Below are 144,179 nucleotides of genomic sequence, written 5' to 3'. Positions count from 1 at the left end.
ATTTATTTTTCAGAAAAAATCTATCCTAATATGGAATATGGACTCTAGATACCCAAAATGATCTCAAAAAAGAACAAAGCTAGAAGATGTATATTTTGTGATTTCAAACCATAAAAGCTACAATAATTGAAACAGTGTAGTACTGTTATAAAGGCAGATATATAAACCATTGGAGTTAAATAGAAGCCTAGAGATAAATTCTTCCATATGTTGTCAAGTTATTTTTGACAAGGTTTCCACGAACATTTGGTGGTGGAAATAATAATCTTTTAACTAAATATTGTTGAAAAATAATAATTACATGAAAAAGAATAAAATTGGACCCTTACCTAACACCATATACAAATATTAACTCAAAATAGATAAAAGACCTAAATATAAATCTTAAGACTATAAACTTTTAGAAGAAAATTTGGGTCATAAAACCTCACAACATTGAAATTGGCAGTGATTTCTTGGATATGATTTCAATGGCACAGGCAACAGAAGGGTAAACAAACTCCCTAAAAAATTTTAAAAAAAATTTTGTATATCCAAAGACAATGTAAACAGAGTTAAAAGTTACTAATAGAATGGGATAAAATATTTCCAAATGCTATATCTGAAGGTATATTAATATTCCAAATATAAATCCTAAAAATTAGCAACAATAAAAGGAAACAATACAACTTAGAATTAGGTATTAGACTAACATATATAATGAATCTCCACAGATAACCAATCTTAGTTGTCTGTTGGATGGAATCTTGTTTCTCTGGTTCTGGTGTGTGTACCTATTTCTTCTGTGTAGTTAATCTCTTTGAGTATTTTCTCTAGCGCTGGTTTTGAAGACATAAATTCCTTCAGTTTCTGTTTGTCATGGAAGTTTCTTATTTCCCCATCTAATTTGATAGAAAGTTTTGCTGGGTAGGAAATTTTTGGCTGGAAGTTGTTGTTTTTTTCAGAGTTTGGAATATGTTACTCCAAGCCCTTCTGGCTCTCATGACTTGGTTTGGGAAGTCTGGAGTGATTCTAATTGGTTTGCCTCTGAATGTCACTTGGCCCTTTGCTTTTGTTGCCTTTAAGATTCTCTGCTTGGCTTCCACATTGGTCATTTTGACAATTATGCGGCGTGGAGATCCTCTTTTCCGATCCTGTCTAAAGGGAGTTCGATATGTTTCCTGGACCTGTGTATTGACCTCTTGTTCTATGTTTGGAAAATTTTCTGCTATTACTTCCTTGAAGAGATTGTTGATCCCTTTGGTTTCACCTTCTTTTCCCTCCTCTATTCCAATTATTCTTAGGTTAGCTCTCTTAAAATGGGCCCATATTTAAGAGTGAGATTCTATTCTCCATGTGATCTAATCGGTTGTTTGTACTTTGAATTGAGACCTTTACTTCATTAATTGCATCCTTTATCTCTTTTTGGCTCTCTCTGAATTCTTTTCGAAACACCTCTATTATTTCTACAGTTATTTTCCTGATTTGATCTTCTAGAAATCTCTGAATTTCTGTGTTATCAGGTTCTGATGTTGTGGGGTTGTGGGCATTCATTGCTCCATTGTTATTCCTCTTTCCCATGATTTCGGAAGTTTGTGCCTTCTCTGGGTTCTTCCCTTGGGTCACTACAACTTCACTTAAGGTGCTCTGGATCTCGAGTCTGGTATCTCAGACCCCACTATTCCTTTACTGGGTTGTATCGCAGAGTCTCAGACTCAGGGAGTCAATTGAGGCTGCTTTAGACCATGGGGGGGTGCCAGGTTGGGCATTCTCCTATGGTGTGATATCTCTGCCACTGCCACTCCCCCACTGGGTCAAGTCCCTGGGAGTCAGTACTGGGATTTCTCCTCTAGGGACCGCAATTTGACTCACTGTTGTTGAGTGCACTGATGGAGCTGTAGTGGACTTGGTGAATTCGCTGCTGCTGCCGCCGGTGGTAATATGGTGCCAGTGGCACACCCTCGGCCGTGAGGCTGGCGTATTTCTTCTCTGTTTTTGAGCTCCGCTCTGAGTCCCTGCAGGGTGTGCTGAGCCCGACCCCTGGGTGCTTTAGATGCTCCCTGTGCCGAAAAATCTGCCGAGTTATGCCCGGCTGTTCCGCATCGGTTCACCTCAGCTCGCTGTCCACCGCTCCTGTCTGGAGCCTGGTGGGCTGTTGAGTGCGTTGGTCTGGGGCCATCCGGTGAATTTGCCACTGCCGCCGGCAGTAAGGTGCTGCTGCTGTATCCTCGGCTGTGAGGCCAGCGTATCTCCTCTGTGCCTCTGAGCTCTGTTCTGAGTCCTCCTCCTCTCTGGGGCCTGGTGCTGCAAGGAAAGATGGCGCCCGCCACTCCGCACCGCGGCTCCGGCCGCAGCATTGCGGTCTGGTTTCTTTCTGTTGTCTCATTTTTCCAGCCCTCTTTTTCTCTGTCCCTTGTAATTACATTTTTTGTTTCTCTGCTGATGGTGTTTTCTGGCTATGAAAGGCGCTGATTTTGTGGTAATAGAGATTGGTTGTTAGCGGGGCTCATAAGCCCCACTTTTCTCCGTCACCATCTTCCTGGAAGTCCTCCCTCCGAGACTTTAAATAGAAAAGAGACGGTAGCAAGTCCAGAAGTAAAGTGAGGTGAGGATTGACAGCCCAGTCATTGAGCCAGCTCTGAGTCACTTGTTAGCAGTAATACTTATCACTTGTTTGACCTCAGGCATGTTATTTAGCTTCTTTAAGACTTTGTTTCCTCACCGGTAATGCAGTATAATAAATTATAATAAGTATAACCACCTCCTGATGTTGCTTGGGTTAAATGAGCTGTATTCAGAGCACCTCCCACAGAGCATGGCACATGCTATCAATAAGTAATCATTATGATTCTACTTTAGGCATCACTCCCTTGGACCCATGTCTCTGTAAGATTCAGACCTTGAGCTATCGCATATCAATCCCCAAACCTAACAGGGTTGCTGACTCTCAGAAAAAAATAAAATTTTTAGTATCCCCTTTGGGTGCTTCCACCCCACCTTATTTGTATTCAGTGCCCCCCATTGTACCCAAGGCTACACTGGTCCAGCACTCCACCTCTGCTTCTCCAGGGGGCAGTATTGTGGACTTTGGGAATCTATGAATCTAGAACTACATTTTTAAGTACAGGTGGAGGCACCTGGCACATTGGCCCAGTAGTTGGGAGGCTGAAACAGAAGAAGTTCAGGTTCAAGCCCAGTCTGGTCAACTTAGTGAGACCCTTTCTCAAAATAAAATTTTTAGCCAGGCATGGTAGTACATGTCTGTAATCCTAGTACTTGGGAGCCTGAGACAGGAAGGTTTCAGGTTCAAGGATAGCCTCAGCATGTAGTGAGATGCTAATCAGCCTACCAAGACCCTGTTTCAAAATAAAAAGAAAATAGGGATGGGGGTATAGATCAGAGGTAGGATGCTCCTGGGTTCACCTACCCCCAGTACCACAAAAAATAATAATAAAATATAAAAGCTTTTAAAAGGGTTTTCAGAGGTAGAATATCCCTGGGTTCAATCCCTAGTAACGCACACACACACACACACACACACACACACACACACACACCATATATATGGTGCAGAAACAATTTCTGACATATATATATATTTATATCAACCACCATTTATCAACCCACCATTTATCAAACACACATATATAGAGAGAGGTGCTGCCTAAAAAGCAGTACTTGAAAATGAATAAATTCTTTGGCTCCAAAACCTCTTCCCCCATTACTTAGATCTGAGTAGAATGGTGTTATGTGCATCTAATAACAAGCAAAGTCATGTCTAGGTGTGAATGACTACATGTGGCATTTGCCTTCAAGGTTTAAATCCAAGGCCAAAAGACTCCAGCATACCAGGATGTCTGTATTCTAATATGGTAAACTCTTAAATTAGCTCTTCAAATGCCTTTTTCATAACTTCAACACATTACTTTCTGGTTTAACATCACAACCATGGAGCTGAACCTGCCCCCATCACTAATCTGCATTAATTGGATTTTTTAAATCCAAATGAAAAAAAAAAAAGGCAGGTGGTGCTATTTGTTCTTAGCCACTCGACTTCTAGCTGGTTTTAAAATTGCATTCCTCTCCCTCTTGGAAAATCCAAGTCATTTTCTCAGTTTAAGAAGGAAGTATTTGCAGGTGCTGAGTTTGTTCTTGGAGCAGTAAGGTAGCCTCTGCCAAAGTACATTCAAGAGTGCCATCTCCTGGCCAGAGATTAAAATAAAAAGAAAAGGCACAACGAAAGCAGGTGCCTAAATGGTCTTGTGCCTTTAATCAGCCGCTTAACTACTTAACCATGAAAATGAGCTTCCTAGGGCTAATGAGAGTTGCCCAATTTGCAGAAACCGGGTGTTTATTTTTGTAGCACAATTTTCCAGCTGCCTGCATCTTGCATCCTTTACACTGTATAGCATCTGCTTATGCAGCACTGTTGGTGTATGTGGTTTTGCTTAAATGCCCCTTCAGGACACTGCTGGGCAGAGCATACACTAGGTCTCCCAGGTTGAAAATCAGAACCAAGGATCCAGACAGGCTTCTGGATTCAACCCATTAGGACCCAGCAATCCGGCCCAAATTCTTTATATTTAAAATTAGACAAGAAAAGTCTAAGAAGGCAGACTGAACTCTGATGATGCTATAGAAAAGCAAGGAAATGGATGAGAACTGAAGCAAAATAATCCAGGGTCAGCACATTCACGGTTATCTGTTATTCTGCTCTTTAAAAAAAAGAAATGCAGGTGCTTCTGCAATAATGCGATATATGTGTTCCTAGGGGGAGGAAAGAAACACAATTTCTGCAGAATTGCAAACTAGAAATAATTAAGACTTATGCGGGGAAGTAGGATGGAGGCAGACAATTCACAACATGCAACTTTGCAACCAGAACACTAACAAAAGCAATAACGATCTTAATAAAAGAAAAAAATACCAGCGCAGTTTAGAAAGAATGCTCAGCTCCTAATAACTAGAGAGAGCCTGCTGAAAATAAGGGTCTCGGCCTTAAAAAGACAAAGAAGGAAAGAGAGAAAGGAAGGCTGACAATTTGATGGGCGGTCATGGAGAGAAGGTCTAGTCTTCCTACTCATGGAGATAAGAAGAAACACACAGGATCAAGTAGAACTGAGCAGTAAGCACCCCTGACATGAGACGAGGCAAGTGAGAGCGGAGGACAAGCCACCTCCCCTCGGCTCGCTGCACCAGCTGCATGCGTGCATTTGCCTTCATCTCTGACACTTGGTGCAGGATGTTGGCAGGCTGGGAGCATCACAGATGAACCAGTGTGGTTTCCACATTTTACTGACATCATCCCACCACTTATCAAGCACATTTCAGCTAATTTATGTTAAAATCACACACAAACACGCAAGCGTTACAGCAAAACAGACTGGGCGTGGGATGCTTCCCCAGCGCACATCTTGACACTAACCCCTGCTGTCGGGATAGATTCCATCAGCCCTGCTTCTTCCTCTGGCTTTTCTCTCTACTGCCTCAATGTGGGGTTCACAAATGTCTACATCTACTGGCCAAGGGGCCCTGCAATGGCTCTGGGCTCCAAGGCTTCTATTATGGCTGAGGTGCTGTGCTATATGGTAATTAGTATTACAGTCTATAGTTGACAAGATTATCTTTGTTACAAGTGAGAAAATCCCAAAGACTGTCTTGAGAAAGGAGACTATTTCTGCTAACCTAACAAGTCCAGGTAGACATGCAGCTTCAGGCTTAGCTAGTCCCAGATTTGGTCCCTGGGGAAAGTGGGGATTCCTCCTTCACCTTCTTTCTCCCCATTCTCTGTTTCCTTGGTAGCAATGCCATTCTTTTCCAGGCTCTCTCCCCATCCTTAGGGTGGGAGGAACTTCCCTCTGCCACTGGGTTTTGCCAAAACAAAAACAGAAATCTGGGCATGGTGGCACACGCTTGTAATCCCCGCATTCGAGAGGCTGAAACCAGAGGATCGCGATTCGTGGAAAGCCTCAGCTACTGAGTGAGGCCCTCCGCAACTTAGTGAGACCCTGTTTCCAAATAAAGAATAAAAAATAGGGCAGGGGGTATAGCTCGGAGGTCAAATGCCCCTGGGTTTTATCCCCAGACCCGCAAAAAAACAAAAAACAGATATTGTTTCATTGAGGAGATATACATACTCTCCAATTTTGAACCATCTACTCTGGTTTAAGGATGAAGTCTCCAGCCAGACCAGGGTGGGCTGACCCTGGACTCAGCCCCACTCAAACCATGAGTACTGAGAGAGACATGTTTCTCTCTAAAGGGAAAAAGTGCAGGACATCTCTTTTTTGTAGAGAGGGAAACTCATCACCCAGAGTGGTACCAGAGCCAGGTACCCCTCAATCAGCACTTGAGATTTGAAGAATCTGGTTTTCAATGAATATAATACCTAAGAAAGATGTTTTATCTTGGACTTAAAGAAAAAAGGTGGTTCAAACATAGTATCACACACACAGTTATCACATATACCTATAATCCCAGGAATTGGGAGAAACAGGAGAATTGCAATTCGAGACCAGCCTCAGCAATTTATTGAGGCCCTCACAATTTAATAAGACCCTGTTTCAAAATAGAAATTTGAAAACAGAGTTGGGGCATAGCTCAGAGGTAGAACACCCCTGGATTCCATCCCCAGTACCACAAATAATGATAATGATAATATGAACACACTATTCAAGAACTTGTAAACAGATTGCTATGGAGGTAAATAAAATAAATGTAAACTATGTAGCAAAAGTTTTAGAATTCTGACCTGGCCTATTATTTTGTTCAACTCACAGTACAGTTTTTGGTTTGTTTTCCAGATTATTGCCAACATTTAGAACTTGTGGAATTTAGAGCTTCCCTTAAGCTGAAGCTACTCTGGGCCTCCCACAACGATCACAGTCTTTGCTGAGTAGCGCCTGTCCTTTACTAAACCACGCTCTCCTGTCCACAGGGGTCCCCGCTGCTCCTCGAACCCCTCCATCCATCCACCCTCCACTCACTGGGCTGTCACCTCCTGGCCTCTCGGGGCATTCAATCTGCAGGCCGCACTGTGGGGTTAGCCTGGGCTACCAGCCTCTCCCGTGGGCAGTGGGAGGTCAGGGCAGTTGGGCCCAGTGCCTTCTGTCTTGTTCTACCATCTGTTCACAGTGTTCAGACAGGTTTGAAAGTGAGTCAGTTCCAGGATTCTGTTACTGAAACGTGGCTGCCTTACCTTTGCAGCTTTAAAGTTAACAGGTAATTTATTGAGATGGTTGTTCTAGGCTATCCCCAGCTGGAGGCAATGGAAAAGGTGAAATCTTCCTCCCAGTTACTGCAAAAACAGCCAAGCATTTGTGTCCAAGCATTTGTGTCCTAGAGATCTAAGTGACCTTTGCCTTGTGGCAGAAATAACAGGCTTTTGTCTTTCTCAAAGGCCTAGTCACACAGAACCAGGAGAGCTGCCCTGATACAAAGGAGAAAGCATTCTAAGAGTTGACAAGGAGAGAAAACACCCGACTCGGGGAAGAACTGCATGCTTTGAGACTGAGGAAACAGAGGGGAGATGCGGGATTCACCTGTGGTCCCGAACTTTGCTCACATCAAGTCCCCTGCTAAGGGCAGCAGGACTCAGAATCTGTTAGGATTATTTTTTTAATTATAAATGATAGGCTATACAGCCAATCACATTTAAGGGAGAAAAAAAAGACAAAAGGTGTTGGATAATTTATTGGTTTGTGTTACTGAAAAATCCAAGAAGGGCTAACTTGGGGTACAGCTTGATCCTGTGGTCTAAATGACATCATGAAGGCACACTGTACCCATCTCTGAACATTGTGTTTCTCTTTGTTGGCTTCACTGTCAGGATCCATGTAGCCAGGTAATGGCCCTAGCAGCTGTTTCTAACCAACCAATCAACCAAACAAACAAACAATAACAAAAACCCTCATTGGCTTCTCAGTAGAATGAATACATTGTCAATTACTGAGACCACCACTTCTTCCCTGAAACTGGGGAACTATAGCTGTAAGAAGAGGGTGGGGATAGTGGATGCTGAGCAGCAGAAATCTGCTAGTGACTCCAGGCAGATGGCTAAGGACACTGGGCCAGGCGCCAAGGCTCAGGAATCTTGACAAAGACCTCTGTGTTCAAGAATGCCCTGACATTCCTGCAGCCCACTGCTCCAGAACAGACTCCACAGGATATGGGCAGGGAGTACCAGGAGCTGCACTCAGGAGAAGAGCCCTTTTTAGGGTGTCACTGTAAGCCCCTTTGGAGTCAGTTTAGCCACAACTCCCCATCCCTGAGATCTGATTACCCTCCATATCTGATCAGGCTCTTCATCCTCCAGTACCCCGAGGTGATGTCTGATTACCTTGGCCCGGCCTAGGCAGGAATCCTGTTAGGTCAGTTCAGCCAGAATCCCCCTGACCTGTGATGCTCCCTGGCAGTAATTTTCCATCTGCTGCCCTCCAGCCTGCTCTTTGGCTATAACTCCCACTGACCAGTGCTGTAATCAGGGCAGAGCCCAGTCTCTCTCCCCACAGCAAGACCCTGTCGCAGAGGTCCTCTACCTATCATAGCAGTCCTGAATGATGTCCACCTTACCACAGACTCATGCTTTAACATGTACCATTGAATAATTGTTTTAACAGTAGGCATTAACCCAGCTGAAGCCTCAGCCTTCTGCATTAAATATTTATACATATACATTCACACATATATACCTATACACTAGGTTGCATGTATATTTTAAATGCATACACTTATACTTTGTATGTATGTTTATAAATGTATATAAATGTATACACACAGGATCAGATCACTCATTTCATGCCACAAGTATATTCAAGACCTCCCATAATGTATGACAGCATGTTGAGTCACACAAAAGCAAAAGCCACATCTAGTTCTGTAGTCACGGAGAACCCAATCTCACCAACGTGATAGCAGAGCTGCTTTACCCCATCCCACCTAAGTGGCAATCACAAACTGGTTCCACCAGCCCTCCCTTGGACAGGGCAAGGCTTCCCCTTCTCTGCCCCATATCCCTCGAGGCACACCTGCGCCCTGTCCACAGCCCCTGCACTCTGCAGAGGGAGCTGAGTGTGCCGGCCAGAGGAGAGGGGCATGGCCTGGGCTCTCCATCTGTCACTGCCTTTGTCTGATCCCCAGGGCAGGACTTAGCCTCTTTTTAACTAAGCTCTTGAAGAGGAGGAAAAAAGAAAACTACTCACTCTGCAAGTTTGCGCTGGCATATTTGGTCTTGTGCTTAGACCAGCAACATTTGCTTTTCTGCTTGCAGTTGAATGTCTGCAGTTTTGTTTCTGGCTCCACAGTGGGGGATTCTTTCTAGCTGCCCAGACGCAGCAGGGACGGGGAGGCCCTTGCAGTCCAGCAAGAGAAGACAGCGAGTGAAGCCAGGGTGGGGTGGGAGACACATGTTCATGAAAATTCTGAAATGCGATCAACAAACACCAGGGAGGCTGGTATAGTGTATGAGACCCCATAAGAGGGGATGTGTTTTATGGAGAATTAAGTGGAAAGGGCTCAGCCTGGAAGCCCGGGGACCAGTTAGAGGTCATTAGCGGTACAGCGGGAGAGAGATGGCATTTGTATGGACAAGAGGGGGGACATGATGAGGTGGTGGGCAGACGGATCTTAAGATACATTTTCTAAGTAGCACAGAGAGCCCTTGCTGAGGGCGAGGGAATGCATGGGATGGAGAATGATTCAGATTCCAGCCTGAGCAAGCTGAGCAAGAGGTGGCGCTGTTCACAGAGGTAAAGAGAGACAAAATCGGGGATAAGAAGAGGAAGTGGCGCATGCCTGTAATCCCAGTACATGGGAGGCTGAGACAGGAGGATTGCAGGTTTGCGGCCAGTCTCCACAACTTAGCAAGACTTTCAGCAACCTAGTGAGACCTTGTTTCAAAGTAAAAATAAAAAAAAAATAAAAAGGGCATAACCAGAGGTAGAATGCCCCTGAGTTCCATCCCTAGTAACACAACACACACACACACACACACACACACACACACACACACACACCGGCTAACGTCTGTATTTGGCTTTTATCTTAACAGGATGGGAGGTAGCTTTGCAATTGCAGTGTGTCCTATTAGGGGCCAGGGCAAAGACAGTCAAGGATTTAAATTCTGGCTCTACCACCCACTTATTTAAACTTGGGCAAAGTTAATGACCTCTTGGTATAAGAACTGCTTAATTAATTTACGGGGTTAAATGGAATGTTGGAAGTGAACAGGATTGCTTGGCTAAATCCACAGCTGCTACTTAGCAAGTAAAATTAGCCAACACTCTGCCCAAATATCCATTTGCTGGAGAGGAAGCGAGTGCGAATGGGGTCCCGAGGCACAGGGGAAGGCGAGGACCAAGGTGGGGAGAAGAAGGTGCTGACAGATCCCTGGCCCAGTTTGAGGGACTGATTTTGAGCCACCCTAACCAGGGGTGGGGAGTACTGGCAGTGTCTGGGCGGGGGATGGTGGGGTGGGGATTGAGAACAGAGTCAGCTTGGGATGGGGAGTGGGGGGAGAGGGCGATGGTGGTTGATAGTGTCAGGTGGGTGAGGGCCTGTGAGCCCCTTCAAGAGCCAGGACCCAGCGTGACTTAGAGTTGGAGAGATGTCCCACTGAGGACTTAGGAGACCACCACGAGAGGAAGGACAGCTGTGCCTGACAGCCGTATAATAAAGCAAAGGCACCATTAGCAGGGCAGGATGGCTGGCAGGCACTGCCCTCATGGAGGAGCGGAAGCAGGAACAGACTCACACCTGAGCACAGGTGGGCGGAAGTATCGGGGCCGGCTTTGAGAGCCCTGAGAACTCCGCGTGAGCAGATGGGACTCTCGGCCCTCAAGATGCTCAAGTCAACATTCATTCGATCACGCTCTGCACTCGGGCTGGCAAAGCCGGGGTGACTTGAGGTTATATGGATGAGGTCACAAAGGTCCCTCAAATAGGGACCACAGAAATGTGCCCCCCCTTTGCCTTCCACTCCTTTACAACAGAAGGCCCTTCTGAGCAGATTCCCCTGGCTGTGTTTCAATAAGAGCCCTTGGCACTTTACCATATTGGCATCATCACCTTGCACACAGCTCAGCTCCTCCAGATCATACTATACATAAAGCAGACATATATTTTCATGCTGTCTGGGAACATGAAGAAAAAAGCTGATATATGAGACTAAGTCAACAAAGGAGATGATATTCATTCATCCATCCATTCATTCATGTAACAAATGAGTCTACTATGTGCCAGGTATGATATTTATTCCAAAATCAATAGCATATTTATTTCAAAATAGAGTTATTAATACCACTGGCACATCTAGAAAATACATTTTTTTCCTTTTGTATTATGCTTTTTAATCTCTTGTATGAGATTTTACTTTGGGAAGAACTAGTGTTTACCGATGACACTGTACAAATGTACAGGGCTGGGCTATAGCTCAGTGGTAAAGTAATTGCCTAGCGTGCATGAGGACCTGAGCTTAATCCCCAGCACCACAACACACACCCCAAATCTTGGCAGCTGCTGACTGAGCCGAGCAATGCAGCACATGTCCCTGCTTCCACGTGCCATTCACTCCCCAAACCACAACTGGACAAGCCACCCCTCAAGTAGGTGACGACATGATCTGGGGCTAGATCCATACCAAAGAGAAACAGCATGGAAAATCTCTGCTCTCAAAGAGTTTATGGCTTAGGTGGAAATAGTTCTTAAAAAGTAATTGAAATAACTATGCTCCCCCAAAATAACAGGCACCTCCTAGAATCTCCTTAGACCATCTTCCCCAGCCCTCTGTGAGAGGATGGGACCATTAGAAAAGCTCAGTGTCACTTTTAAGCTGAATATTTAAATGTACATGCAAGACCTTCCAGAGCTCGCTTTCCCTCCAGCACAGAGGTCAGCACCGAGTTGTGGCAGCTCCATCATTTTGGATCCCCCTGTGTTCATCATAAGCAGAAACTCTGATGGACACATAGCAAGAATGACAGATAACCCCATCTTTGTATTAACCATTTGAGTGTTAGATCTTGTTTGCTACCACAGCATAACCTGGGCTATATTCTAACTGAAACTCTAGAAGACAAAATGGCCAACCCTCTAGGGCACTGAGAAGAGTAGAGGATCTTGAAGAAATGGAGACAAGCAAAGGCTGAGGAGATCAGTAGTGTTTTGTTTTTAAAAAGATATCTTCCAAAAACTTATAAAGAGTAGAGAAAGAATGCTTCAAGCAAGTGGTTTGCAAGCCCTTAGATAAGAAGGCATCACACTTAAGGAATCAGCGTGCTCGCCAGCGACAGTCATGGCTAAGTCCTTTTCACTCACTGTGCCAACATGTTACATGTCAGGGTCTTGGCAGGTAACAGAATTAGACTGACTTTCAGGAGAGTTTAGTAAAGAGACTATATATCAAGATACGCAGGATGCAGGAATACCACAGGAAGCAACTGGTAACCTGGGCTTTTAATTGTGGAGATGCAACCACCTCTGAGCCTGAAGGGATAAGGGTCAGCCCAACCCTGGAACCAACAAACCTGGAGACAGGACCCCCACGCATAGTCACACCACCTCACACCACCTTCACCTCCTGCCTGGACTTAAGTGACCCTTGCAATAAAGGAGCAAGGAGAATAAACAGCCCAACTCACCATTCTCTCTCCTTCAAATTGCTGGTCCCCGTTGGCCAAGCCCACCTGGAAATCCAGCTGGAGAGCAAAGGAGCCATTGCTGTAGTCTATCTTCTCAGACCCCAGGACACAGGAGGGTGGGAAGTCCAGAGAGCAGATCTGGAGAGCAATTAGAAGACAGACAGCTGTCCTAGCATTTTGAGAGCAATAAATTCAAAATGCTTATGAGTGAGTGATTTGACAAGGGCTGTTAGAAATTGAAATACGAAAAAAAAATGAAATACAAATTCATATCTGGTTGAACAAAGTATATATTCTTAATGTGATCTAGACACAAATGAGTAACTTAAAGTACTGACTTAAAGAAGACAGGTGTAGTGGCACACATCTATAATTACACCTGTAATTCCAGTACTTGGGAGGCCGATACGGGAGGATTGAGGGTTCCACTTAGGGAGACTGTCAACAACCTAATGAAACCCTGTTCCAAAACTAAAATTAGAAGGACTTGAGTTTGTTGCTTAGAGGTAGAATGCCTCTGGGTTTAACCTCTAGTGCTAAAAAGAAAAAAAGAAAGAAAGGAGGGAGGGAGGGAAAAGAAAGCAAAGATTTATTATCCTTGTTTTTTTATTATTGTACAATGACTGGACGCTGGTAAATCAGGAAGCAGTATCAGTCATATTCTCTCCTGTGCTCCACAGCCCTTGGAAGTATGTGAGGATGGTGTCATTTTATTTCCTCAGGTTGTTTCTCCATTTAACTTCTAGAAAAGCACCCTCATATACTCTAAGAACTCACCCCCTTTCCTTGTGTGTTGGATATGGTTGACTGCAAGTCTTCCTCTCATCTTCTTGGCCAAAGTGTGGGAACCTGACTCAGTTAGTCACTCCTCCTGAAATCAGCCAGAAAAGTGCTTCTCTTCCCCTTTGGGTTACAAGGCTGGAAAGGTGCATGTTTCGGAGCAATGGCCAGCCATGGTTCTGAGGTCAACACAAGAGGCCATTGACAATAAGAGTAAGAGTTTATGGTCCTGACACAAAAAGAAGCAGAAGGAAAAAAATCTAAAAGATAAAGACAGACAATTCTAACAATATGGTCTGAGTTTCTAGATCAAACTTTTCCTGACATAAATCTAAGTTGTTCAGTTATTTGAATCACCCCAATTACCTTTTTATGTTGCTAATCTGGTTTGGATTTCTTCTGCCTGGAGATGCCTGATGAAGCTACCAGTATTATAAGTCTTCCAACACAAACTCATAGTGTAACCAACTTTTATCATAAATTTTAATTCAAATAACCTCAGAGTATTATCAACTTTTATTATAAATTTTAATTCAAGGCTAAAACAGTGATAATAGCAACAACTGTTGTTGGGGGGTCTCAGTAAAGTTCATGGGATGAATGACCACCACCAAAAGAAAGCCTTGTCAAATGGCAGTGCAGGGCCTAGCTGAGGCTACATGGCCCTGTGTCCTTTGCCAGGCATTTCATTTCCTGCTTGGCTCTGCCCTTGGTATAACTTCTGTTGCTACTGGAGAAGCCACAGCAGGAAGGAAGTTAAGGTCAGCTTCTTCCCTTCCTTGCTCTACTGCCTGCTTCTCACTGAAGCTGCTATTTTGGACATTGTCTTGAGTCACACAGTGGAACAAGATCTGAAGAAAGACCAACACCTTCCATAGGTAATATTGTAATCCATGTTTAGGACCCTCTGAGCAACAGGTACCAATTTACTGGCTCTTTCTCTTATGGAATACTTCTGTGGTTTCCGAGAGCCCTTTTCCTGGGCTCCCACACTGCACGGTCCTCTGCTTGGAGCGATGCCGACTCTAGCTTCTCCTCACAACTGCCCCGTGCCCCTGCACCTTTGCCACATTCAATCTCTGCAGCTTCTTTCAACTGGCACAAAGTGTTCTGGGTTTGATTCTCAACAGTTACTAATGTTCCATGAAGAACGCAGCCTGGCCCTGCCCCAAGCACAATCCACCTTATCTACTCTCCTTGTTCTGACGTGAGGGTCAATGCCAGCCAGGCTCACCCCGTGTTTTCTCCAGATGTGTCAGACATCAGCTTCTGTACTGTACAAGCCCCTGAAATCCCCTTTCCTTGGCTCAATTTGGAGAAAGGACACTACCCTCCTATCCTCCAGGAGTAGTAAAGTGTGATAGATACAAAATATCTCCTAAATAACTCATTTAATTAATATTCAGAGTTGATAAAATTGGGTGTGAGGGTTTTAATCTCAGAAGTGGATAAATCTGTTGTAATGGATTTGCTTGCGTGGTACCCAGTAGGCTAGTAGGGCATGGCTAGAGAAGGTCCCCGGGGGTGGGCCTTGGAGATTATGTATATGGTTCCTCCTCCCTGGCTCGCTCCCTTGCTTCTGGCTTCCATGATGTGAGCACAGCCCATGTGCTCTCTCTTTCTCCTCTTCCCACCACCATGATCTGAAATCTGAGGTCCCCAGCCTCACATGGACTGAAACTGAAATCATAAGAAAATAAATCTTCTTTCCGCTAAGTTACACAGTCAGTCCTTAGATTATAGCTGCAGGAATGCTGACTGGAACAGAAAAATATCACACAGCACTCCAAGTCTTTCCCAAGAAATTCCTACCCACGACTATCATCCTCCAGCCCCTACTTCCATTTACAAATGGCCTTTATGGAGGGCTAAAGCTCACAATCCAGCAGAGACTTTCAGTTTTCAAGGCCTGTTCTTTTCTTTTGGAACTGTACCACTTAATATAGCAGCCACAAAGCACATTTGGCTATTAAGCACTTTAAGTCTGTCTGGACCACGTTGGAATAGCACTTTAAGTATAACAGACACACCAGCTTTCAAAGACTTAAGACAAATAAATGAATGTAACATCAATATTTTTACAGTGAGCTCGGCGTGGTGACACATGCTTGTAATCCCAGCATTCGGGAGGCGGAGACCGGAGGATCGCAGTTCATGGACAGCCTTAGCTTTTGCAACTCAGTGAGACCCTGTTCAAAAATAAAAAGGACTTTTAAAAAAAGGGGCTGGTGGTGTAGCTTGGAGGTAGTATGCCCCTGGGTTCTATCCCCGGTACTGCAAAAAAAAAAAAAAATATATATATATATATATATATATATATATATATATATATAGTCAAAATATTTTTTATATATTGGATTAATATCTCATTAAAATTTATTTAATCTCAGCCAGGCATGGTGGTGCACACCAGTAATCCCAAGATTTTTTTTTTAATTTTTTTTTTTTATTGGTGCACTGTATTCATACATCATAGTGGGATACAAACTTTTGTAGACATACATGCACACATCGCCCAGTCAGCCCCCACCCGATCCCCACCCCATTCCTTCCCCATCCCTCCTTCCCATGCTTGGCTTAGTGGTTGACATCTAGTATTATAGCAATTTATCCAAAATTAAAAATGATAATCTCACATAACAGTTTCATTTGTCTGATACCAAGCTTTTGATGACTTAAAGATAACATTTCAATATTTCTTTTTGTTTTCTTTCTTACCAGAGAATATCTTTTTTCTATTTTTTTAGGTGAAACTATCATATATTTATATATTTATTTTTCAGAAAAAAATCTATCCTAATATGGAATATGGATTCTAGATACCCAAAACGATCTTGAAAAAGAACAAAGCTAGAAGATATATATTTTCTGATTTCAAACCATATAAAGCTACAATAATTGAAACAGTGTAGTACTGTTATAAAGGCAGATATATAAACCATTGGAGTTAAATAAAAGCCTAGAGATAAATTCTTCCCTATATTATCAAGTTATTTTTGACAAGGTTTCCACGAACATTTGGTGGTGGAAATAATAATCTTTTAACTAAATATTGTTGAAAAATAATAATTACATGGAAAAGAATAAAATTGGACCCTTACCTAATCCCATATACAAGTATTAACTCAAAATAGATAAAAGACCTAAATATAAATCTTAAGACTATAAACTTTTAGAAGAAAATCTGGGTCATAAAACCTCACAACATTGAAATTGGCAGTAATTTCTTGGATATGATTTCAATGGCACAGGCAACAGAAGAGTATACAAACTCCCTAAAAAATATTGTATATCCAAAGACAATGTAAACAGAGTTAACAGTTACTAATAGAATGGGATAAAATATTTCCAAATGCTATATCTGAAGGTATATTAATATTCCAACTAGAAATCCTAAAAATTAACAACAATAAAGGCAAACAATACAATTTAGAGATAGGTAAAAGACTAACATAAATAATGAATCTCCACAGATAACCAATCTTAGTTGTCTGTTGAATGGAAAATCTTGTTTCTCTGGTTCTGGTGTGTGTTACCTATTTCTTCTTTGTAGTTAATCTCTTTGAGTATTTTCTCTAGCGCTGGTTTTGAAGACATAAATTCCTTCAGTTTCTGTTTGTCGTGGAAGTTTCTTATTTCCCCATCTAATTTGATAGAAATTTTTGCTGGGTAGGAAATTTTTAGCTGGAAGTTGTTTTCTTTCAGAGTTTGGAATATGTTACTCCAAGCCCTTCTGGCTCTCATGACTTGGTTTGGGAAGTCTGGAGTGATTCTAATTGGTTTGCCTCTGAATGTCACTTGGCCCTTTGTTTTTGTTGCCTTTAAGATTCTCTGCTTGGCTTCCACAGTGGTCATTTTGACAATTATGTGGCGTGGGGATCCTCTTCTCTGATCCTGTCTAAAGGGAGTTCTATAAGTTTCCTGGACCTGTGTATCGACCTCTTGCTCTATGTTTGGAAAATTTTCTGCTATTACTTCCTTGAAGAGATTGTTGATCCCTTTGGTATCACTTTCTTTTCCCTCCTCTATTCCAATTATTCTTAGGTTAGCTCTCTTAAAATGGGCCCATATTTCTTCAATGTCAGATTCCTGCTGTCGGATATTTTTTCCTAGATTAGAAACTATGCGTTCATTTTTGGAATGATCATCTTCTAAGAGCGAGATTCTGTTCTCCATGTGGTCTAATCGGTTGTTTGTGCTTTGAATTGAGGCCTTTACTTCATTAATTGCATCCTTTATCTCTTTTTGGCTCTCTCTGAGTTCTTTTTGAATCACCTCTATTATTTCTACAGCTATTTTCCTGATTTGATCTTCTAGAAATCTCTGATTTTCTGTTTTATTGGGTTCTGATGTTGTGGGGTTGTGGGCATTCATTGCTCCAGTGTTATTCCTCTTTCCCATGATTTCGGAAGTTTGTGCCTTCTCTGGGTTCTTCCCTTGGGTCACTATGACTTCACTTAAGGTGCTCTGGATCTCGAGTCTATAGTATCTCAGACCCCACTACTCCTTTACTGGGTTGTATCACAGAGTCTCCGACCCAGGGAGTTGATAGAGGCTGCTTTGAACTATGGGGGGTGCCAGGTTGCACTTTTCCTATGGTGTGATATCTCTGCCACCGCCAGTCCCCCACTGGGTCAAGTCCCAGGAAGTACAGTACTGGGATTTCTCCTCTGTGGCCCGCAATTTGACTCACTGTTCTTGAGTTCGCAGATGTAGCTGTACTGGACTCCTTGAATTCGCTGCTGCTGCCGCCGCCGGTGGCAATATGGCGCTGCTGTTACGCCCTCGGCCATGAGGCTGGCTTTTTTCTTCTTGGTTTTGAATTCCACTCTGAGTCCTCACAGCATGTGCTGAGCTCAGCCACTGGGAGCTTTAAATGTTCCCTGCGCTGAAAAATCCCACCTGGCTGTTCCGCAGCGGCTCACCTCGGCTTGCTGTAGCCATCCGGTGAACTCGCTGCTGCCGCAGGCAGTATTGCCCTGCTGCCGCGTCCTCGGGCATAAGGCCGGTGTATCTCCTCTGTGGCTCTGAGCTCTGTTCTCAGTCCGCTTTCTCTCTGGAGCCTGGTGATTTTTTTGTTTCTCTGGTGATGGTGTTTTCTGGCTATGAAAGGCGCTGATTTTGTGGTAATGAAGATTGGTTGTTAGCGGGGCTCTTAAGCCCCGCTTTTCTCGGTCGCCATCTTCCCGGAAGTCTCCCAGTAATCCCAAGATTTGGGAGGCTGAGACAGGAAGATCGAAAGCCCAGCCTCAGCAATTTAGCAAGCCCCGGTTGCAAAATAAAAAACTAAAAAGGGTTGGGGATTGTAACTCAATATAGAATTCCTCTGGGTTCAATCCCTAGTTCCTCCCCCTAAAATTACTTCTCTTTCATTTTTATTAATATGGCTACTATAAAATTTTAAACTACATATATGGTTTACATTATTTTTATTAATTCGTATTGCCCTATATTGCTGTAAAATGTATGGAACATTTTTGTCCTGCCTGAACCAAAGCTCCCCAGACAGAAACAGAACCAAGAGCCTGTTCTGTGATATTTGTAAATCACTTAGGCTGCTGTCTGGCAGATAGTAAACATGAAATAATTAGGATAAGGGAGGTGGAAGAAGAGATGTTATTTTTTGTAGTAGAAGGTTATGTTGTTACTGATAGTGATCATCTCTGTTTACCCATCTGTAAAATAAGAACAATAATTGCTGCTCTGCTGACTTCACAAGGTTGCAATATGGTTTGAGTGAAATAAAAGCTCTTCAGACTGTAAATAGCTGCATAAATAGTGGTTGTCATGGTACTAATAATCATGATGGCTGCTATAATATCCTGGCATGCCACACTATAGCTGGGCCTCATTAGCCCAGCTGTTCTAGGGAGCTGGCCTGGGGCCCAGCGGCTCTTCCCATTGCAGTGGATCCTGTGCACTGGCTCTGCCGCCAGGTGGCAGTGAAAGCCACACTGTGGGTCCTGCTTCCTGCTCCCTTGAAGCACAGCCTGGCCCCGCAGAGGAAAATACACCAGGCCCCTGAGGACCTCTGGATTAAGCACCTTTTGCATGTCCAGCTTGCTGCTGTGCACTGTAAGGAATACAAAAACACTTAGAAGACACGAAGAGCTCTTTGAGAGATATAGTGTGTTTAAAAAACTTAGAGAAGGCTATTGTTTTGGACTCAGCACATTCTTGCTTTAGGCCTAACAGAGCAGACCAAATCAAAACCAAGTCACTCATGCTAAATGCCAAATAATCAAACTGCAAGTTTAAGGAAGTAGGCAAATCCCTAAACAGATTTTTCCTCCAAAAAACAGGAGATTTCAGTCTCCTTGAGTCAGCATATTAAGGGAGTTACTTCTGCTTTAACTATTCCAAAAAAGTAGCCTAAAGAAACTTGACATTAACGGATCCACTTTTTTTCCCTGTCGTTCTGTTTTTTGGTCCCTACCTTATAAAAACCACTGTTCCGCCTTTGTCCAGTAGAAGCTCTGTCCTCTTTTATACAATATAAGCTACCCTCCATTCATAAGTCATGAATAAATGCCATTTAGATTTATAACTGTGCCGTAATTTTTTCTTTTGACAAGTGTACAGCGATCTTGACCCCCAAACAATCCATCCAACAGAGGAAATTCCTGCTAGGTCAATGGGAGGGGTGGCAGCTGTGGGCACCCCGGGGAGGCCTACAGGGGAAACTGGAAGAGCTTCCTGTGGCATGTGAAATTTGAGCTGTGTAGTGATAAAGGACATCTTTGCTTGGCTGGCAGAGAAGGGTGGGGAACATTCCAGGAAGAAGAATAAGCATGCCTGTAATCCCAGAATTTGGAAGGCTGAGACAGGAGAATCAGCAGTCTGAGGCCAACCTCAACAACTTAGTGAGACTCTGTTATAAAATAAAAAAATAAAAAGAGCTGGGAGTATACCCAGAGTAGAACACCCCTGGGTTCTACCTTCAGTACCAAAAAGAAGCAGCAAGTGCAAAGAACAGCTGGCACACTTGGGAAGGGCGAGGGCATTTGGAGATGCTGAGGTGGTGGGTGCTACAGGCTATATTGAGTAGAGGCCAAATTCTAGAATCATGCATGACAGTCCTGGGCAATGAAAAAGAAATGTCTTGCATGGAATGACATTAGCAGAGAAACTGATAGCATGGATTGGGAAGGGTGAGTTGTAAATAGAAAGATGAACTGGGACTGTACTAGTATTGGGGAGAGGTTTAAAATGTATTAATGTATCAGTATTGGGAAAGATTTCCAATTTTGAAAGCATTCAATTTTGAAAGCATTTCCAATTTTGGCTCTCATTTGTATGAGAGCCAGGACTGTTAGGGAAAAGGGACTTGTAATTTATATTTCTAAAGAGAAGGAAAGAAAGCCGGAGCCAGGGAAGAGCTTTCTTTACATTTCTAAGGAAAGACAAATGGCCTGAGGGATGGGAGAAAATCCCAGATCCTGGGGAAACAATTTAACACATCTGGAGAGGGGAACAAAAGGAGAAGTCTGTGTCAGGAGGACAGGACTGCTTCCCCCTTCTGCCCCAAATCTGACTGGAGATAGCAGAAAAACTGGGCTAGAGATAGGGCAGCATATCTATACATCAAAGGACCTGCCGCAAAATTGGTCTGGATAAAAACACTCAGTAAACTGGAGTTCTTTGGTGTATTCATTCGAGTCACCCCTCCATGCCAGTCTGGTATGGAGTTGTACCTATCCTCTGTATTTCTATCTTTTTAATAAACTTCTTTAAATCTTCAGCAAGAGTTCGGGCTAATGTGGATTTATACTTAGCTCAGAACAAGAACCTGCGGGTTTTTTCTGTTTTTCTGTTTGTGTGGTGGTGGTGGGAGGGGAATTACTTCTCCCCTCACACACCAAACATATTTCACCCCACAACAGGACAATTTGAGGAGGATGTTATGACCAGACTATGGACCTTGGGCCCTCTTCAGGTGGCACAGGGCCACTGAATTTTATCTCATCTGCAGATAAACACAGCAACATCTGCAGGCTCTGGAGGGAGATGTGTGCAGAGGGTTTGCTCACTCAGGGCCCCACTTTTCTCCTTACGGTCCTTGCAGCCAGATTCCTAGATCCCCAGTAGCCCAGTCCCTGGCTCCAGAATGATGTCATCCTTCCCTTTAAACCTGCAGACTATGTGTGGACACAAATAGGCACTTAATACACTTGCCAAACTAAATTCACTTCCAAGACTTGGGCCACCACTTCAGAGAAAGCAAGCTCTTGTTCCAGGTTGCTCTTCTTTACACTGAGTAAAGGTGGTACCACTGGATCATCTGATCCTTTGCTCAGAACCTGTGCAAGGGTCTTCATCCCCCTAGAGGGCCAGAGAACTTGCTCTGGCAGACTTGTCTGTTAATAATTACAAGCATTTAGTTGGCAGCCTCTTTGGGTTGGGCAGTATTCTGGGTACTTTACATACAGGATCACATTTCATCTTCAGAGCAACTCTCTACTCATGAGAAACTTGAGGCTCAGAGAGGTGACATGAGCTGCCTGTGGTTGCCACGTAGCAGAGCCAGGATTTGAATGTGCATCTGTCTGACTCTAAAGGCCTCCACCCTCTCCTACCCTGTGCCTGTCAGACTTAGTACCTATGGTTTGGGTAAGTGTCACACCAAGGTTCACGGGTTAAAGGCTTGGGTGAGACTGGAAGGTGGTGGAGCCTGTAAGAGGTGAAGCTTACTGGAAGCAGTTGGGTCACTGGGGATGTGCCCCTGCAGGGGATATTGCAGCCCTGGCCTCTACCTGGCTCTTAGCTTCCTGACAACAGTGAGGTGAGCAGCTTTTTCCACCACACACTTGCACCAAAATGTACAGTGCCAATGCAGGCCCCAAAGCAAACCTTCCCTCTATTTTTTTTTTCTTTTCTTTTTTTGGTAGTGCTAGGGGTTGAACCCAGGGGAATTCTACTTCTGAGCAATACCTTCAGCCCTATTTTCTTATTTGGAATCAGGGTCTCAGTAGGTTGCTTGAGGCTGGCTTCTAACCTGTGTTCTTCCTGTCTCAGACTCCTAAGTACTAGGATTACAGGCATGTATCACCATGCCCAGCCCTTCCCTCCTTTTAAGTTATTTATGTCAGATATTTTGTCAGGGTGACAGAAAGCTGACTAACACTTGGAATAATGGTCGTTTCTTGAGAGAAAAGGTCTTAAAACCAGGTAACCACTAGACAATGAAGAAAGCCATTCTCCTTCAGTTCCCTTGGCAAGATGTGATCTGTAGGGGACTGAGGTAGGTTCCATGAGATGGTGCTGAGGGCTCCAGCCCACAATTCTCCTGTTTATCAACTCAGAAAGTGAACCAGGAGCCGGGTGTGGTGGTGCACACTTGTAATCCCAGTACTTATGAGACTGAGACAGGAGGACGGTAGGTTTGTGGTCAGCCTTAGCTACTTAGTGAGTCCTCAGCAACTTAGTGAGACCCTGTTTCAAAATAGAGTAAAAAGTAAAGCTGGGGGGTGTAGCTCTGAGGTAGAATTCCCTTGGGTTCAATCCCCAATAGTGAAAAAAAAAAAAAGGACCAGTTCATGGAGTGAGGATGCCCAAAGCTGACTCTGCTAGCTCCTCACTTTGGGCTGGTACTTTAGCTATTCAAGAATGAAGAATGTACTGATTCAAACTGGGCATTGTGGTGCATGCCTGTAATCCCTGTACCTGAGAGGCTGAGACAGCAGAATCACAGGATCCAAGCCAGTCAACAATGTAGTGAGCCCCTCAGCAACCTGGCAAGACCTTGATTCCAAATAAAAGACCTTGATTCCAAATAAAAAATAAATAGGGCTGGAGGTGTAGGTTGATGGTAGAATGCCACTGGGTTTGGCCTCCAGTATGGGAGGAGAGGTGCCTATGCCTGTGGAGGCAGCATCTCTGGGGTCACTCCTGTCCCCTCAGAGCACTGGCAAGAGCCACAGATCACAGCCACCAGCATCACTGCACAAGCCCGAGTGGCCAGTGATTGTTTTCCTGGGTGAGGGCCAAGTTTTATACTATCAGAGGGCTATCATCCTGCACGAAGAAAAAAGAGATTAAGGGCTGCTGGGACTGGCCAGTGCAGGGTGGCTGTGGCTTCCACAAATCCCTTCGGCTCCTGGCAAGGAATCAAGAAAATGATAGCCTGTTCATTCATCCATCCATCTATACAGTTATTATCTGCTTTGTCTACACAGTGTTCATAGCCCTGAGGAACAAAATGTGAATAAGAAGTCCCCATCTTCAGAGCATGGGGTGCAGTTGTGGGGAGACTGAAAATATAAACTCGCTGTTCCCAGACCTGTGAATGCAAATGGGGCATGCTTATTCCAACCACTCCCTCAGAGCCTTTTAATTCCCTGAAATGTGTCCTGCAAATACTTAGTTATCAAGGAATGTGTGACATACAACCATGGACAGATCAGTTTTAAGTAATACTTGCCTCTCACCCTCCAGCAGCCCTTTTTCCCTTGTTGATATCCTCTGTTCTCGTAGCTGCACACGGGAGCTTCACACACCCCAGAAATGACAGCTCCCTTTCTGAGAGCCATAGCTATTCTAGTGAGGCTGCCACTAGACTGCAAAGTGCTCTATGCAAAGCCTTCATGTTTTGTGTGGACCTAAGCCCCATTCCCAGCTCTTACTTGGTGCCATGTGCAGGACAGAGCCCATGTGAGCACACCTGGTAAGGCTGGGTTCCAAGATACTCCCCAATCCGCTAGACCTCAGATTGCCAAAGTGACACTGGGTTCCATGCTGGCTTCTCACGTTTCCTTTGGACTTTGTCATCTTTGTCATTGTGTTAATTTCAGTTATGCTGTAGCTGGTGGCCACAGATTTAGGGCCATAGAACTACACAAATTTATCATTTTGCAGTTCTTTAAGTTGGATGTCTGAAATGAGTCCCAGTGGGCTGAAAACAAGGTTTCACAATCTGCATTCCTTTCTGTAGTTTGTAGAGAAGAACCAGTCTCCGTGTGTTTTTAGCCTCTAAAGACTGCTTGCATTCCTTGTCCCTTCTCCTCTCAGAACCAGCAGGGCCTGACGACTCATTCACGGGTGCATCACCATGACTCTCCCTTTCCTGTTTCACTCTTCTGCACTCAAAGGCTGCTACAGTCACATTGCGCCCACTTGGACAATATGTGATAACCTCCCTATAACGACTGGCTCTACAAACCTCATTTCCAAATAAAACCTTAATTCTGTTTCACTGTGTAAAAATATAACATATTCACAGGTTCTGAGAATTAGGATATGGACATTCTTGGAAACATTATTCTGCCTTCACAGCCATCTTCTGGGGATAAGGAGCTGCTTTGGGGATCCCAAAGCAGTGCTGCTTGAGCCCAGTTTCACATCTGTGATTCACCTCTTCACCAGGACTCAAACATTTCAGGGTGCTTGGCAGAGAATACCTCCAATGTCCTCCTATCACCCATCTTACTCTTTCTCATTCTTCCAATTCCATATTTATTGCTTCCCTAAAAAACACCTTTATGCATATTAGCTCATCCAGTCTGGACTCAGCCAAAACACTTTTGCATAAGTAACCACAATGTTGGAAAGCTATCATAGCTGCAAGCACAGAAAAAGGGACCTGAGAATCTGACAGGTGTGTCTTAGAGGGATATTTGAATTGAGCCTTGAGCAATAAATAGAGGCATTTAAAGAGAAAGACAGGAATGATATTCTGGACAGAAGGAGGAGTGTGAGGCACAGAGGCATCAGCTTAGTGTTGTGGGAGTGTAAATGCAATGCAGGGAGGGAGAGGGAGGTCAGAGGAGCCAAATTAAGAAGGTTTAATAGACTGCATTGAGATCATAGTTTAAGGCAACAGAGAAGCCTAAAGGTATCTATCAGAGGTGTCTGTGTGCATTAGACTTTTCCGGTCACATAGAATAAATTTGAGAGTGGCTGTTGGAGCGATTGTACTCCTGGGTGATGATGACCAGAATGGTTGTGGGGGAGAGATTGAGGCAGTTTCTTAAGTAGAAGGGTTATGGATGACGCCTAGGTTTTCAGCTTGTGCAACCCCATGTATCAAGGCCATTGACTGAGGCAGATAACATAGAAGGGTGTACTGGAATGTGAAAATCTCTTTTTTTGGTGGTACTGGGGTTCCTGGAAGCCCTTCTACCTCCGGCTACACTCCTAGACCTATTTTATACATTTTTATTTTTGGAAACAGGGTCTCTTAAGCCAGCGCAGCTGGCTTTGAACCTGCGCGATCTTCCTGTCTCTACCTCCCAATGCGGGGATTACAAGCGTGTACCACCACGCCTGGCTTGAAAATCTTTTTAAAGGTGTTCATAATACATCTTTGGAGGATGACAGGCAGACTTGTGGAAATATGGATGTGCAGCTCAGCGGAGGGGTCTGTTGAGAATCTAGACATGGGAGATCCTTCGAGGAACCATGCCGGTGGGTGAGATGCTGCCAGAGAGCATGTAAACAAAGAAGACAGGGAAATATCAGTATATAACCGTGTTAGAGAAAGACAAGGAAGGGGTGAGACTCAAAAATGGCATGGTCAACAGTAGTAACTGGTACAGAGAGGTCAAGTGAGATAAGGACGTATCCACTGCATGTGGTTAGCCAGATTACACAGTCCTAAAGTGTGGGTAGTAAGGGAGGGAATTAAGGTAGAAAAGGCAGATTACTCTTTCAAGGTGAGAGGAAAAGAGGTGTTGGTGTGAGGAAAAATGAATGGCAAGAAGTAGACGGAATAATTGAAGCTGAGCGTGGTGGCACATGCCTATAAGCCCAGTATTGGGGAGACTGAGACAGGAGGATTGCAAGTTTGAGGTCAGCCTCAGCAGTTTAGCAAGACCCCATTTCAAAATAAGAAAATAAAATGGGGCTAAGGCTATATACCTTGGAGGTAGCACACCCCTGGGTTCAATCCCCAGTACCAAAAAAAGAGAATAACTGATAAGCAGATGTCCTGGAGCAGCCAAGGGGAGAGGGCACTGAGCAGAGGTGGGGCCTGGCCCTGAGGGGAGTTTGTATGTGGGGGCTTCATGCCTGGGTGTTGGTGTGTGCACACGGGGCGGGGGCATCTGGACTGACTGAGAACTGGTGCAGAGTGGAGAAGGCACATGACCACGGTGGCAGTGGACAGAGCAGCCCAGCAGGGAAGGGCCTTTTGTTTTGGTTTCCTTTCCCTGTAGTCTTGGTGCAAGAAAATCTGCCCCAGCAGGAAAACAATAACCTGAGAGGTCAAGTGAATTTTTTTTTCCTTTTTCCTCCAAACATCAGGTGTCTTCTGAAGCCCTCTGCTGTCTTATCCATGCCATTTACCCAGGAAGAAGTACCAGGCCAAAAGGCCTCCTCAGGCAACTGTCAGGCAATGCCCATGGGCAGACTGGCTTCATAAGCACGAGACCTTCCACAGGCCACCTTTCCTGAGTGCCTGCCTGGATCTGCCTGGGGGAGGTGGCTGCAAACACACGTCTGTTGTCTGTTCCAGAACTTGGAGGAATGTTGTCTACACCAGGCAGAAAACGTATTTCTGGGTTGAAAAGCAGCAACTGTAGAAATTGTGGGACTTGCCTTACATGCTTGAAACAGTTCAGGCCTGGGCAACAATGGCAGAAGACTGAGGCAAATCCAGGGCATCTCTGTCAGTATGACAGTCTTTACTGGTGGCCTGAGCTCTCGGCTGAGGGTCACAGCTGGTCCAGTGACAGCTTCACAGGTAGAAGCAACCTTCTTTCTTATTCACTGTGACCTCTGTTTTAATACACTGGAGGGCAAGTACCGGGGTCAACTACTTAATCCAGCCTCTTCCAAGATCAGGAAGTGTAATGAGAATCCACCAAGAAAGCCCATTGGAGGAAGAAGATATAGAAAGAGCAACCCCCCAACCCAGATAGACGTGGACTCCCACTGCCTGAATCTGTGCCCCTCCCACTTAGCGCAGACAATACTGTGTGCCCCCTCCCTCTCCATATCTGGCCTCTGCATCAATCCAGTGCACCTTCTTCTGTCCCTCTAAGGTCAGCTGCACCCTGTGCACAAAGACCTCAGGCTCAAGACCTAGCTCTCCCGTGCTCACACCATGCACCCTGAGCCCAGACTTGGACTGCTTGCCCAACTCTGCCCATGGCCTCATGGAAAAAAATCATTCTTGAGTCTCTCCCCCTCTCTGCTTTTCCTTAACACAGTGCCTCTCATTGCCTGATATGGGCTGTGGACTCAGAAGCAGCGGCAACAACTGACTACCTGAGATGCTCTTGCTGTGGGTCCAGTCACCTGGCTGAGTCACAGCGAGGGCTGCTGTGATCCTAGTGATGTCACCTCCTCTGAACAAGTTCCTTGAGAGAGAAGGTGCTGGAGCCACAGTTAGCTTCCCAGCACCTAACCAAGAGCCTGACACCTGAAGAAAGACAGATAGAAGCTGTAACTGTTTGCTGGGGTCTGCTAGGTGACCCCTGCCAGCCTTTGCCTCAGTGAGGCTCCATAGTCTTGTCCTTACTACCAGGTGGTATCTCAAAGGTGAGTCCAGCTGATTCTAGAGTTTTAATACAGGAGGAGTTTAGGAGTGGCAATCCTACGTTTTGGAAAGTAAACAAGGGGACTAGTCTTAAAATTGCATTACCACCCTTTTGATGCGTGACAAGGAGATGGACTATTGCCATGTTCACAAAAGAACCTGCACAACTCAGAAAGGGCCGCTGATAGACAGCCGTCAGTGTCAGCTCCCATGAGGTCAATCTCAACTGCAGAGTTACCATGCCCTAACCAGGACAGTCTTTATCCCATGCCTCAGGGAGGTGGCATGTGGGAACTTGGCCCTTTCAACTCAACTGAAATACCAAGACCAAGCTCCCATCTGGGAACTGAGGCTTTAATAGATCTGCAACACAGTCTGGTACCTTCCTCTGCCCAATTCAGGTCCCACCTGCTCCTTTTACAGATATTGACTACTTAAAGCAAAAAAGATTAACAATGCATTGAAGTTTTAAACAATATTTGGAAAAGAAAAAAATAATAGTACAGCAAAGACTAGAAGGGAGATAATCAGAATGGCTATATATTAAATGCTGTAACATTAATTCAAAGTAGACTGCACTCATGTCTATCTACATAGTAGACTGTATAAACACTAGTAAATGGAATTTAGTAGTGTACATAAAAGATAATATACCATGACTAAGTTGTGTTTAATACTAGAAATGTGTAATTTATCATATTAAATGATATGATTCGGCCAGGCATGGTGAAAAACTTGTATGATTTCACTACTTGGAAGGCTGAAACAGGATTGTAGGTTTGAGACCAGCCTCAGCAATTTAGTGAGATTTTCAGCAACCTAGTAAAACCCTGTTTCAAAAAAAAATTTTTTTTTAAGGGTTGGGGATGTAGGTCAGAAGTAGAATGCCCCTGATTTCAATCCCCAGTACAAACAATTAATTAATTAAAAATGCCAGGTGTGGTGGCACACGCTTGTAATCCCAGACCTTGGGAGGCGGAGACAGGAGGATCACACAGGTTGAAAGCCAGCCTTAGCTACTTAGTGAGACTCGTGTTTCCAAATAGGGCTGGGGGTGTAGCCCAGAGGTAGAAAGCCCCTGGGTTCTACCTGCCAGTGCCACAATAAAAATAAAAATAAAAAAGTGACATAATTCACCATGTCCACAAAAGAAAACAAATACTCATAATGTTTTTCTTATTCTATGACTATCCTTTTCCATTCTGAAAAGCTAATGGTGAAACTATCTTGTTTTTTTTTTTTTTTTTTCAGTATGGGGATGGAATCCAGGGGCATTCTACCTCCAAGCTACACCCCCAGCCCTATTATTTTATCCTTTATTCTGAAACAGGATTTCACTGAGTTGCAAAGGGCCTCACTAAGTAGTAGCTGAGGCTCTCCATGTCTCAGCCTCCCCAAATGCAGATTATAAGCATGTGCCACCACACCTGGCTTGTGAACTATCTTACCACCAGACCATGCAGCAATGAATACATGTGACAAAAGATGGCAGATACACAGTACAATGGCATGTTTGTTTTCTGCACCCATGACAAACATCACTAGATGGCCATGCACAGCATTTTCTACTGCTGAGCCTCCAAAGTCTTTGCAACACAGATAACAGCTATGGACTGACTTCTAATACCTCAGATAAAACCTGGTGGTGGTACCTGATTTGGATGAGAATGAGAATGTGGAACTGAGTTTTATCAGAACTGCCAGGAGCAATAGTTTAGAAGTCTAATATTAGTATTACAAATAAATAATAATTACTATCATAAAAAAAGCAATGACAACAAAAATGAGTCAATGCTAGCAACTGCCCATCTCCAGGCTTCTTACAGAAGAAAAATTAACCATCACCTGGGTTTTTTTGTATTTGTAGGTGAAAGCACTCGATACAGACTTGAGGCCTAAAGTAAAACAGGGAATATGAATGAGTAGACAGAACCTTTAAGTACGGGGACACAGTGGTCAAAGTAGGAGAGAAAGTGGAACTTCAGTAGAACTGGAAGTGCCTGAGGCAAGAGGAGCAGGGGGAATGTGAGAAACGAGAACCTGTTGTTCAGACCATAATGAGCCTTGGAAACTGGGTTATGGATTTAATCTTGTGTGCAGTACACAAATGCAAGCCACTTACAGCTTTTAAGTACAGGAGCTAACATGATCAGACTTGTGATTTAGAAAGCTTATTCTGACTGCTGAAAAGAGCATGCTTTGAAGAGGAACCAGACTAAAGGCACAGAGAGCAGTCAGAAAAATACTATCATAACCTAGGTAAGAGAAGTGTAGGAAATCATTTGGTGACTGATGCAATAGTTAAAAATAAGGAGAGAGGCCATTCAATAATTATTCTCATGTTTCTAGTTCACCTGAATGGTTGAGCTCTTTGCCATAGGACACAGAAGTGGCAGTGGGGAAGTACAGGTTTAAAAGAGAATTTCTGCTTTGGGTAGCCTTGAGCAGTCTTTTCCAGAGCTGTTCTGATCTTAGGGAATAGATGAAGGGCACTATATTAAAGTGCTATGACTTTCAGTCTAAGTAAAAAGAGGGAAGGAACTCTTTTTGCAAGAAAAGAATGTGCCTTCTGGATGTTGGTGGGCTAACCAACTGGTGGATTCAGGAATGATTCAATTCCCGTGTAATGATGGTATTCCCACAATGGATATTAGCAAGACAAGTAGCAAACTTGAAAAAGAGAAAAAGGCAGTGAAAAAAACTTCAGGACTAGTCCGTAAGCTTTATTTCACTGCACTTGGGGCCCTGCACTCTACAGAAGGTAGCAGCAGCACAGACAAGATGCAAACAAGGAGCTGTACCTGAGTCCTGGTAGGAAACAGAGTCAGAAAAATAACAAACTTTAAGGAAGGGACTATCTACAAAACCGTGAACAGTGGCACCAAGGAATGGTGAAGCGCAGCAACTAGCAACCGCACAGAGCTTCAGGGCCAGGGGATGAGGTGATGATATCAAGAAGGCTGAGAAATGTGGAGCTGCAAGAGAGGGGCCCGTACAGAAGCATGGGTATTTGGGAGAGAAGAATGCAACTAATGTCATGTCAGCCCCAAGAATAGCTGAAAAATGATTACCACAGTCCTCTCTACACTCTGGTCCTCCATTACAGCCAATTGCTTTCATTGGCTAAACACAACTGAAAGGCATCAGGCAAAGGAACCCAAATTTGTGACCCACAGAGGTCAGCTTGCAGTGGCACAGTGTGAAGTGAGGAGGGGCCCTGAAGGTGCACAAGGAGGAAGGATGCAGGGGGGTCGAGACCTCTGAAGTGGGTGGGGGTTGAGTAAGAATTAGAAACTCAACTTGATTGAAATTACAGGGAAGTTCTCGCAAAGGAAAAAAAATATGTAAAATGTAACCAGATTTATTTAATGAATCTAATGGTTTACACTACAATTGGAAAAAATAATAATCTCAGAAAAAAAAAACAACCTCTGGCACTGACTGTGGAAGCACTGTACATTCTCCTTTGAAAACTAGAAAGGGTGAGACGTCTGTATGGAATGCATGGAGCAGCCACACCCAAACCCAGCATGCGGCACCTGGTCGGACAGTTCCTAACCACCTGCATGCTGATTTTTACGTGTAAAGTGAAATGCTTCTGGTGACAATTTTGGGTTCCAAGGAAGGAACCTAGTTCACATTGGAAGGTTCTAAGTGTGTATTTGTGTAGGTGGTGTGATTTCCCTTCCATTGAAGTTGGCTGCTGAGTTTTTGGAATTTAAAGCTTTTCCTAATTATAAGACTGGTTGGCCTGTGCCTTTATTTTATTTTATTTTTTTAAGCATTGAGGACTATAGGGCTAAATGGAATGTGAAATACTTTTATGAGCCAAGTTGTACAATTAGAAAAAACTAACTTTTGCATTTTAGTTTTATTTCTTAACTATAAGAGGGAAACTCCCAAAATGTTCCTGGAACACAAATGAAGCCCAGGGGTCACATGTTGTGCTCTTTCAACCCCAGAAGAGAAAAAAAAGACCGATTATTGTTTGCTTAACAACTGACTGCCTACAGATCTTCAGAAGAGAGAGTGTGGGCTCAAGGTGTGGCTGGAAGAAATCCATAGGGATGAGTAACTTGTAACTTGGCCATCTTAAAAGAATCCTCTGTCTTTGGCTGAACACAGTGGAAATCTTCCATCCTTGGGTAAGGAAATCTTGAAGGAATCTTACTCTACCCACTGGGCAAGAGCTGTGGGTTGCAGGAAAACCACAGTGGGTAAATGTGTTCAATTAAATTGATATTAACACTGCGAGAAGAAAACTATTTTTTAAATAATTTACTCAAAATGTTCAGAATTTGTACTTCTAAAAGATAAAAAAGGAGACACTATCACAGTGGATCCCATTAATTTGAGTAATTTGTACATGCTATTATAATGAAAATAAAAAGATGCATTCAAAAAATTTTAAACGTAGAAATTAAAATATCAGAAATGGGAAAATCATCATATACAATGGAGACGATAAATTAGGTTTCATTAATATGATTCCTTTCATAGTTTTAGTGACTTTTCTTTTTTTTTTTTTTTGAGTCTGGGAATTTAACCTAGGGGCATTCTACCTCTGAGCTACATCCCCAGCACCTCCTCTCCTCTTTTTAAAAACATTTTGAAACACAGTCTCACTAAATTACTATGCTGGCCTTGAACCTGCAATCCTCCTATCTCAGCCTCCCAAGTACTGGGATTACAGGCCTGAGCCACTGCACCCAGCTTGCTTTTGGTGGTTTTGAGGGAAAAGTTACTGAGCACTTGGGACATTCCATCCACTTCTCATTAACAGTTATCATTTTATCCTTAAAATCACCCTCCCAGATAGGCATTTTACAGTTGTGGAAACTGAGGCCAAGAAGTTAAATGACTCAATCATGACCCACACTCTAGTCAGTGGCACTCAATTCATACCTAGTCTTAGAGCAGACTAGCACTCTTTGACTACCACACTCCATCCTTAAAGAAGTTTTCTTATTGCTTTAAAATTCAGATGCAACTAGACACTTTGCTCTGCAGGTACCATGAAACAGAATGGTAAAGACACAGATATGGCTTATTTGATTACAAAACAGAATGGTTGTAATGAAATGGCAGTGCAATTTGCTTTAAAATGCTCAAGAATTACAATTTTGCACATTGCTGTCACCTGCTTTTGTCTTATTTGGGAAAATAAATGGAATTCTTCCTCTTAGACTGGCAAAGATATTTCTTGAAAAGATGTATATGATTCTTGAACTCCCTGAGTACATCAAATCACCCACAAGCCTTGTTATAAATACAGATGCCTAATCTCCACCCATTTCTGGGCAGGGCCCAGGCACCTCCTTACCTCAGATGATCCTGCTGCACATCACTGGCTCAGGGCAAGAGAAGTCAACCCTGAATCATCACTTGAATCATGAAGATAATTTTAAAAATTAAAGTCTTAAGGGCTGGAGATGTAGCTCAGTGGTAGAGTACTTGCCTAGCATGCCCAAGGCTCTGGTTCAATTCTCAGTACCATAAAAAAATAAACAAGTAACTAGTTTAGCTGGGCATGGTGGTACATGCTTGTAATCCCAGTACTTGGGGGCTGAGACAGTAGGATCAGAGGTTCGTCACCAGCCTCAGCTACTTAGGCCCTCCACGACTTAGTGAGATCCTGTTTCAAAATAAAGAGTAAAAATTAGGGCTGAGGGTGCAGCTCAGAGGTAGAATGCCCCTGGGTTCAATCCCCAGTACCACAAATAAATACACACACACACACACACACACACACACACACACACACGTATATATATATGTGTGTGTGTGTGTATATATATATATATATAAATATATTTTTTATTATTAATATATATACATATATATTTAAATATATATATTTTTAAGGTATATATCTATATATATACCTTATACCTATATATATATACCTTATATAGATATATATATCTATATAGATACCTTAAGCTTCTCTAACAGAAACTCTAGAGCTACACTTCTAGTCTAGGTCACCTCTATATTTAAAAAGTTACCCTGGTAATTTCAATCAATGTCTACCTTTAGGAACTTGCTTTGAAATGAACTCAGGGCTGTTTGGGTGAACAATGGGTGATTTGCAGGTTACAAAGTGTTCTACATCATCCAGGGAGAGAAGGCACCTTTGGTTGGAGCTTTAAGAATGTATGACCATATTCTTCAAGAATCCTATTAAGAATGTAAAGAATATGAGCTTAAAGCACCCAATTTAAAAAAAATAAGCATTTTACAAATCTTTCCTACTTTTTCCCACTGATAAGCTTTCTGACAGTAACTTTTATTTGCCAAGTCACCTGCTAAATAAAAATATCTACAAGTATAACAAAAGTCAGTGGAATCAGATTAGCAAGTTAGTGATGGAGTCAATACTCTTTGAGTCCCTTTCAACACAAATCTTTAACTACATGTTTATTTCCCAAAGTGGCAAATCCTTTATGTGTAGACTTTATTAGACTACAATCTCCTGGAGAAAAAATCAATCCATCCCCCTGGAAGATAAATACACGATGCTCCTAGAAGGCTCACTGCAGCTGGAAAGGGAGTTTTCAGCTAGGAGGGGGGAAGGTAAGAGCAGAGAGCAGATCCATCAAGGAATTTGTGAGCAAGGTAGAGTAGCAGTGGGAGTCTGGTGGGCAAGTAAGCAGTGCATCTCTCTCAAAGAAATGAGGCTAGGTGTCTACCATGTATTCAGACGTTATAAAAATGTCCCAGAAGTGGAGCTTTAGAAAGCCTGAAAGTCAGCCAGGTGTGGTGGCACACATTTATAATCCTAGTTCTAGGGAGGCTGAGAAAGGAACACAGGTTTGTGTCAGCCTCAGCAACTTAGCAAAGCCCTTCACAACTTAGTGTGACCCTGTTGCAGAATAAAACATACAATAGGGCTGGGGATATAGCCCTGAGGTAGACTACCTCTGGGTTTAATTCCCAGTACCCTCCCCTCAGACACACACACACACACACACACACACACACACACACACACACAGCCTGAAAGTTGGTATTTTCCCCTTTCATCTATTTTTCATTAAAAAAAGAAGCAGCGAAGATTTCCTTTCTAATATAAGGGGCTCTAAGGGATGGTTGTGTGTGTTTTTAAGATTATGCTACTATATCTACCCAACACTGAGGTAGATCTCTGGCTACTGCAGGACCCAAGTATCAGCATTTCTTCAAGACACTGTCCATTTGCTCATCTGATCTGTTAAGAGTATGGAGGTATACCATGCACTTGTAAAGTGACTCCTTCAGAACAGGGGAGGTAGGATAGGAGTACTACACAGTATGCATTAGGACAATCCTGGAATTACTCAAGGAAGAAATCAGGGGCTGAAGTTTGGTGAGTATCAGAGCACAGTGGGTAGTTCTTTATAGTGCACAGAGTACTCTCTTGTATGGTGCAGGGGAACCAGAAACAAACAAAACCCCAAAATTGCCCAGGATCACAAGATGCACTTTTGCATACTGGAGAAGACAGATGATGTGGACAAGTCAAAGTGTTATAGTAGACCATTCTACTGTGCTGTTGGGGACTATGTACACAGACAACCTTCCCAAACTCTTTGGCAAAACTGAGTTAAACAGATTCATAAAGCTTACCCATTTATAACAGAAATCTAGCTACCCTTCAAGCTAGGCAACTAGATTCCCTTGGCTAAATACCTTCATAAAGAAAATCTTAGTACTTTTATTATGACCTGTTAATAATTTAGAAGGGACCATTTATCATGATTTTAAACTAATGGATAAGATATAACCAATTAATTCTTGTTGAATAGCTTGCCAATTTTACAGTGTCTATATGCATTTGCATTAACTGTTTTGTTATCATCACTAGGTGAGAGACAAAAAGAAGTTATTGATGTTAACTTTTACTTCTCTTGGCAACACCATCTTTGCCTCCCTGCCTCGTCCATGGTACTGGGGATTGAACAGGGTGGGGATGTTTCAACCACTGAGCTATACCCCCAGCCCTTTTAAAATTTTGTATTTTGAAACAGGGTCTTGCTAAGTTACGATGTGTGGGCCTCAAACCTGTGACCCTTCTGTCTTAGCCTTCCAAGTACTTGGATTATGGGTATACTGTGCCTGACTTGGCAAAAACCTTCCTAATTGCAAAGTGTTATATGTAAACAAGAAACTAGCAATCCTGAGAATGATAAAAGGACAAAGTTCATTCAAAGTAGAGCCTGCCCCCAGGAGAGCTCAGAAATGGAATAAACATCCAATGTACATTTCCACCTAATGAGTAGATTAGAAAATCTCCTGTCTTCAGAGATAAGACAAAAGAATCCTGATCATTTTAGATTCCCTCAAATAAGATTCTAAAGCTAGTAATAGTTCAATAGCCTGTGCTATGCTCTGGTAGTGAGAGGTTCTGGAGACACAGGCTCCAGAATATCACTTTAAGAACCAGAAATCCCCTCTCAAGTCTCCACCAGGAGCCAGCCAGGCCAGTCTGAGAGGGGAAGCCATTCTTGTAAACTCAGCTGATTTAAAATGCCAATGAGAATGTTAACATTACCATGTAAATTTCAAAGGAAACCAAGCTAGGACTACACAGATAGGCCACAGTTAGCTAGTCATTAGAGAAAGGATGAGGCGGGCATGGTGGCAAACGCTTGTAATCCTGGTGCTTGGGAGGCGGAGACAGGAGGATTGTGCAGGTTCAAAGCCAGCCACGCTGGCTTAAGAAACCCTGTTTCCAAATTAAAAAAAAAAAAAAAAAAAACCTGGGTCGGAGACTCTGTGATACAACCCAGTAAAGGAGTAGTGGGCTCTGAGATACTACAGACTCGAGATCCAGAGCACCTTAAGTGAAGCCATAGTGACCCAAGGGAAGAACCCAGAGAAGGCACAAACCTCCAAAATCATGGGAAAGAGGAATAACAATGGAGCAATGAATGCCCACAACCCCACAACATCAGACCTGATAAAACAGAAATTCAGAGATTTCTAGAAGATCAAATCAGGAAAATAACTGTAGAAATAATAGAGGTGCTTCGAAAAGAACTCAGAGAGAGCCAAAAAGAGATAAAGGATACAATTAATGAAGTAAAGGCTTCAATTCAAAGCACAAACAACCAATTAGACCACATGGAGAACAGAATCTCGCTCTTAGAAGATGAGCAATCCAAAAATGAATGCATAGTTTCTAATCTAGAAAAAAATACCCAACAGCAGGAATCTGACATTGAAGAAATATGGGCCCATCTTAAGAGAGCTAACCTAAGAATAATTGGAATAGAGGAGGGAAAAGAAAGTGATACCAAAGGGATCAACAATCTCTTCAAGGAAGTAATAGCAGAAAATTTTCCAGACATAGAGCAAGAGGTTGATACACAGATCCAGGAAACTTACAGAACTCCCTTTAGACAGGATCGGAGAAGAGGATCCCCACGCCATATAATTGTCAAAATGACCAATGTGGAAGCCAAGCAGAGAATCTTAAAGGCAACAAAAACAAAGGGCCAAGTGACATTCAGAGGCAAACCAATTAGAATCACTCCAGACTTCCCAAACCAAGTCATGAGAGCCAGAAGGGCTTGGAGTAACATATTCCAAACTCTGAAAGACAACAACTTCCAGCCAAAAATTTCCTATCCAGCAAAACTTTCTATCAAATTAGATGGAGAAATAAGAAGCTTCCATGACAAACAGAAACTGAAGGAATTTATTTTTTTATTTTTTATTTTTTTTATTTTTTTTATTTATAACAATTTTTTATTGAACATAAATAGTATACATTTACACCATATTTGGTGCCCTCCCCCCCCGCCCACATTTCCCCCCCCCCACCAATGGTTGTCCAGGTTAACCATGTCTTATTCATAATTTTACACATGTTCAAGTGTAGACCCTTATTAATCAAGACCGGCCTTCCTCCTCTCCTATCTTACCATCCAAACTTAGCTAGTATTTCCCCTTCAATATCTGGAGTCCCTCTGGTATTCTTTGTGTTTCCTAGTTTGGGCATATTAGAGGAAACATATGTATCTTCTTCTTCTGTGCTTGGCTGATCTCACTTAACATAATGTTCTCCAGGGCTTTCCATCTTCTTTCAAATGATATAATTTTGTTCTTCTTTATGGCTGAATAGAATTCCATTGTGTGTATTTCCCATAGTTTTGCTATCCATTCATCTGTTGATGGTGATCTGGGTTGGTTCCATATTTTGGCTATTACAAATTGTGCTGCTATGAACATAGGTATGCATATGTTGCTGTAGTTCTCTGAATTCAACTCCTTTGGAAAGATACCCAGGAGTGGTATAGCTGGATCATATGGTGGATCTATTCCCACCTTTCTTAGGAATCTCCACACAGATCTCCATAGTGGTTGAATTAGTTTGCATTCCCACCAACAGTGTAAAAGAGTTCCTCTTTCCCCACATCCTCGCCAGCATTTGTTATTTGATTTCTTTATGCTTGCTACTCTGACTGGGGTTAGATGGAATCTCAGTGTAGTTTTGATTTGCATCTCCCTGATGGCCAGTGATGAAGAACATCTTTTCATGTATCTATTAGCCCTTTGTATCTCTTCTTTTGTGAAGTGTCTATTTAGTTCATTTGCCCATTTCTTGATTGGGTTGTTTGTTTTGCTAGTGTAGAGTCTTTTGAGCTCTTTGTATACTCTGGATATTAGCCCCCTATCAGAATGGTGGCTGGTAAAGATCCTTTCCCATTCTGTAGGCTTCCTCTTTAGGTTATTGATAGTTTCCTTTGATGAGAAGAAACTTTTTAGTTTGATGTTATCCCACTTGTTTATTCTTGCTTTAATTTCCTGAGCTTTGGAGGTTTTGTTGAGAAAGTTACTGCCTGTGCCAATATGTTGTAGTGTTGAACCTATGCTTTCCTCTACTAGCTTCACAGTCTCAGGTCTAATTTCTAAGTCTTTGATCCAGCTTGAGTTGATTCCTGTGTTTGGTGAGATATAGGGGTTTAGATTCATCTTTTTACAAATGGTTAGCCAGTTCTCCCAGCACCACTTGTTGAAAAGGCTGTCTTTTCTCCAGCGTATGTGTTTGGCCCCTTTGTCAAAGATTAATTGACTAAAGATGTGTGGGTTTGTTTCTGTATCTTCTATTCTAATCCACTGGTCAGTATATCTGTTTTTGTGCCAGTACCATGCTGTTTTTACTACTATTGCTCTATAGTATAGTTTGAAGTCTGGGATTGTAATGCCTCCTGCGTGTTTCTTGTTATTGAGAATTGCTTTGGCTATTCTAGGCCTTTTCTTTCTCCATATGAAATTCATGATTGATTTTTCTAGGTCTCTGAAGAATGTCACTGGTATTTTAATGGGAATTGCATTGAACCTATAGATCAGTTTTGGCAGAATGGCCATTTTGATGATATTTATTCTGCCTATCCATGAGCACGGGAGATCTTTCCATCTTCCAAGGTCTTCTTCATAGAAACTGAAGAAATTTATGTCTTCAAAACCAGCGCTAGAGAAAATACTCAAAGAGATTAACTACAAAGAAGAAATAGGTAACACTCACCAGAACCAGAGAAAAAAGAGTTTCCATCCAACAGACAACTAAGATTGGTTATCTGTGGAGATTCATTATTTATGTTAGTCTTTTACCTATCTCTAAGTTGTATTGTTTACCTTTATTGTTGTTAAGTTTTAGGATTTCTAGTTGGAATATTAATATACCTTCAGATATAGCATTTGGAAATATTTTATCCCATTCTATTAGTAACTGTTAACTCTGTTTACATTGTCTTTGGATATACAATATTTTCTTTTATTTTTTAGGGAGTTTGTATATTCTTCTGTTGCCTGTGCCATTGAAATCATATCCAAGAAATCACTGCCAATTTCAATGTTGTGAGGTTTTATGACCCAGATTTTCTCCTAAAAGTTTATAGTCTTAAGATTTATATTTAGGTCTTTTATCTATTTTGAGTTAATACTTGTATATGGGATTAGGTAATGGCCCAATTTTATTCTTTTCCATGTAATTATTATTTTTCAACAATATTTAGTTAAAAGATTATTATTTCCACCACCAAATGTTCGTGGAAACCTTGTCAAAAATAACTTGACAATATAGGGAAGAATTTAGCTCTAGGCTTGTATTTAACTCCAATGGTCTATATATCTGCCTTTAGAACAGTACTACACTGTCTCAATTATTGTAGCTTTATATGGTTTGAAATCAGAAAATATATATCTGCTAGCTTTGTTCTTTTTCAAGATCGTTTTGGGTATCTAGAATTCATATTCCATATTAGGATAGATTTTTTTCTGAAAAATAAATATATAAATATATGATAGTTTCACCTAAAAAAACAGAAAAAAAATATGCTCTAGTAAGAAAGAAAGCAAAAAGAAATATTGAAATGCTATCTTTAAATCATCAAACGCTTGGTATCAGACAAATGAAACTGTTATGTGAGATTATCATTTTTAATTTTGGATAAATTGCTATAATACTAGATGTCAACCACTAAGCCAAGCATGGGAAGGAGGGATGGGGAGAGAATGGGGTGGGGATCGGGTGGGGGCTGACTGGGCGATGTGTGCATGTATGTCTACAAAAGTTTGTATCCCACTATGATGTATGAATACAGTGCACCAATAAAATAAAATTAAAATAAAATAAAATAAAATAAAATTGATAATGCAAAAAAAAAAATAGGTCTGGGAGTGAAGCCTGGAGGTAGAAGGGTTTCCAGGAACCCCAGTACCAACAAAAAGAGAGAGAGAGAGAGAGAAAAAAAAAAAAAAAAGGATGAGTCCAAGGCTAGTAAGCAAGGACATACCAAAAACATGACAAAGACCTAGACAATTTTAAGAGCTATGGCAAATTTGTAAATTATTGCTCCCTATTCATTAGACAAAAATTCTATTTCGAGCTAAAAATCCAAAATGAATGAACCTTACCTTTTCTTGGAGAAAGGACACATTTTAACCTTTTGGTTATTTTTCTAGATTCCAAGACCAAGTTAAAAACAAAGATTTTGGGTTAAAAACCAAACCAAACCAGTCAAACTCATTGAAAAACATGAAAAAATTATGGGGCAGAAAGCTAGTTCAATTATTTAGACCACATATCAATAAACTTCTCTAATATTTGGGCATTATCCCTGCCAGTCCGCAACATTACATAAACATGCTGGTGTATCGTATTGATTTTTAGTTTCAAGTGGTATTTTATTCCCAAATCCCAGTAATGCTCTATTTGGGCCGTGTTGATATCTCATGAGGACTAAAACTATAGACCAGTTGTTTTTCCAACTTAAGCGTACATCAAAATCCACTGGGAACTTACTAAAGCAGATTGCTGGGCCCTACCCCTGTGGTTCTGACCCAGTATGTCTGAGGTGGTGTCCAATATTTGTATTTCTGAATTTCCTCGAGGCCCATGCTGACACTGCTGGTCCATAGATGGCACTTTGAGAATCACAGAAAACAACAACAACAACAACAACAAAACTTGCTGTTTAAACACTGGCGTGGTTTGCATTCTCAAAAAACAAACTAACAAACCTAGTAACACTATATACCAGTGCTTTTTTTTTTTTCTTAAATTGAGTCTGTTGAGGAAAGATATAGAGCTTGGTGTGATGGCCCATACCTGTCATTCCAGTAACTTGAGAGGCTGAGACAGGAGGAGGTCAACCTCAGCAACTTGGTGAGATCTTGTTTCAAAATAAAAATAAAATAGGGTAGGGGTCTCAGAGGTAGAGTACCTCTGGGTTCAAGTCCCAGTATCAAAAAAAGAAAAGGGTATAACAGGTCAGTTTGTTTAAATCTTTTCATATTTAATCGACTAGGTAAAACCTTAAGTTTATGACTGCTATTTCCACAACACATTGTGAATTCTGAGTATGCAAAGGTTCGTCACTGGTCCCCAACAACTCATCTTTCCTTAGCCATCTCATCATATAGCACCAAAGACAGATTTCTTCACTCCTCCCCACACTTCTCAGGCTTTGCACACCTTCTTCCCAATATCTGGACACTTCTCTATGCCAACACTGCTCTGATTAGACTTGAAACGACAACTCAAATGTTTTGTGCTTGTATGAGCTCTTCCCTGAAACAGTAAGCAATAAATCACTCTTCTGTGCTGTTTAGTTTATCATTGTACATGTTAAAATTATGTTTATGTTAAATAAAATATCCTAAAGAGAAGGCTGTTTATATAAGCCTAGGCCACTGAAAATCTCATAATAGGCACTTAGTATTTATCAAATAGATGAATTGTGTGTTTTACAAATGAAGAATAAAGGCAGGACATACATACCTATAAACTAATAGGATTTTGTTCAGTGTAGAGAACAGTTGGAGCCTAATTACACCCTGGTGGGTTTCTGGTTGTTTAAAAAAAAAAACAAACACTTCATTCTAGCTAAAATATACAATAATACTTCACTCTGTTGTATGCCTCCCCTGAAATTCTGTGTGAGCAACTCAGACTTAAATAAAATTAGGGCATAAGAATTAAAGAGAAAACCTGAAGAAGACAAGAGTCAAGACTGTTTCTTAAAACCTAACCACATTATTTCAAGTAATTTTTGAACATAAAAATACAATAAATGCTATAATGGAAATAGAGGGATTCATTTATTACTTTTTGGTTTACAAACAAAGGCACCCAATGCTTCTATTTACTGCTTATAAAAGATTATCAATTTACATTTAAAACAAAAGGAACACAAAAAATCCTGAATCAACTCCTGCAGACAAACACAAAAGAAAGGGGAGAAATGAGATTTCTTTCCCTCTCTACTTTCAAGTTTTATTACACAAATTCAAAGAATGTTTATTTCATGTCATCTTTTAAGTCAAAGAACATATCGCCAAGCTTCTCTCCACTGAGTTTTTGGACATAGTATTGTTGCCAGGTCAAATTTAAATATAGTCATAATGACACCAAACTTTGTAACATATATGCCAGTTAAGAGTAAATAGGGTGAAAAAACCTAAAGGCTTTAGAATACAAATTTATCAAATGAATTAAATTAAAAAAATTTATTTTATAACCTGTCCTAGTAAATAAGGTAGAAATTGCAAACAGAACTAAAAATATTGTCTAGCAAATGACAGAAAATAGATTTTTCAAAATCTTTAAATTTAACTTAAGTCCAAAGTCTAATTGATGGGGATTAACAATCTATATAGTCTTTATACTACTAATTTTAGAACCATTAAGTCCCAGGATGACATGCTTAATTAACTTATTACCTTTCTTTTGACAATGGAATTCTAAACAAACATGCAAAAAATTAATACAGTGGCCTCAGCACCCTCCCAGTTCATATTTCTTTAAATTAAATGACAAGAACAATCAAACAATTTAGAAGATACACATCCCCTATGCACTTCACAGGTCTGCCCAAGCTGCACTTGATTCTTCTGTGAGACACAAAGACAATTCATCTGATTCTAGGTATATTTGGCAGAAGTATAAAACTCATACAAATGTTAGCATGTAACAGGTTATAGAAATTTTGTATTTGGAGAGATGGAATACCCAATGTATATTATATGGACCACATGAAATCAAAGGCATTTATTCCATTTTCACACAATGTCATGGTCTCTCACACCTTATATAAGGTATGGTCCTAGACCAAAGACTTTAGTATCATTCCAAAGAATATATAGATATTTACATACATATTTCTTTTAAAATAATGTTTAAAAGTTTTACTACAGAAAATCTGGCTTCAACATGGAAGCATTTTTCTTTTTCAAGATTATACACCTGCATGGAAGAAGGTGATTTCCTTTACATTTAGTTTTTCCACAATATCAAAATAAACTTCTTATACATTGTATTTAAATTGACAAGGAAAATTAAGAAGTTACCTGTGACTTTTTGTACTGTGAATTGACCTCTTTAAACATATTCACGATACACTGCTGATGATTTAAATATATTACAACTTGATCAGCTTAATTAGAACAGTGTTATGCGGAACACTGTTAAACCAAATGTATGTTAAAACAGTAAGTAAACTACTATTGCGGTTTAAAGGGAATTAAAATGTATCATTAAAATATACATCAATTTTCTTGCTATTACTTGTTTCTATAATGCATTTCTTTCTAAAGCTAAAACCACATGCAGAAAAATAAAGGATATCTTCAAACTCAATTCAACAGTTTGCTACTTTATGTGGTATGTAAATAAAGTCCTTTATTTATTTTATACATGTTATGTTTTATTTTTCTTGAAGGAATTCAGCTTTCAAGGTCAAAATAAGTAGGTGTTTACACACGAGGACATTTTCTTAATGCCATTACTAGCTGCAAATACATTCTTCCACAATAATGCACTTTCAGATTTCTTTTGAAAGGCAGTACAAGCCTTTTAAAAGTCCTATGACAAAATTTATGAAGGGTGGAACATACAAATATGGTTAATCCTTCCCTATTCCCACCTCTATTAATAAAGTCTCAAGAAATCCTCTGTTTTCAATAAATGAACACAATCTCAGAGGATTTTTATTTGATTAAAATGTAGACAAAGAAAAATGTATTCCTATTATTTTTAATAGTTTTAATAAAATTTTTTACTTTCCTTCAAAAAACACATATTCTATACTGATATGGATTCTCAAGCCCATTTAGATCCAGTAGGAACTTTAGGATATATATAGCCTTCTGATTATGGAAGCTACTGGTTACTTAATAGAAAAATGATATGTAAAAGACATTTAATCAGAAAAGGGAAAGCGAAAACATGTTTTTCATGTTTGATGCTATTCAATAACTTATAGAATGAAAATAGTTTGGCTATATAGTTTTAACAAAACTAAAACCCACTTCAACTTATGAAAAAAAAATCTAACACTGAAGAATCAGATATCTACCAACTTAGCTAAGATTCCTATCCAAATACATGCTATCCATTGCACTATTAGCATTATGTGTTAAGGCATATTTTAGTTAATATGTTCCAGAATTGCACAGTTATACTGGTCAGTGTTCCTATTTCCCAACTCTTGCCCTTAACCCTGCCCCTTTCTTTCCAGGGGATCAAAATGTTAAGTCATGGTTTTGGTGGCTACTGTAGATTTGAGATGGCATACCACAGTGTGTTCACTAGGTTTTATGAGCATAAACATTAAAATGTTACATAAAATGTACCATATTTTACTCCATATTCCAATCTAAGATGGTTTAATGTCTTGACAAAAGGTGAGATGACTTAAGTACATTTTACATGTTGTGCATTTAGACCACCATATGCATAGATGTCCTAATGCTAAATTCTTGATCTTCAGTATCTCATAGTGCTGGATGCTCGGAAGTATGACAGAAACTTGTAACATAGACTAACTACAAAGTACCAGATGTTTCTTGCCATTTGTGATCTTGCAATAAAAATGCGCCAGATCAGGATCACGAGGATGGTATTAAAACCATAACGTATGTTCCGTAACCTGAAAAGAAAGTCAAGAGACATGTTAGGCTATATTTTCTAGAACAAAATATTCTTCAATACAGCTAATGAATGCTTAGTTATATACAGAATCATCGCTCAAATCTATATTAACCTGAAACATCTAAAAATTAAACTAGTCAGGCCGGGCGTGGTGGCGCACGCTTGTAATCCCCGCGCTTGGGAGGCAGAGACAGGAGGATCGCGCAGGTTTGAAGCCAGCCGTGCTGGCTTAGGAGACCCTGTTTCCAAAAAATAAAAAAATAGGTCTGGGAGTGTAGCCCAGGAGGTAGAAGGGCTTCCAGGAACCCCAGTACTACCAAAAAAAAAAAAAAAAAAAAAAAAAAAATTAAACTAGTCAGGCACAGTGGCACATGTCCATACAGCCAGCAACTTGGGAGGCAGAGGCAGGATGATCACAAGTTTAAGGCCTACCCAAACAACTTAGAAAGACCCTGTATAAAAAAAAATTGGTAAACAAATAAATAAGTAAAAAGGTCTAAGAATGTAGCTTAGGGATAGAGCACTCCTGGGTTCAATATCTCCCAAAAAATCTAAATGGAAAGTCCCTAAGTTTGAGTTAGTAGAATTCAAGCAAACCTGACTGTGCATAACCTGGAGAGCAGTACATCAACCAATGCACTACCTTTATTAACTAGAAATACAGCAAAGTCTTTTTATAATGGTTTATTTATAATATAAATTTATTCATTCAACAAATATTACTTGGTGTATCTGTGATCCCAGGATTATTCTAGACACTAAGAGTATTATGGACAAAAAAGGTACATATCTTGAACTTCTGGAGCTTCTTAACTAAGTTAAAATGGTTTAATAGGCAAGCCTTTGGTGTTGCATGCCTATATTCCCAGTACTTAGGAAGCAGAAGCAAAAAGATCACAGGTTTGAGGGCAGCCTTGGCAACCCTGTGAGACCTTGTTTCCAAACAAAAATTCCAAACAATTAAACCTTGTTTTCAAACAAACAAACAAACAAACAAACAAACAAACAAACAAACAAAAAAGGGCTGAGGGTGTAGCTCAGAGAGAGAACACCCTAATATGACAAAAATAAATAAATAATTTGTTCATTATATATATCACATAGGAAAAAAGTAAACATTTTTAGCATCTTTAGTTGCTTGAAAGTTAACAAACAAGTAAACATACTCCTTCATTTGTAGCTGACAGTCACACAATAAAAGGCAGACTGACAGGTTCTGATCCAAAACTAAAATATGGCATCAAATCAAAAAATAGCTTTCCTGTTCTCAAAGAATAGCATGCATGTTACCCTGTTCACATTTTAAAACACTGTTGATGTTTTTATTGGTGTTAAAAAAGGAATATAAACCTTTTAATATGTAATAATGTTACATCAATTCCATTAATTTCAACATGCAGTTCAAAATAGGATTGTAATATAGGAACAACAGTGTAAAGAATTTTAAGAGTTAAAAGATTAATATTCTAGTTTGCTTTGCCACTTAATACAATACAACCTAGGCAAGCACAAGTTTTCTAAGCCTCAGTTTCTTCATCTACACAACTGGCTTTCCTGATAAGCCTCATGAGTTCTGAGACATGAAAAGAACTAAATAATAAAGTCTTGAAAATGTTACAGAAATCATTAAAAATATTACAAACAAAAACAAATGAACATTAAAATTATCTGTATCTCTGAATGATGTACTGTCAGTGATTTTACTTCTATTTTCTGAGTTTATTTTTAATTACCAGGTACTATTTCTATGAAAAGACTAAGAAAATTATAATTCTATTTTTACAAACATAAGATTTTATGCTGAATGATATATTATCTCTTTTCCATGTCCAAAAAGTCATTTACTTGATTTTTTTTAGCATATACAAACATACGAGAAACCTTTAGGTAACTTCCAATTTAAAGAATATTTTTATTTTCTAATACCACTATTTTTTTCAATAACAATATGAGAGAAGACAACTGTAATTTTTCAAACTCAGTTCCAGCCAGGCGTGGTGGAGTTTGCTTGTAATCCCAGTACTCTTTAAGAGGCAGAGACAGGAGGATCGCAGGTTCATGGCCAGCCTCAGCAACTCAGTGAGAGGCCTTGTTTGAAAATAAAAAATAAAATGGGGCAGGGGTTATAGCTCAGAGGTAGAGAGCCCCTAGGTTCAATCCCTAGTACCAAAACAAACTACTACAAAAAAAGACACCCTCAATTCTATCTGAACTTCATGCTAAAGAATATATACATTGATGAAAATATTAAGTATCAACAATCTTAAGCCAAATTAGTACTGCCACAGTTCTAATATCTTTTATTCAGTATGTCCGTTTATTTAAAGTTGTATAATATTTCATAAGAAAGTCAAGATGAAATCAAACCTATGTAAAACTTACTTGTTCAAATGTTTTCTAGCTGCAGGGAGGCCAGACATTTCTTCATTCAATACATATTTCTTAGTTCCCATGCAGTAGTTCTCTATATATTCTGCCCAATGTAACTGTCGCACATCGATATTGAAGGTCTATATTAACAAAAACATTATTGCTTTCTATGGTAATCTTTTTCCACAACTTGTCAAAAACTCACTTTTTCTAAGGGATAATCCCAAATGACAAGATTAAAAATGTTTAAATACAGTACTAAGTTCCCTACTGTCTACACAGACCTATGCATTCTTCTCTATTTCATACATACACATGTATTGTTTAATCCTATTTCCTTTCTACCTTCATTTTTTATCTTCTAGAATATCCTTGTACACCATACAGATTAATTTTCATGGAGAATACTTTTGACATGAAGAGGGAAATATGTTAAGAAAGCTGGATTCAGAGTTTAGATTACAGTTATAAGATCATTTAATGAAAAGGGTAGATAAATCCTGAAGGGGAATCATTAAGAAATGCTACTCTGTGGCATAAGAGGGCTGCCTACTGCTCAGTGTTCCTTAGCATGCAAATGAATATTTTTTGAATGACTATGAGATTATTTACTATATACCATCACTTATCTAAAAATTGCAAGTTCTGGGGAGGAAATGCTACTATAAAACACTAAAATACATTGTATTAAGATGGAAATGACTTAACACAAGATCTATTAATTACAAGATTGTGTGTGTGTGTGTGTGTGTGTGTGTGTGTGTGTGTGTGTGTGTGTTTGGAATTCCACTGAAAGGGAGTTAAACAGTGAAAAAGAAGCAGTTATCTAAGAAGATAAAACCTAGATGAAACATCAAGGCACAGATTTAAAAAAATACAACACATCCACCATGTAAACCTAGGCATCCGAGGTAAGTCAGAAAAAGGCCAGAAAGATAATCTCAAAAATAACCACAACAAAAGCAATGCAAGCCAGACTATAAGAAGGTATTTTCTAAGTACTCAAAAAGAATAGTACTAACATAAAATTCTATACCACTGTAAATACCTTTGAAAGATAAAAGGTGAAATAAAGATGTTTCCAGGAGAATAAAATCAAATATTCTGACATCAGCAGAATACCCACACTTTTTAGAGGAAGTACAATACTGGGGCTTCATTAGGGGAAAAGAAGAATGATTACAGATTGATTCCAGGAAGTCTGAAGATGAAAGAAATGAAGAGCAATAAAAAGGTGATTATGCTACCAAATCATATAGTTATACATAGACTGAACTATAATTCAAATGTGTCCATCCAAAAGCATATGGTGGAAACTTAATCCTAAGTGCAACAGTGTTGGGATGTGGGGCCTACTAAGAGGCAATAGGTCATACTAGTTCCACTTTCATGAATAAATTAAGATTAATTATAAAAGCGCTTGAAGCAGTGACCTATTGCCCTCTTTGCCGTCTGCCATGGGAGGACACAAGAAGGTCCTCACTAGCCCCTTAATCTTCAGACTTTCCAGGCTTGAGAACCACAAGCCAAATTCTGTTTATTATAAACTACTTCCTCTCAGGTATTCTGCTGCAGAAACACAAGAGAGACTGTAATAAGAATATGTGAGGTTTAACATATCTACACAGAATTAAAATAGGCAGTAACAGTATCAGACACTTCTCCTTCATTATCAAGAGAATAAATAATCATTTTATATTAGGCCTTCTTACAGGAAAGAGTAGCATTATCTCTACAGTAACTAAAACAAGTGAAAAAAGAACAGATTATTATGTGCTAAAATAGAAGGAAAAACATAAAATTGTGGAAAATATGACTTAAAAAAGAGCTGGGTGTGGTGGTGCACACTTGTAATCCCAGTACTTGGAAGGCTGAGACAGAAGAATTGCCAATTCAAAGACAACCTGGCAAGATTCTGTTTCAAAACAAAAAATAATAAGAGAGGGTTGGGGGCATAACTCAGAGGTACAATGCCTCTGGGTTCAATCCCCAATACTGCCCCTCACACACACACACAAAGAACTTAAAGTAGTTGTGACAAATACAAAACACTGAAAGTTCGATTTAAATCCAGTTATAAGTAATTACATTATGCATTAAGTTCTCCTATAAAGTGTCAGAAAATATCAGCCTGAATAAGGAAAAAAAAACTTAACTACATGCTGTTTATAAGAAACATACTTAAAAGATATGGATACAGACAAGTTGAACATAAAAGAATGAAGAAAACCAAGCCACACATTTCTACCAGTAATGTATGACGATGTCTATTACTCAAGGCCTCTCCAGGATATATTGTCAAAGTATGCATTTTTTGCAAATCTGGTAAGTAGTAAAAACTTCATTTAGTTTTAATTTGATTTCCACTATCATGAGTGAGGTTATCTTTTCAAATAGCTAAGAATCATCTGTATTCCTCTGTCTAGTCCATTTTCAATCAAATATTTGCCTTTTTCCCTATTTCCACATAAGTATTTTATATAGTAGGAAAGAAATACTAAAATCACATAAACTGAAAAGGCTAAAATCAAAACTTAAAACTAGCCTGGCATGGTGGTACAAGCCTGTAACCCTAGTACTTGGGAGGCTGAGACAGGCAGATAGCAGCCTCAGCAATTTAGTGAGATCCTATTTCAAAATAAAAATAAAATAGGGATAGGAGTGTAGCTTAGAGATAGAATGCCCACTGGATTCAATCGCCAGTTAAAAAAAAAAAAATTGCCAAGTGTTGTGAAGAAGGGGGATTAACAAGAGTTCTTATATACTGCCACTTAGAATACAAACTGACACAACCACTTTGAAAAATTCTTTGGTAATATTTACTAAATTGAACACATGGCCCAGCAATTCTATTTCTAGATATATACTCAACATAAATGTTTACATAAGTGTGTGTGCATGGGCATAAAGCCTCTTTATGGAACAAGTATTCCTAATAGTCAAAAACTGGAAATAAATGTTATCAAAAGAAGAATGAAACAACCATTTGATACCATGTAAAGAGCAAATGAGTAAAACCAACATTTAGTGTTATAATTATAAAACAGCTACTGGTCACTGTGGCACACACCTACAATCCCAGTACCTGGTAGGCTGGGACAGGAAGATCGCAGATTCAAGACCAATCTCAGCAACTTAGGGGGACCCTGTTTTCAAAAGAAAAAAAGGGTAGGGGGTGTAGCTCAGAGGTAGGATGCTCCTGTGTCCAATCACAAGTACTTATAAAAAAGAAAGACAGCTTTTACCTTTTGGAAAACAGGAAGCAATAACTAGGAAAGGACAATAGGGACATGGAGGGGACAATAATACTCTAGTGATTCACTTGAGTGTTTACTGTATAACAATCCATCAAGAAATTGTGTTATGCACTGGGAGTGGGATGGGGGAGAAAGGAGATGAGGAAGGAGAAAGTAATGGATGAACAAAAGCTATACATATCTACAGGTCCTTGGTGACTGGAAGGCTGCAAACAGAGGAGAAAACTGGCTTTGCAGGTTATGTTATATAGAATATACCTGAAAAAGCTAAAATCCTCCAAAGCTATATCCTCAGAGCAAGGGTAAAAAAGAAGTAAACTACTACCATAGTGAGGCTTCTTATCATACAAAAGTAGTAGAATGGATCAGATCTATACTGTCCAACATGGAATCCACAAGCCACCTGTGCCAAACATGGCTACTCCAAACCAAAATATGGCTGAGAGTGCAGAATGTACACAGGGTTTTAAAATTTCGACACGCAAAAAAGAAAGTAAAATAGCCTCTAAAAAATTTCTGTGCTCTTGATATGTTCAAATAATATTTTTGATACACTAAAACATCAAAAGTTTCTTAAAAAGTTAAAAGAGAAAGGGAGCAGGCACTGGATGAAAAACCAGTCTTCTTTGGAAAAGCAATCATGAACCAGCAATACAGTCTACCAAAAGTCTGAATCTAGTTGATTTATTTATGTTGAAATCATAAGATATTTTACATTGGACCTGACTGGTTAAATCTCCCTGGCTAGTTAGTGTTAAAAGCCACTAAGCTAGTGGTAGAAGCAAAGGCAAATCCTTATTGGAAGTCTGCAATTTTAACCTATGTCTCAAAAATTCCAATAGAACTTCTCAAGAATATCAATTTATAGGAAAACAATAAAAACAAAAAGAACAGGGTTCTCTGAGCTCCAGCTCAAACAGTAGCAGAAATGGATGCTGCTAATCCTTTAGGTTGGAGGCAGTAACCACAGAAAAATATTTTAAGGTTAAAATATCTAGGGTAACCTCAAAAGACAATTTGAGGTTTTTTTCCTAAACTAAGAAAACAAAGCACTTGGAGGAAAAAAACTCACAAAGATGCTCAAGTTCTCTTTGAAGCAATCTCATAAGAGGATTAACATTTCAACCATATTCTGAAAATGCCTTTGTCACTCTCAAATGCTCTACAAATTCTCATTTTATCAGTGCACTGTAATTATACATCACAGTGAGGTTCAACAGGATAAAAGCATATGTGCACACAGGTCTGGTGTATCCTCTCCCACATCCCACCCTGCTCCCTCTTTTCCACGTACATGTTAGTGAAACTTACAGTAGTAACCTCACATATTGCCATAGTATTATTTGAACTGTTTCCTTCCTCAATCCTCCTTTTTCCCCACCTTCACTCATTCCTCAAGCCCCCTTTCAAATACTTTATAAATTATAAACTCTATGATAAAGCTATTTTTAATCTCCTCACCAATAATTATGACTAAAGTTTTAATGAGAGATAAATCATAATTTTCTTATATAATGGTTGTAGAAAACATCTATTTTTCAGGTTGCTTAATGCTCTCTAAATGGTAAGCTACTTTCTAATATAAAACAGAAAATACTTGCCTTTTTATCTTCAGGGTTTAATTGGTTCATTAACATATTGACATTATCAGTATTCCAAACCCAAGAATTACTTGTGAAATATTCAAGAAACACCATAGCTTTGTGAAGACGAGTTATTGTTTTCATCATCCTGTATTATAAAAAAAATTGACAGATTCATATAGTGCCTGGATTAGGAAAAATCCCATCACCACCCAGGTTACCAGTATCCCCCAATATGAACATTAACAATAGAATTATGAAATGTGAATCAATAACTGTACCAAACCAGCAGGGAATAAGAATATTTCTGCATAAATCTAAAGTGAAAAAAATTGAGGGAGGGAGTAAATTAATTTAGTACTCACTAAGTAAGAGTTCTGTTGACATATAAAATTAATGTTTAACACATATACAATACCTTTAAGGTCAAACTTACCACATAAAATATTAAACAAATAAATGAACTAGATTAATAATGTTCCCCTGCATTTTGTTCCTTACACTGTATTTAGTTCAGCCATATTTACTAAGATTTCCTGTGATTTTATAACATATAATCCCAACTCTTCAGCATCACCCACGTATGCAGAAATATTCGTTTGCTAGTCAATGCTATTAAATATATATGTACAAAAATTTATCTTGATTATCTGTATGTGCTCTGAAATCAATGACTCATGCTGAAAACTTTCCAAAATAGATATTCACTCATTGCCCCATACTCCACACCAATGTCCTCTTTATTGAAATAAGTAAGTATAAAACGTTCTTCTTTTTAAAAGGGCAAGGGTCTTCATCTTTACACCTCTCATTTTATTACCACTCATTGTAAGTCATTGAGATCATAACACTAATCCAATTGGGAACATCTATTTAATAATAATTACCTATGATAAATATAAAAAGGGAAGAATGAACTGTTGAAACAAAATACATACCAAAAAATCTCAACTTTTGAAAACAGAAAAATAATATGTGGAGAAATACTTAAAAATGATTCCATTTATATTCCCACAGTAAGTATTATGATTATATGTAGTTTAGAAAGTCCCCAAATTAGGGACTTTAGAAATATGAGAAAATGTGGACATTAGAAATAGAGAAGAAAGTCAAATAGTATCATTAGCTAAGCAATTCTGAGAATACATTCAATACATTTAGAGAGAAACCTTGAATCAAGAATACTGGAAGAAAATGAGGCAATATGCACTATGAAAAGAAAAACTATTTCACCCAATACAGTAATTCCAAAAGAAACCTTCATTAAACATGAAAAGAAATATCAAACATCAAAAGCTGTATCTGGACAGGAATAGTTCACATACATAGAAAGCACTTGGGGTATGGGACAAAAGACATACTGTTTTTATATGAGATTAGGCAATTTTTTTCTAAAAAATAAAAAGATATAACAGACTTGTAACTAAATCAATATTTACTATTACAGTCAGTATAGTACACTTGAATCTCATCACACACACAAACACACACGGTTTTCCAACATGTATCTTAGTAAAAAGCTTTTCTTCCTAATTCCTTTTTCACTGACAATTTTCACTTAACCTTATCTTCAGATAATTTAAATGAATGAATTACCTTAAGTCAACCCCTGATTCAGGGGGAATTTGAAAAGCCATATATAAGAAATTTACAGAATGTCAGAAAATGGAAGTACTAGGTTGAAACATGGGAGACTTAAAAAAATCCCAAATCCTCTCCACCATCACTTTTTCCTACACATGCCACCAATCAAATGCTTGTGATTACCCTGCAATGTACTTAGTATTCCTCCAAACTACAATCAATGAAAATCCTTTAGAGTTGGGCAAAATTCTAGTAATCATCTCATCTAGGATTTCTCAACCCTATATTTATAATGTTAGAATATAATAATATAGATATTCTGAGACGGGTAATTTTTTGTTGGGGAGGTGCAGTGTTGAACACTCTTAAGATGCCTGGTGACACCCATGGCTATACCCACTAGATGCCATCAGCACCACCTCTGCCTCCATTGTGATAACTTAAAAGTATCTCCAAATTTTTTCTAATGTCCCCCAGTTGAGACTCACAGATGAAAAATATCAAGTTCAGATTAATTAAGCTACACTGAGGTAAGCTAAATAACAAACAAAACCATGGATCAACTTTCTTAAGATACTGTTTTTAACAGTGATGGAAAGTTGAATATATTTCAGGAACTAGAATAAATAATTTATAGATAATCATTCAATTTATAATAATTATTTTATAGAGTAAATAATATCATGCATTCTGGTCTCCAATAGTAACCAAGAACCCACATGATAAAAATCTTGAGTTAGACTATTTATAACTATGTCAAAATATACAGCATCAGAATTTTATCTGTATGGCACTTAAAATAATGTAAATGAGAGCCGGGCATGGTGGCGCAAGCTTGTAATCTCCGCGCTTGGGAGTCGGAGACAGGAGGATCACACAGTTCGAAACCAGCCGCGCTGGCTTAAGAGACCCTGTTTCCAAATAAAAAGTATAAAATAGGTCTGGGGGTGTAGCCCTAGCCCGGAGGTAGAAGGGCTTCCAGGAACCCCAATACCACACACAAAATAATAATAATAATAATAATAATAATAATAATAATAATAATAATGAGAAAAATGGATACCATGAATTACATGAATTTAATGTAGACTTAGACATTATATTAAGGCCCCAATATAAGGTATAAAGCTCAGTATTTTGGGTCTGTAAATACTTGAAGAAATTAAATAATATAAACTCTAAGGATTTTGTGCTTAACATTTATAAAACTACCTAAATAAAAAAACTTTCATGTCCCTTGTTGCTTTTAAACTATACAGTCCCATTGGTTAAGATCCTTCTTACTTTGATACTTAGCCTCACACAGGATCTCAGGTAAAGATTTCTTACTTAATGCTTTCTATTTGGGGAATATTTTAGACTACAGTACTATCTCCCACCCTACATGCTCACCTACAGTGTCACTTAAGCCAATCTTCCCAACAAGAAGGGAAGGTAACTTACAACCAATAAAATCAGTTAGAGGTAACACTGTGCAATTTCTACGGCTAGGTTAGAAAAGGTGAGAAGAGTTTTCTGTCTTGCTCACTGGAATACTCACCCTTGAAGCCTTCAGTCACCATGAATGCTGTCCAACTCCCCCTGAGGCTGCCATGCTGTGAGGAAGCTCAAACTAAGGCCATGTGCAGGAACTACATAGAAAGGCTCAGACTACATGAAGAGTAAAAGATGCCTGGCCACTTAGCTGCTCTGCACACTTTTTCCCTTTACCACTCTCTCCACGGTGTATCTGCCCTAGTCTGTGTCTGACTGCAACCACTTAAAAGACTTGAGCTGGTACCACCCAGCCATGTCCTGCTAGAAGTCCTGAACCTCAGGAATTATGACAAACAACTATTAAGTTGCTAAGTTTGTGGCGATTCATGATATAGCAAAGAAAACAGTACCAGATCTTAGCACTATTGACAGAGAGGGTTTGCTATAATAAACATCTAAAACAGGTGGTATTGGCTTCAGGATCTGGTGGTAAGTAAAACTGCTAAAGGCCCTCAAGGAGATCATTACTGAAATCTGAAAGGACCAACAAAAGAATATTAGTGGAAGCTTTAAAGATCTTTGAGGAGAGAGCTGATGAAGGCCTAAAATAAGAAAAACTAGGGGCTGGGCTCAATGGTAAGAGTGATTTTTAGCATGCACAGGGCCCTGGGTTCAATGCTAGTGCCACACAGGAGGGGGAAAAAAAGGTGGAAACAGGAAATAAAAAGCAAAACTGTCACCTGTAGTTCATGGAAGATAATAAAAACTGTACATAATAAAATTCAATCTAGCCAAGATTTCCTGAAAGGACAAAGATAATCCTTAAGAATGAACTATTTCTTTGAATAAAATTTGGAGAAAATGTAAAATACCTTTCAGAGATTCTTTAATAAATAAGTCAAATACAAGGTAGGAATACAAAATTCCTTGTGAAGACTTTAGAAGGACCTACAATAGTGTCTCATAAAGCCCTTCAGACAGACAAAAGGCTCTCTTCGGATCTAAGGTTGTCACAGGAACTATACTGCTTGAAAAGCAGAATATAAAAGGCAAAGATCTAAGATCTAAAGGTATTGTCCCATGGTGGCCTCCTAGGAGACACAGATTGAGAAGAGCTTGTTTCAAAGAGGTCTGTGCATATGGCTTTGGTCTAATGGAGTGGATTGCTTAAAAATACACTGGAAATCCACACAATTTGTAAAGTGATCACATCAATTTAAATATAAAAGAACAGAGGGAGTACAAAATAACAAGATGTCTCTCTATAAGTAAGGGTCAGCAAATCAGGGCCTAAATACACCAAATCCAGTCCATATCACACGTGTTATTGGAATGCAGTCATGTTCATTCATTCACATACTGTCTATAACTGTTTTCATTCTTTAATAGCAGAAATGAATAACAGCGACAGAAACCATATGGCTCTCAAAAGCTAAAAATTTTTAACACCGGGCCCTTTACAAGAAAAGTTTCCTGACCTTTGCCATGGACTTAATTTTTATGGGCAGCAACCAGGCTAAGTAGGCTGTTCAGTTTCACACACAGGCCTTTTTTTGGGGGGAGGGGGGATTATTTAGGAGGGCAGAGCCAAGAGCCTCTGGGAACTCCCAGAGTACAACTAAGCCCCAATTGAGAAAATATCAATAAACAGCCAGACTGGAATTCACAGTTGTCATGAAATCAGTATTTACTACGTGCCTCCCATTTTCTCGTTTTGAAGAACACTGTCTGAAGCCAATATCCTATACTTCTCGTATCATCATATGTTGGGTATATGGGCAGCTAGTAACTTGCTTTAGCTCAGAGATTTTCAGATTAATACTTGAGGAAGTATTATTTGAGGAGCTGCAGCTAAAACAACAGTCTTAAAGAGGGCTTATCTCTTATTTGCACCTGGATCTGATTAAAATGACAAAACCCTAGCTTTGAGCTGATGTCACAGGGATCTTGGAGAGAGAAGCAACTGTATTTTCCATGTGGAAGGAATATGAATAGTTTCAGCCGGAAGGTCGACTGTAGCAGACAGAACTTTAATAAATGGCTGCAATGATACCTTTCATCTCATTTGTTCATTTACAACATGATCTTGACCATTCTCTATATCCTCTTTCCTTAAATATAGGAGAATTTGATTCCACTGTGCCTAAAAGAATGAGGCAAATGTACTAATGCATTATTTTCTTAGGCAGGTCAGAAGAGGCAATGTAGCTTCTACCTTTCTGGCCTGAACACCTCCCCCTGAAACCTTCAGCTGCTCTGGAAGAAACCCTAGTTCCCTTAAAGCCACCACTGAGTCATGCAAGAGATCCTGACACTACATGGAGAGAGAGAGGAATACTGGCCCCTCCCTGCTCCACTGCGTTCCCCTCACACTGTAGCTCTTTCAGCTCCATCTGACAACAACTACAAGAAAGCCTCCAAGCCAAAACCCAGCGGATTCCTTCCCAAACTCCCCATTCTGTGAAGAACAATAAATTTGAAAATAAAATTAAAGTGACTACTGCTGGCTGTTTTAAAGCCTCTAAGTTTGAGATGATTTGTTATGCTCTGATTTATTTAGTAAACAATGGCTATTCATTCATTTGAAAGTTGACTGAACTCCCTTTCTTTGTGTAAGACACTGTGGTATATTTAACCTATACTACTTTTTTAACAGTTTTATTTTTCTGCCCAAAACTGTAATTGTGTTAATATAAAGAAAACATGCATTACTATTATTGGTTAATTTTTGCCTGCACTTTTAGCCATCAAAGAATGTTACCAATAGCAAATAAAGCATTTTGCAGATCATTCTAGAAAAACTTGAAAATATTTTCTTTAAAATTGTTCAATACCTCTCAGGTATTTCAATAGTTAACATATAGGGTTAGGAACACCATGGACAAATGAATCCACAGAAACCCCCTACAATTTACTCAGATTCTGATACACTATAACTGAGTGATACCTCACTTTTATTTTTTGAGCAGCTGATGAAAGTTCTGGAATCAGCATCTTCTTTATACATAAATACTCAAATCCTGAACTCTCCAATCAAAGGCTCCACTGTAATGCCATTGTAGTTAAAAAATAAATAAATTTTTGTCGCACATTTCACTATAATTGTGTGGAAAGACAGCAGGAGAATTTTAAGTTTGTGGGGGTTCAATTAAAAAAGAGAGAACAAAGAAAGGCTATTATAACTATAAGAAAATAGAAATTTTTCCACTTGTTATTAATTTTTTTTAACTATGGCATTCCCCACCTGGAAAATTAGTCCAAAACTGTAATTACCATATTATAAGCTGAATAGGCAGCTGAGATATTTCATGCAGTTAATTTTCTAGAAGTGTCCTATAATTTTCATATAAAACTGCACCATCTACTTAAAGCAAAACTTTTAACCCTTAATCCCCTGTAAAACTCACCCCTAGGTTTTCAAGGGGGAGAGGAAAAGGGCTCAATTTCAGCTTATAATAACAATGACAACCCTGATGTAGGACATTTCCTATTATGGGATTTTTGAGGTTCAATGACCCAGTAAGATGAGATCCATAGTGAGTCTCCCCAAATATCTCCAATTTCTAAAAAATGTCCTAGCATCTTGATTGTGATTGTGATTAATCAATCAGGTTAGTAATTCTAAAGGTAAAGCTCATGCTAGCGACTTTTTGTCTCTCCAGCAAGCTTCCACCACCTTACCAATACATAGTGTATTTACTGCTATTCTTCTTACCACGGTTTCTGACCTGTCAACCTGAGTGCAAGATCGAGCAATAATGCAGGTACTGTATGTCTGACACCCTTCCAATAATGAAGCAATAGGTTGTTGGAATAGAACTTAACATTGGGGTGCCTGTATACTTGGTTTAAAGGATTCATCTTGAAGGAATGATTTAGATAATACCCTGTAGGAAAAATAAGCGTCAAAGCATTTTGAATATTATTTGTTATTCATAAAAGTACCTAAAGTTAGACCTAGAATTCAATACATTACAATAATTTATCATCCAAATTTTAAAACAAATTAGAGTGACTTACAACACTACCTTTGTTTTTCTGACAAAGTCTTAAATTCAAGAATCTTCTCATTCACAAAGGCCACTAAGCCTTATCATAAGCATAAACAGAATCAGAGTTAATATGCATTTTAGTGTAAGCATGGGTTGTTTAACAGTCAGAGGAACAGATAAGACAGAGCTAGCCACCATTACCTTGGGTTTCTTCCAGTCATCCTGAGGTAGATATCATACAGGAATGCTGGGGCCTTATGGCTTACAGCAATCCAGTAATGATATAAAAGGTGATTGGAGGTTAGATTTACATTGGGCCGTCTGAAGGCCTGTTCGAGAGGATTCCTCTTGAAAGTGGAAATTACATGGTATTCTGAAGAAGAAAAGTTGTGTAACAGCTTTGATAATAACCATGTAATGAAGTTTTGAAAAAAAAATTGTTTTTACAATGCAAAGTATTTCACCAAAGATGTCAGAGTTCGTTCATTTAAAAACAAACTTTTCTACTCTCTATAGTAGCTAAGAGAATATGGGTATGAGACTGCTGAACTCAAGTGGTTTTAAAGCTGCCATTGTGTATGAATTTTAAATAGGATGAATGAATTTTTACTGAAATTCACTCAAAGACTTTTTAATGTTTTACCTATGTCAATTTACAACGTCACTTTCTATATTTCACCTCTCACGATAGCTTCTTTCTTTCTGTTCCTCTTTCCAGATTCTTATTACTGTACTTACTTAAAAAAGAAAATAAAAATCATCATCCTCTGCTTATGATTAAGCTACTAAAATTAACATACATCAAACAAGCTTAAAACAACCCAAAAATAACCTCTGCTATAATTTATTTAGGTAATTCAATGTCAACACAATCAAACTTGGCATCACCTATGTTAATACTATATCGGATATGTGCAGAGACATTCACTAAAAAAATGCTCAACTTGATTTTTCACTAAACTTTTTAACACAACGAAAGACTATAAACCTTACTCGAAGTGTTTTAATATTCTTGAAAGAACACTAAAACTAATAATCATATAACTAAAATCACCCTAAATTTGATTTTTTTCTTATATGCTATAATGATAAATTTTTTAATTTAAATTAAAATGCTACAGAAAAACCTTAGGATAAATATCATGAAGGATTTACTCTAAAATCAAAATTCTCTTAGAGGAGTAACAAAACTCATTCTATTAGAAGTAAAATAAGACCTAATACAAAATCAGTGCCATAAATATATTTTAAATTTGATAGCAACCAATAATTTTAAAATGATTCAATTTCAAAAGGCTTTAGTTATATCTATTTTAAAAATAGTAACATATATACACTATCTATTGTGACTCTATGAATTTAAATGATTAATAAAGGTTAGTAGAAAATATTCTGGCAAAATGTATCCTACTACTTCCTAACTTCTTCATTTATTACTCTGGGGACCACTTGATATACTAGCTCCTATAGGTAGAAGTGATGTTTGGCTGTGCATGGGCAATATCAGGGCTGAGTGTACTGGAGAGGGACAACAAAAAGCTCTGTTCCCATTCCATAAGGTATCTATGCAGATGGCAACAGAAAATCAACAAGGGTCAAACAAGGGTGGGGTGGGTGGGAATATACAGCAAGATATTTTCACAGTGCAAAACATTATTAAAAATGGGCCACAAGGCAGTATTGGTAGCTCCTACTTCTGAAATGGCAATTAAAATAAGAAAAATTGGAAACTGTGTCCTTAAGTACTCTAACATTAAAAACTCAATGAACATTTTAAGTTTTTAAGATATGTTTTAACATTAAAAAACATAGATAAAATCATACCAACTTCACCCCAGTGGAAAGGATTAGTGCTGCCTGTCGTGCAATTATATACCATGATGTTTCTTGGTCTGCAACGACAAAGGTAAATGTAATAATGAATACAAAGAGGCCAACCTAAATCTTATATAATATTAAAGTAGAAAGCTATAAGGATGAAATTATTTTAAAAATTATACTTAAAGGATTATTTTGTATGCCTAATAGCTATATATAAGTGATCTTTATCCCTCCTTCCCTCAAAATTTTAACTTTTTTTTTTACATTTTTTTCTCCTATTAGGAGTATATATTTTTTAAAGTATGGAAAACAAAAAATAATCTTAGCTCTTCCTACCTTCTAATTTTCAGAGGCTAAAGTTTTAAAACTATGAACTATTTATCTTTTGCCAAAAACAACATATTCATAGTCATATCCTCCATTTTTAGGATATAAAATATTAACTACAAGGGCAGTTTATTAAATTTAAAAAATGAGCCGGGCGTGGTGGTGCACATTTGTAATCCCCGCACTTGGGAGGCGGAGACAGGAGGATCATGCAGGTTCAAAGCCAGCCGCGCTGGCTTAAGAGACCCTGTTTCCAAATAAAAAAAATATAAAATAGGTCTGTGAGTGAAGCCTGGAGGTAGAAGGGTTTCCAGGAACCCGAGTACCAACAAAAAATAGTAATAATAATAATTAAAATAAATAAATTTTTAAAATTAGCTAATGGGAAGCTTAAAATTTAGTGCTAACGTATAAATATTACTATTACCTTTTAAAAAGATTCTCATAGGTTGAATAAAGATGCTCTTGTGTGCCACAGTGTGTGTGTGTGTGTGTGTGTGTGTGTGTGTGTGTTACTAAGGATTGGACCCAGGGACATTCTACCTCTGACCTACACTCCCAACCCTTTTTATTTTTTGTTTTGAAATAAGGTCTTGCTAGGTTGCTAAGAGCTTCACTACATTGCTGAGGCTGTTAACTGAACCTAAAATTTTCCTGTCTCAGTCTCCCAAGTACTGAGATTACAGGAATGCTCTGACACATCTAACTTAGTGTGTCATATTTGATATATATAAACCACTTTTTATAAGTTTAAACTCCTTATATATGTCACATTTACACAAAAAGTTATCTTTGGTATGGCTCTTTTTTTTTTTTTTTTTTGGTGGTACTGGGGTTCCTGGAAGCCCTTCTACCTCCGGGCTACGCTCCCAGACCTATTTTATATTTTTGAAACAGGGTCTCTTATGCCAGCGTGGCTGGCTTCGAACCTGCGCGATCCTCCTGTCTCCGCCTCCCAAGCGCGGGGATTACAAGCGTGCGCCACCACGCCCGGCAGTATGGCTCTTTTAAAAGAAAAAATCTCTAACAAACTTGTGTATTCTATAGATATGCATGGGAATTAACATTAATTCTACATTACTACTGATGGGTCCACTTATTGCCTGTGATAGTATCTATATATTGGTATGGCAGTATCAGGACTAGGAGATTAACATAAATTAGTAGTTTTGTTTTTCCATTCTCAGTTATTATATATTTAATAAGCAACATTGTCACCTCATATACCTATTAACTCCGGAATACCAGGCCGCCGCAAGACTCGTGTTGACAACTACATCTACAGGAACAAGATCTGCAAGGGCATTGTTCGAGGCACGCATTGTTCGAAGAATTCCTTTCCCTGCCTTTGTTGAAATTAAAAACAATACCTTAAGATATATAAGCCAAAGTAAGTGTGTATACACACACACACACACACACACACACACACACACACACACACTACAGAAAAATGTGTAAGGTATTAAATAAGTGAAGTTTACTTACCGCAATAAAGAGACCACTTGGTCCATTAAAGTTATCAATCCATCCCTAATATCAAAAATTTAAAAAGGGGGTTGAAGGGAGAACTTAGAAATGTTATACAAATAGAGATTTATTATTTGAAATCTATATCCCCAAATATATGCTTGGTAGTTTTCTTCCAGAAACTAAAAACTCTCAGTTCAGAAGATTCTCCCAGTCTCACATAAAAGTAGTCTTTTTCTCTCAGACCATAAACAATATTTTCAAATGGTCACCTACTCTTCTATTAACTCTCTGAAAAGAAAATTTTATAAAAAGGAGTATAGACTGTCAATTACTTTTGCAATATCTTGATTAGAGAAAAAGGAAAAATTATTCTCAAATAACTGAAGAAAAATGAAGAAAGCAGAGTAATTACCAAAGTAACAAGAGATGCTATAACTTACTATTATACAGATCTAGGTTTTTCCCAAATCAATTTGTCTATAGTGTTTTATCATTGCTTTCTCTTATTCCGGGGATTTACAAATACCATAATATCTTGTCTACTTTTAACAGCAAGTTATCACAGAAATCTCTTACACCTTTCTTAACTTTGTGACCTATAAAGGAACAGGTCTACTTCTTGGAGGGCCTGCTTCTTTTTGGTAAATAAGAACCAAATGAGAACAAGCTTGTGGTGGCACATGCCTGTAATCCCAGTACCTGGGAAACTAAGACAGGAGAATTGTTGTTTTTGAAGCCACCTCAGAAACTTACTGGGACCCTATTTCCAAACAAAAAAGGTCTGGGAGTATAGCTCATAAGTAGAATGTCCCTAGGTTCAATTCTCAGTAGTAAAACAAACAAATAAATAATAAAAAGCAAATGAAACTATAGTTTGTTTATCTGATGCTGGGGACTGAACCCAGAAGCATTCTACCTCCAAGCTACACACCCAGCCTGATTTTATTTGGAAACAGGGTCTCACTAGGTTGCTGAGAGCCTCACTAAGATGCCAAGGCTGGATTTGAACCTATGATCATCCTGTCTCAGCCTCCGAAGTACTGGGATTACAAGCATGTGCCACCATACCCAGCTGAAACCAGTCTCTTTTATTCAAAACAATATCATAGCTTCTGACTTAATTTTCAATTAGGAGTCTGTAAATGTTGATCTACATTTCTATATACTTAGTGTCACATAAAAAAGTACCAATAAAACTCTCTTCCTATGAATAGAAAACAACTTTGCTATGTAAGCCATGCTCAGTAAATCCTATTCTTAAAACAAACCGCCAACTTTTTATACAGTTATGTCTTAAACCTCTCAATTCCAATTATTTATAAAGATGTCTAACAACTTACTGGAAAAGGTTCTTTCCAACTGGCACCAACAATCGATGGCCTTACAATCGCCACATTTAGCTTTGCTCCTTCTTGTTGTACAACATACTCTGCCAATGCTTTGGTGTATATGTATGTATTAGGTCTGTCTCCTATCAGTTTTGGTGTGATATCATTTACTAGGCCATCATCCATCCACCTGGTGAACAAAAAAATTGCATAGAAAAATATTTCTAGATGTTGTACTATAGAATAAAAAATAACTCATCTTTGATGAGTTATTCAAACATGTCTATTGCTGACTCAAGTGATTTGATAATAACTTTTTCTTAAAAAAAGAAAAAAGGAAAGGAAAGGAAAGGAAAGAAAAGGAAAGGAGGAAGGAAGGAAGGAAGGAAGGAAGGAAGGGAGGAAGGAAAAAATGTTGGTTTCATTAAATATCAACCAGAGGTCTACACTCCCTTAACTGCAACTTCTATATGCAAAAAGGCCTAAAAATCAGTTCTTTTATAAATCATATGGTAAATAGCAAAACCTGATTCAAAATCATATATGGTCATTTAAAAATATCATTTAGTTTAAATATTCATACACTTCATATATGTTTGATCATGGATGTATGTTACTCCAAAGTGAAGTTATTTCATATTACATAGCATGTGAATTATATTTCCTTTCTAAAGTTCAAATAAATCCCAAACTATATCTGGCCTCAAATGTTTCAGATTAGAAATTTTGGATGTGCATGTGACCACCAAATAGAACTTATTAATTATATGCATTTGCAATTCACATATATTTACAGTTAACATAAAAGGTATAGTAAGCTAAATATTTAAGGTGAAGTACTGAAAAAGTATGCCTTCACAAGTGAGACGAACATATACTAAGAATGAAAACAGATCAAAGAATGCTATAAAAACTTAATTTACAATCTACTATGAAGTCACAACATTCAGTATCTCTGAAGAAATGGTCTACTCAAATCTGTAAGAGGAGGGTACTAGACTACGTAATGCCTACGGTCTTTCCTAGTCTAAATTTCTGATTCTGATATGTATTTTTCAGATACTCTTTCTTTTTTGTCTGATATGCATAGAAGTAGATACAGCATATTATCATACTCTTAATTATATCCATAGTAACTAATAAGAAAACATAAAATGGAGATAATCCAGATAAATTTTCTTCTGTATATGGAAGCACTTTTTATGGGTGGAAGGAAAAGAATACTAATTAAAATGAAGGGAGAAGGCTATCTGCTTTAGGAAAAATTCCCCAGTGCAGATGAGTTTTAAAATTGGAAGGTATAGTTAATAGATGGGAAAATAAAACTAAATGCCAACCCTACTGAAACTGAGAAGAGATTTTAGCCAATACACCTTATCACTAGAGTGAGTTTACAAAGAAAACCATGAGTTATACTAAAATTATCTATAAGCTAAATTTCTATGTAAACAAGGGGATAAAGAATTAGGTTATAAGACCTATCTTGGTTAGATGTTTTTATATACCAAAGCTAATAAAAGTAATATGCTTTGTTAACTTCCACATTTAAAGTTTCTCTTACAACTATAGAAATAATAAACACTTCTGATTAATGACTTGTAAAGAAAATGAAGTACATATCTGGGGCCATCTGAGAAACTGAATCATAAAATAGAAGTCAAAAAATTACCAAAAGAATTATCTCGATAACTTCATACTTATTAATTTCCTTACAATCTGCCCGTTTCCTCATAACAATAAGCAGAAAAGCCTTTTCTAAAAAAAGTGACTTGTATGCTTATTTTCAAAAGAAAGCAGGGCATAGTAATCAAGGGGTCAAAAGTCAACAGAATGTCAGGGAAGAAAGGAAGCTAAGGGGAGACAGAGAGGGAAAAAATAGCCTAATAAAGATGCTATATAGAGATTAAAAATATGTGATATGATAGATGCTAGAATGTTTCTATAATTGTAGTCTATACAAGAAAAAAAGACCCTTTTTTGGTTCTGATCCTATTTCATCTGATAAGAAAGCAAAGGCTGAAGCATATTCACACTTCATTTAATCCCTAATAATCAAATTCTCACAAATATTATTCATGTAGTAATTGCTCATAAGCTCACAGTTCTCCAGAAGAAGATAAACAATAACGCTAGGAGTATGAATTAAAGGACTATGACTCCTCTAATTTCCTAATTAATGGCTTCTTCATAGATATATTACACTGAGTTGGGGTGAGGACAGTGATCCTTTAAGAAATTAGAACCTAGCTATTAAATAGGCAGTCATTGGTCTCCACAGGGACTTTTTGGTTGCTAGAATTGATAATCTGGAAAACAGAGACCCTAATATAATGGATGGTTTATGTTCAGAGGTCTTGCTCTAATCATTACACCTGGTTAAAAGTGAAAGCTCAGCCAGGTGTGGTGGTGTAGGCCTGTAATCCCAGTACTTGGAAGGCTGACAGAAGGATTGCGGATTTTAGGCCAGTCTCAGCAACTTAGTGAGGCCCCCAGCAACTCAGGGAGACCCTTCAAAATAAAAAGTAAAATAAGGGCTGGGTTATAGCTCAGAGGTAGAGTACTCCTGAGTCTAATCCCCAGTATCAAAAAAGTGAAAGCCTCAGGATGGCTTCACCAAGACTTGGATATAAATCCATACAATAAAAAGAATACAACAGACATGAAATAACTGGTTGAATAAGGAAGATGTATGCACATGTGTGTATGTGTATGTGATAGAGAAGGATAGAGAGGGAAAAATCAGATATAATTGGATCCAAAGTTTTGAGATAAAAGCAATAAATGTGAATTTTAAACAAACATACTCTAAAGAATCAATCAGTTTCTTGGGATCTACAGGGGGTGGATAGACTACTTCATCGATATGCTTTCGATTGCAGTAGGCATATGCTGTCGACACGTGCATGAAAACTTCCAGATTCTTCATTTGTTGTGCAAGGAGAATAAGCTGTCGTGTAGCAATCACATTTAACTGAACAGCATCTCTGAAAAATAAAAGTGACAATGCAAACTGAAAACCTATGTTATGTTTACTTGTTAAAAAAACTGCATTCTCATTAGAAAAGCAGAGAAAAAGATTTTTGATTCTTTACAACTTATCCTTTAAGCTTTGATTTTGTGTATTTTATTTCACTCTACTGGCTATGTTTAAATGGAGATTTTCTGATTATAAATAGGATTTAATAAATTTAACTAAAATTTTAAAACTTTAATCTTCCAGAAGTAAACTCAGATGGTTTCACTCTTTAGCTTTTTATGTTTACATCTGGAAGTCATGCTACACTTCTTTGCTTCCTAATCCCAATACTTGGGAGGCTGGGACAGGAGAATCACAGGTTTGAGGCCAGTCTCAGCAAAGTTAATGTGATCTTGTCTCAGAATAAAATAAATAAAATAGAGCTGGGGATGTGGCTCAGAGATAGATTGACCCTGGGTTCAATTTCCAGTATCAAAGAATAAAACTGCATCCTTATTTCTAAAAGTACAACTTTTTGCGATATGAATGAATAACAAGAAAAAAGTTAAAATAATTAAGAAATTTGAAAATGCTAAGGTCAAAGCCAGATGTGGCAGCACACGCTGTAATCCCAGTATTTGGGAAACTGAGGAGGATCACAGGTTCGCAGACAGTCTTAGCAACTTAGTAAGGCCCTCAGCAACTGAGAGTAAAAAATGAAAAAATGAAAAATTAGGGCTGGGGGTGTAACTCCAAGGTAGAATGTCCCTGGGTTCAATCTTAAGTACCCCCCCCAAAAAGAAAAGAAATATATATATACATACATACGTATATATAATATATAATATACATATACCTACATATATACACATATATAATATACATACATACATATATGTACATATATACACATATATAATATACATACATACATGTATTATATATTATATTATATATGTATATATGTATATTACATATGTATATATGTATATTATATATGTGTATATGTATATATAATATACAATATGTATATGTATATTGTATATATAATATACATATATATAATGCTACGGTTGAATTATCAATGAGTGAAAGATCTAAATAAAACTCAGAAATGTAAAATTATATTAAAATATAATTCAAAGAAAACTTAAAAACATTCAATTATATAATCAAGAATAAATTTATTCCCTCACTATAACAATACACTTAAATTTTTAAGACTAGCTTATAAAACTCAAAGAAACAGTATAATAAAATTGTTTGTTTTGTTACAAGTATGTCCAAGACCCCAAAATAATCTATACATTTCCTTCTTAAAATTTATATAAAGCAAATAATTCCACTAAAGCAAAGTCTGTACACAGAAAAGCAATCAGTAAAGCATCATCGCCTTTAACAAAAGCCTAAAGTGTACGTACTTGCTATGAATGGAATGGTTCAATGAAGCAAGAATTTTTCACAATGAGAGACACAGACATTAAAATAATTGTATGAGATTATAAAACATGAAAAATCTGTACAAATGATACAAAAATTGCACACATTAGGATGTGAAGAAAGATTAAGAACAAGAAGGCTTTTGAATAAAACTGGGTTTGCATCCTGGCCTGGCCTATCTATCAGCTCATCTGCCAAGTTTCTCAAGAACTCTGGCTCAGTTTCACCTGTAAATGGCAAAAATAATGAAATCTACCTACTGGACTTGTATAAAATGAAATAAAATGAAACAAATAGCTATAAGCATTTAGTATTGTTCTGGACATAGTCTCAAAACAGGCAGTCAATAGAGTAAGATAAGGAAATGGTAGATAGGTTTTGTTTTCAACTTTGTTTACAGCTTTAAAAAAAATCATTGATCAAGAGATAAACTGTACAACATAGTGATTATAGTTAGTAACAATGCATTGTATTCTTAAAAAACACTTAAGGTAGATTTTAGGTGTTTTCGTAACAGAAAATGCTAAGTATGTAAGGCAACACATATAATTAGCGCTACAAAGTATGCATTTTTAAAAATATGTTGTACACGGTAAGTATATATAATTTTGCTAGTTAAAAAATAATAATAAAAGCTAGGTGTGGTGGCGCACACTTGTAATCCCAGCATTCGGAAGGCTAAAACCAGAAGATCGCGGTTCTGGACAGCCTCAGCTACTACTTAGTGAGGCCTTCTGCAACTCAGTGAGACCCTGTTTCAAAAAAAATAAAGAATAAAAAATAGGGCAGGGGTGTAGCTCGGAGGATGAATGCCCCTGGGTCCCATCCCCAGACCCGCAAAAAAAAAATAAATAAATAAATAAATAAATAAATAAATAATAACAAAGCCGGGCGTGGTGGTGCAAGCTTTTAATCCCTTAATTTGGGAGGCTGAGACTGGAGGATTGCAGTTCGCGGACAGCCTCAGCTACTTAGTAAGGCCCTCTGCAACTTAGTGGGAGCCTGTTTCAAAATAAAGAAAAAAAAATAGGGCAGGTTGTGTAGCTGAGGTAGAATATCCCTGGGTTCCATTCCCAGATGCATAGTAGTAGTAATAATAATAACAACAACAACAACAACAACAACAACAACAATAATAATAGCTGGACATTTTAGTGCATGCCTGTAATCTCAGTACTTGGGAAGTTGAGATAGGAAGAACTACAGGTTTGAGGCCAGCCTCAGCAAATTAGCGATGCTCTCAGCAACTTAGCAAGACCTTGTTTCTAAGTAAAAAATAAAATACTGCTGTGGGTGTAATTCAGAGGTAGAATGCCCCTGGGTTCAATCCCTAGCACCACACACAAATAACAACAGTAAGAAGAAGTCCTCATGTGCAATGGTACGCACCTGTAATCAGAGTACTTAGAAGGCTAAGACTGGAGAGTTACAGGTTTAAGGGCGGTCTCAGCAATTTAGCAAGACCCTTAGCAACTTGGTGAGACCTTGTGTTCAATCCCTAGTACCAAGAAATAAAAACAAAAAGCTTTGAATACTTTATAAAATGTGTACTGGTATTGGGAAGAGAGTTTAAAAAGTATTAATGTGTCAATACTGGGAAAGATGTCCAATCTTAAAATATGTCTTCTTTACTAAGAAAGCCAGGGTTAAGCTAACATGTCCTTGCATTCCTAAGAACAATTTAACACATTTTGGGGGAGAAGACGAAAGGTAAAAACCTGTGTCTGGAGACAGAGATGCCTCCCTCTCAGGCCATAAATCTGGGCCTGTGTTTGGAGACAGAGATGTCTCCCCCTTTAGGCCATAAATTCGGCTGGAGAGATAACAGAAGCAGAGCCGGGGCTGGCGATAAGGTGTAACATGATCTCCAAAAATCAAAGGGACCTGCTGGACTTAAGACAGGATAAAAAGTCAGTGAAACGGGAGTTCTTTGGCATTTTCGTTCGAATTGCCCCCCTGTGTCTGCTCTGGCACAGGGCTGTGACTATCTCTATATTTCTATCTTTTAATAAACTTCTTTAAATCTGCAGCAGCTGTCCAAGCGATGAATACTTATTCTTAGCTTAGGACAAGAATCCACGGTTTCTCTGTTTGTCTCTGTGTGTCTGGGGGTGGTGGGGGGATTATTTCACACCACACACCTTCCCCCCCCCCAACCTATCCCCTGCAACAAAATGTTTATATGTCAGTATTTAGGAAGAAAAAAAGCCAACTATCATTTTAAAAAGACAGGGTAAGTCACAGATAGAATCTAGTCTACTTGACTGTAAAGCTGTGCTTTGATGTCTATCTTGTTTGCAAAACAATAAGGATGAGGAAGGCACTGTTTGGGAGAGGTATACAGAGAATATTCTGTTACAAGTTCCTGAGGACAGAACAACAAATTCTGGGTCACCAGAAACAAGAAATAACTCATGAAGAGAAAAAATAAATAAAAAAAAACTCCTGTGCTCTTTTATTTTAATAGCATCTGATATACTACAAAAAAAAATTCTAGAAGAAAAAAAATAATGAAATTGAGGTGTGGTCTTATGATCATGGGTATATCCTTTTTCTTATCGCATGTAAAGTAAAAAAATTTTCTTTAAACTGAAGTCCTGCAAGAGACATTTCAGAGGACACTATCCACTGAAGGAATAGGGAATGTGCTATTTTCTTTTGCATTTGCAAAACAATGGGGTAGGAAGAGTAATGTTTTGGGAAAGCACACAAGGGATATTCTGTTACTAGTTCCTGATGATGGTGACAGAGTTTCTGGGTCACTGAAAATAAGGAATAACTTGAGAAGCACACTCTTGTGCCTGTGCCTCCCTACACCCTATTTGAAGAGCCCAATCCTAAAGCCATCTTGTGCCCACATAAGTACTATCTCTGCCAGGCTAGTTAATTTTACATTATTTTATCTTGATTCAAGTTTTACTGTATTGAACTCCAGTCTAAGATTCTAACATATTCAGCCAAAGATTATTTAGAACTAAGCAAAAACGATATACTCATTATGTTTTGGTTATATGGAGCCATATAGGCTTCTTAAGATACACTTTTAGAAGACAGGTGAAAAATGATCAAGTGGAACCCAGTTGTTAATTATGGTCCTTCACTAATGCAGAGGTAGAAACTTTTTAAAAAGAAGTTGAATTTGAACTGCCAATAATTATTTTAGTTCATCTGTCTCAAATAGACATCCTGGGTTTTAAAAAAATATATTTGATAATACAAAAGACCTTTCTTATACCACAGCTTTCATACTTGGCACAATATACACTTGGAAGTTTATTAAAAATGCAGACTCCTGGATATCATCACACATTTTCAATGTCACAAATGAAGCCTAGGAAACTATTTTAAATAAGTTACTCAAGCCACTTTGATATGTTCCTTTTTCCTCCTTCCTTTTTTTTTTGGTACTGGGGATTGAACACAGAGGCTTTCTACCTCCAAACTACATGCCTAGCCTTTTTATGTATTTTATTTAATTATTTATTTTATTTATTTGTGTGTGTGTGTGGTAATGAGAGTGGAACCCAGAGACTTTTCTACGTGCGGGCTATACTCTCAGACCTATTTTATACTTTATTTGGAAACAGGGTCTCACTAAGTTGCCGAGAGCCTAAGTAGCTGAGGCTGGCTTCAAACCTGTGCGATCCTCCTGTCTCAGCCTCCCAAGTACTGGTCTCAGCCTCCACTGAGATTACAAGCATGCACCACCATGCCCAGCTCTCGATCTCTCAGCCCTTTTGTATTTTTTATTTTGAAACAGGGTCTCACTAAGTTGCTAAGAGCTTTGCCAAATTGCTGAGGCTGGTTTTAAACCTGCGATCCTCATGCCTCAGATCCCAAGTACTGGGAATGCAGGTATACACCATCATGCCTGATGACATCTCCAATTTTAAAGATGTTTCCTAAGCTGATCTTGAGGACGGTGGCTCTAAAAGTACAAGATTCAACAGCAACTAAATCATTCCCAATGCTTTTGCTAAAAACAAGGTGTCATTCCCTGACTAGAGGGTCAGAACTGGGCAACTGCAATCTAGCTATGTATTTTATAAATAAAACATGTATTTTAAACATGTTTTCCTGAAATTCTTAAGATTTGTAATAGATTTTAAAGCTTGAGGATCAATGCCCTTAGACTCAATAGTTCTCTTTTCTTTTTTCCTGTTTGTGGTACTGGGGATTAAACCCAGGGTACTACATCTAAGCTATACTCCAACCCTAATTTTTATTTATTTATTTTTATTTATTTAGAAACAGGGTTTCACTAAGTTACCCAGGCTTCCCCTGAACCTGTTATCCTCCTGTCTCAGTCTCCCAAGTACTGGTATTACAAGTGTGTGTCACCATGCCCAGATTAGCAATTTATTGACCTTTTCTGATTAAATCTTCACTTCCATTTCTTTTGAAAAACCCACTTCCATATTCGTATCTGTGACTTTATCATTTAGAATTATTCCATTTTTTAAATCTTTTACAAATCTTCCCCAAACCATATCTTCTGTCCATGCATCTCTCCCATTATGCTTTTTTTTCAATATATATATACTTTCACTGGTACATTGTAGCCTCACGTCATAATGTAGTTTATAGTGACAGTGACACTCGGTCTCCAGTTTCTTGGCACTCAACTTTTTTATCCTTGCCCCACCAAGGAATACCAGACCCCACAAACAACTACTTAGGTAACTCCCTTTATTATCATCAATAACATTTTTCTCCTTATCTTCTGTCAGTGTTTCTTTACAATTCCTAATCTTGCTTTTTCCCCCCCAAGATTTAAAAACCATATCTTAAAATAAATGTGTTCTAACTCCTCCCAACTCTCACAACATTTAATATATGCTCTTTAGTACCTCTATCTAGCACCATCTATTGTTATTTAAGCATATCCTAACCCCTCTATTAGACCATATGGTCTTTGTGAATAGGATCTTTCTGCAGTTTATCATGGTTTCTCCCCAAGATACTGAGTATAATGTTGCAGTTAAACCAGGATTTCCTCCCCACCCCCACCATGGCAGTAAAAGCATTCCATGTTATAGTTGTGAGTTAGCAACAGTTATAAAGAGTAATTATTTTGTAAGTAGCTATTATAACCCTACCTGAAGTATTTCAGAATGTCTGGCCCATATCTACTATTGTCTTGTCACCATTTAGATGTCAACATCCACTAGAATTGCTTCACAAAAACAGTAATTTCAATGTAATGCTTAGGGCTTGGTCACTGAACATGCATGACTTGACAAGAAAGAGAAAATAATACAGTACACCCTTCCACTATGGTCTCTCTACTAGTCTATAAAAGAATAATAATAATAATGGTAGAGAAAGAATACTATACTATAAGGTCTTTCTTGTAAAGGTTACCGTGATGAGTTTCAACATAATTAATGTTGCCAATTAACAAATCAAAATTCCCTTTAAAAGCATTTAATTTCTCACTTTAAGTCAAGAAGCACTACACTACAATATTTTGTCTTTAAAACATACTAAGCTTCACATGGCTATGTGAATTCTTTTCCTTTTGGTTATGAAGAAAATAATGAATGGCAAGCTGGACATGGTGGTGCACACCTGTAATTCTAGTACTTGGGAGACAGAGACTAGAAAGTCACAGGTTCAAACAGCCTCAGCAACTTAGTGAGGCTCTGCTTCTAAATGAAAAAGTAGGGTTAGGGTGTAGCTCAGAATGCCTCTGAGCTAAGAAAAAAGAAAGAAAATAATGAAAGGCAGAGATATGTGAAAAAATATTTGTTAAATTGACCATTCATACTAATGAATTTTAGGACAGATAAAATATTAACATAATTAGGGCCCATATTCACAACCTTGGAAATACTAAAAACAAATCTGCAAAAATATATATGTACATGCTGGGTGTGGTGGTTCACGCTTGTAATCCCCGCACTTGGGAGGCAGAGACAGGAGGGTCGCGCAGGTTCGAAGCCAGCCTCGCTGGCTTAAGAGAACCTGTTTCCAAATAATAAAAAAAAATAAAATAAAATAGGTCTGGGAGTGTAGCCCAGAGGTAGAAGAGTTTCCAGGAACCCCAGTAACACCAAAAAAAAGTGTGTGTGTGTGTGTGTGTGTGTGTGTGTGTGTGTGTGTGTGTTGTGTGTACAAGAAAAAAAATCAAATGTTTTTTTAAAAAAAATTTTGTTAATTGAAAGTATCAATTCCTTTAAGATTTCTAACATGAACTATCCCAAAAATATTTTAAAGATATTTGTGTACATCTTTATTTTAAATTTAATGTACATTCGTGGTAGAAAAGAAATAAAAAGATAAAACATAAAAATAACAGATAAAACTAAAACCTACCTGTATTTACACCATCAAAAGAAAATTACTGGCAAATATAAAAAGATATGTATATAAATACACACATAATACAAATGTATTTTATGAAGATTATACTATAATTCTAATGATACTCTTGTCACTCTGAATCACTAACACACAACGCCTACATAAAATTTCACCTGCTGACTGCAAAGAAAGAACTAAAAAGGAAATAAAGCAACTATCATTTAGTTTTAGGAAGGGAAAAAAACCTTTTGAGAAATATTTTCTCAACTTTATAGATGAGGAAACAGGCTCATAGAGGTTAATTTGCCCAAACTTGTCAGTTAATAAATTAATGAAGTCAAGATTAGAACTAAGATATGTAATTCCAAAACTCCTGCCTTTTACATTATAGTTCTAGCCTCGGCCTCCTCCAAATATAAAACAGACTTGTCCATAATAGTACAGTAAGGTTATCATGGAATAAAATAAGAAAATACTTTGAAAACTGTAAGGCATTACTGAAAAGATATAAAAGACCATTATGGTGCCCTCACCTAGAATACAGGCAAAACATACCATAATAATGTTTGGCATTGAAATCCTACATTATGTAATGCTTATTAAGATTTATAATCCTATATTCTATAAAGATACTATAAGCAACAGTATCGAAATTATTATTTTTGGGGGGTGATACTGAAGATGGAATCCAGGGGCCTTCTACCTCTGGGCTATACTCCCAGACCTATTTTATATTTTATTTAGAAACAGGGTCTCTTAAGCAGCTGAGGCTGGCTTCGAACCTGCATGATCCTCCTGTCTTAGCCTCCCAAGAGCAGGGATTACAAGCATGCACCACCACGCCCGGCTTCAAAACTATTTTAATCAGAAGTTAACTTAAGAAGTATTTTAAAGAAAAGGCCTTCCAATAGTTTTGAAGTCTAAAAAGAAAGCTATACTATTTTACTGGCCTGAGACTATCCAACTAGATTAATATTATGCAAACTATTTTTGAACATACCATCAAAAAGAATACTCTGATTTAAGAACAAGCATCCTGAAGTTCAATTGTGTTTTAAATAACCTTATGTTCAATATACCTTGCCCCTAACAATGCTACCAAAGCAATGTTTTAAAAATAAAAACAGGTGTGACTTAAATTTATAACCATTTTATCTTAATTCTACAAATTTTGAGCCTAATTTTATTTAATTTTCAGATGGATATTATGTAGAATAGAAGAATAGAGATCCTGGAGTACAAGCTTCTAACAGAATTACAGGAAGGGAAGCAAACACCATCACCTGTTAAGAATAATACTCTTACCCAAGGTAAACAACTTTCATACATTTCATTTCTTGTCTTTCCCTGTCTCGTGTTTAAATCCATAAAAACTTCTAATAAACATATAATGATTTTATCCTGTATTTAAACTTTTAGTAAGTTCTTTTAATATCCTGTAGCACTCTGAAAGCTAGTTATGCGGCAGCTTCAAATCACTTTCAAAACAACTTGACTAAAAGGTAGAATTAAAATTAGATCTTTTAAATATACTGAAGTCAATATATTATCCCAATAACAGTACTTACTTACCTTAAATTTTCATTAAACCTTACTGTAGCTGCACAGTGAAATATAATATTGGTAGAATCTATGATGACTTCTTTATCTTCTTCACTAAGAGCCAGTTTAGGTTGGGTGAGTTCACTGTTGATTGCTATAATCTTCTCTCTAAAATCTGGATTTTCATCTCTCAATCTGTCAAAGAGCTATTAAAGGGGGAAAATACTTATTTGAGGGTGGTATTTTTCTATTTTCTAAAGCCCATTATAAACCCCTTTTCCCACTAAAGATGACTATTTTAAAAAAATAAGACAGGACTTGATCGCTGAAGAAAGGTCCCTGGGGGTATGGCTAGACCTGTTTTCCTTGGTCAGCTTAAACTGTTTCTTTGGTCAGCTTCAACTGTGCAATTCCTAAGGTTAGTATTCTACACAAAATACCAAGTGGGGCCCACACTATTATCTCCATTTTACATATAGGGAAACTGAGACTCAGAGAGGTCAGACAAGTTAGACAAGGAGTTAAATGTTTACAAAGTTGAATATAAACTATCCAAGCTTTGGCTAATTAGATATTAGTTCTCAGAATGTTAAAGGGGAAAAAAGTTGGAAAGCAAATATATACTAGAAACTCAACAAACCTGGAAAGTATCTCATATACAGTATTCTAACTGAACATTCAACAATCTAAGTTTATTTGAAGGAGTAAACTTTGCTACAAACCAATTAAATCACAAGGTAAAGCCAGGCGTGGTGGCGCACGCTTGTAATCCCCACGCTTGGGAGGCTGAGACAGGAGGATCGCACAGGTTCGAAGCCAGCCTCAGCTACTTAGTGAGGCTCTCAGCAACTTAGTGAGACCCTGTTTCCAAATAAAATATAAAATGGGTATGGGAGTATAGCCCGGAAGTAGAAAGCCTCTGGGTTCCACCCCCAGTACCACCAAAAAAAAAAAAAAAAAAAAAAAAAAATCACAAGGTAATTGTAGTATAAAGGCACATTCAATTATGAGTCAAGTTCACACTGTGACGCTTCACTCTATCACACTCTGACTCTCCACATGTACAGTCTATGTATGAATAAACAAGATTCCTAATCTGGAAAGAAAGTCTATATAACAGAAACAATGCTCACTTTTACTTTCCTAAACAACTTTAGTTTTTAACAGTATTCCCCTCCACCATTCCTAGCTACTCAAATATTAGAGTGTTTGATTAAAAAAAAAAAAAAAAGCCAGGTGTGGTGGCATATACTTGTAATCCCAGTACTTGGGAGGCTGAGAGAGAAGGATCACAGGTTTGTGGCCAGTCTCAGAAACTTAGTGAAGCTCTCCACAACTTAGTGAGACCGTTTCAAAATAAAAAAAATAAAAACAGGGCTATGCCTGTAGCTTTGAGGTAAAATGCCCTTGGGTTCCCCCCCCCCCATTACAAAACAAAAACAAAAACATTTTTTTCTTTACTAAGCATTTAATGAGTCAGATACCTTCTATATACTTAGAAAATAAGGAAATAAACTTTCCCCTCACTTTATTTAGTCCAGTAGTAAGAACTAGACAAGCAAATGGACAACTAAAATACAATGTTATGAGTAGTGAAATCAGAGTAACAATACAGTTTATTTGACTGCATAGGAGAAATTACTAATCCTGCTAGTATAGTTTGGATTTTAAAATGTCTCCCAAACCTTATGTGTTACACAAGTCAGGCTGTTGGAGGCAGGACTTGATTGATGAAGAAGGGTCCCTGGGGGTAAGGCACACACAGAGAAATTGAAATAAATGTGTACATAGAGAAAGTGAGAAAGTGAGTCTGAAATCTCCATATTAGTAAAGAGATAAATCTCCCATATTCTAAGTTATGTGTGTCAGGTGTTGGGATCACAGCAGTGAGAATGCTCACTGAAACAGAACTTAACACATTTCTCTTCAAAGAAAAAAAATTACATTTAAGCTGTGATCTCAAGGACAAATGAAATACGTACAAGTTTGGATGTTTGTGTGCATTAAGGACAGAAATGAGAGAGAAGACACTATGATTATAAAGTAGAATAGTATTCCAGAATGGGATAAAAAAAAAAGAGATAAGTTAGAGAGATTTCAGAGATAACATCAATTGGACTTGATAATGACTGGATTTGAGGAGTAAGAAACGTAAACTCCAGGAGAACAGGGACTACATCTATTTTGCTCAGTACATATACTGAAGATAGAAATGCCTACAAGACAGAGACCTGAAGGACTTTATGAAAAACTCATTATCTTGAAAACAAAGAATTATCCAACTGTCAATGGTTCTAAAGTTGTCAATTCTGTAGATACTCTGCTACAAATTCTTATTTCACTCTGGTATATATTCTTTGCTTATGCTTTATTCTCATTTCAGTATCATAGTAGGCCTTACTAAAAGCTGCTCACTAACTTCAAGTGCAATTTGACACAAAAAGGACTAATTTTTATTGATTAACCAGCAATACTATACATAATAAGGAACAAGTGGCCCAAAGATTAAGTGGTGGGATGTGCTAGGAGGAAAATAAAGGGAAAAAAGAGACATTCATTTTAGTCAAGTATTTGGGAACATAACATTTTATATTGAAAATAAAGATCATATATTTAAGATGACCATAAAAAGTGAATAGAATTTTATGTTTTAAGTATAAACTATTCAGTTTTATTACATATTAGACTTACTAGGAAGAAAATTTTAGAAGCACTGCCCTAGAGACCATAGAAGAGAGATGGCTAAATCCTTTACCCATTTTACTCAGGTCCTCAATTTCTACCAAGACATCAACCTCAATAACTCCTATCCAACCTCTTCTTAATGATTTTATAGTTTCTTTTCTTTCCCTCCTCCCTCTTAAAAATTCTCTAAAAGGCAGACTCCATCTTATTTATTCCTGAATTCAATTCCCTACATCAAATACCCACTACTAAATAGGTATAACTAAAGTTGTCTGAAAAATAAAAACCCTTCACTAGGAGGAAGAGGATATTGACAGAAGGATTGAAACATACCAATTATAAGAGGTTCAAGATAAAATACCAATATTATTAAAGCAAAGGGCATAGAAGGCAATAAAACACACACACAAGTATTTCATTTAGAATAAGCCTATGTGTCTTACAGGACTCCTTTCTCAGATTTTAAGGCAGCAAAGAATTCCCATAAGGGTTCAACAAAGAATCAAAAAGAAAAAATGGTTAAGGGAGACTAATGTAGACTAATATGAATAATTAAAGAGTCTAAGAATTCACCACCAATAGAGGACTAATATCTAGAATATACAGAGAACTCAAGAAACTCAACACTAAGAAAACAAAGCATCCAATAACAAAATGGGCAAATGAACTAAATAGATACTTCACAAAAGAAGAAATTCAAAGGGCCAATAAATGCATGAAAAAATGCTCAACATCACTGGCAATCAGAGAGATGCAAATCAAAACTACCCTGAGATTTCACCTAACTCCAACTAGAATGGCCATCATTCAAAACACAAACAACAACAGATGCTGGCGAGGATGTGGAGAAGTGGGAACTCTAAGACATTGTTGGTGGGATTGCAAATTAGTGCAACCACTTTGGAAAACAGTAGGGAGAATCCTCAGAAGAATGGGAACAAATCTACCATTTGATCCAGCAATACCACTTCTAGGTATCTACCCAAAAGATAGGAAGCCAAACTACCAAACTAATGCATGTGTATCTATGTTCATAGCTGCACAATTCACCATAGCCAAACTATGGAACCAGCCAAGATGTCCAAAAGATGAATGGATTACAAAACTGTGGGATATGTACACAATGGAATTTTACTCAGCCATCAAAAAAAACTCAATTACATCATTTTCAGGGAAATGAATGGAACTGGAGGACATTATGCTAAGTGAGATTAGTCAGTCACAAAAAATAAGAAATCAGATGCTTTCCCTAATATGTGAGAGTTAGGGAGAAATGGGTCATAGGAGGAACTCTTGAAAAAGGAAATCCTATAGAGGAGCAAACAAGACAATCTAAAGGAGAAAGGAGGGGGGAAGAGGAAAATCTCCAAAACACACAATGTACTTAAACATATTGAAGTCAATCACTAAGCCAAGCAAGGGAAGGAGGGATGGGGAGAGAATGGGGTGGGAATTGGGTAGAGGTTAAATCAGCGATGAGTACATGTTTGTACACACAAGTTTTTTATTCCAATATGATGTATGAATATAATGCACCAATAAAAAAAATGTTAAAGGAAAATAAAAGAATTTATGGGCCTGTTAGCACATGCCTGTAATAGCACTACTTGGAAGCTGAGACAGGAGGATTTCAAGTTCAAGGCCAATCAGCAATTTAGGAAGACCCTCAACTACTTAGTAAGACACTGTTTTAAACTCTAAAAATAAAACAGGCCTGGGGGTATAGCTTGGAAGTAGAATGTCCCTGGGTTCAATTCCTAGCACCAAAAAGAAAAATAAATAAATAAAGCACATATGATTTCTAAATTTTTGAGAATCTTACATGCAAGGGTTTAAAAAAATCAAGATAACAAGTGACTTGTTATATGGTATCAAAGAAAATGATAATGTGACAGAATTATTTCTAATCCACAGAACTATCAATAAAGCTATGAGTTTCATTCAAAGTTAAAAAAAAAAGTATGGTTGTTTGCTGCAAAGAGGTTTTCCACAGTTGTGGAGTTTTTTAATAGGTATGTATAAAAATTTGATAGTCAAATGGGTATTGTTTTTTTTTTTTTTAACTAAATGCTAGCTGGACATGGTGGCGCACTCTTGTAATCCCAGAATTTGGGAGACTGAGACAGGAGGATGGCGGTTCGTAGACAGCCTCAGCTACTACTTAGTGAGGCCCTTTGCAACTCAGTGAGACCCTGTTTCAAAATAAAAAATAAAAAATAAGGGCTGTGGGTGTAGATTGGAGGTAAAATGCCCCTGGGTCCATCCCCAGTACTGCAAAAATAAAAATAAAAATAAAAAATAAAATAAATGCTATTAGTAGTAATTCCTTCTTGAATTATGCCTATAATAAGGATCAAAACTGAACTTAGAGCCTTCCAATTCAAACTTACTAAAAATTAATGTCAGATAAATTCATTCTGAAAGATTTCACAAACTTATTGTGATTCTGAAATAATTTTATTCCAGCTCATGTCCAGTTTTTCTTAGCAATATTTTTCTAAAGGACCAAAATATAAAATGAGTTCTATATGTCCCCTCTGTCACTTTTCAAAAAGGAATATGTAACTTCTCTACCTTTTAATACTATTATGAGCAAAAATATGGGTGTCTATAAATTTTAAAGTGTTATAAAGCATAGTGTCTCACAAGTATTAAGGTGTTGAACAGGTAGTTCAAAAGTATCTAATTATTACAAGTATTTGGAGACTTACCTGCCGCAAATGTTCAAAGACATACTTTATGTATCTACCATAAAGGTAATTTAAAACTAGTTAAGCAATTTTGTCCATAACAGAAGAGAGCTTTTTCCCTACTTATTCATGTCATATCCAGTGTATTACTATCCTGTAGGAACTAATTTTTTAATTATTTTTTCAGTATATTAAGGAAATATATACTAAGCTGGCGATGCTTACTATAATTACACACACAATCACACCTTTTTTCTCCACCAAATACTCATTCTCCACACTTACCTTACCACTAAGGACTTCTTCCACTCGTTCTTGAGGTGTCTGTCCAGCTTTCTGCCTCACCAAAACATACACTGAATTCACCTTAGGACAAGATCTCAGCAGCTTTTCCAGAAGCACCTTTCCTAGGAAACCAGTGGCTCCCGTGAGAAGGACATTCTTGCCTTCATAGTATTCTGGGATTGAAACCATTTTCACCTTAAGAAAAGATGACAAAAAAGCATTAGTAAAAGAATTTACATAGCCCAACATGGTAGAACAGGCCTGTAATCCTAGCACTTGGGAGGCTGAGACAAGAAGACAGCAGATTCAAGGCCAGCCTCAGCAATTTAGAAAGCAACCCTATTTCAAAATAAAAACCCTGGTGGTTTAACCTGGAGGCACTGAGTTCAACCCTGGTACCAAAACAACAACAAAAACTGTTCTTGCTTAAAAAAAAAAAAAGAAGAAGAGAAAAGAAAATCTCTTGGTATTCACTTAAATATTTTAAAAGACAAGCAAAAGTTAAAACTAAACATTAACAATCTCAGACTCTAACCTCTTGTTCAATGTATTATAGTAGAAAGAATAAACTGCAGTTTTTTCTAACCTTGTGTTTTTCTCCTGGAGCACCTCAAGTCACTCTCCTTCCTGGGTCTAAGTTTTCTTAGTACAGTTTGTACTAAATGATCTCTAAAAATTCTTTCCAGCAATAAGAAGCCACATCGTTATCCATCCTGTTAAACCCTAAACAAAACTGAATGGTGTTTCTCTGTCCCCAAAGGAATTTGTAACACCAAACAAAGGTCAGCAGTTAAGACTCAACTAACCAGCTTATATAACATTTTAAGTGTCATATTCACCTATCTTCAGTTGAAACAAGAAGTAACACCAAGTCCCTTCTCCTACATGTTTCTTAGTGACAATATATCAAAAAAGGTTTAAAGTTACCTTGTTTTTAAAAAAAAAAGCCATAGTAAGAAATACATCGGCTACCTTATCCTCCCTACTCAAACTCCACTGAAACAGTAGAAAAGATATACTAAGAGAATAAACAAAAGAACCATAATAAAGGAGAACAAAAACTAGGCACAGAAAGATGCATGTAGTATGCTACTATATAAAGCTCTAACACTGAAAACAATACTCTGTACCATTTAGGAATGCACAAGCACAGGATAAAATATTACCAGATGCCTGAGAGAGAATTGCAAAGTAATGAGAGAAGTCCATATATATTTGTTTTATTTATGCTGGGGAGTAGATATACATGCTTTATAATCAAAATTTAAATAATTAAAAAATCTATAACAAGTTGAGAAAAAACAATTTTATTAACAAACAAAAATGGAAGGGGACTGGAGAATGAAGTAGAGAAATTTCTAGAAGAGATGAGACTATATTGACAGCAAGGCCATGGTAGAACATACAGTTAGTCAAGGAAAACAACTGTAAGATGCTACTATAAGTAAATAGAACCTTAGAGAAAATGCCAAGCTCAAGGTCAAGAAGCAGAAATAAAGAAAATAATCCAGGCATGGTAGTTTATGCTTGTAATCCTAGCATTTGAGAGGCTGAGACAAGGAGGATCGTGGTTCGTGGACAGGCTCAGCTACTTAGTGAGGCCCTTTGCAACTCAGTGAGACCCCGTTTCAAAATAAATAATAAAAATTAGAGCTGGAGGTATAGCTCAGAGGTAGAATGCCCCTGGGGTCCATCCCCAGTACCGCAAAAAAAAAAAAAAAAAAAAAAAAAAGAAGAGAGAATAAAAAACAGGACTAGGGGAGGAGTTGTAGCTTAGAGGTATAACGCCCTTGGGTTCAATCCTTAAAACCACACATACACACAAAAATGAACAAAGAATATGAGAGGGTTTGGAAATAAGCAAATCAGATTTAGGCAGAAAATCCAATAGGTAAGTAAACTATTAGAATTACAAGTAAACTATTAGAATTACAAAGTCAAGAAGGTTACCAGATACAAGGTTTATATGGAGAAAAATATATTTCAATATGCACCAGTAACGGGGGTAAAGAAAAAAACCCCAAACATCAAAAACATCAAAATTTTTAAAAATGTTGACAAAGTGTTGACAAAGATGTAAGAAATTAAACTGAGTGTGGCGGCGCAGGCTCATAATCCCAGTATTTGGGTGGCTGGGACAAGAGAATCAAAGGTTCTAGAACAGCCTCAGCAACCTAGTGAGGCCCTGTTTCAAAACAAAAATTAAAAAGAGCTGAGACAGAATGCCCCTGGGTTCAGTCCTCAGTACCACTCGTGTGTGTGTGTGTGTGTGTGTGTGTGTGTGTGTGTGTGTGTGTGTGTCACACACACCACAAACACAGTATACACACACACAATGCAGAGAAATTAGAACCCTCATATGCAGAGAAATTAGAACCCTCATATGCTGCTGGTGGGGATGTAAAATGGGTCAGCTGGTATGGAAAAGTTTGGTGGTTTCTTAAGAAATCAAACATAAACTGGACATGGTGGTGCATGCTTGTAATCCCAGCATTTGGGAGGCTGAGACAGGAGGATCACAGTTCGTGGACAGCCTCAGCTACTTAGTAAGGCCCTTTGCAACTCAGACCCCATTTCAAAATAAAGAATAAAAAAGAGGGCTGGGGGTGTAGCTCAGAGGTAGAATGCCACTGGGTTCCATCCCCAGAAAAAAAGAAAAGAAATCAAACATAAAAGTATCATATGACTCACCAATTCCACTCCTAGACATACATCTCCAAAATTAAAAACAAGTACTTAAACGAGTTGATGCAGGTTAGTAGTACTTTTTCAATAGCTGAATAGCACGAACAGTCCATGTCAACCAGGAAATTAACAAACTGTGGCATGAGCATGCACACACACATTAGGACACTATTCACCTCTGGAAAAGTTAAGTACTGACACATACTATAACATAGATGAACCTCAAAAACATACCCAATAAAGAAATCAGACATAGGTGGTCACATATCTCATTATTCCATTTTTATAAAACACTCAGAATAGATAAATCCAGAGACAGAATGCAGACTGGTTATTCTAGCCAGGGGCTGGAAAGTAGAGAATGTAGTAGGGAGTAGAGAGAAAAATGCTTAAGAGGTTTTATTTTAGAATGATGGAAATGTTTTAAAGTAAGAGAAGTTGCACTACACTGTGAATATACTAAATGCCACTGACTTGTTCCTTTTACGTGCCCCCTCTCAAAATTCAGGTGTTACAATGTGGTAATTTTAAGAAGTGGGGTCTTTAAGAGGTGATTAGCCCATGGGGGCTCTAGCATTAACTGGAACTCTCATATACTGCTAGAGGGAAGTACAGACTGGTAAATTCTTTAGGAAAAGTGGTATTACCAAATGTTAGAGTTGAATATTCACATATCATATGATCTAGCAATTATACCTTTAATTATGTACTCACCCAACTGCGTACATACGGTCACCAAAAGACTGATAAACAAGTATGGTTATAGCTGTACCATTCTTACTGGCCCAAATTAAAACAACCTGAGTGTTTGTCAATAGTCTACTACATAAACTGTGATATATTCATACTATGGGATATTTAAAAGCAATGAAAATGAAAGAACTATTTTATTCTCTATGGTACACAAATCATGGACAGATATCTTTCTCTCTCTCTCTCTCTCTCACACACACACACACACACACACACACACACACACACACACACTACCACTGGACCAAAAGGACAGGAATAGAGTATATACTACATGACATAATTTATATAAAGTTTAAAAACAGACACAACTCATTTATGGTTAGAAGTCAGAACAATGGTTACCTTGCTGGAAGAAATAGTGATCCAAAGGAAATGTGAAAGCTTCTGGGACATTGGTAATATTCCATTTCTTTAACTGGATGGCTCATTTTTAAAATATTCATCGTTTTTCACTTAAGACAACTTGTGTATTTTCATTATTAATTTATTATATTTCAAGAAAAAGTTTACTTAAAATGAAAACAAACAAGGTGACCATATGTCCTGGTCTACAGGAAACAGGACTGGTTTATATATGCTATTCTAGGCCAATTTTGAATAGAATCCCCTTTCTCAAAAGTGTCATAATGTTCATAGTAAGCAAGTTACTATTTCTGATACTATTTCAAGATTTCAATGACTGAAAGCCTAATTTGAACTACAGAGCATTAAAGTTCAAATGTTAATAACTTTACATGGGATATCTGAAAAAAACTCTGCATCAATACACTAAAAAATCTGATAAGTATTAATGAAAACTACATGCTAAATAAATGTCAATGTCCTAAGAAGAGAATCAGTTATAGCTAATTCTCTTAACTTGTGCAGTAGTGCAAGCCAGTAATTCAACTGAGGCTGAAGAACTGAATTCAAGCCCAACCTGGACAACATAATGTGACCCACCCCACCCACCCCCCATCTCAAAGAAGCAAGCAGGCAGGCAGGCAAGAACAAGAAAGGGAAAATAACTAATTTAATTCGCTGAGCTTCATTTTCTTCTTATATAATTTTTTAACAAATATGAAGAACCAACTAGATACCAAACATTATAAAGTTTTCCATCTGTGCATTTAAGACTGAAAAAGATATTAAGCAATTTTCTCCCCAATAACTGAGGATTAATATAGCCTGAATATGTGATTGGTTCAAACCTTAAAAATGAAACAAACCATAATTATGTGCTTTCTTCCTTCATTTTAACAAGAACATCTTCCCTAAACTAAAAATCTGTTAAAACCAGATCACAGAAAATTCTTACTAAACTTAATTCATTTAAGCAAACAATATAAAGACTGCTTGTTTTTAAGAACTGAAGAAAGAAAATCTTCTGATTAGTCTCAGGCAACCAATTCAAAGTTTTGTTTTACATTACTATGACTTACATAGCCTTCTTCATGAAAGAAAAAAAAAAAAACATTCCCACAACTGAACAACTTTGTACGCACTAAATAATTTCAAACTTTGTCTCTGAGTATTCTTTGCTTCCTCAATCCAACCAATATCTTTCTAACCTATTGGCAAAGCCAATACAACTTAGAATTCTTGTAAGGGAAATTGTGACAAGTCACAACTTCCACATAGTCTTGTTATGTGGCCAGAAACTACTGGGGGGGGGGGGCGGAATTCTGACAATCCTTCCAGAGCATGCTGTTTAGATTCCTACTACAGAAAATGAGATCTTAAAGCTTTTATCATCTGTTAAGAAGTAACTTCAACACTAAAACACTGAGAAAAGCAGCAGCAGCATTGTCATTCCTGTTCACCCCGGGAAGAGGATGGATGCCTAACAGTGAGTGGCAGGTAGTTACTTTCTTCAGAAGATACTGATTTCTTCTCAGATCAAAAGATACAGAGGCAGAAATCTTTCTGAAGCTCAAGAAAATGCTAAGTATCAAATGTCACCATTACATTCAAGGAATTTACTTAGTCTTACTTGCCAAAATGGGTTTTCCCAGTGGCTATAAAAACGATTATTTTCAGATCTTTACATTTATAAGTGATTAAAAGAAATATATTACAAAACTACGTTAAGATATATTTCCTAGGAGTTCAAATCCAAACTCTGCCACTTGAGAAGCTAGGCAAACTTATGATAAAACTACTACTATTCTGAATGTTTCCTTATTTGTAAAGGAGAATATACAGTTATTATAAGCCTAATATGGCCACAAATGGAGAACCCAGAAAATTTTTAAGGCAAAACCCCACACTCTACAGAAATTACACGTCTTAACTACATTTCACTTAGCATCCACTTTGTTTACTTAAGAAACTTTGTTAACTAAAGAAAGGCTAGTCAAATTGTCTCATTAGTTTTAGAAACTCAAGTTATTAGCAGGGCATGGTGGTACACACTTGTACTCCCAGTTCTTGGTAGGCTGAGACAGGAGGATCACAAATTCAAGGCCAGCTCAGGAACACTGTTTCAAAATAAAAAATAAAGTAGGGCTGGTATATAGCGCAGAGGTAGAACCCCCTGGGTTCAATGGTCAATACCACAAAAAAATATAAAAAGAAATCCAAGTTATTATTGTCAAGATTCTATTTCTCATATTTAACTTCCAGATTAAGAAATAACCACATATCAAAGATCAGTAGATTTACTTCCAGTCTTTACCACACTTAACGTACTGAAAGACCTTACCAAGACAGAATCATTTATTAGAATTGTGAATAGACTATGCAACTAGCAAAGAACAGACACATTCATGCAGCTTTAATGCACCAAGTACCATGGTTTCTCTTGATGTCATGGCTACAGAAATCACAAGTTCACAAGTTCTTCTTGTTTGTTTGTTTTTTGGAAAGCCATGATGGTACTAGAAATTGAACCCAGGGGCACTCTACATCTGAGCAATATCCTCAGCCCTATTTTATTTTCTAACAGAGTCTTGGTAAAGCTGCTTGAGGGTCTCACCAAGTTGCTGAGGCTGTCCTTGAACCTGCAATCCTCCTGCCTAGGATTATAGACCTGTTCCTCCACACTCAGCTATTTTCTTCTTCTTCTTCTTTTTTTTTTTGGTGGTAGTGGTACTGGAGTTGGAGTTCCTGGAAGCCCTTCTAGCTCCTGGCTACCCTCCCAGACCTATTTTATACTTTTTTAAATTTGGAAACAGGGTCTCTTAAGCCAGCACAGCTGGCTTCGAACCTGCATGATCCTCCTGTCTCCGCCTACCAAGTGCGGGGATTATAAGCATGTGCCACCACGACCGGCCACACTCAGCTATTTTACTCTAATATTAATTACTAATATCTGTAACACTCAAGTCACACATTACAGTCCATAAATGATACACCAGTTAATGGAAGGCTGGAAAATGCTTAACTACAGGATTTAAAGAGGCCAAACCAAGAGAAAAGACAGAAAACAGGTACCAATATAAGTGTCACTGTAAGCAGAACTGTAAATGTAAGGATCCAGGGGGCAGGCAATTTTGAAATGTCAGCTTGAAGTGGGCTGTGTGTCATGAGCAGGAGAAAGAGAGCTAACCTGAAAACTGGGCAGAGGCCTAGTGATCATCCCGTACAAGGTTCACAACAAGTGACAGGGACAGTTCAGCATGTTAACATGCCACAGTCTGAGGTACTCCTCTGTTTATGGGTCTTAGGGTTACACTGGGTGTGAGTTATAAGTTCACATGTATGGTGTTTCTGATATGTCTTGATATGCCCAGGTTTCCACGTGTTCCAGATTTAATTTGGTAAGTTTACAAGTGATACTTCTTATTAGCATGAATAAATTCTTTATCAGCTTGTACCTTATGGCTGTAAGGGCAGAGGGTGGTGTTTACCTGCACATATATGGATGGCATTCCTTCGCATTTTGTCTTCGCATTCTCACAGCTATAATCCAAGACCTGGCCCTGTAACTTAGAGGAAGACTTATTTGGTCATGGTTTGAAGATTTTGAGTTCAGTCTATGTGAAGCCAGGGGCTATGGATCTCAAGGCATGGCAAGAGAAGTAGGAAGCAGAAAGGGGAAAAGCACAAGGCTTCGCTTTCTCATCATGGAGACCAGAAACGAGAGAGGGAGGAGAGAGAGAGAGAGAGAGAGAGAGAGAGAGAGAGGGAGAGAGAGAGGGAGGGAGAGAGAGAGGGAGAGAGAGAGGGAGAGAGAGAGAGAGAGAGAGAGAGAGAGAGAGAGAGCGCAAAAGAGGAGGAGGAACCATGTATAATAACCAAGGCTGAAGCCCCAGGCCACATCTTACCAGCCCAGACCATCACCCAGATAAATACAAGAAAATAATTTTATCCACTACTGAGTTTACAACCATCCCTCTTTCAACACTGCTGCCCTATTTCTGTTACGGCTGGGAGGATTTCAAATCATTACACCTTTGTAATCAAAATGATGTATGGCAAGCTGCTACTTTATAAGATTAATGCCGGGCAGGGCATAGCCTTCGCCCCACAGGAATATTAGAAACAAAACCTCAGACAGTGGAAGTAATAAGGTAAAGTAGAAGACAAGAAGCTCTGGGGTTTTGCTTAGGAGTAAAAACAAATCCAAACAAGTTTCTACAAATTTCTATATCAAGGTAATTTCTATGGGGATGGCTGAATTTTGAAAAACATAGTGAGCTATTAGGAACTCTCATTTTAGTATTGAATGAAATTAGGCTCTGCTTATAAATTGCTTCATGTAAATTTGCTCTAACAAATCCTTTCCAATATTCAAGTGCTGAGATGCAGTAGCTCTGGGATTCTGAACCTGGCAGACCAGAGTTGAAGGGCAGGCTCGCCCATTAACCTTAAGGAGGAGCTTACTTCTCTGTTTGGTTCTATAGTGTTCTCTTCTCTAAAGTACAGATCACAGAACCATTCACCCACTCCATCTTACAGCGTTTGTGTGAGAATTAACTATGACTGGACAATTACCTTTCCTTATTCATTTTCCCTTTATGTCTATAGCAGATATTCTCAATATGGTCCTTTAGCAATCAGTCTGATATATTTCAGAAATAGTCTATAAATTTTACTGGCTCTTTTTTCTGGAAAGAATAACTTATGGGTATAATTTTATGACTAGGAAAAAATAATTACCAAAGTAAGACCAAAAGCTATTCTACATTGCAATATTCATATGCACATGTACTCATTTTTAATTTTTGGTAGAGAAATTAGTGATTTTGGCAAATGCAAACTTACATCACACATCTGAAGGCCTGACAAATCAATTAACAAGCCATACCTACTTACTATCTGAAAGAAGACTTAATAAGCCTTTAAATGCTCTTAAGTTAGGGAATCAGGCTTTAGTCTCAGTGTAGCTTTCTAGGTACAATATATGCAATGCAGGTAATCTCTATGCCCTGGTTGTTCTTAAACTTGTAGCTGATGACAGAGAACAACTGAAGACAATGGAATATCACTAGTACAGAAGAAATGTGAGCAATGGCTTTGAGAAACTGTTTGGAATATTTTCTAAGAACATATGCACACTCTGTAATCTTTTCATTTCCTCTAGGGAATATACTCAACCCAAATAAAAACACAAGTAAACGATGAAAGCGGTGAACAATAAAGTTCAAAAAAAGTATGTGTAATATCATGAAAGTGAAAAAACTTAAATATTTATCAACAGTAAACTGTACAAATAACATACTCTCTAAATTTTATAAAGCAATGAAATGGAAAGAGACTTCAAACATTAGCAAAAGAACCCAGAGGCAAAATTAATATATGTCTGTGGTTGCAATTATGTAAAGTTCAAAGAGACACATAATGTGTCAAAGTCTAGACAATAGCTACTGTTATGGTCAGATACAGAAGAGCTCATGGTTGATATAATTAAGTCACAGGGGTTGTATTCTCATCAGTGATCAGAGTACCATTGCGTAGTGGCCTGGGTTTGTGGGTGTAGCTGAAGAAGGTAGGTCCCTGGGGGTGTACCCTTATGTATTATACATGGTCCTTGATGCCCTTGCTTGCCTGCTCTTTTGCTTCCAGACTCCATAACATAAGGAACAAAACCTGTGCTCTGCTCCCTTTCCACTTCCCACCTCCATGCCCTGAGCTTCGCTCCTGCAGCCTCAGGTGGACCAAACCCCAGAAACTCCAAAATGTGTGCACAAATAAATCTTCCTTCCTCTAAGTTACATGCTCAAGTCTTTAGGATTATGGCAGTGAAAATGCTGACTGAGATAGTTATCATAGGGAGAAGAGAAGGCTATAAAGTAGGTTTTGGGGGATCTAATATTTTCTATTCCCTGACCTGAGTATGATTACATAAGTAAATTTGTTTTATAATAGTCACTGATTAAGCTACATTTGTGAACTTCTCTGTACTAGAATTCAAAGATTATTTTTAAAATGTTCTTTTCTACATCATTAAAAGGTAGTTTAATGCCTTTTCCTACACATTCCTTCTTTTATAAACAGTATTATAAGAAGCCCTCCAAATTTAAGAAATCACAGTTGTATATAAAGCAGATTGCCTAAAAACTGTACTTGGAGAAACCCTGTCTAGCCCATTTCAAAGTCAAATGGAGGTAACAATAGGATTCAAAACATTCTTTGCTAGCTCCAAACTTAATAGCTGTCCAGATCAGAAAACTTTTTTGTTTTTGTTTTCTGTGTGGTACTGGGGATTGAACGTAGGAGCATTCTACCTCCAAGCTACATCACCAGCCCTATTTTTTTTAAAACAGGGTTTTGCTAGGTTGATAAGTCTCACTATTTTCTGAGGGTGTCCTCAAACCTTGTGATCCTCCTGTCTCAGCCTCCCAATTATTGGGATTATTACAGACATGCACCACCACACCCAGCTGCTCAGGAAACTTTGATCTGAAGGCAGGTCCCCAGCCATGCACTGTGCTAAGGAGAAAAACTAAAAAAGTTTTACAAGGCCTAATAATATGAGCAATATGAGAACTATAGGATAGTCTGCAACCTTAAATCTGGAATTCATTATGCAACAGATGAACTTCTGAGGGATTCACCTACCCAAAGACCTTCAGCTTATCCCAACTCTCCTAACATGAGATCAGACAAGACAGAAAACAATTATCTTAGGGCAAATATCTGTTAATGTTTATAGATGAAGTATCCCTCAAAATCTCATGTGTTGAAGGCTTATCCCCAATACAGTAATGTTCTGAGGTGTTACTTTAGGAATGTGATAGGATCAGAGGGCTCTAACCTCATCTAATGGCCACATGGGAGGTGGTGAATATTTTAGGAGACAGGGATTAGTGTAGAAAGTAGGTCACTAGGGACATGCCCTGGTAGCGCTTTTCTCCTCCACAGTCCTTTCTACTATCTCTGATTTCTAGCTGCTGTGAGCTGAGCAGCTTTCCTCCAACATACTCTTCCAACATAATGTTTTGCCTTACCTCAGGCCCAAAGCAATGGAGCCAGCCAATAAGAGACTGCAATACCTAAAACCATGAGCCAACATAAATTTTCCTCCTGTAAGTTGTTTTTTCTCAGGCACTTATCATAGCAACGAAAACTGATTAAAGCAGAAAAGGGATTCCAAAAAGTAGAAGTTATGCTGTGACTATACCTGACCATGTGGTTCAGAAACCTTTGGAACTAGTTTGTGGAAGGCATTTGGAAAAGTTTGGAAATACAGGCTAGAGAAGCCTCAAAATATTATGAGCAGAGCTTAATGGTCGATTCTGGTGTAAACTCAGAAAATCAGAATGTCAACAGGAATGCAGATAGTAAAGATTGTGATCATAAGTTTTCAGCTGAGAATGAGGACTCTACTGGGAAACTGAAATTAAAGGCCACCAGTGCTATATTCTGGCAAAAAAAAACTTTTCTGCATTTTATCAATGTCCTGAGACTTTCTATGAAGCTGAATTTAAAGGTGGTGGACTAGTGGGGGAAATCTCAAGGAGGTACAGTATTCATCCAGTAACATGTGTATTCCCAACAGCTTTTGTTATACTAATGAGAAATGGAAGCAAGAATACCAGAAAGATTTGAAATCTGTGCAGTTTTGCTGCAAAAACATGTGTAAACTGGAGGCCAAGGAAGGTGTGGTTGCTGAAGAGAATGTTATTAAAGAGAATCTAAGTGCTGCAGGAAAACAATAGGAAAGATGCCTTAAAGGCACCAAATAAGTAAGACACCACACACACACACACACAGAGAGAGAGAGAGAGAGAAAGAGAGAGAGAGAGAGAGAGAGAGAAAAGTGTAAAACTATAAACTCATTTGAAAAATTCTGCTTCAAGAAGAAAGCACCATCAGGCCAGGAGTGGTGGCGCATGCTTGTAATCCCAGTGCTTGGGAGGCTGAGACAGGAGGATCGCAAAGATTCGAAGCCAGCCTCAGCTACTGAGTGAAGTTCTCAACAACTTAGTGAGACCCTGTTTCCAAATAAAATATAAAATAGGTCTGGGAGTATATCCTGGAGGTAGAAAAGCCCCTGGGTTCCACCCCAGTACCCCCCCACACACACACACACACAAAGAAAGCACACACTAGGGATCTCTGCTCAAACCTGCCTAAGAAGAAGTTACTTCTTAAGCAGAAGTTATTTTTGTTTTTTTTTTTGTGTGTGTGTGGTGGTACTGGGGTTCCTGGAAACCCTTCTACCTCTGGGTTACACTCCCAGACCTAACTTTTTTATATTTTTTTATTTGGAAACAGGATCTCTTAAACCAGTGAGGCTGGCTTCGAACCAGCATGATCCTCCTGTCTCTGCCTCCCAAGTGCAAGTGCGGGGATTACAAGCATGCGCCACCACACCCGGCTCAGAAGTTATTTTTTAAGGCTGCCTAAGAAGTTATATTTCAAGGATCTGTGTTATACACTGAAGCCACTACATCTGTGGTCCAAGAGGGTCAAGTTACTACTTCTGCAGGTAGCAGGTCTTCATGTTGTCTATGTAGTACCAGTTTTGCCAGGAATGAAGAATGTAAGAGTGATGCGGTCATGGAAGTTTCTACCAAGATTTCAAAGGAAGGCCTGCAAGGCCAGGCAATGGGTATCCGAATCAGAATTCCTGTGGACAGCCCAAGAGAGGAATATGTGAAGGTACAATGAGGACCCCAAGAAGTTGAGATGACAGGAATGTCTGTCAGGAGAGCTGTAGGGAGCAAACAGAGACAGCCCAAGAAAGAAATTATGTAGACTGCAACTGACAAGGCCACGGGGTAGGAATGCCCCAGCCCTTTAGGGTCCACATCTCACCACTACATGTTCTAGATGGCACAGCTGGAGCTACAGGATTTAATGTATGCCCTGCTGAGTTTCTGTCTTTAATCCCATCCTTTTTTTTTTTTCTATCCCCTTTAGTCCCATTCTTTTTTCTATTTCCCTGTTCCTTCTTTCTAGAATGGAAAAAGTTTACTTTGTGCCATTGTATGTTGGAAATATGTAACTTGCTTTTGATTTTTACAACAGCTTACAACTACTACTTGCTTGGTGTCTCAGGAAACTTGGACTTTTGAGTAATGATTGAACTGTTGATTATTTGGGGACTCTTGGAAATAGACATTGCATTTTGTATTATGAGATGAACATGAGCCTTTAGGAGTCAGGGGGAAAATGTTATGGTTTAGATATGAAGTATCCCCCAAAGACTCATGTATTGAAGGCTTGTTCTCCACTGCACCAATGTTCAGTGATGGGGCTTTTAAGAAGTAATTGGATAATGAGGGCTCTAACCTCATCAGTGAATTAATCCATTGATAGCAGAATGGACTACTGGAACTGGTGGAAATTTAGGAAGTGGGGCCTAGTTGAAGAAAGTAGGTCGAGAGAGTGCCCTAAAAGGGCTTTTCTAGTCCCCATCCCTTTCTCCTCCCCCTTTTGTTCTCTTCCTACCTCTCCACTTTCAGGCTGCCGTAACCTAAGCAACTTTCCTCCACCATGATGTTCTGCTTTACTTCAGGCCCAAGAATAAAACCAGCTGTTCATGAACTGAAACCTCTAAAACAGGAACCAAAATAAATCTTTGTTTCTCTAAATTTTCTCAGGTATGTGTCACAGATATGAAAAGCTAACTGATACACTCTTCTTATTCCTTGTTTTATAAATAAAGCTGTATTGGCATATAGCCACAGAGAGCCTCAAATTGTCCTTGTCTACATTTGGTTACAACAGAAAGGCTGAGTAGTCACAAAGATGACTAAATAGACCACAAAGTCTAAATAATTTCATATAGTCTAAACATCTCACAATCTGAGTGGCTTTGGCCACTCCCTCTCTTTAGAACCTAACCCTACACTGACAACCATTATTAGAAATACTATTTTAGCCCGTCGTGGTGATGCACGCTTGTAATCCCAGCATTTAGGAGGCTGAGACCAGAGGATGGCAGTTCACAGACAGTTTCAGATACTTCACTTTCAGTGAGGCCCTCCCGCAACTCAATGAAACCTTGTTTCAAAATAAAGAATAAAAAATAGCGCAGCGGGTGTAACTTGGAGGTCAAATGCCCAGATTCCATCCCCAGACCCTCAAAAAAAAAAAAAAGAAAGAAAGAAAAAGAGAAAGAAATACTAATTTAATCCTAATAAATTATGGATCCCCCAAAACCTCTGTAAATGAAACATTACAGTGATAAAGCAAGCCACATCTCAAGGCCCCTGCTAGAAATTCTCTACACACAAAACCCCACACCCCAAATAATACCTACCAGTCCAATGTAGAACCAAGTTCTTGAAATACTTCCACCACCCCTCCTTAGAAATGGCAATTTGTATACCTTCCTTGAGAGGCCATAGCCTTTCCCTCCACTAGTAAGTACTACATTACTATGCACACAAATGACCTGGTGACCTCTTTAACATACAGATAATAATTCAATAGGTGGGAGGTGGAGGTCTGAGATTCTCTACTCCTAAATTATGCTGGAATTTTTCTCTGGGTAGACTCACTCCTACTACTAGCTTACTACTGAGACCTAGTTTTCTTAAATACAAAGCCTATTTAATAATCATTAATTATCCTACTTAAATAGAAAAGAAACAAAATTTTCCTACAACTATTCTTACATGTATTTAAAATGATATATTAGGATTTAAAGCCTAAGTGTCCACCCACAATGGTGAGCAGGCAAAAAAAAAAAAAAAACTGGAATATTACTATAATAGTATATTTTTTTTATCTAAAAAAGAAAATGAAGCATCTTAACATATACTGATATGGAATACCATTCATGATAAGTTTTCAAAATCAAGATGCAATACACTGTATAATATACCCCTTTTTATGAAAAAGAAATTTATGTGTATGCATGATTATTGACATATAAAATTATTTTTAGCAAAATAGCCAAAATTTAGCAGTGCTCTGGAAAGGAGAACTGAATAACTGTAAAACAGAGATGAGGGGCATTTACTTATCAATAAATATTCATTTTCATGTCCACATTTTATCTGTTTTAAAAACACATTACTTGCCGGGCGTGGTAGCACACACTTGTAATCCCAACATTCGGGAGGCTGAGACCAGAGGATCACAGTTCGCCTACAGCCTCAGCTACTTAGTGAGGCCCTCTACAACTCAGTGAGACCTGGTTTCAAAATAAAGAATAAAAAATAGGGCAGGAGGTGTAGCTCAGAGGTCGAATGTCCCTGGGTTCCAATCCCAGACCCGCAAAAAAACAAACAAAAAAAAAAACATTACTTTTGTGAAATGAAAACCCAGGTATTTAAAGGTACCAAAAAATTATTTGAAAGCACAAATTTTCCCTTCAATTAGCTACTGCGTTAGTCACCTTTTCCTTGCTGTGACCAAAATACTTGACACAAACAACTTAAAAGAAAAAAAAATTTATTTGGGCTCACAGCTTCATTCCATGATCAGTCCACTCCATTGCTCTGGGTCAAAAATGAGGCAGAAGAACATGGCAGGAGGGTGTGGCAGCAGAAAACTGCTCAGTTCAGAGTAGAAAGCAGAGAAGCCAAAGACAAGATATACTGCATGCTCTCAGTGACCTTCTTCCTCCAACCATGCCCCACCTACCTCAAGTTTCTACCTCCTCCTAATAGTCCATTCAAAAGACAAATTCATCATATTGATTAATTCACTGATGAGATCATGATACTCATGATCCAATCACTTCCCAAAAGCACTATGATGGACAGTACTGCACTGGAGAACCAAGTCTTCAACACATGATCTTCTGGGAGACATTCCAAATCCAAACAATAATAAAAGCCACTCTCCACTATCCTTTGTCTTACAATTAAAAACATACTTTCATCTTTACTTAGAAAAAAGTTTCTAATAAATCTATTTATAGCCAGGGGTGGTAGTGCATGCCTGTAATCCCTGCGCTTGGGAGGCGCAGACAGGAGGATTGCACAGGTTCGAAGCCAGTCTCGCTGGTTTAAGAGACCCTGTTTCCAAATAAAATATAAATCTATTTTTAAGTGAAAATAACACTAGCATTATTAAGAAAAAAGAATTATTATCTTTCTTCTGTTAATGTTTATTACTAAGTTTGCTCCATTTCTTCATTAGAAAGAAAAAATTTTTAATTAAAAACCAAGTTGGGCAAGTTGGTGCAAGTTTATAATCCCAGTACTGAGAAGACTGAGACAAGAAGGATCACAGGTTCAAGGCCAACCTCAGCAACATAATGAGACCCTGTTTCAAATGAAAAGGGATGGGAGTGTAGCTCAGAGATTGAATGGCCATGGATTCAATCTCCAATGCCAAAAAAAACACCATTAAAATTCAGTGATTATTTTATATGGGAATTTACTGTTGAATGTAACATTAACCAGTTATTTTATATCCTCATGTATTGAGTACTAATTTCAGTTTCCAAAATGAAAATTTTGGAATAAATGCCAAAATGCAAACTCAAAGTGTACAAACTATTTACTGTAGTCAAGCTGATTGAAAGAGTGGGTTCCTTTTGCAGAAATAAAGGCTTATCAGGCAGTTTTCCACAAACAAAAGAATAGCTCTAGCATCTTAGTTAACACTTCTTTTTTCAATAAAAGATGCTAGTGTCCCTCTGTTGTAAGCACCCATTGAAGTAAATATAATGGCCACTCTGTTTGCCTACACAGGCACTGATATAGCAATATTTAATTCTGTGTCCTATTTTCCCCAAAGTCTAAGGTACTTTATGATAGCAAGGAATCTCAATAGGCTCCTTAATTCTTAGGCCACCACACAACTATTTTGTATATTTTGTACACTGATGTTGCCTTGGTAAGCAAGGCACTTCCACAAGAACTAAAATGCTTCTAAAATTGTATTACCCTGAAAAATTTTGATGTTGCATCTTAAAAAGTTAAGTTCTATTCAAAGTTATATTCAAAGAAGAAATGTTAATTTATAGTGTTAAAATTATCTGACTAGAAAACTTAAAATTTTTAGTAATACTCAATTTTCTTTGTTTCTGAGCTCAAAGCCTAAACCAGTAATTTCTCTACTATAGCCTATAGTGAAGGGCTCTGTTCTTATTTACACATAGTTTGGTAATATGGAATAATAAATATTAAGAGGCGGGCATGGTGGCCCACATTTATAATCCCAGTACTTGGGAGGCTGAGATAGGAGGATCACAAATTAGTGGCCAGCCTTAGCTACTTAGTGAGGCCCTCTGCAACTTAGTGAGACACTGTTTCAAAATAAATAATTTTTTTAAAAAATAGGGCTGGGGGAGTAAATGTGAGGTAGAATATCCCTGGGTTCAATCCCCAGTACCACAAAAAACAAATAAGAAGTATCCAAGACAAAAAAAAAAAAAAAAAAATGTGAACAGTTCCTCAAACTAAAGTTATAGAGATTGGGGAAAAGTGATTCCACTGCTAGGGAGAAGATAATTTAAAATATGTATTTACCATAAGTCACACACAATTTTGAGCTACTTTGCTATATTCATTCCTTAATAAAAATTTTTTTATATTAACATAAGAAATTTTTGCCGGGCATGGTGGCACATGCTTGTAATCCCTGCACTTGGGAGGTGGAGACAGGAGGATGGCGCAGGTTCAAAGCCAGCTGTGCTGGCTTAAGAGACCCTGTTTCCAAATGAAAATATAAAAAATAGGTCTGGGAGCGTAGCCCGGAGGTAGAAGGGCTTCCAGGAACCCCAGTACCACAAAGAAAGAAAGAAAGAAAGAGAGAAAGAGGAAAGAAAGAAAGAAAGAAAGAAAGAAAGAAAGGGAGGGAGGAAGAGAGAAAGAAAGAGAAATTTTTATCCTATTTTCAGATTCAAAGAAAGTGTCCAATACACAATATTATTTTAAGCTTATTACCAAAGATAGGGCTTTTCAAATTGCCAACACAGCAAACTGACATACTCTGTTTTGCTTAAAATTTCACAAAAGTTGATCATTGTCTGTAATATAGCTAAGAATTAGAAAAATATGTATTTCAACTAGGCATGGTGGTGCATACCTGTAATTCCAGTTTTTGGGAAGCCAAGACAGAGGATTGTAGGTTCAAAGTGAACCTCAGCAACTGAGACTGAGCAACCTAGACCCTGTTTCAATAAAACAGAATTGAGGAGGTAGGTCAGAGATAGAATGCCCTAGTTCAATCTCCTGTACCACACACAAAAACAAAACATACATATTTTTTCAAACTAATCAAATATATACATATACATATATTTGCATATATGTATACTGTTCAAAGTTCCTGTGTTACACAAAAATGGACTATGTTTGCTCTGATCATTAAATGGAGACTATGTAAATGTTTACCCCAAAACTGACTTAATTACTAATATTTTTCTAACAAGGTGGGAGAACTGGCTATTTTGCTGATTACAGAAGCAGTTGACTGGTCTGATTATTGTAGCACATGTTATATAATCCCTAAAAAGAAGAAAAACGTACTAAAGCCCTTGCTTCATATGTATGCTGCGTTTTCTGTTTCTCTTGTGCCATATTCTTAGGCTACCTTGTGAAACTGTTTTCAAGACTGAACCTAAAAACAGTTTGCAGACCTCCATAGTAGTACTTGTGAATAATGGAGCTGGGAAATCCAAAACTTTATACTCAACCAGATTAGAGAAATCCATTAGCATATCAAAGACCACAAAATGCTATGAGATAAAGAAACTCTATTTAAGCCCAGCTCTTCACAAATTTCCCAATACTGTTGGGGAAACAATGCTTATGAAAAGCTCCCAATCACCATATTAGCCTTCTAGGTAATGGCTTTCTAAAAAAAATGGGCTAAACCTCTGGTTGGGCTACAAATGATTTAGAAAGCATGACCTTCCTTTGACTCATAAGGTCACTTATGAATATTAAGCCAGCAATCAAGAATTATAAATTTAACGTTATTAAAATGTACAAAGACTTTGATTTGTATTCAACTAGTAAGTCTGGTCACTGTAACAATGCTGCAAAGCTTCCACCACATATTCATTCAAATACTATAATTCTGCAATTTTCAAGATATACTGCCACTTAAGTTGTGCTGTGTTTAGCTAGTCACAGTTTTTAATTATCATTACTCTTGCTTTTTAATTAAGAATTACCATGAGTTTGGCTTTACCTTTATGAATTTATTATTAGTTTGATTAAACCTGCAAAGAATATATTGCACAACTGCATCACTAGTTTTCTAATTAGTCTAACTTCAAAATAAGTATATTTTTGTGACTCAATTAGGAACTATTTATATCCCTGATGAAAATCTCTCTCCTCCAAAGCACTTATACCTTGATAAAAAGTGGAAGTTATCGAGCTAAACAATGACCCAATTCAATGACTGGGATTAAAAAACTTGAGTCCAATAAAAGCATATTAAAAAAAAAAAAAGCTTGAGTCACTGTTTTAAGGGTTTTCACCCTGGTTATGAGGTCTCTAACATAGAGTTAAGACTTCTTCCCAGGCACCTTGGCCATACCAACCTAATGTGGTAGAACTCAAAATTAGGATCAGTTGTGTGAGTAGTAATAACATGTTTGAAATAGGATGTTCAAATATTCATTAAATTAGGATATTGAAGGAAACTGCTAGTCTCTAGTCTTGAGGCTCATACTGTCACAGAATCTCTTAAAAGGGGTTAAATCTCTTAACAGACCCTCTTGAGAATTTTTGCTAGTTTAGCTTTAAAAATGTTGCCAAGTTCATAGACACAGCATGAAACTAAATGCTATCATCTCAGAAAGGTATAAAAATCATATTGGAAGTTTCTGGTAACTCTGGATTTTCTGTGTTTTTAAGCTGTGGAACTGAATTTAATAAGTCTTGAAAGAACTAAAGACAGGGTAAAAATCTGTATGACAAGCTGGACATGGTAGCACACAACTATAATCTCAGTACTTGGGCAGCTGAGACAGGAGGATCTCAGGTTGAAGGTTCAAGGTCAATTTCAGAGCTGGGCATGGTGGCATACACTTGTAAATCTCAATACTTGGAAGGCTGAGACGATAGGATCGCAGGTACAAAGCCAGCCTCAACTACTTAGTGAGGTTCTCAGCAACTTAGTGAGTCCCTGTTTCCAAATAAAAATGAAGTAGGTCCCAGAGTATAGCCCCAAAGGTAGAAGGTACCTGGGTTCCATTCCCAGTAACACACACACACACACACACACACACACACACACACACACACACACACACATCAACCTCAGCAACTTAGTGAGACCATCAGCACTCGGCAAGATCCTGTTTCAAAATTAAGAAAAAAATAAAAATGGTGTTGGGGATATAGCTCGGAGGTATTAGAATGTCCCTGGGTTCAATCCCAGTATCAATAAAAACAAAACTATGACAAAGTAAAAACATTAGAGTATTAGGATATAAAAGCTCAAGGATTTCTTAATAAACTTAGCAAAGTCCCATTGCTAAAGAGTCTATCCTTCTCTAGACACTTAGATCCAGAAAGAAAAGACAACCAAATTGAATAAGCACAAAAAACTTAATAAAAATCAGAATATTGGCATGATCAAAAGATCAGATCGCTGACTGTTAAATCTTCTGGCTCTCAAAGCCTAGGTTTTCTACTACAGTGCATTAGAATAAGTTGTTTTCTAATCAGTGCATTAGACACTTAGGAATTATTAACTCTAACAAGTCACAAAGGTTATCACTTTAAAGCAATGTACCTATTATCTACTATCTTCAAACATTATATACAATGTTCTGCAGTGGAATATCCCATTACCAGCTAATTCACCTGGTCCCTACCTCCTGAGGAGTCTGCTTATGATAATAAACATTATGATTGCATATTATGTGCAATACAAGTTTTTAGAAGCACATATTTCTTTTTTTAATTTTTTATTGAACATAAATGGTATACATTTAAACTATACTTGATGCCCTCTCCCCCCCCCCGCCCCTGTTTTCTCTTCCCCCCTCCCACCACTGATTGTCCCGGGTTACCATGCCATATCCATAATTTTACACATATTCCGATGAGAAGCACATATTTCTAAAAAACTTATTTAAGACCACCCTTCAAACTAAGTGAATGATAGATGGATGTTTATGGTCTCAGAGCTCCATTCAAAATAAAACTTTCACCAGACAAAAATCATGCATTACTTCTAGGAGTTTTTTCAACACAGATATGAAGCTCGAAATACTTTTAAGAGATCCTTTCCTCCATAGACCTTAACTATTTAAAGGCAAGGTAGCACAAAAGAACTTTCCTTACTTCTGAGACAAGGTATTGCACTTATTTATTCTCTTGCTAGGGATTGAACCCAATGGTGCTCTACCACCGAATTACACTCTTAGTTTATTTTTGGGTTCTCAATAAATCGCAGAGGCTAGCCCCAAACTTGCAATCCTCTTGCCTCAACCTTTCTAGTACCTGAAATTACCACTGTGTCTGGACATTCATTCATTCTTATATATTCTACTTGCTGTTAATTCTGGATGGACAATAGCCATGATATAAAGTACCGCACACCAATTCCAAAATGGTTTTTATATGTCAAACTGGCTGTAGCTTATTTTTCACAGAAAATCTAATTAAAATTGATCTAATTTAAATCAGACATTTGCATGAATACAAATTTTCTTATTCTTACTAAAAACACTTGTATAAAAGGTAAACACACACATAAAATATAACTGAGTTGAATTTTAGGACTACACTTTCTATCTACACATTAAAGAATAAATTATTAAACCAGTATCCAGAGCCTCCGGGGATATTTGAATGGGCTTTGAAAGTCTTAATAAGCCCCTAAAAGTATATAAAAAGCTAAGTGTGTGTATTTATTTTTCTAAAAAGATAAGCTAGAGCTTTGAAGAAATGCTCAGGTTCATGAAATTTAAAAATTTCTGAGCCTTGTGTTGTGGTGCATGCTTGTAATCCCAGTATTTGAGAGGCTGAAACAGGAGGATCGTGCTTTGCGAACACATTGAGTTGCAGAGGAGGCCCTCTGCAACTCAATGAGACCCTGTTTCAAATAAAAAATAGGGCTGGGGTTGTAGCTCGAAGGTAGAATGCCCCTGGGTTCCATCTCCAGTACCACACACACAAAAAAATTCTGCATTATGGAACAAACTTTTATATTTTATTCTCAGTTGAATCTTCATAAGATAATGGCATGGCATCTATAAAGGCATTGCTCACAAACTGCCATAGCAATATTTCTGAGAAGTCCATAAAATACAAGAATGATCTGAAATAGATATTTCAAAATAACTCACACATATGCATATATACACATATATGTATAGATATACTTTTAAATTGAACCCAGGGACATTCTACCTCCAAGCTATGCCCCCACTCTATTTAGAGCTTTATTTTAAAATTAGTTGCTGATAGTCTAAATTGCTGAGGCTGGCCTCAAACCTGCAATCCTTCCATCTCAGCCTCCCAAATACTGGGATTACAGGTGTGGGCCACTATGCCCAGCCTCAAATTACTTTTAAAAATTATCAAAATTATTAAAATTATCAAATGGTTGATATTTAATTTAAACACATGTCCATGCACACAAAAGAACCACCACTTAAAAGTCTCATAATGACTTATATCTGATAGCTGATAGTACAGACCCACAAATATTTTAGCCAAAATGGATCCATAAACAGTTGTTCTACCACTAAACTACACTAAACAGCTTTATTGTACTTAAAAGATTTTTTACTAACTCAGATAAAACATTCATTTATCCATTCATTCACTGAGAAAAAAAAATTTGTGAGTACCTGCTTTCTAAGATGTCCTGATTCTGTAAATGTAGTATCAAAAACAATTCACCATCTCTAAAAACTAAAAATCTTACCAAGCCAAGCATGGTGGCGCACACTTGTAATCCCAGCATTTGGGAGGCTGAGACAGGAGGATCTTGGTTTGCGGCCAGTTTCAGCTATTTAGCAAGGCCCTTTGTAACTCAGTGAGACCCTTTTTCAACATAAAGAATAAAAAGTAGGGCTGGGGGTGTAGCTTGGAGGTAGAATGCCCCTGGGTTCCATCTCTAGTATTGAAAAAAAAAAGAAAAAAAGAATCTGTTCATACGTTCAGGGATCCATGACAAAAATGACAGGGAGGGAAAAGGGAGATGAAAAGAAAGAAAAAATAAAATAGTAAAAATAATACAGTTTCCAAGCTGGGCGTGGTGGCGCACGCTTGTAATCCCCGCGCTTGGGAGGCTGAGACAGGAGGATCGTGCAGGTTCGAAGCCAGCTGCGCGCACTGGCTTAGGAGACCCTGTTTCCAAATAAAAATGTAAAAATAGGTCTGGGAGTGTAGCCTGGAGGTAGAAGGGCTTCCGGGAACCCCAGTACCACCAAAAAAATAAAATAAAATAATACAGTTTCCAAGGAAGGTACTGTATCTAATTTTAATTAAAAAGAGGGAACAGAGCTTGTTGAAAAACAAAAGTTTCCCTCCCCCCACTAACAGATGAGGAAACTAAAGACAAGAGAGGGAAGTGACTTGCCTAGAGTTATAAACCAAGTTGTTAACAAAACCAAAATTAAAACTCAAATCTGCTGATTCACAGTTCAAAATGAATTCTGTACATCATTACTTTTTTCTACATCATAATCTTAATAAGAACAAGCTATTTATATTAATATGTACCTGAATTCTATATAATACCATATTTAAGTAAAGGGGGGGAGACTGGAGAGACAATGAATGCAACAATTTAACAAGACAGTTGCATGAAAACTATAGGCATCTACTATACCTTCTCAATTCTGAGACACATTTGACTTTCAGAGCATGGCATCTTTCACAAACATTTTGAAATAAAGACACTATAAAATATATCTTCGTCTCAAAAAAATACTAAAATGTAAACATACATCTCTAAAGCAAGAAAATGCATATTAATATACCCTGTAAGTCACATTAAAATCACTTGGAGGCAGTGTCACAAGGTACAAACACCTGGAACACAGTTCCATCCTCTTAAGTAACAGAGTTACAGTACCTAAGGCTATGTGGCATTTCCTTTCCAACTGTAAGTATTATCATAAATCAGTCCTGTTACCTCATATGCCTGAGCTTGGGAATTAGACAAAGTAAGGTTTGGATCCCAGCTCTACCATTTAGCTCTCTAATCTTTAGAGTTCCTAACTTCTCCGAACCTCATTCTCTTCATCTATAAAATGGGATACACACAAGAAAATTATGTAAGAATTTAATACAATCAGTTTTTAAGAAATATAGTACAGTGTTTAAGTGAAACAGGAATCACATTAGATTTCCTCCCACAATCCCTATGGACCAAAGGAAATTAAGCTAAAAACTATACTGATGTACAAGATTCCACCCTCTTCATTTTAAGAAATTGGAATCTGTACTGATCCTAAGGAAAATCCTACTTGTTTGATGGGAATAATTACTTGGCAAGAAAAACTTATTTTTTTACATTTAGGAAGGAAAATAATGATAAATTTTTAACTGTTTAAGTTAATCAGTTATACATAAATTCAGCACTTTCATACTGTCTTACTCAACTGAAACTCTAGGCCCATTACAAACCCACAGAAGAGAGGAACTATAGAAGCAATGTGTCAGAAGAAGGAAGGATACAATGTTAAAAGAAACAGTTTAAATAACTCTATTCTATAGTAGTTTGTTGTCCTAATCTTAAATTCATTTATTTCACTCTAAGAAAACAAATGTTCGGGAAGTCAAGACCGTATCTCTATGATTCAGGGTGCTTTAGTAAACTGATCCCTCAGATTAAGTAAATGCCACCTTTTAGTATAAGCAGTTTCAGTTCCCATCAGCAACAGCCCAGTTATATCAACACGCCTCCCAAAGTGCCACATATGGAGTAGGTACTAAAATAAGAACATCTCTTTTTTCACTCCAAGTTCAGACTTACATAGGTTCATTTCTGATGAATGGTTTTTACCCTCTACAGTAACAATGCTCATTAAAAAAAAAAAGATGAAAATATATAAAAGTACAAGCATTTTAAAACCACTCAAGTTTGAGTGTGGTACTAGAGGTTGAACCCAGTACTGGAGATCCTACCCTCAAACCACAACCCTCAGCCCTTTTTATTTTGAAACAGGATCTCAAATTGTTGGGGGCTGGCCTCAAACCTACAATCTTCTGCCTCAGCCTCCAAAGTGTTAGTATTACAGGCATGTGCCACCATCCCAGGTGACCACTCAGGATATTTCAAGGCAAAGATTAAATAACTACAAGGGGACCTACCATCATCTTTCTTATAAATTTGATCATAACTGTGATCATACCAAATATTTAAATTTGTAGATTACTTGCCACTAAGTGTTTTATTACCAGGCATATCTTAATATCATCATTTTAGGTTTTTTTTTTAGACTAAACTTACTTTTCTTTCTTCCTATATTTAACTCAATGGTTCTTAATCATTCTTCTTATGAGTCTCTCAGCTAGATATTTTGTTGCTGAATACTTCCCTCTTTCTTAAAACACTAAGTTTCTCCAGCCTATTTAGTATATTCAAGCAATCTCTTTCTTCACTGGCTCTTTATAATAGCCTCTTTTAAAAATGGTTCAGGACTGATCTTTACATTTTCTTGTAAACTATCAAACTCCAGCATTAGCAAATGCTCAATTCATGTTCACTAGACCAATTTTGCCAATGCTGTCCTGCAACTTACTGGCTCTGTAACCCTGTGCAAGTTAAATCTCTCTGTAGTCGGGCGTGTTGCACATGCTGTAATCCCAGCATTCAGGAGGCTGAGACCGGAGGATTGCAGTTCACGGACAGCCTCAGCTACTTAGTGAGGCCTCTGCAACTCAGTGAGACCCTGTTTCAAAATAAAGAATTAAAAATTGGGCAGGAACTGTAGCTCGGAGGTCAAATGCCTCTGGGTTCCATTCCCAGACCCGCAAAAAAGAAAAAAGTCTCTCTGAATCTCAGCTCCTATCTATAAATATTAATCAAAACAAAAGATTTAGCTCAATACAATGCCTGTCACAGTGGTACCCAACTATTTTGCTGTTACTACCAATATAATATAGTGAAAGACTCAGAAATGTTTTTGAGTATTTCATATGGTTGACTATCAGTTCTACCCTTCAATACCCCAACCTGGTTTTACTACATTCTCTTAACAAAAAAATGCTTCTGTGTACTTTCCTATCTTCAGTCCTTCAACTATTCTAATTCTCTCTCCTAGCCACCACAGAGAACTATGATTTATCTACGAAGCTGCACCAAGAGGGTGATTCCCCACACCCCTAAATGTTCGTGCAAATCTCTAAATGTCCTTAAAAGTCATTTTTAATTTGTGATTCTTGTCCACACTTGTTTGAACTATATTCAAAGTACTGGACTGTCATTCTTGCATTTTCTAATAACCCACATCCCAACTCCTAGTTCAAATGATGGCTCAAAACTCAGGATTTTCAGGAAATCTTTTGATTAACTCCACACCACTTGGATTACTTCTTTATTCCAAGTGGCCTCAACACTTAGGTATTCTGTTATACTGTTTTACTGTGATCACAGTAAATAGCATTATAACTAAAAAATAACTTTCACTACTTTATTTCTGTATTCTAAAAAGGATCCATTAGTTACAATGCTTTGTTGATCTGGTGAACACAAAAACACCCTCTATAACAACTGCTTTCTGGTTTTTGGTTTTTGTCTGTGACAATGTAACTCTTCACAATACTTTTGTCCTATCCCAGAAGAAATTATCCCTCTTTTTTTTTTTTTTTTTGGTGTGTGTGTGTGTGTGGTACTGGGGTTCCTGGAAACCCTTCTACCTCCAGGCTACACTCCCAGACCTATTTTTTATATTTTTATTTGGAAACAGGGTCTCTTAGGCCAGCAAGGCTGTTTTGAACCTGCGCGATCTTCCTGTCTCCGCCTCCCAAGTGTGGGTATTACAAGCGTGCACCACCACGCCCGGCTAACCCTCCCATTTAAATCCACTGGAAATGTGGTAAATCCACCTTCTTGCCTACTACCTCTTCTCTGTTCCCCAACCTCTGCCTACACCCCACAAGAAACATCCCAAAAGCTTCAAACAGAAAGGCCAGTAAGTGATACACACAAGCCATGTATTTCCTGAGTGAAACAAATTTTGAACCTATTTAACTATAAACTCTTTTCAAACTGGAAATTTGTCCAACAATAAATCATCAAATTCCACTGCATCAAAAAAGTTGATCCTACAGAATAACTGTACTTATATGTTAATTCTCACTCAGGTTACTGTAAGAGATCTTGCATCATTTTCATGCTGTATTACACATGTCCAACAAGATAACTGAGAAACTCCCCTGTAGGGTAGATTTTCCGAGAGTATTTTCTGATGTTGCCTTTAAATTAACACATTCTACTTTGGGGGGCCAGGGTAATTGGGAATTGAACCCAGGGGCGTTCTACCTCCGAGCCACATCCCAAGCCCTTTTTATATTTTATTTTGAGGCTGGGTCTCATGAAGTTATGGTGCTGACCTGAACCTGGGATCCTCCTGCCTCCGTTTCCCAAGTACTGGGCTTACAGGTAGGTGCCACGGTGTCTGGCTTATTCTACTTTTTTAAAGGTACAGAATTACAAGACTCCTCATTTCCATCCAATCAAAAGCAAACGATATTTATGTCCATTAATTCTGGGAGGGTAAATGTGTGCGATGCTAAAGCAAAACAATAGATGGGCTGTCAACGAGTGAGAAGAAGGGTGGGAAGGAAGATCAGCCTCTGCAGTGAGAGTTAACAAGTTTGAGTGTTCCACCCTCTCTGAGTAGTGAATGAATCTTTTAACTTAGCTCCTACCTGACACTTTCCGCTCTCCGGACTCCGTTCGTTCTTGCTCAACTACTCATAAAAGAGTCACAGCCTTCAGCTACCTACCTTGTCGGCTCCACGTACACTTTCTAACAAGGCAAATAACGCCTTCTGGTCAAACAGCCTTCGTCCACACCTCACCTAAAACCTCTCCCTTCAGTTACCTTCCGGTTTCAGTAGGTGCGCCGCTGTTCACTCGAGATCCACGTGTCCCCGTTTGTCCAAAGACCTTAACCTTCAAACCCCAAACCTGTTTTCCCTTCGCTCACAGCAGATTTCCCCCTACCCCGATGGATGCTTTATTCCAAGAGGCCAACCACACTCTCCGGCCCGGCGCCTTCTCCTCGGACACCTTTTTCTGAGCATCACCCTTTTCCCATCACTTTCTCCCTCCTCAGAGAATCCTTCCATCACAGGCCTCCTCCTGCCGCCACCCTCCATCGAGCACACGAGCCCGCTTCCCCGTTAACTACCGCCCCACCTTCGCCACTCTCCGCGGCCTCCAAGCCCAGGCGGCGCCCCGGGCCTCCCAGCCAGGCCCCTCCCCACGTGCCTCCGGCGGCGCCGGCCTGTGAGGGCGGCGGCTCGGCCTCGCAGCGCAGGGACCCTCCCGGCCGGCCCGCGCCCCCGCTCCCGGCCGACGCGGGTGGGGGCGGGGGCGGGACCCGCGACAGGCCGGCGGCCCCGCCTCGGCCCAGCCAGCGCCCGGCTCCCGCGGCCGCTCGGGGCCGGCAGCCCGGCCTCCCGCGGCGCCCCCGCCGCTCACCTCGACGCAGAGGCTCGGACCTCGCTCTGCCGGCAGTCCAGCGATGGCTGCGCCGCCGCCGCCGTTGCGCTCTCCTCACTCCCGTCTCCACCGCCCCCGGCCGGCTGCTGAAGAGCGGACGGACAGCGGCACGCCCATTGGCTGCGACCCTCGCTCGCGTCACCGGCCCCGACCGCACCTCGCGACGTGATTGGCTGGCGCGGCGCCCCTTTTCCACGTCCGCTCCCGATTGGCTCGCGCGCGCACCCTTACCCGGAGGACCACTCGCCCTCCTCCCCGCTTCAGCCTCCCACCCCCAACCAGGTTTCCATCCGGACGGGCGGGGGGCGGGAGCGGACGCCCGTGGGACGCGAACGGCCAATGGGGGCGCGGAGAGAAGACCCGGAGGTGGGCGCCGCGGCGGCGGACCGGCGAGGGGAGGTTCCACCAATGGGCGCGCGCCCCACATCGCGGGCACCGCAGCGCCCCCTGGCCGCGGGCGTCCCGGCGGGTCGCGCCCATGGCCACGCCCGGCTGCCCGTGGCGGGGAGGGCGCCCACGCGAAAGCGCGGAGCACGCGGAACGCAGCGCGGGAGCCCGCGGGGCAGCCATCGTAGCGTGCAACCGCACCGCGTTCGTGCAACCCACGGTCCCTTTGTTGGGGCTCCGGGCCTTCCGGCCAGCGCTGGGTGCGAGGGACCGGGTGGGACCACTGCCTTCTGGACTCGAGTCTAGAGAGCAGCCGTGGCTCTGTGGACCCCTGGGAACCTCCGCGAGGTGCCCAGTAGGAAGGACACCCAGCGCCGGACTGTAGATCAAACCATTCCACCTACCACTTCCCCCAAGAAAATACCCTGCACAACTTAGGGATGGTAAAGGAAGTTTGAATGGTTGCCTCTGAGGGACAGGGGTGTGTTCGGTGGGAAAGGACACGAAGGAACCTAGTGGAGTAGGAAACGGTCTTTTTCCTAATCCGGGTGATACTCACAGGGGCGTGCGCATATCTAGAGATTTATGGGGTTGCACACAAGGTTATCACAATCTGTACAATATAACTCACTTTTTAAAATAACTAAAAGATTCTGGAGAATTGCCACATAAGATGCAGTCCCCACCAGGAGTGAGCTGTCTTTCAAGGACTACAAACCTTTGGGAGGCGGAGGAATCGGTTTTGTGAGGAATAAAAATGAACGAAAGCTCCTGGCGCAGTGAATAGTACACAATGGTTGGAAACTTTAAGGCTGGGCCAGGATAGCCCAGAGTGATTTTTCTTTTGGATTTAGGGCCTGTTTCAGTGCCTCTTAGTAGCACAAAAACACTCATAGTGCTACGCCCAGTTGGAAACTACAGGAGCTCACTGAGCTGCCTACTCTGTGGCAGACCTAACTTCTGAGCTCATGAAACAAACTTGAAAAACTTGAATACCGTGACTTCTGCCATCAAGGAGCTCACAGTCCAGTACATTTCTGGAGGAGGTCACAGGGCACAAAGGCTAACACAGGTGCTTACCATCAGAGATGACACATTTCTACTATGTTAGGCAAGACGAGAGTGGGCCTAAACCAGGCTCAGTTCAGTAGCCAGATTCTGAAATAGCCAGGATGAGGTGAGAAACTTCCTACGGTGGACCAATTATACTTCTCCCCCCCCCAACAAGCATCAAAACAGGTGGGGTGCACCGGTGGCCCCAGCTATACAGGAGACTGAGGCTAGAGGATCACTTAAGAAGTTGGAGGGAGGCCAGCCTGGGCAAGGCAGCAAGACCTCATCTTAAACACACACACACACACACACACACACACACACACACACACACACGCCGGGCATGGTGGCGCACGCTTGTAATCCCCGCGCTTGGGAGGCTGAGACAGGAGGATCGCGCAGGTTCAAAGCCAGCCTCAGCTACTTAATGAGGCTCTCAGCAACTTAGTGAGACCCTGTTTCCAAATAAAATATAAAAAAATAGGTCTGGGAGTATAGCCCGGAGGTATAAGCCTCTGGGTTCCACCCCCAGTACCAAAAATAAACACACACACACACACACACACACACACACACGCAAAATTCTAGACCCTAAAAGGACAACCAGAATAAAATAAAGATTTCAGTATTTATATTAATTTAGCCATTTAATTTGTTCAGCTCCGACATGTTTACAGTACTTGTCACTAAACTTAGTACAAAGAGTTTGATGTGGCAGGATTCTCCACAGAGCATTGAATCTAATGAGGAGACAAATAGAATCCAGGGTGATGGAATACATAGGAAGTGAATCTAGCCCAGCATAAGGTGTTTAGAAGCATCTTCTTAGAAGACTGGAGATAAGTTAGCCACTGCTCATGTTTATCAGCACACTCTATGTAATTAGACACTATTTCCAGAATGCTAGTTGTGGGGAAAACATGATGAAGTTATTTAAGTAGTTGCATAATGACTATATTAGGACTTTTAAAATAGCTTTTAAAATAGCTGTAGAGAACACACCTTTAATCCCGGTTCCTGGGAAGCAGAGACAGGAGAATTGTGAGTTCAAGACAAAGCTCAGCAACTTAGACTTTCAGCAACCTAAGGCGACCTTCATTTTTTTTCCGTAGTGATACTGGCTTTTGGGTTTTTTGTTTGTTTGTTTGTTTTGTTTTTAGTACTGGGAATGGAACCCAGAGGCATTCTACCTTCAAGATACACTCCTAGCCCTACTTTTATTTTTTATTTTGGAACAGGGTCTCACTGAGTTGCAAAGGGCCTCACTAAGTAGCTAAGGCTGGCCACGAACCTTGATCCTCCTGTCTCAGCTTCCCAAATGCTGAGATTACAAGCATGTACCACTAATACTGGGGTTTGAATCCAAAAAACATTCTAACTCTAAGCTAAACCCCTAGCCTTATTTTATTTTTTATTTGGAAACAGTATCTTACTAGTTTGATGAGAGTCTCATTATGTGAGACTGTTCTTGAGCCTGCAATCCTCCTGTCTCAGCCTCCGAAGTACTAGGATTATAGGCATGTGCTACAATGTCTGGCTTGTGAGATCCTGTTTTAAGACAAAAAAAAAAAAATTAAAGGGCTATGGGCTATGGGCATAGTTGTTTTTTGTTTTTTGGTTTTTGGGTTTTTTTTTTTTTTTTTTTTGGTGGTACTGGGGTTCCTGGAAGCCCTTCTACCTCTGGGCTACACTCCCAGACCTATTTTAGGTCTTTTGTTTGGAAACAGGGACTCTTAAGCCAGCACGGCTGACTTCAAACCTGTGCGATCCTCCTGTCTCAGCCTCCCAAGTGCGGGGATTACAAGCGTGCGCCACCACGCCCGGCAGTTATGGGCATATCTTGCAGGTAAAACATTTCTGAATTCAATCCCTAGTACCACAAAAAATAAAAATAAAAAACAGCTTTAGAGTTGAAACATATCAGTCTCTCATTTGATTAAAGTTAATGTCTATGTAATGTTGCCTCCAGCAGAGCCTCCCCATAGATGGGCAGAGAACATTCTCAAGAATATTTATATAAAAGGCTCACTCTCCAAGATGATATGATTCCACGGATAGAACATACTATATGACCTGAATCCCCTATAATGCACCATCATTACCAAGTGAATTTTAAAAATTCATACAGCCTCAACAAGTAATTAATAGTTTTCACAAAAGGCAATGAAGGGTTTTTCTCCAAGAGTTTTCCCTAGAAAATGTAATAACACTTCTGTAATCTGGATTTGGATTATCCCCCATCAAAGGGTTGTGTTTGAAAGGCTTGGTCCTCAGTTTAGCCCTTTGGAGAAGTTGGGTGAGCCTCCTGGAATTGCTTAGGTCACCAGGAGCTTGCCCTCAAAGGGGATTGTGGCATGCAGATATCTTCCTCTCGCTTTTTTGCTTCTCAGCCATCATGGAGTGAGCAGCTTGCTCTACCAGAGGCTCCTTCCCATGATATGCTGCCTCACAGTAGACCCAAAAGAATGCACCAAAACCTCCAAAAATGTGAGCCAAAATAAACCTTTTCTCTTTTTAAGCAGGTTATCTCAAGTGTTTACTGGAAAAGTGACACAAAAAAGATATTCATTCAACTTCCTTTCCCATGTTTCTTCAACGAAAGCCCTGGAAATTAGTTTGCCATATAATTGGATACAACTGCATTATAATTTTATTCAAATATGAAACACCTACCCAGGTGTGGTGGTGCACACCTATAATCCCAATACTAGGAGGCTAAGACAGGAGGATCACAGGTTCAAGGCCAGCCTCGACAACTTAGAAAGGCCCTCAACAATTGAGTGAGACTCTGTTTCAAAATAAGAATAAAGATAGAAGTGTAGCTGAAAGGTAAGATGCCCCTGGGTTCCATCCCCAGTGCCACAAAAACAATAACAATATGAAACTCCAAAACATACTTTTAATCCATGCTATAAGAACATTGTTCTGTAAATTTATATAAAACCCAAAATGTGATATTATATTTTACAGCTTAAAGGTATATAAAGCTCATATTTACTGAGAAAATACATATAAATAAATGCCAGAAAACACATATGTAACACATCATGTAACCCTACTTATTTATGAATCCCTTAAAATTTCATAACATCTTTAGAAATAGAAAATAAGTAAAGTCAAACATTAATTTTCTATGCAAATACTACCTCTCCTTGCCCTAAGGAAACATTTTTTTACGGTATAAATCATTTTCTAACATGATATATTTTTCTATAAATATCTTATTAAACATAGTTCTGAAGGGGTCTCTACTCTGTTTCTCACAAAAACCCTATGCAAGTGTTCATCTTTTCATCTGAATTTTTTAGGCTCAGTGAAACAAGTAGCATTTCAAAATGACATAGCTATTAGATGGCAAGAAGGTGGATTGAAATCTATATCTCTTTAATGGCAAGCACCATAATTTCTAATATGCTATGTTTGCCTCCTCCAAAACAAGATCAAGTCATTAAGTCTTGTTATTATACATATTTGTATTCCCTGCAATGAGTAGCACAAAATCTTATCTATGTCCCTCATGGAATTCACTGTATTAACCATTTTTATCATCATGCTCTATCTTTACAGATCCCATGACAATTTAAAAGTAGCTACTGCACATTAAAAAATAATTTTTGGCTGGGCATGGTGTTGCACGCTTGTAATCCCAGCATTTGGGAGGCTGAGACAGGAGGATTGCAGTTCATTGACAGCCTAAGTTACTTAGTGAGGCCCCTTGCAACTCAATGAGACCCTGTTTCAAAATAAAGAATAAAAAACATAGGGCTGGGGGTATTGCTTGGAGGTAGAGTAGCCCTGGATACCACTCCCAGTACCACAAAAAAAGAAAAATACTTTTTGACAAAACTGAACAGAATGCAACTCTCTTTATAGATGTAGTGGAGAACCCATCACAGCTATTCAAATTCATCTGGGATGTTCAGTCAATAGCATAGGGTATCAGACAACTTTGTTCAAGCTAAATTCTAGTTGGAGCAGTTATCCTCTGCAATTCATTTGGTGATCTCTACCTTGTCTTGTATGCAATTATTACATCTAGAATTGATCTGCTTTAAAAATACAATGAAAGAAATCCGGGCATGGTGGCACACACTTGTAATCCCAGCATTTGGGAGGCTGAGATAGGAAGATCATGGTGTGCAGACAGCCTCGGCTACTTAGTAAGGCCCCTTGCAACTCAGTGAGACCCTGATTCAAAATAAAGAATAAAAAATAGGGCTAGGAGTATAGCTCAGAGGTTCCATCCCCAGTACTGCAAAAAATATATAATAATAATAAATAATAAATAATACTATGAAAGGCTGCCAGTAAAACCACTTATAACAACAAAACTATCCCATCAAATTTCTAAAATCTCCACTGCCACATCCATTGCCAGTCTGGGCAAGTATGTACGGGTCCCTGTGATTTCATTTCCTCCTCTTTAAAAGAAGAGTAAAACCCAGTATCTGTTTTGGGTGTTTCAGAGATCTGCGAAATACGTGTGTGTGTGTGTGTGTGTGTGTGTGTGTGTGTGTGTGTGTGTTTAAATCTGGGGATGAATGGCCTGACCCTCAGACATTCTACAGGCCTAATCTAAGTGGAGTAACAATGGAGCTGCTGTGTTAGTGGCTTTTCTATAGCACTCTTTGTACTCTTTGACTTTCTGGGTCTCACCTGTTTCTCCAGAACTCGTTTGTTGATAAAAGTGTCCTGGTGTTACCTAGCTCACAGGTCTTAGATGAAGAAGCACGGTATTTGTAACATTTCTTTAGATACCATCTGTTATCAATGTTCCATTCATCATTGTGAAAAGAAGAAACCATCTTGCTGGCCAACTTCTTTCTACATCTGAATAGATGAACATTGTTTTTTCCATCTTATGTGGGTAGCACTGCCATGATTTGGACTTATTTGGGGATAGTGGTGATTGAATAGAACCCTGAGACCTGAGAATTCTTTTTCCTGTCTCTTTTTCTTTTTTAAAGATTTGCTCCCTTTGTTTATGAGTCAGAGCAGGGCTAATGCAAATGCCCAGAAATAAGAAGCACTAGTTTGTCATCTTTATTTTAATATCATAGCATGCGCAAGGTATAAGCTAGACTTTGACCTGCCAATTTCCTGTTCTTTGGTGGTGGTGTTGAGATCTGTGCATAAAATCTCTAAAGCACCAACACACCCTTGAGCTTCTAGGGCAAGGCCTCCTCTCTGAAATTTTTGCTAACAAAGGCCCCTGAGAGAACCACAAGCAACCAACCACACCTATGTATAAAATCATTGTTAGTGTCTACAAAGGTATGACTTTGAGGAAATAAAATATATTTGAATTTGTTGTTAATCTCTTATTTTTCAGAGTACAGAACAGTACACAAATTATAGTTTATAAATAAAGCCATTAATCACTCCAATATGGTATTCCTTAGAGTAGCCAATTGTAGATTTTTTTTCTAATGAAATCAGCAACATTTGGCTTTAAAAGAATAGAGCACAGTGATTAAGGGTCCTGATTCTACAATTGAACTCCTGGGTTTAAAATCCCATTACTACCACTTACTATTTATGCACCCTTGGGCAACTTGTTTAACCACTGTGTCTGGTTTCCAGACCTAAAATAGAAATTACAATAATACTACCTGCTACTATGAAACCAAATATTTTAAAGCATTTAGAATAATTGCTAGGATGTGGTTAGTCCTATCTAAAGAGTCTGTTAAAGCTGTGTGTATATTGGGGTGGGAAGGTACTGCGGATTGAGCCAGGGGCATTCTACCAAAAAGCTATATCCCCAGCCCTTTTTTTAAATTTGAAATCGTGTCTGACTAAGTTGCCCAGTCTGGCTTCAAACCTGATATCCTCCTGCCTCAGTCTCCCAAGTAACTGGAATTACAAGTAGGTATCACTCTGCCCAGCATATGTGTTAAACTTTATTTTATAATTTTATAATTATAAAATATTATAATTATATATATTTTAAGCCCCACAACAAGGTGAGTATTAATATATTTATATGGAAGATAGGGTAATTTTTCCGGGTGTGGTGGCACACTATTGTAATCCCCGCGCTTAGGAGGCTGAGTCAGGAGGATCGTGCAGGTTCGAAGCCAGCCTCAGCTGGCTTAAGAGACCCTGTTTCCAAATAAAATATAAAATAGGTCTGGGAGTGTAGCCTGGAGGTAGAAGGCCCCTGGGTCCCATCCCCAGTACCACCAAAAAAAAAAAAATGTGAAATGTCTTCTCCAAGTATACCTAATTACTTAATAACTATTAAGTGGCCATTGAATACAAGCCAACCATTTGTTGGTAAGGAAAGAAAGAGATATTTATATTACTTAACAGTTCCTTTCACAGAGTAAAAAAATTCTTTTTATCATTATTAACCTGGTCATTCACTCATTTAGAAGTATTTATTAAGCACTTTTTGAAAGTCAGGCACCTGGGAATGTGTGTGTGTGTGTGTGTGTGTGTGTGTGTGTGTGTGTGTTTCTCAGGGGATTGAACCCAAAGGCATTCTACCTCCGAGTTACACTGCCAGCCCTGTTTTATTTTTATTTTCAGAACATGGTCTCTCTAGGTTGATAAGAATCTCACTGTTTGCTGAAGCTGTCCAAATCTGCAATTCTCTTGTCTCAGTCTCCCAAGTACTGAGATTACAAGTGTGTGCCACCACACTTGGCTCACCTGGGAATATAAAAATGAACAAGATATGATTCCTCTTGAAGTTTACACTAGCTGTCCATTGTGAGGGCCACTAGCCACATGTCAATTCCAAGCTTTTGAAATGAAGCTGGTCTATTACAATACATAAGTATAAAAAGCACAGAAAATATATAAATAAGGTGTAAATACAGTGAAAATACCTCATTGATAACAATTGGGTTGATTTCATAATATTTGAGAAATATTGGGTTAAGTGAAATATATTATTAAGAAATTTCCAGCTGCGGCCAGAGCCATGGCGCGGAGCGACGCGGGCGTCATCTTCCCTTGCAGCACCAGGCTCCAGAGAGGAGGGGCACTCAGACGGAGCTCAGAGCCACAGAAGAGATATGCTGGCCTCATGCCCAAGGACGCAGCAGCAGCACCTTACTGCCGGCGACAGCGGTGAGTTCACCAGACAGCACCAGACCAACGCACTCAACAGCCCACCAGGCTCCAGAGAGGAGCGGCAGACAGCGAGCTGAGGTGAGCCGCTGCAGATCAGCCGGGCGGAATTTGGCAGATTTTTCGGCACAGGGAGCATCTAAAGCTCCCAGGGGCTGGGCTCAGCACACCCTGCAGGGACTCAGAGCAGAGCTCAAAACCAGAGAAGAAATATGCCAGCCTCACGGCTGAGGGCGTAGCAGTGGTGCCATATTGTCACCGGCGGCAGCAGCCGCGAATTCACTGAGTCCACTACAGCTCCATCAGCGCACTCAACAACCGTGAGGCAAATTGCGGCCCCTAGAGGAGAAATCCCAGTACTGCACTCCCAGGGACTTGATCCAGTGGGGGAGTGGCAGTGGCAGAGATATCACACCATAGTCACAACTCCCCGCAGGAGAACGCCCAACCTGGCACCCCAACCCATGGTCTAAAGCAGCCTCGATTGACTCCCTGGGTCTGAGACTTTGCGATACAACCCAGTAAAGGAGTAATGGTGACTAAGATACCACAGACTCGAGATCCAGAGCACCTTAAGTGAAGTCATAGTGACCCAGAGAAGAACCCAGAGAAGTCACAAAATTCCGAAATCATGGGAAAGAGGAATAACAATGGAGCAATGAATGCCCACAACCCCACAACATCAGACCTGATAAAACAGAAATTCAGAGATTTCTAGAAGATCAAATCAGGAAAATAGCTGTAGAAATAATAGAGGTGTTTCGAAAAGAATTCAGAGAGAGCCAAAAAGAGATAAAGGATGCAATCAATGAAGTAAAGGCCTCAATTCAAAGCACAAACAACCGATTAGACCACATGGAGAACAGATTCTCGCTCCTAGAAGATGATCGCTCCAAAAATGAACACATAGTTTCTAATTTAGAAAAAAATATCTGACAGCAGGAATCTGACATTGAAGAAATATGGGCCCATTTTAAGAGAGCTAACCTAAGAATAATTGGAATAGAGGAGAAAAAAGAAGGTGAAACCAAAGGGATCAACAATCTCTTCAAGTAAGTAATAGCAGAAAATTTTCCAAACATAGAGCAAGAGGTCAATACACAGGTCCAGGAAACTTATAGAACTCCCTTTAGACAGGATCGGAGAAGAGGATCCCCACGCCACATCATTGTCAAAATGACCAATGTGGAAGCCAAGCAGAGAATCTTAAAGGCAACAAAAACAAAGGGCCAAGTGACATTCAGAGGAAAACCAATTAGAATCACTCCAGACTTCCCAAGCCAAGTCATGAGAGCCAGAAGGGCTTGGAGTAACATATTCCAAACTCTGAAAGAAAACAACTTCCAGCCAAAAATTTCCTACCCAGCAAAACTTTCTATCAAATTATATGGGGAAATAAGAAGCTTCCATGACAAACAGAAACTGAAGGAATTTATGTCTTCAAAACCAGCGCTAGAGAAAATACTCAAAGAGATTAACTACAAAGAAGAAATAGGTAACACACACCAGAACCAGAGAAACAAGCTTTTCCATCCAACAGACAACTAAGATTGGTTATCTTTGGAGATTCATTATTTATGTTAGTCTTTTACCTATTTCTAAATTGTATTGCTTGCTTTTATTGTTGCTAATTTTTAGGATTTCTAGTTGGAATATTAATATACCTTCAGATATAGCATTTGGAAATATTTTATCTCATTCTATCAGTAACTTTTAACTCTGTTTACATTGTCTTTGGATGTATAATTTTTTTTATTTGTTAGGGAGTTTGTTTACCCTTCTGTTGCCTGTGCCATTGAAATCATATCCAAGAAATCACTGCCAATTTCAATGTTGTAAGGTTATATGACCCAGATTTTCTTCTAAAAGTTTATGGTCTTAAGATTTATATTTAGGTCTTTTATCTATTTTGAGTTAATGTTTGTATATGGTGTTAGGTAAGGGTCCAATTTTATTCTTCATGTAATTATTATTTTTCAACACTTTTAGTTAAAAGATTATTATTTTTTCCATAAATGTTCATGGAAACCTTGTCAAAAATAACTTGACAATATATGGAAGAATGTATCTCTAGGCTTTTATTTAACTCCAATGGTTTATATATCTGCCTTTATAACTACTATACTGTTTCAATTATTGTAGCTTTATAAGGTTTAAAATCAGAAAATGTACATCTTCTAGCTTTGTTCTTTTTCGAGATCATTTTGGGTATCTAGAGTCCATATTCCATATTAGGATAGATTTTTTTTCTGAAAAATAAATAAATAAATGTATGATAGTTTCACCTAAAAAAGAAAAAAGAAAAAAAATATTCTCGGGTAAGAAAGAAAGCAAAAAGAAATATTGAAATGTAATCTCTAAGTCATCAAAAGCTTGGTATCAGACAAATTAACTGTTATGTGAGATTATCATTGTTAATTTTGGATAAATTGCTATAATACTAGACGTCAACCACTAAGCCAAGCATGGGAAGGAGGGATGGGGAGGGAACGGGGTGGGGATCGGGTAGAGGCTAACTGGGCAATGTGTGCATGTATGTCTACAAAATTTTTTTAATCCCATTATGATGTATGAATACAGTGCACCAATAAAAAAAAGGAAAAAAAAGAAAAAAAAATTTCCATATGTTTTTGTTTATTCGTATTTTTTGAGATAGGAGGTCTCTCTAAGTTGCCCAGGATGGCCTTGAACTCACAGTCTTCCTCCTTCATCCTCCTGAGTTGCTGGAATCATAGGCAAATGTCACTATACCCAGCTTGTCTCTTACTTTTTAAAATGTGACTACTAAAAAAGTTAAAATCAAACGTGGATTATATTATATTTGTGTTGAGTAGCACTGGTCAGTGCAAACAATCAAATATAAGTGTTATAAGAAGTCAGTAGAGCCAGGCGTGGGGGCGCACGCTTTTAATACCAGCATTTGGGAAGCTGAGACCAGAGGTTTGAGGTCCGTGAATAGCCTCAGCTACTTAGCAAGGTCCTCTGCAACTCAGTGAGACCTTGTTTCAAAATAAAGAATAAAAAATAGGACAGGAGATGTAGCTCAGAGGTCAAATGTCCCTGAGTTCCACCCCTAGACCTGCAAAAAAAAAAAAAAAAAAAAAAGTCAGTAGAATGCTCTGTGGGAGCACAGAGGAACAACTGTGCAGGGGATCAAAGCAAGCCTCAGAAGAGGTAATATTTCATTTGAATGCCAAAGGATGAGTGCGTAAGGATAGTAAGGATATTGTCAAGTGAGTATTTCCTAGGCAGATGTTAAGCAAACAGAATAGTACACAAACATGAAAGAGTAACTAAAACATTAAAATGTGACAGATAGCTTAGTTTTTCTCAAGATGAAGACAGAAGATGGGTACTTAATAAATATTAACTGATGAATTTGGAAAAATAAAGTAATAAGCCGTATAAGCTATTCGCATAGAAGTTGGACTGAAAAAAAAGAAAAACACTTGGAGTGAAATAATGAGAAACAAAAATAGTTTTAGATGGTCATAATTTTGAACAATGGCAGTGGGAATAAAGAGGAGATCCAGGCTGGACGTGGTGGCACATGCCTATAATGCTAGCACTTGGGAGGCTGAGACAGGAGGATTGTAGGTTTGAAGCCTGTCTCAGCAACTTAGCAAAACCCTTAGAAACTTGGTGAGAACCTGTTTCAAAATAACCATTTCTTTTATTTTTTATTTTTTTATTTTTTGGTGGTACTGGGGTTCCTGGAAGCCCTTCTACTTCCGGGCTACACTCCCAGACCTATTTTGTACTTTTTTTTTTTTTTTTTTTTTGGAAACAGGGTCTCTTAAGGTAGCACGGCTGGCTTCGAACCAGTGAGATCCTCCTGTCTCCGCCTCCCAAGCGCGGGGATTACAAGCGTGTGCCACCACGCCTGGCGAAACAACCATTGCTTTTTTCTTTTCTTTTCTTTTTCTTTTTCTTTCTTTTCTTTTCTTCTTCTTCTTTTTTTTTTTTTTTTTTTTGTGGTACTGGAGATGGAATCCAGGGACATTCTACCTCTGAGCTACACCCCCAGCCCTATTTTTTATTTTTAAATTTGAAACAGGGTCTCACTGAGTGGCACAGGGCTGGCCACTAACTGTGATTTTCCAGTCTCAGACTCCCAAATACTGGGTTTACAAGGGTGTGCCACCATGCCCAGCTGACCATTTCTTTCTGTGTATTCAACAAATATTTACTGAGGGTGTACCTGTATGCCAGGTGGTAGAGTATTAACACTTAATTCCATCCCACTGATGATGTCTTACTGTTAACGTGATTAAGTTTAAAACATTTACTAGGGATGAGAAGAAATAAATGCTTAAATTCATCCTTATGTATTGGGACATTAATGAAACTTTTTGTACTTCCATATCTTATTCTCAAGGACTGTAAAGGTTCAAAAGGCTATATGACATTGATAGTGGGGTTCCTCATCTAACTGATAGCCAGTTGAGGCAGAAATCTGCTCCTAAAGGATGTCAATTCACGTTCCAATAGATATAAAGACTGATAAGATTAAGTATGGGGAATAATGTGAAGAAATAAGAACCCCTTTATAAATTTCTTATAAACTAGTAGTTTGTACTTTGAAGACCAATTTGTAGTTAAATTCAGAATGTGCTTTGTATAGCACATTTGAACCCTGTACATGAAATCCAGCACCCCCATGGGCACGTAGGGGGAGAAAATGATGACAACTTCTAATTGCATGTATTTGTTGAAAATATATTTACTTACCCTGAAGCCTGGCATGGTGGCACACACTTGTATTTCCAGTACTTTGGAAGCTGAGATAGAAGGATTGCAGGTTCATGGCCAGCCTCTGCTATTTGTGAGGCCCTCTGCAACTTAGTGAGACCTTATTTCAAAATGAAGAATAAAACTTCAGTCTGGGGGTGGAGCTCAGAGGTAGAATGTCCCTTAGTTCAATCCCCAGTAACACACACAATATGTATGTGTGTGATCCTGAAATATATATATATATTATGTATATACACTTATACATATATATATATATATGTTATATATTGAAATGGAAAAGAAATTGAGCTTTACTAAAATTACATATAAGGATTGAGGCTGGCTATATTAATCAACTTTCTGTTACTGTAACGAAATATATAGAATAATCAGCTAAAAAGAGACCCTGCTAGGGGGTATAGCTCAGTGATAGAGTACTTGCCTATCATGTGTAACATCCTGGGTTCAATTCCCAGCACCACACAAGTCATTTAAAAAAGGAACAAGCAGGTACGATAGCACATGTCTATAATCCCAGTACTTGGGACACTGAGATGGGAGGATCGAAGGTTGGAGACCAGGCTCAGCAACTTAGCAAAACCTATTTTAAAACACAAAAAGGTGAGAGGTGTAGCTCAGAGGTAGAATGATCCTGGGTTCTATCCCTAGTACCAAGAAAAAAAAGTCTGTTTCATTTCTTTAAAGTAAAAAATGTTTCAGCAACCTTAGTTTTCATTCTGGCTTACATAACAAGATACCCTGCATGCCTTATGCTTTGTTTGATACAACATTATAGTTGTCAATAGTGGTTTTAGTTTGCTTTGAATGGTTAAGTTCCCAGATACAGTAGCTTCTAAAATTATTAACAGCCAGGTTAGAATCATGTTTGCCAGAAAAACTTGGAGTTCAAAGTCTTAGAAACTATAAAAATAAAATGAGAAAGGAAAAGAACCTAATATTTGAAATATAAATGATATGTGAACATTTTCATTTCTGAAAAAAAGTGGCAATTCTGGTTATACAGGTCTTCAAGCCCAGAATGATAAAGCAAAATGCAAGGAAAGTACACAGAGATTAAAGAAAAATTAATCATATGGAATAGAAAGAAAATTTTTCAACATGTTAAAAACCTGGTCAAGCCTGACATGGTGGCTTATGCCTGTAATCTCAGTACTTGGGAGGTGGAGACAGGCGAATTGGAGATTCAAGTGTAGCCTCAGCAACTTAGAACCTGTTTCAAATTTTAAAAATTAAAAAATTGGCTGAAGGTGTCCCTCAAAAATAGAATGGCCTTGGGTTCAATTCCCAGTCACTCCCCCAACCCAGTCAAGGTGGGGATTCTTTTTTTTTTTTTTTTTTTTTTTTTAGGTAATGGGGATGAAACCCAGGGACATTCTACCTCTGAGCTACACTCCAGCCCTAATTTTTTATTTTTTATTTTTGTAACAGGGTCTTACTGGTTGCCAGGGGCCTCACTAAGTAGCTGAGGCTGTCTATAAACTGTGATCCTCCTGTCTCCACCTTTGATGAACACATCAAAGGATTTGTTGAGAATTAATTCATATGTTCTAATGTAATGAGTTAAATATATGTAAATGCTTTGTGATAATTTTATGTGTCAATTTGATTAGAATGTGGTGCCCAGTTTAGACAAAACATTGGTCTTGACATTCTGTAAAAGTATTTTTTAGATACTAACATTTTTCAGTAGACTTTGAGTAGATTATTCTCCATAATATGAGTGGGCTTTATCCAATCAATAAAAGACCTTAAAGGTAGACTGAGGTTTCCTAAAGAAGGAATTATTTGGGCCAGGCATGGTGGTGCATGCTTATAATCCCAATACTTGGGAGGCTGAGGCAGGAGGAGGATTGCACAGTTTCGAAGCCAGCCTCAGCTACTTAGTGAGGCTTTCAGAAACTTAGTGAGACCCTGTTTCCAAATAAAACGTAAAATAGGTCTGGGAGTGTAGCCTAGAGGTAAAATAAATAAATAAATAAATAAATAAATAAATAAATAAAAACCCTGGGTTCCATCACTAGTAACACACACACACACACACACACACACACACACACACACACACACACACACAGAGCTTATATAAGTCTCCAGCCTGTTCTCCTGCTGAATTCAAGCTTAAGGCTACAATATAACTCTTACCTGAATTTTCAACTAGCAATTCCTCCCTACCCTGTAGATTTCAGACTTGCCAGCCCTCCACACAAATTAGTTTTTGTTTCTCTAAAGAGCAATGACTAATGCATATATCAAAGTATAACACATACACAATGAATTCCCCATAGATATATTTGGTTCACTTCTCAATATGAAAATGATGAAAACTCTTATTTAGTGTTTATCTTAATCTGCTATGACAAAATACCTGAGATTGGGTAATTTATAAATTACTAGTTCTGAAGGCTGAAAAATCCAAGATCAGGACATAGATTTGGGGTCTGCTGATGGATGCTATCTCTTTTTAAGATGTCATCTTCTTACTGTGCTCTTGTATAGTAGAAGCTGACAGGGGAATAAAAGGGCCTAGCTAGTTATCTCCAGGACATTTATAAAGCACTGATCCCAACCATATAGGAGAGTGCAGCTATGATAGTCAAATCACTCCCTACAGGTCCCACTTCTTGATAATGTTGAATTTGGGCATGAGTTACAACATAAATTTTGGAATGGACATAAACATTCAAAGTATAGCCATGATTAGATAGGTCTCTGCTTGGATCCAGTCTTTATTCCTCTTGTCTTTGCATTGTCCTACTTTTGTAGATTCTCTTTCTTTGTCTCATGCTTTTCATATTCTCTCAGTCTAGACTTAAATGTTCTATTTCTGCTGACCACAAACTTAGTGATCTTAAGTAATACAAATTCATTATTTTAGAGTTTTGGAGGTCAAATCCAAATGGGTGGCAGTAGAGCTATGGAGACTACAGTAGAGTTCCTTTTGAAGGCTACAGGAAGGAATTCTATTAGATGCCAAAACTAAACTCCTGCCTCCTGACAAGTTATAATGACCTAAAATGTTTTCAGGTATTGCAAAATGTGTCCTATGAAGCAAAACTGCTCTTTCTTGAAATTTCTGTTGTGGACCAGTTATGACAATCTATTTCTCCTTTACCAATGATTTATTAGGGAAGGGTATTAGTCTGGAAAGATGAAATGAGAATCTGAGGGTTGTAGGTAGAAGAAATAATGAGAAATATGAGGAAGATTTTCCTTTCTAAAAAAAAAATGAGAGCCAAAAATAGACAAGGCCTTTTTTTATACTTCTATTGCTATATGATAATTATACATAATAGTGAGATTCAAAATAATACAAATATGCATGGACACAGCACTTGGTGTCTTTCCCTTTGAATCCTGTCCCACTCTGCTCCCCCTCTCTTTACATATTAGTGACATTGGTAGTGATAGTTTCATATATGGACATAGCAGCAGTATTTCAACTGCTACCTTCATCTGTTTTCTTTTTTTATTTACTCATCACCTTCCTCCAATCCCCTTCCACTATTCTACTCATTTCTCCCCTCATTTATCTAAGGTGCCTTTTATTTTCTATATTTTCTCTAATTTCCACATAGGAGAGAAAATATATGACAGTGCAACTGGCTGATAGCATAGTATTTTCTAGTTCCTACCCATTTTCCAGCAAGTGACAAATTTTGTTTTACTTTGTAGCTAAGTAAAAATCCATTGTGTGTATATATCACATTTTGTTATCCATTCATTTGTTCAGACACCTACATTGGTGCCATAATTTGGTTGTTGTGAATTATGCAGCTATAGTATGCTGACTTTGTTTTGCAAAGGTAACAAAATGTGGTATAGCTGGGTCATATGGAGGTTCTAGTCCTAGTTTTCTGAGGAACCTTCATATCGATCTACATAGTGGTTGTACTAAGTTGCAGTCCCACTAACAGGGTATAAGAGTTCCTATTTCCCCACATCCTCACCACTAACTATTATTGTTTATATTCATGATGATTGCCAGTCTAAATGGAGTTAAGTGGAATCTCACTGTAGTTTTTATTTATATTTCCCTTACTATAATAATGTTGGACTTTTTCATGTATTCATTGGCCATTTGCACTTCTTTTGAGAAGTGTCTATTCAATTCAACTGCTCATGTTTTGATTGGGTTATTTTAGTGATGTTTATAAAGTTCTTTATATGTTCTAGATAGTAGTCCTCTACAGAAGAGTAGCCATAGGCTCTCTTTTGAGACTTTTGATTTCTTTTGCTGTGCAGAAGCTTTTTAATTTAATTCCATTACATTTATTGATTCTATTTTATTTCCTGAGCTTTGGGGGGTCTTATTGAGGAAGTCCCTACTAGTGTCTATATGTTGGAGAATTGAACCTATGATCTCTTCTACTTATTTCAAAATTTCTTGTTTAATTTCTAGTTTTTTGATTCCTCTTGAGTTGACTTTTCTGCAGGGTGAGAGACTGGGGTCTAATCTCACTTGTTTACATATGGATACCCAGTTGATCCAACACCATTTGTCAAAAAGGCTGTCTTTTCTCCAGTGTATATTTTGGACTCCTTTGTCAAAAAAAAATCAACTGGATATAAGTGTGAGAATTTATCTCTGTATCTTCTACTCTATTGCAGTGATCTTTGTGTTTGTTTTTGTGCCAGTACCATGCTGTGATTGCTACTATAGATTTCTAGTATAATTTGAAATCAGGTATTATGATGCATCCTAAGTGATTCTTATTGTTCAGAATTGCTTTGGCTATTCTGGGTCTTTTGTTGTTTCATATAAATATTAGGATTATTTTTCTAACTCTGTGGATGACATTGGTATTTTGATAGGGACTGAATTTAATCTGTAGATCACTTTTGGTAGTATAGCCATTTTGGCAATATTTATTCTGCCTATCCAAGAACATGGAAGGTCTTTCCATCTTCTAAAGTCATCTTTAGTTTCTTTCTATAATTTCCATTGTAGAAGTCTTTTACTTCTTTGGTTTGATTTATTACTAAGGTGTTTGTTTGTTTGTTTGTTTGGTTGGTTGGTTGGTTGGGTTTTCTTAAGACTAATGTGAATGGAACTTTTTTTTTTCAGAATTTACTATTAATGATTGATGTAGAAAAAACTAATCATAAGCTGATTTTTGTATCCAGCCACTTTGATGAATTTATGTATCAGCTCTACAAGTCTTCTGGTTGAGTTTTTGGATCCTGTTAATATAGGATCATATCATATGCAAACAGAGATAATTTCAGCTCTACTTTCCCTATTAGTATCCCTTTAATTTCTTTCACTTGCCTTAGTGTTCTGGATAGAATTTCAAATATGATATTGAATAGGAGTGTTGAAAATTGGCATCCTGCTTTGTTCCTTATTTTAAGAAACAGTTTTTCCCCACTCAGTATGATGCTGACTTTGATTTTATCATATACTGCCTTTATGATGTTTGGTAAGTTCCTTCTGTCCTTAATTTCTTCAATATTTGAGGGGTTGTTTTGTTTTAATTTTTGTTTTTGTTTTTGTTTTTGTGGTACTAGGGATTGAACCCAGGAGCATTCTACTTCTGAGCTATACCACCAGCCCTTTTTAATTTTGAAACAAGTCTTGCTAGGTTGATGAGAGTATTACTGCTTGCTGTGAGACTTGTGATCTTAGCCTTCCAAGTACTGGGATTACAAGCATACAACACCATGCCCAGCTTTGAGTTATATTGTATATTTGATAAAATACTAATTCTTTTTAGTAGTTTAATGGAATTTTTCCCTCTCTGACTCTGGAGTTTATTTCTTCTTTGTGTTTTATTTCTTCAAATGTTTCACTAGCAGTAGCTTAGTAGTCATGAATTCATTTAGTTTCTGTTCATCATGGAAGATTTTTATTTTTCTGTAGATTTTGAAAGATAGCTTTGCTGGACATAGAATCTTGGTTATTTTCTTTCAAGACATGGAATGCATGATTCTAAGATTTCCTGTCTTTTAGAATTTGGGTTGACAGATTTGGAGTAATTTCTATTTTCTACAAATGTGGCCTGACCTTTTTGTCTCAATGCTTTTAAAATTCTGTTATTGACCTCTATGTTAGTCATTTTGATTATGATGAGCATGGAGAGGTTCTTTTTATCTTGTCTGGGGTTCTAAGTGTCTCTCTTGTATGTAGATATCCATCTCTTTTTTTCAGTGTTTGGATAATTGTCTGATACTATTTCTCTGGTGAGGTTGTTTATGCCAATGGTTTATACTTCAAAACTTTCCTCAATGCCAATTACTCTTAGGTTTGATCTCTTGATATTTTCCCATATTTCTTGAATGTTCTGGTTGTAGTCTCCTATTGCCTTTCCTATATTAATGACTGTGTGTTCAAATTTAAATGCATTGTCTTCTAAAACAGACTCTTATCTTCCATATGATCTACTCTGTTGGTGATACTTTAATTTTTTATTTGGTATATTGTGTCTTTCACTTCACTTAGGATTTCTGTTTGGCTCTTTTTCAGGCTCAACTTTTTTTTATTGATATGTTCTTTCACATTCTCCTTATCCCTTTCTAATTTCATTCTTCAGCTTTTTGATCATAGTAGTGATTTGATCATATTAGTGTATTTATTGTACCTCTATATCAGTGGTTTCCATTGTTAGAGAGTTGTGAAGATTTATTTTTATCTTCTTGGCCTTTTTTTCTCATATTTTCAGATTTGTGCCTCTGTCATGTTGGCTTTATCTTTCTCTTTATATGAAAGTCCTATATCTAATAGTTATCTCTTTGTAATGTATCCTAGGCTGGGATCCATTAGCTTCAAAGCCTCCGTACCATGTAATTGGGATTTTAAGTATAATCCCCAATACCTCTTTAATAGGGTATATTGCCTATTAAGACCAAAACAAAATTTAACTTATGCTACAGAAGTAATTACCAATAATCTCTATTTTTTATATTATATATTTTTATATTTTTATAATATATATATATTTATATTACCAATAATCTCTTCCTTTTCAAAAGGAAATTATAGTGGGATATAATATAGAATAGTGTGGATAAATTTTGAATTAAATAGTATATATTAAATTGATTTGGGCTAAAATAAAAAGTAAGAAAAAGATTAGAGAGATAGAAGAAGGCAAGAAGACATAAAGATAATGGTGGTGATATGGGAGACAGAGGTTAAAATGTAGGAAATATTGTTGAGGGGGGGTAGAAATTGAGATGATAGTGAAAAAGCAGAGAATTTGGGATGACCTCATTAAATGACAAAATACAAAGGCAGTCAGCATAACACTAACTACACAAATTGGTGGGGACAATGGGAGTTCATTAATATCAAATAGTTTCTGTAATTCTTATCATAAAAGTGATTAATACTTTTATTTTGGGAGATACTGAGTCACCCTCTATTTTGAGGAAGTTTCTGTGATGCAAATGATACTTCTTGACCACTCAGCAAGCTGTGATCAGCCTCTTCCCTCTTTGGCCCCCTCCCCTGGGCAGGAGTATGGGCTGGGGTTTTCCCCTATTCAACTGAAAATTATATCCAAAATTTGTAATCATAGTACCCAATGGGATTGTATCATTCTCTCCAGGAATTTCTGACAGTCTTCTGGGGTGGATGTGTGGGATTTGGAGGTAGATTTTTCTACTCACTGTCTGACTTCTATCTATTTCAGATACTCAGTCCTGCCTGCCCTCCTTTATACATCAAAAGCCAGAATATCAGTTCCAAATGGGTGCTTGCTTTCTTGCAATGAAAAAAAATTTTTAAGGGAAAGAAGTCCTTTCCTTGAATTTCTTGTTTGCTGCTAGCTGGAAGTGCAAGCAGAGTCTCTTCTATTTGTGGGCACCTCCTGGCTGCAAGCACTTTCCTATGGCAGGTATTTTCTTTCTGGATGGGACTTGAACAGTGATTCAGGGCTCTAGTATTCTTCCTCACCAAGCTTGGGTCTTTTCCAAAAAGACTACTCTAACCAGACTACAATTATACTGGACAGCTTCTGTTTTTCTTAAATTTAGTGGCCAATTGTATTTATGCTTTTGGCAGCTCCCTTCCCCTACCAAGCCACTACAAGCAAGTGACTGCCCAATGTCTAACCAGTACTGATGCAAACCATTTCTTTTATTAGTCATATATATATATATATATATATATATATATATATATATATATTTTTATTGGTGCACTGTATTCATACATCATAGTGGGATACAAACTTTTGTAGACATACATGCACACATCGCCCAGTCAGCCCCCACCCAATCTCCACCCCATTCTCTCCCCATCCCTCCCTCCCATGCTTGGTTTAGTGGTTGACATCTAGTATTATAGCAATTTATCCAAAATTAAAAATGATAATCTCACATAACAATTTCATTTGTCTGATACCAAGCTTTTGATGACTTAAAGATAACATTTCAATATTTCATTTTACTTTATTTCTTACCAGAGAATATTTTTTTCTATTTTTTTAGGTGAAATTATCATATATTTATATATTTATTTTTCAGAAAAAAAAATCTATCCTAATATGGAATATGGACTCTAGGTACCCACAATGATCTTGAAAAAGAACAAAGCTAGAAGATATATATATTATCTGATTTCAAACCATATAAAGCTACAATAATTGAAACAGTGTAGTACTATTCTAAAGGCAGATATATAAACCATTGGAGTTAAATAAAAGCCTAGAGCTAAATTCTTCCGTATAATGTCAAGTTATTTTTGACAAGGTTTCCACGAACATTTGGTGGTAGAAATAATAATCTTTTGACTAAATATTGTTGAAACGTAATAATTACATGGAAAAGAATAAAGTTGGACCCTTACCTAATCCCATATACAAATATTAACTCAAAATAGATAAAAGACCTAAATATAAATCTTAAGACTATAAACTTTTAGGAGAAAATCTGGGTCATAAAACCTCACAACATTGAAATTGGCAGTGATTTCTTGGATATGATTTCAATGGCACAGGCAACAGAAGAGTATACAAACTCCCTAAAAAATAAAAATAATATATTGTATATCCAAAGACAATGTAAACAGAGTTAACAGTTACTAATAGAATGGAATAAAATATTTCCAATGCTATATCTGAAGGTATATTAATATTCTAACTAGAAATCCTAAAAATTAACAACAATAAAGGCAAACAATACCATTTAGAGATAGGTAAAAGACTAACATAAGTAATGAATCTCCACAGATAACCAATCTTAGTTGACTGTTGGATGGAAACTCTTGTTTCTCTGGTTCCGGTGTGTGTTACCTATTTCTTCTTTGTAGTTAATCTCTTTGAGTATTTTCTCTAGCGCTGGTTTTGAAGACATAAATTCCTTCAGTTTCTGTTTGTCATGGAAGCTTCTTATTTCCCCATATAATTTGATAGAAAGTTTTGCTGGGTAGGAAATTTTTGGCTAGAAGTTGTTTTCTTTCAGAGTTTGGAATATGTTACTCCAAGCCCTTCTGGCTCTCATGACTTGGCTTGGGAAGTCTGGAGTGATTCTAATTGGTTTTCCTCTGAATGTCACTTGGCCCTTTGTTTTTGTTGCCTTTAAGATACTCTGCTTGGCTTCCACATTGGTCATTTTGACAATGATGTGGCGTGGGGATCCTCTTCTCCGATCCTGTCTAAAGGGAGTTCTATAAGTTTCCTGGACCTGTGTATTGACCTCTTGCTCTATGTTTGGAAAATTTTCTGCTATTACTTCCTTGAAGAGATTGTTGATCCCTTTCTTTTCCCTCCTCTATTCTAATTATTCTTAGGTTAGCTCTCTTAAAATGGGCCCATATTTCTTCAATATCAGATTCCTGCTGTCGGATATTTTTTCCTAGATTAGAAACTATGCGTTCATTTTTGGAATGATCATCTTCTAAGAGCGAGATTCTGTTCTCCATGTGGTCTAATCAGTTGTCTGTGCTTTGAATTGAGGCCTTTACTTCATTAATTGCATCCTTTATCTCTTTTTGGCTCTCTCTGAGTTCTTTTTGAAGCACCTCTATTATTTCTACAGTTATTTTCCTGATTTGATCTTCTAGAAATCTCTGATTTTCTCTTTTATCGGGTTCTGATGTTGTGGGGTTGTGGGCATTCATTGCTCCAGTATTATTCCTCTTTCCCATGATTTCGGAAGTTTGTGCCTTCTCTGGGTTCTTCCCTTGGGTCACTATGACTTCACTTAAGGTGCTCTGGATCTCGAGTCTGTAGTATACACCTTTACTGGGTTGTATCACAGAGTCTTTGACCCAGAGAGTCGATAGAGGCTGCTTTAGACTGTGGGGGGTGCCAGGTTGCACGTTCTCCTATGGTGTGATATCTCTGCCACCGCCACTCCCCCACTGGGTCAAGTCCTAGGGAGTACAGTACTGGGATTTCTCCTCTGTGGCCCGCAATTTGACTCACTGTTCTTGAGTACGCAGATGTAGCCGTTCTGGACTTGGTGAAATCGCTGCTGCTGCCGCCAGTGGCAATATGGCGCCACTGCCACGCCCTCAGCCGTGAGGCTGGCGTATTTCTTCTTGGTTTTGATTTCCACTCTGAATCCCTGCAGCGTGTGCTGAGCTCAGCCACTGGGAGTTTTAGATGTTCCTTCGCCGAGAAATCCCACCTGGCTGTTCCGCAGTGGCTCACCTCGGCTTGCTGTAGCCGTCCGGTGAATTTGCCGCTGCCGCCGGCAGTATGGCGCTGCTGCCGCGTCCTCGGGCGTGAGGCCAGTGTATCTCCTCTGTGGCTCTGAGCTCTGTTCTCAGTCTGCTTTCTCTCTGGAGCCTGGTGATTTTTTTGTTTCTCTGGTGATGGTGTTTTCTGGCTATGAAAGGCGCTGATTTTGTAGTAATGGAGATTGGTTGTTAGCGGGGCTCTTAAGCTCCACTTTTCTCAGTTGCCATCTTCCCGGAAGTCCTCTTTTATTAGTCTTCATCTCTTGTAGAAACCAGAATTACTGATTTTTTTGTTCAGTTGCTATTGCTGAACCACCACGTCTTCCTAAGGTCTTTCTACCTGTTTGGTGATACATACCTGTTGCTTTCCTTTATTCTCAAGAAGGTGTGATGTCTCTTTGAGCAACTCTGATTCAACACCATCTTCCATTTCTCTTTTGTGGTACTGGGAATTGAACCAAGGAATGTTCGCCCCAAGTATTGGGATTATAGGAGTGTGCTACGATGTCTGGCAAGACAAAGTTCTAATCTCCTCCTCCTCCTTGCTGCCTGGGATGCTGGCTGATATATATATATATATATATATATATATATATATATATATATATATATATATATATATATATAGATTGCTTTATTGGTGGCAGTTAGTACAAGTAAATAATATTGATTTCTATAGAAGAACTTGAGTTATTTATCAGATCACTCTTTTATAGAGAGCTAAATAAAACTGATCCAAGTGATTCCTGGAATGACTGGTCAATCCTGCTTCTTGTGAAATGAAGCCATAGCCAGCTGACATATGACACATGCTGTACCACCAACCCATATGTGCTGGAGTTTCATTATTCTCTAAAATAGCTTTAATTTCCCTGGAACTTTAATTTCAAAATACCCACATAAATCCGGGCGTGGTGGCGCACGCTTGTAATCCCCGCACTTGGGAGATGGAGACAGGAGGATCGCGCAGGTTTGAAGCCAGCCTCGCTGGCTTAAGAGACCTTGTTTCCAAATAAAAATATAAAATAGGTCTTGGAGTGTAACCCGGAGGTAGAGGGTTTCCAGGAACCCCAGTACCACCAAAAAAATATAAAAATACCCACATGAAGCAGAGCTTATGGTCCTCTGAGCAATTTGATGAAGAACCAACAGATTCTGAAGCTTCTTGGCTCAGATACTCTGGTCTTAATTCTTGAATCTGAGGTATGGAAGAACATAAAGACAGGACAGCCTAGGTTTTTGATGGCAAAGATAAACTGCTAAATCAACCTTGGAACTGAATACCTCCAAAAACTAGATAGGTGAGGTTGTTTGTATTATTTAACACACTGTTAGTTAGATTGTTTTTATTTGCAGCCCAAAGCATCCTAACTGATGGATTAAAACATGATAGAGCTATATATGAAACACTTACCCCTCCCTGTAATGCTAGTACTTACGAGGCCAAGACAGAGGATAGAAAATTCAAGGTCATCCTTAGCAATATAAACCCTGTTTCAAATAAAAACCAAAGAAGAGCATAGGGCCAGGTATGCTGGTGCACGCTTGTAATCCCAGCAATCAGGAGGCTGAGACTGGAGTATCGGGGTTCACGGACAGCCTCAGCTACTTAGTGAGGCCCTCCACAACTTAGTGAGACCCTGTTTCAAAATAAAGAATAAAAAATAGGGCAGGGGGTGTACCTCAGAGGTCAAATGCCTCTGGGTTGCATCCCCAGACCAGCAAAATTAATTAATTAATAATAAAATTCTATGCATAGTCAGAAACAGAAGAAAAATGTTCATGAATGCTTGTACCTAAGGAAAATTTTAATAGTAGTTATTCAGTAAAGAAAGAGTTAAAATACTGAAAGGTATTGAAAGGGAGATTACAAAGTTAAGAAAATAATTCAAGGACCAAAATAATACCAACTGTCACCCAATAGATTAATATAAAACAGTAAGAGAGAGAAGGAACACAACTTAAATGAGATTTCCAACTCAAAAAAAATCCTGGCTAATCATTACATTGGTAGAGGAAAAGGAGACCAAAGTCAAAGCAATTAGAAGTTAGTCATTGTAGTGGACAAACATTATACAGCCTAAGATAAATTATTGTCCCTGAAAGAGAAAGACTATGCTATGGAGCAGTAAAATTAGATATGAAAAGCAACTAATCTGATAAAGGGCCAAAGAGATTGAACTGAGATATGTCACATTAAGTTGAAATTTGAGGACTTAAAGACTGTTTGTTGAGCATCAGCATAGGAAAAGATGATCTATAAAAGGGAGAAAATCAGATTGTCTTCTAACTTCTCAGAAATATTTACTGCCAGAAAAAGAGCAAGCTGGGCAGGGTGGTGCATACTTGTAATCCCAGTACTTGGGAGGCTAAGACAGTAGGAGTGCAGGTTCAAAGCCAGCCTCAGAAATGTATTAAGGCCCTCTACAACTTAGTGAGACCTGTTTCAAAAAAAGAGAGAAAGAGAAAGGAAGAAAGAAAGAAAGAAAGACTGGGAATGTAGCTTAAAGGTAGAATGCTGATGGGTTGAATCCCCAGTAACACACACACATACCAAAAAAAAGCAATATCTAGAAGGTTAAAAATGTGATATAAGAATATTTCATACCCAAGCTGTTCACATAAAACAGAAGCACACTTAAATTCCTAAGAATTCAAGAATCATAATGATCAGAAGTCCTAGAACTATTTTTAGTAAAATTTATTTATCCATGAGGTTTAAGTATAGGTAAAGTAAGGTTAAATACATTGTGGAAAACAACGATTACATTTAAATAAAGAATTAAGCAGATGTGCTATAGACAGCAGAGTCTGAAATGGTGTTCATCAATTTTATGTGTGTATATGGGGAGGATACTGAAAATTGAACCCAGGGGCACTCTCTCTCTGAGTTACACCCTCAGTCCCTTTTTACCTTTTATTTTGAAGCAGGGTCTTGCTAGGTTGCTGCTAGTCTTGCTAAATTGCTGAGTCTGCTCTTGAACTTGCAATCTTTCATTTTAAACCTCCCAAGTACTGGGATTACAAGTATCCACCACCATGCCCAGCTCACCAAATATTTTTAATGATTATTGATAGATGGTGGAATTTTTATTATTTTTATTTTTTATTAAGATATTGCTGCATTGCTTGGATTATTTTCTAAGAATATACTATAGCTCCATAGTCACAAAGACAATAAGCATTATAAAAATGAGTTTTTTATGTAAATTAAATTATCTCTTGGGGGTAATATTATCTGGGACAAAATGTGGCTTAATTTTTGTTTCAATATTTAATACTTTGTTCATAAGACTTTGTCTTTGCATGTAATCATCTTATATTCGCGTGTGCAAGCATGCGTGTGTGTGTGTGTGTGTGTGTGTGTGTGTGTGTGTGTGTATTTGTGAGTCTGGTGATTGAAGCCAGTGGCATTCTACCATTGAGCTACACCACCAGACCTTTATTAAATCTTTTTTTAAATTTTAAAGCAGGGCCTCATCCCTGGATGTCCGGGCCGCATGGCCCCGATCCCAGGCGGGTGGGCAGCATGGGCGGGGCACCCTTAAGCGACCCCCCTCCCCACCCAGGCGGGTGGGTGGGCAAGGGCAGGGCACTCTTAAGAGACCCTCCTCCCACCCGGAAAGAAAAAAAATTTTTCATCGCTACCGAGTGCCTGATCCCACATCCTCCCCAAACCACACATACTCTCTTCTCTTTTTTTTTTTTTTTTTTTAAAAAAAGGGAAGCGAAAAAAGAAAAATATTCAAGAGGGGTTAAGATGGCCATGGCAGCAGCTAGAATATTGGAGATGCAGACAAAAAATATCCATCTTAACTGGAACTTTTGGGAAAATTCCCCTCGAAGGAGGACTGCTTCTTCTCTACATCGTTAAGGATCCAGGACATCACCTGTAAGGAGAGAGTCTAGCGGAGACCTAGGATGAAGGCGGTGGCGACAGCAGTGGCTGAGATGGTGGTGGAGACTTGGATTTGGGAGAGGCAGACATCTGATCCAATCCACCCTGATCCTCTAAAGAAATTACCCCAAAGGTCGAATGCTACTGTCGTGCATGCTTAGGAACACTGGACATTATGCGGTATGGGAAAAGAGCTTGGGAAAGATTTGAAATGGTGGAGGCAGTCACATTGGCAGCGGCAAGTACTCAGGGGAGGCAGAGATCTGATGTAATACATCTGGAACTTTTGAAGAAATTACCTCAGAGGCAGAATACTACCACCACACACCCTTGGGAACGTGGGACAACCTGCTGGGTGAAGAGAGTGCTCGAATCGGAGCCTGCTGAGGGGTGAGGCCGGTGCCGGGGCCAGCGAGGCCAGGATCAAAGCCTGCCTTGAGGCAAGGCAGGTGATGGGGCCTCCAAGGCTGGGATCGGAACCTGTCAAGGGGTTAGGTTGGTGCCGGGGCCAGCGAGGCCGGGATCGGAGCCTGCTGTGAGGCAAGGCTGGTGCTGGGGCCTCCGAGGCCTGGATAGGAGCCTGCTGAGGGGTTAGGCCAGGGCCGGGGCAAGCGAGGCCGGGATTGGAGCCTGTCTTGAGGTATGGCTGGTGCTGGGGTCTCCAAGGCCAGGATTGGAGCCTGCCAAGGTCAGTGCCGGGGCCAACGAGGCCGTGACTGGAGCCTGCCATGAGGCAAGGCTGCTACTGAGGCCTCTGAGGCAGGGATCAGCACCAGCCGAGGGGTTAGGCCGGTGCCAGGGCCAGCAAGGTCGGGAGCGGAGCCTGCCGTGAGGCAAGACCGGTGTTGGGACCTACGAGGCTGGGATTGGACTCTGCTGAGGGGTAAGGCCGGTGCCAGGGCCAGCAAGGCCGGGATCAGAAACTGCTGGGATAGGGGCCTGCCTAGGGGTCAGGCTGGTGCCAGGGTCAGTGAGGCTGGGACTGGAGCCTGTCGTGAGGCTAGGCCAGTGCTGGGGCCTCTGAGGCTGGTAGAGGAGCCAGCCGAGGGGTTAGTTCGGTGCGGGGTCCAGCGAGGCCAGGATCAGGGCCTCCCATGAGGCAAGGCCAGTGCTGGAGCCAGCAAGGTCTGGATCAGAGTCCTCCAGGTGGCCAGGCCACTACTGGGGCCGTCAAGAGTAGGATCGGAACTTCCAATGAAGCATGCACAGAGAAATAATGCAGAAAATAAAATCCAGATGCTTCCCCTAATTAGCAAGAACTAGGAGGAAAGGGGTAACAGGAGGAGGTCGAGTAGTAGAAAGGGCCCTATTGAAAAGCAATTAAGGTGACCAATCAGAGGGGGAGGGAATGGGATGGGGATTGGATGAAAGCTTATTGGATGATATATGCTTGTGTACCCTCTCAAGTCTTGTATTCCAAAGTGATGTATGATTACAAAAATAAATAATAATAAATAATTGCCACAAAAAAATAAAAAAATAAAGCAGGGCTTCATTAAGTTACCTGACACTGTCCTTGAACCTACAATCTTCCTATATCAGCCTCCCAAGAAGTAGGCTTATAGGTGTGTACTATCATACCCAGCAATAGTTTTGTATCTTTATAGCCCAGAAGAAGCAAAACACAAAATATCTATCTATCTATCTATCTATCTATCTATCTATCTATCTCTATCTCTCTTGGTCTTAAGTTACATTATTACTAAAAGTCTTTTAAAAGTGTCTGTTAAATTTGTACACTAGTATCCACTTCCAGTTCATCCAAATTACCTTGGTGAAAATGATTGGTTAACATCTTGGTAGGCTAAAAATTTTATTTTCTTGGCCAGTATACTTTCAGTATACTCTTATGTTGTTTAATTAACATGGTTATAGTTAAATTCAAAAGGTTTATAGTGAGGTTCTATTAAGATAATTTCCTGAGTTTTCTACTGTCTGTTTTGTTTTTGTTTTTGTTTTTTTTTGGGGGGGGTTGGTACTGGGGTTCCTGGAAGCCTTTCTACCTCTGGGCTACACTCCCAGACCTATTTTTTTATACATATATTTTATTTGGAAACAGGGTCTCTTAAGTCAGTGCGGTGGCTTCCAACCTGTGTGATCCTCCTGTCTCCACCTCCCAAGCACAGGGATTACAAGTGTGTGCCACCAGGCCCGACCCTACTGTCTGTTTTTTATGGTTATCTCTTCTATGGTTTCAGTTCTAAGTAAAAGTTAACTCTTGTGTAAAAAAAAAAAAGAAAGAAAGAAAGAAAAGAAAAAGATACAAGAGGAGAGATACTTTCTAATTCATTGGGTGAGACCAAAATTAGCCTATTACCCAAACCAGACAAAGACATCACAAGGAAAAAGTAAAACTACATACTAATGTTCCTCATAAGGATGGTCACAAAAATACTCAACAAAGTAATAATTTTACATTTTTCCATACTTAATCTAAATTACTCAGCATGCCGGGTGTGGTGGCGCATGCTTGTAATCCCAGCATTTGGGAGGCTGAGACCAGAGGATCATGGTTCACGGACAGCCTCAGCTACTTAGTGAGGCCCTCTGCAACTCAGTGAGACCCGGTTTCAAAATAAAGAATAAAAAATAGGGCAGGGGGTGTAGCTCGGAGGTCGAATGCCCCTGGGTTCCAATCCCAGACCCACAAAAATAAATAAATAAATAAATAAATAAATAAATAAATAAATAAATAACTCAGCATACACAAAGAATTATGCACCACAACCTAGAAGGATTATTCCAAGAATGCAAGGTTGGTTTAGCGTACAAAAATCGGTCAGTGTAATAAATAGTATTGATAGAAAAAAGTTTAAAAACCATATGATCAATATCAATATTTTTGAAAAAAAATTCAACATAATAGGAATTAGAAGAAACTTCCTCAATCTAATAAAAGGCATCTAAAAAAAACCCCATAGCTAACATCATACTTAATGATGAAAAATCAGAAATAAGAAAAGGACGTTTGCTTCTGACACTTCTATTCCACATTATACTAAAGAGTATAGTCAAGATCATCAAGCAAGAGACAGACATAAAAGACATCGAGATTAGAAAAGAAGAAGCCAGACATGGTAGTGCACACCTATAATCACAGTACTTGGGAGACTGAGACATAAGCACTGCAGGTTTGCAGCCAGCCTCAGCAACTTAGCAAGGCCCTTTTTAACTTTGTGAGACCCTGTTTTAAAATTTAAAAAATAAAATAAAATAGGGCTGGAAGTGTAGCTCAGAGATAGAAAGGCCCTAGGTCGAATTCCTAGTAACACACACACACACACACAGGAAGAAGAAGAAGAAGAAGAAGAAGAAGAAGAAGAAGAAGAAGAAGAAGAAGAAGAAGAAGAAGAAGAAGAAGAAGAAGAAGAAGAGGAGGAGGAGGAGGAGGAGGAGGAGGAGGAGGAGGAGGAGGAGGAGGAGGAGGAGGAGGAGGAGGAGGAGGGAGACAACAACATTGGGAATTCATTAAAACTATCAATGGATTAATTTTCCAGGGTTGCAGGACACTGGATCATATTAAAAATTTCAATTTTATTTCTATATACCAACAGTAAACAGTCACAGAACAAAATTAGGAAAGAAAGTCTATGTATAATAGCATAAAAGTAAAATATTTAGAAGAATTAAACATTTTTTTAATTTTTGAAAGAAATTATAGAAAAATACTAAAATGAAAATACTTATCACAGATTGGAAGACTGAATATTATTAAAGTAACAATACTATTCAAATTGATGTGCATATTCAACAGCTGTTGAATGTGTTGGTATAATCACTAGAATCCCAGCTCCTTTTCTTTTTCAGAAACTGACAAGCGGATCCTGAAATTCACATGGAATAACAAGAAATAAAGAATAGCAGTTGGAAGGCTGAGACAGGAGAAGTGTAGCAATTTAGTGAGGCTTTTAGCAACTTAGCAAGACCCTGTTTCCAACTAAAAAATAAAATAGGGCTAGGGAGGTAAAATAAAATATAGCCCAGAAGTAGACTACCCCTGGGTTCAATCCCCAGTACCCCAAAATAAATAAATAAAATAAAATAAAAATAAATAAATTATTTAATAAAAAAGAATAGCAGAAACAATGTTGAAAAAATTAAAGTTGGAATAAACACATTTCTTCTTTTTCTCTTTATCTCATTATTTTCTTGATTTCAAAACTTACTATAAAGTTCAGTAATCAATCTAGCCTGGTCCTACCATAAGGATAAACATATGAATTAGTGAAATTGATTTGAGAGTTCAGAAATAAACTTACATTTATAGCCATTTGATATTTTGCAAGAGAGAGTGCCAAAACAATTTAATTAAAAAAATCATTTTAATAAATAGTGCTGAGACTAGATATTTATATGCAAAAGTGAATGTAAACTACATACCTCACACTATACACAAAAATGAAGTCCAACTGTTTCAAAGACCTAAATGTAAGAGCTAAAACTATAAAACTCTGGCTGGGCGTGGTGGCACACTCTCGTTGAGACAGGATGATCACAGGTTCAAGGATAGCCTCAGCAAGTCCTGAGGCTCTCATCAACCTAGTGATACCCTGTTTCACAATAATAATTTAAAAATAGGGCTGAGGGTGTAGCTTGGAGGTAGAATGTTCCTGGGTTCAATCCCTAATATCACAGGAATAGAAAACAAACAACAAAACTCTTAGAAGAAAACAGAGTTATGAATTTCTGTTACCTTTGGTTAGGCAATGGTTACTTAGATGTGCTAACCAAAGCACCAAAGAACAAATAGATTAAAATTCATTAAAATTTTTAAAAAAATTGTGCTCCAACATCAAGAAAGTGAAATAACAGACTGCAGAGTCGAAGAAAGTATTTGCAAATTATAGATAAGAGACTACTACTCAGAATATAGAAAGGACACTTTCAACTAAGCAATGGAAAGACATTCCAATTAAAACATGGGCAAAGTGTTAGAATAGATATTTTACCAGAGAAGGTCTACAAGTGACACATTGGCACATGCTAAGATGCTCGACATTAGTCATTGCAGAATACAAATACAATAATTGGGGAAGGGCTAAATGAGTGATGTGTACACGTATGCCTCTACCATCTTGTACTCCACTAGTGACTACAAAATAAATAAATGTTAAAAATCCAGCAGAAACAGAAAAAATACAAATAAATAAAAAACGCCATGAGATACAATGTCATACTCACCAGAATGATTAAAATAAAAATGACAGGCAAATGTTGATAATACAGAGTTGAATCATCAGGCACTGTTGTTGGGAGTGTAAAATGAAGGGGCCACCCTGGAAACAATTTAGCATTTTCTCAAGATACAAAACAAGGGTTACCATATTATCCAGTGATTTTATTCCTAGGTATGTATCTGCTAGAGTTTGGATATTGAATGTCCCTCAAGAGCCCATGTGTTAAAGGCAATTCCTAAGTAAAGTAATGGTACGACAAACTCTACGTGGTTCTCTGAGGTTCTTTCAGGAAGTCCACAAAATCCTCCCCTTTTCAACTGTGTATCACTGTGAGACCAGACATTCTTCTTATACTTTAAAAGAGCATATGGCAGTCAATAGACTAAAGAAGCAAATGGGAAACCAGCTGTCTTCTTTTGAGCCAAAT

The 144,179-nt window shown here is 38.6% G+C and overlaps 1 protein-coding gene across 2 annotated transcripts; it reads right to left on the bottom strand.

The window, feature by feature from the left end:
• Positions 1–45,124: 45,124 nt before the first annotated feature.
• FAR1 (fatty acyl-CoA reductase 1) lies at positions 45,125–110,912 on the bottom strand (the record flags this gene model as incomplete). 2 transcript variants are annotated; one of them, XM_080719712.1, is made up of 12 exons in its annotated part: positions 45,125–45,287; positions 47,672–47,799; positions 52,518–52,647; positions 59,753–59,924; positions 61,376–61,443; positions 62,927–63,045; positions 63,188–63,232; positions 64,513–64,690; positions 67,305–67,484; positions 76,775–76,950; positions 82,405–82,599; positions 110,758–110,912. In XM_080719712.1, the coding sequence occupies 11 exons, from the start codon at positions 82,591–82,593 to the stop codon at positions 45,125–45,127; spliced, it is 1,548 nt and encodes a 515-aa protein (XP_080575838.1). The 2 variants fall into 2 exon arrangements, with proteins under 2 accessions (XP_080575838.1, XP_080575837.1); XM_080719711.1 differs by lacking the exons at positions 59,753–59,924; positions 110,758–110,912 and adding an exon at positions 59,275–59,446 and having other exon boundaries at positions 82,405–82,593.
• Positions 110,913–144,179: the final 33,267 nt, after the last annotated feature.

Source organism: Muscardinus avellanarius (assembly GCF_963383645.1).
Source record: "Muscardinus avellanarius genome assembly, chromosome: 1".
Taxonomy (NCBI): domain Eukaryota; kingdom Metazoa; phylum Chordata; class Mammalia; order Rodentia; family Gliridae; genus Muscardinus; species Muscardinus avellanarius.
This window is presented reverse-complemented; position numbering and strand designations above follow the sequence as displayed.